We start from the raw sequence: 141,211 nt of genomic DNA, 5'->3' as shown, positions 1-141,211 counted from the left end.
CGCCATAGCACACACTACCTGCCACCAAACCTAAGGCACATAGGATTTCTTAGGATGGTGTCGAGATGGATGCCACTCCGACTACGATCATGTAGTATGAGTCGTCCATCTCTACCCCGAAATTTCTTTCTTCATGTCGAAAATACCCACCCTAGTCTGCAATCGCGCGACACAGGTCAGTTTTTTGACGAAGTCGGAGTCATGAGTAACACGACTTAGCCGCGATCTTGTTGGTTCGGTCCGGTGATCTTATGGCTCCATTTTGAGCCGTATAGAGTAGAAATTAAACCACATTCCATATGCATGTCTATGTAATTAAAAAAAAAAAAAACAGAGACAAAGGTCGGCACCCATTGTAAGTATCATTTTCCTTATTATTTGCTCATTTTGTATTGAATTTTCATCTTGAAATTCGCGAAATCAATCAAATGCCCTCAGGGTTGTAGGTCTATAATTGAAAAAAATTGGCAGTCACTCTTGATAAGTGAGCATTGAATGCAAGTTCTAAATACTTTAAATTGACACTGTTGAGAATATGATTTTGTTTAAATTTCTAGTTATGGGCTTAAAATCACATTAAAAAAAAAATACTTGCAAGTTGTGATTATATATTGGGGCACATAAGTTGAGATTGCATTTTTAATCAAATTCTTTCCTTCTCAAATTTTGGGACTGAAATGCAAATCACATTTTGTGTATAGATTTCTCAAAATAGAAGTCACTTCATTTTTTGCGAGAGTAAAATCATAAAATCAATCTCTTCAAAAAAAAAAAAAAAAAGTAAAATCAATGCCACTTTGCATATGAAACTTTTAGAATAAGAGTGGACGTTCAATTGATAGCCCTCAATCAATCTTTTAATGATGCCCCTTCTTTTATGATAAAATCTTGGTGAAATACTAAAACCCCGTAATAAGCATTGTGGGGCATGTACTGTCGCCTCGATTTTGCTGTAAGAAGCGACCTCATTGAGAGATCATTTTCTCTCATTCATGTATTGACATCGTTGTCGTTTTGCATGTTAGGCGTGATACTCCTGAAGATTCTTGTGTTTGACCACATGAAGAAATGAATTTTAGAGCTAGGACAAGAGTTGATTGTTACTCTCATTTATACAAGAGTTTCTTGTATTTTATCATTGTTTTTATCCTCATTAAGAATCATGTTTTCCGTATTGGGCCTTGATTGCGAACCCAATGGATACTTTTGTAAATCACGCGACTCACATTTTTTTAATGATGGAAATTCAATTTTGTGAAAATCATCCTTCTAAAAAAAAAAAAAAAAAAAAAGGACAAATTCAGAAGTGTGTCAAGCGAACCTTTACGTCTACCTTCCAGAATGATTTCGAGAAAACTTATGCCGCCCCTTCTCAAAGATAAAAGTGTAGGCTCATGGAACTTGAGGAGCAAGCATGCGTCGAGGCTTTGTCAGCGCCAATTTTCCATAGAGGCGGAACGAAGTTGAATTTTGTTCTAGGAAGTTTCATTATTCGCAAATGCCTTAGGTGCCAAAATAGCCCATCGATCTCGTTCACTTTGCATGATGAGACAAATGAAGAGAGTTGCCAAGTATCCAAAAGGGTGAATTTGCGAAGGGTAAATTGTGTCGATTCCAATTGCTCATTTTGATAGAGTCTTTGACATGATTCTTTCTTTCCTTTGATAGGAAGACATCATACACTTAAAAGCAAATACAAGTGAAAGGTAATGTCGAGTTAACAAATATCCACAAGGGTGAATCCAAGAAATGTTAGCACCCAAAGGATAAAAGAGATTGTAGGGTAATAATGTATCGTTTCCAATATTTCAATCCCTAAAGATATTTGCACTAATATATTCTTTCACATTCTTTACAGGGTTACCGAATCACCATGCCGTAGGTAAGTACCCTTCTTCTCAAATTATTAAAAAAAAAAACAGAGAATTTCCATTACAAAAAAGAATCTTTTGCGCTTTCCCAGAGACAAGCACAAAAATGAATAATTGAAAAAAAAACTTTCTACAAACTTTTTGAGCATCATTTTTATCAAAAAAAATTGTTTTCTCGTTTTGTGGGTTATTCATTTTGAATCAAATTTCCCTGTGGAGATTGATATACTTAGATGATCTCGGCAAAGTGAAATGGAGACGTTAACCATGCCAAACAAGAAGTGCTTAGGATGAAGAAAGGTAAGCCATTTCCAAACACGTCATTCAAACACTTTTGAGAGTTGAGTGAAAAATGACACTCTCTTAGGACGAATGATTCATTCACATTGAGCACAAAGATCGAAATGATAAAAGTGTTTCCTTCATCAATCCCAAGCATTGCACTAATCTCTTGCTAACCCTTTGGGCTGAAAAAAAAATGATCCTTCAAAGTACCTCTGTCGAGAACGACCCTACATTGGGGCATCATAGGAGGTTACGGTCGTGTTGTAAAATGAATGATTAAGAAAGATCCTATTACTTTCACTTGTATCAATCTTCTGGTGATAGCTTCAGATGTTAGAGCTTGACTCATCCCAAGGTGAAGAAGAGCATTTTCTTCTCTACCCAAACACTGATATTCATTGCTTTAACCAATTTGGGCCTGATTGTTTATTTCTAAATCCCAAGCGGTGATCATCTCCCTTCATTGGAGCAAGGCATAAGGAATTGACCTGACAGTTACGAGAAAACGTGAAAAGTATCTTGAAAGTCATAAGAGTTCAAAAGTTCAAAGAGCAAAAAAAAAGTTAAACAAAATTAGGGGCATGAAAAAGTATTGTGCTTGGTAAAAGCAAGGCCAATGTCCATCAAGAAAAAGAGCCAAAAGGCTGCATCTTATATGAAAAAGTTATCAAAGTCCAAGTGCTTGCGTAAAAAAATCATCGCAAGTGCAAAGGAAATTAGAAAAAGGAGCAAAGCTCCCATGTAGAAATGATTAGCCATGGGACTTTCAAGATGTGCTATGTTCACAAGCTGAATGGTTTCGAAAGATCGGGTGACCTAGTCACAATGATATGATGATCACCGACTCCTAAAAACCCTTTTCAAAATTTTAAGCCTTTCGAATCTCTCCCAAGCCAACATTACAACCCTTTTCCAAAGTCTCTTCTGATTGGAATGGTTTGAGTGAAAATGTGAATACCACTAAGAAGCTATTTCTTGAAGGAGTGAAAGTAATTCTATATTGTTTTATCTTCCAAGTTCTCGACTTGTAAACCCGATGAAGATAACGACAAATGTTCCTTTATTGGCCTAAAAGCAATAATCCTTTTGTGTAAGCCCTTGATGAAACCTATATTGCGGTCCTTTCAAAAGACCTTTTTGATCGATTAGATTGTGTTCATCGCGAATGTTTCTAAAAGCCTTTGACATGGGTTATGTGAGATACCCTCAACATTCAGTTACTTCTCACGCGAATTGATGGGATCAAACAACCATTTTATTGAGAGCGTGTGAGAAATCCTTTCTGACTAATAAGCTCTAGTTTGGCATGCTTAATGAGCTTTTTTCACGGGTCGTAGCCATTTTGATAAGAACTTGACTCCTAGAGAATTTGATGATTAATGATATATCCCCATGCAAGGTGACAATTTTGCGATACATGATGTTGATTGACATCAATTTTTTTTTAAACAGTCGAACTTAGCCTAATTAGCTTGTTCAATTAATGTTGTAATATTGCTAATATGTCCTTAATGACATTTGCTCAAGTTGAGTTCGACAGGATTCCTCAGTGAAACCATGTAGTTTCAAGGAGTTAGTGGGTGCTTCCCTAAAAACCAAAAGTTCATGGTTAGCCTTAAACCATGTCATCTCCAAAGGTTCATGGTCAGCCTTAAACTATGTCGTCTTCAAATATTCATGGTTAGCCTTAAACCATGTCGTCTCCAAAGGTTTATAGTCAGCCTTAAACCATGCCATCTCCAAAGGTTCATGGTCAACCTTAAACTATGTCATCTACAGAGGTTCATTGGTTTTCCTTAAATCATGTATTTCCAACCCGGTCGAAACCCGTCGTTACACGGTGAGACCTCATTTTTCCTTTTTCTTATGACACAGCATGCTTTTGTAGCATGAGGTCTTTTTCTTATGACACGGGGTGCTTCTATAACCCGGGGTCTTCTTCTTATAACACAGCATGCTTCTGTAGCCCGAGGTCTTTTTCTTATGACACTGGGTGCTTTTGTAACCCAGGGTCTTCTTCTTATAACACGGTATGCTTTTGTAGCCTGAGGTCTTTTCTTCTTCTTATGATACGATGTGCTTCTATAACCCGAACTCTTCTTCTTATGACACGGCGTGCTTCTGTAATTCAGAGTCTTTTTCTTATGACACAGCGTGCTTCTGTAGCTTAGGGTTTTCTTCTTATGACACGGCGTGCTTCTATAGCCTGAGGTCTCTTCTTCTTCTTATGACACGGCGTGCTTCTGTAACCCGAGGTCTTTTTCTTCTGACATGGCGTACTTCGTATGCCCGGGTTTTTTTCTTATGACACGGTGTGCTTTTGTAGCCCAGGGTCTTTTTCTTATGACACGACGTGCTTCTGTAGCTTGGGGTCTTTTTCTTATGATACAACGTGCTTCTATAGCTCAGGGTCTTTCCTTCTTCTTATGAAACGGCGTGCTTCTATAACCCGAGGTATTTTTCTTATGACACGGTGTGCTTTTGTAGCCCGGGGTCTTTTTCTTATGACACGACGTGCTTTTGTAGTCCAATGTCTTCTTTTTATGACACGGCATGTTTCTATAGCCCGGGGTCTTTCCTTCTTTTTATAACATGGCGTACTTCTGTAGCCCGGGATCTTTCATTTTTCTTATGACACGGCGTGTTTCTGTAGCTCGAGGTCTTTCCTTCTTCTTATGACACGGCGTGCTTTTGTAGTCTAGTGTCTTTTTCTTATGACACGACGTGCTTCTGTAGCCTAGAGTCTTCTTCTTATGACACAACGTGCTTCTGTAGCCTAGGGTCTCTTCTTCTTCTTATGACACGGAGTGCTTTTGTAGCCTTTGGGTCTTTTCTTTCTTCTTATGACACAGCGTGGTTCTTTAGCCCTGGGTCTTTCCTTCTTCTTATGACACATCGTGTTTCTATAACCAGGGTTTTTCCTTATTCTTATGACACAGCATGCTTCTGTAGCCCGGGTTCTCTTTTTCTTCCTATGACATGGTGTGCTTCTGTAGCTCGGAGTCTTTATTCTTCTTATTAACATAACACGCTTCCATAGCTCGACTTGGCGCGTGCTTATGCCCTAGGGTCTCTCTACCGCCGAAATAATTTAGATGTATTTTGTTTTTGAATAGAACCTCTTCGAGCTCCCATTCAAAGATAGGCAGTTGTTGACACCTAAATTTTGTCATTTTACTTAAGACTTAATAGTATTAAAAGTTAGGAATTAGTCACACAAAAAAATTAAAAAATTAAAATTAAAATTTAAAAAAATAAGAAAAAACTAAAACTTAGGGGTCGGGTTGGGCCGGATTTAGCCTTGGCCCAGCCCACCTTTTTCTTTCCTTCCTTGCCTGGCCCTTGCGGTACCATCACCGACATGCGCTGTTCGAGCACCCTTGGTCGCGACTAAGTATTCATGACCAAGGGTGCTAGGTGAGTGGGCCAGATCACAAATCTGGCCCACTCGGCTCTCATTTCCACTTGGGCTCGGCTCTCGAGCCCAAGTCGGGCTATGGAGGCTCGACTAGGAGTGGTCGAGCCCTAACCCAACCGGCTGGACCTCGGCGGGCTGGGCGACCCGCCACGACTAGGCCGAACTCAATCCCGGTTGAACCCGAGTTGGGTCGACCGAATCCGACCCCAAAAAAATAATAATAATAAATATATTTTATAATTATTAAAAAGAATTAATTTTAAAAATTCGAAAATCCAAAATTGTAAGGTTTGGTTAGGAATTGCTATGTATTGCCATTTTAGTGTAATTAGGCTTTTATGTTCTTGCATGTTGATTATATTGCATGTTTAATTTGTATATTTTGTTATATTTAATTGCATGTGTTTAATTTTATTGCAATTAGGATATTGATAGCTGTGATTATTATTGAATGATTGCACACTCGCATGATCACCTCACATGTTAGTGGATAAGTATAAAATCAATTCAAACTGCCTGGCAAAAATCATTTCTTTTTAAATGAACAAGATTAGGTACTAAAAGGGCACTAATTGGTTAATTAGTGTAATCAAGTCATTGACCCTAATTCTCTGGTTGTGTAGAAAGTGTGGTATACTCCCGTGCCTCACTTGGTTTTTAGCCGACCCCAATAAGCTAGTAGCAACTCCTTTTGTGCAAAATTCCTAAAAAATATCTTAATGTCACGCGGGATAGAGCTTGGGAGAGTCCGTGCCTAACATGGGCCTTAAGCCCATTCTTTAGGCAATACCCCTAAACCTGTTCCCTCCCCCGAGGGATAGGTCGCAACAATGGTCAATCTCTAATCTTCTAAAAGAAGGTTAAGTTTTGAATAACTAGCTGATATGAGCTTTTTAATGCATCATATATAGTGAATTCATAGCGGAATTGAATGTGATGAAGCAAGCAACACGACGTTTCGGAATTGATACCTCCGAATAACTATTCGAAGAAACAAATAGACTTATAGATGGGAACACACCTATTTGAGAAAACGACACTATGTTATTGATTGCTCACAATAACTATATAACAAATAAATAGACTTATAATGGGAGCACACCCCATTGTTTTATACTTTTTATTTCTTTCTTCTGTTTTCTTTTCGCCCCTAACTTTCTTATTACTATTCTCTATCTTGGCATACCTTAAACCTTAAATAATTACAATCTTCTTGCAAAAGAGAGCGTGGGATGTCCGAATCAACAGTCAATCTTTAATCATCTGATAAAATGTGGAGTTGACACTAGCTCTTTATTGCATTGGTTATAGTGAAGCCAGAGCGAGATTGTATGTAATGACGACATGACATGTCGGGATTGATCGCTCCAAATAACTATTCAAAGAAATAAATAGACTCATAGATGGGAACCTATTTGAGAAAACGACATAATGTTTCATAATTGATCTCTCACAATAAGTGTATGATAAATAAATAAGCCTATAAATGGGAATATACCCCATTTGTTTCATACTTTTTATTTCTTTCTTCTGTTCCCTTTGCACTATTAACTTTTTATTATTATTATTATTACTATTCATTATCTTGGTATGCCTTAAATCTCAAATTTTACAATCTTCCCATAAAAGGGCAAAACATCAAAAAAATCTTAAAGTTACCTAAAATTTTCAATTACGTCAATTTAGTTTTAAACCTTTTCACATATTGTCAATTGAGTCCATTCGGCTAAAATCAATTTTGGCTATAAATTGTTGATATGGACATCGGCCATCTTGACATAGACATTTTTATAATAGTTCAACAAATTTTTGAATTTTTATAAATTTTTTTGTTTATTTTATTTTATTTTTGTGTTTATCTTTTTTTTTTTTTTTTTTTTTGCCCTTTCATTTTGGTTGACAACCCATGGGCTAGCAAGCCCTTGTCACTTACTAGCAAGGCCTTTGTGCCATCGCCCATGGCTAGCTAGGTCGCAATGGCCTTGCCCAAGGTATCATAGCCTCATCGACGAGAGAGGATGTGAAGGCCTTCACGTAGGGCCTTTGCAACCCCATTGGCCACAAGCACCTAGGGCCACTGCCCTTATTAGCCCTTGCTGGCCAAAACAAAAGAAAAGAAAAAAAAGAAATCAATAAAAAAAAAAAATTCCAAATCCGATACATCCATTTAAAATTTATCCCAAATTAATTTTTCGCAAAAAACTCTAAACTAGTATATTTGTGATAAACGAAGGGCAAACCCTAAATTGGCATACTCATAAATTGCTATGTGTTATCAAATTCAGTAACTTAATAGTTAAATTTAACATAAACTACCATTGGGTAAATTTGTCACATGTGTACTAATTTAGGGCTTTAGTTTGAGGTAAATTTGTCAAATATGTACCAATTTGAAGTTTTTGATGGTAAAAAGATTAGTTTGAGGTAAATTTATCACAAATGCATCGGTGTTAAGTTTTTTGTGATATTAGCCTTACATTTTATAGTCAAATTATTGAGTTAGATAACATATGACAATTAACAAATATACTAATTTGGGGTTTTACTCTCTATTTGTCACAAGTATATCCAGTTTGTTGTTTTTCGTGAGAATTAGTATAATTTAACATAAGATAAATTTGTTATACATATACAAGTTTGTTTTTAGTAGTCAAAAAATAAGTTTTGAGATAAATTTTTCAAGTGTGTACCCATTTGAAGTTTTTGGAAGTCAAAATATTAGTTTGAAATAAATTCATTACAAATATATCAATTTGAGATTTTTCGTAACATTAACTCAAGTTAAAAAGGGTAAATGTCGTTCCTTTGCGGTTAGAGCTGATGTTGTCAAAAGCAACTTTCAATGTGGCATGGGCTTTCTTGCATGGCTTTCTAGCTTGAATTTCCTTGTCGATTCTTTTGGATCTGTCTAAGTATAATCTATAGTTCGGAGACGGGAAATTTGACCCACACACCTCTCTTATTAACTCCTCATTCGTCCCTATATAATAGGGCAAGCGAGTCGCATTAAATGACATGACAATAGAAGTAGCTACTTTCGGCTACAGGAGACAACAGTCCCTTAGAAAGTGTACTAGGACCAAACCCGAGGTCCGCTATGCGCATGGCATGCATTTCGTAAATGAATTTGAGTAGTTTTTCTTTTTCCATGCAGTAGGTAATTTACCCTTTTTTTATGGTGTTACAATTCCACCCTTTGAAAAAGCTTTTTAATTAGGAAATCAAATTTGACTGGAGAATTTAAATAAGATATTTTATTGATAACTGGATGAAGTTCTAATAACTTTCTTTGCATTTAAATATTTTGAGAAGAATTGTCTGCTTCATGTTGGTTTGCAAAGGCAGTCGGAAAATATTTTGTAAGATGTTCAGGAAACTTCTCGGATTAGGTGCTTTCTCTTTTCAGTTTTTTCTAGGCCGAATCAAAGGAGGGAAACTTCTCAGATTTTGGACTGAGGTATGAACGCCCCTAAAAGAGATAACACCAGTTGGGATGGAGAAGTGAAGACAGTATTGCATAAATACAAATGTTATTGATTTATGTACATAAAAATGTTACTTTTCGCATGGCGAATACTTGGTTAGACTCGAGGCCACGTGGATTGGCTGAGACCATGAATTTTGAAATTAGGTGGGTCTTGCAGACGACCGACCGACCGATCAAACCATTTGGATAAATTCATGCATAGAGGCCCTATTCACAACGGGACTTCGCCTTTTCTCAGATATCATTTCAGAGCGCTCCTAAATATCGCAGGCGTCGCATGTGGCAGGTCCCCCACTTGGCCCGCCTCATTTGCCCTGATCTGGGCTCACGCGGACCGGGCGCGCGAACGGAGTATAGCCGTCGTGGCCCTCATTTCAGCACGTGGGAGAAGCAGTATTGGTCCCCCGTCCGCCAAAATGATCTCTCCCTTAACATGGAAGAGAAAGAGATGGAAAGCGACAGAAAACTGGGCCTGGGGGTGGGGGAACTGCGAGGACTGACGGGGACGTTCGAGATTCAATTCGAGCTTCGGACCCTTTCAAAGGTCAAAACTGGGGACCAGCGCCAGATAGATCACAGCCAGGCTCCATCCCATCACTCTCAAAAGCCTTTCGGTCAGCGCTCGATGCGTGTGCTCTTCGTTTGCCTCTCCTTCCCATCACGCTCCCTTCCTTCCTCCTACCCCGCCCACGGCCACAGGAAAACGGTAATTCTTGTTTTTGTCCCATATTAAGCTATTTTATTTCCCAGACTAAAGGGTCTGCAATTTGCCCTCTTAATTATGCTTAAGAAGAAATCCATATAATCATTAGCTGTCAAAACTTTCCCTATTTAATTATGTTCAGATCAGTTTTCACTTATTGGATTAACCTCTAATCCAATCAAAACATATTCATGGCAAGATTGAAAGTCTTGTGAGAACTTACGTTTCATGACTCGACTATGAGAGTTATGTTGAACTAGAATCGAACTTAAGGATCTGTTTAATAACATTTCCGTTTCAAAAAATAATTTCTTTTCAAAAATAGTCTTTTCTATTTCTATTCCCTAACAATTTTCGAGTAAAAGAATGCGTTTGGTAACTATGCAAAATTCATATTCTCATAATAGAAAAAGAATAAAAATGTATTTGATACTACCCACAAAATTTTTGAAATATAGAATTTTTAAAATTTTTGTAATAATTTTATTAGATTTTTCTTTTTCCCTCTCTTCTTCTTCTTGCTCTTGCTCTAGCAAGCGTGGTGACAGCTAGCGGTTGATAGCGGTAGGGCGTCCGACAACCCGGCGACTAGTGGCGGCAACACCCAGTGATTGGCAATGGCGGCATTTGACGGTGGGCATTGGGCGGCGAGCGGCAGGTAGTAGCCAGCGACTGGCAGCGAGGGATGGTGAACAGTGGGCGGTGAGGAAGAAGAAGAAAAGAAAAAAAAAAGAGAGAAAATAACTTATTTCTAGAAATTATTCCTAGGAACAAAGATTTATTTCTACTTCTTGTTTCTTTTTCAAATATATTCCCATGTTTTTTTTATATTAGGGGAATAGAAAAATTAGTTAATGTTATCAAAATGAATTTATTCTTTTTTGTTTGGAGAATAAAATAATAGAAATTGAGAGAAATAAAAATGTTACCAAATAGAATATGAGTTGCTTTACCTTTTGAAGTGCTTTTTGAGGTGCAAAGTGTCGATGTTACCTTCCTATCTTTTTGAAGCTGACTAGAATCTTCGCCTACTGCTTCATGTATAAATAGGGTTGGCTTCTCTCATATTGTGCAGATTGAGCTTTAAGAGGGATGTGCATCTAATCTCTCTTCCTCTCTTCCTTAATCTCTCTCTCTCTCTCTCTCTCTAACTCATCATGTCCAACAAATTCTCTCTATGAAGTGCTCTCCCTGTAATACCTTTTCCAAGTTCAGACATAGAAGATAAATACTAGTATTTGCTTTTGTGGTACTTCTCACAGAAGCAGACAATCCTAGCTTGGCATATACCTACAAAAACCCGCTTCCCACCACCCAATCTCACCCTTCCATTTTCTTCTCTCTTCTCTCTCTCTCTCTCTCTCTCTCTCTGTGCATATCAACGAGGACGTACGGTCACTCTACAGTTTCGCTGCGTTTTTGATGAGAAAGGTATTATGTTTATGGTGGTCCAACAAAATCAGTGTCTCTTGATAATTTTGTCTCTTGATGTATTAACCGGGAATGGCAAAAAGATATTTCTCCACCGTTATGTCATGTATATTGCGCCCAGCATACTCTGAAACTATTAACTTGTAACTTCTTGTTGGGTGAATGTTAATCTATATAAGGTCCAACTTATGGTCTGTCTCTCATTCTTTTCAGCTTTTTAGGCATAACAGGAAAGTAGCTATGTCAGCTGTTTGCAAGCAAGTACAGCCATTGCTAAATTTTCCAGGCCCAATGGACATGGATCCGTTCTATCGCAGGAAAGATAAGGTTGTATTCGTGATGGGAGCCACTGGCACTGGCAAGTCTCGGCTAGCCATAGACCTAGCCACCCATTTTTCAGGTGAGGTCATAAATTCCGACAAAATGCAAGTCTATAAGGGCCTTAACAGTGTCACCAACAAGGTCACCAAAGAGGAGTGCAGAGGTATTCCTCACCATTTATTAGGATTTGTGGACCCTGATTCAGACTTCACGGCCACGGACTTCCGGGACCACACATCACTAGCCCTGCGATCCATCTCTAGGCGAGACAGGGTCCCAATAATCGCGGGCGGATCCAATTCCTTTATTGAAGCTCTTGTGGATGGTGATCCTGAATTTAGATCAAGGCACGACTGTTGCTTCCTCTGGGTCGATGTTTCTTTGTCTGTGCTATGCCCCTTCGAGTCGGAGCGGGTGGATCGAATGGTAGAAGCAGGAGTGGTGGACGAGGTTAGGAGTATGTACAATCCCAAAGCAGACAATACCAAAGGGATCAGAAGAGCAATTGGAGTTGGCGAAATGGATGATTACTTTAGAATCGAGGCAACCGATGCCGATGACAAAACTAAGTCGAGGTTTCTTGAGGCAAGCATTACCAAGATCAAGGACAACGCTTGTTTGTTGGCTCGTGACCAACGAAAGAAGATTTGCAGGCTCTACAAGATGTGGAGCTCGAACATGCATAGGATTGATGCCACAGAGGTTTTCGCGAGACGAGGGTCGAAAGAGGCCGCTGACGAAGCATGGGAGAGGTTAGTGCTGAGACCCAGTTCCATGATCGTGGACAGCTTCCTGGACGAGGCGCCTAGCACCGCCATCATATCACCGAATATGACAGCCACAACAGCCATCGCCCCCCCAGTCCCAATGGCAGCAGTTGCAGCTGCAACCCATTAGAGGTTCGGCGCACCCCAAGACCATATCGACAGAGACACTCGATTAGAAAGCATCGATTTGACGGCGCCACGCGGCAATGTTCGAGTCAGACAATTTATTTACTCTATATTTCCGTAACTTTCCTTGCTGTGTCAATTATGGGAGTTAAAAAAAAAAAAAACAGAGAAAGGAGGGAATAAATAACCTAACAAGTTGGAAACGTGAAACGGGCCGTCAAGTACTTTGATTTGGCGGCCCCACTGATTGGGGAGCATTTTTGTAATCCGTGCTGTATATTTTCTTTTTTTTCTTCGGACTTTTTCCTTACTTTCGTGTGCTCGAAGCTGCGTCAAGCCATGGTGCAGAGGCCTCTCTTTGGGGGTCCATGGAATAATGGACGGTCTCAGAATCGCCCTAGAACCCACCACGAGCTTTTTCCCTCAACTTTTCCTTTCATTTTGCCCCTTCTTGATGTGCTTGTGACGTCTCTTTTACATGAGCTGTAATAATTTTTGAAAGCACAATTTATCAAACGTCTTTTACATTTACCTAGAACTCTTTAAAGTAAACTGTTTTACATTTTTTTTATAGACTTTCAAAATGCTCAATTAAACGCACTTTATATGCATTGAAATGTTTGAATATAGTGATTAGCATTTAGAACAACAACGAGGTCACCAGTCATCAACTAATGACTCGGATTTCTCAGTGACTTTCACAAAAGCATCACAAATACAGTTCGGCCTTCAGTCTTACCAAAAAACAAGAAAACATGGAAGGTGGTGTTACCTTGCAGAAGAGATATTCTTGGCTACGATCATTAGTCTAGTTAGCGCTTAGAAAATTTGGGAAATGTCGCTTGTGGATGGTGAGCATGGGCTTCGGATTTGAAGATTTTATCATTTTAGAAATTCGATGTTTTCACCAAATTTTATGTATCCAAGTTAAGATTGGTGAGCAAAACATCGATTTGCTTTTTCGTTAAGATTAAATAGCAGTAGTCAAGTTTCATTGAATCGTGAAAAAAAAGTGATGTGAATTACATGTCAACATTTGAGCTTTGTGAAGATTTTATCATTTTCATATTTGAAAAGGCCAAGGTGAGTGAACAAGCAAAAACAAGTCTAGAACTCAACAGTGAACTCCTCCTCTCGTCATTATACTTGGAAACATTGAATGCTAATTTCTAGGATTGACACGACTAAGTAGGGTCTCTAGTAATCTCCAACTTGTAAATTGAAATACACTCATTCATTTTCCACCGACTATGTGCAAATCACTCCGCGTTAGAGCCATCTATGCACTGCAAAGTACAGGTGAATTGACTCGAGAACGAAACTTGATTGGATTGAATCGGTTGATTCTATGTGGTTCCCGGTTTTAAGTGCGGAGCCAAAACACTTGAACCGATACGTTTTATTTCCTTTCAAATTTCCTTTTCTTTTAAAGAGGAAAAGAAAATTACCAAAACCCTGAATGGAGCCAGGATTGACAGATCTAGCTGGTCCAGTTTCTGTTTCTAGGGGAATCAACCCAATCTAGGAACCCGCCAACCCTATGGCAAAGGTCCGGACTTAATTAGTTCATGAGGTCCACAGATTATTTACCGGGCCCGTGCACTTGTGCTCCTGAATTATAAAGCGCAAATGTTCAGTGCTTCCATCCATAAGCCAAAATCCATGAATAGCAAGAGGAAAACCTCAATCACAGAGTAAAAGCAGAGAGACGATATTATTCAGATAATTCTGATTCACCCGGGACAAGCCAAAAATGCTATTTTGAAGAGAGACAGGACCATGGAGACCAGGCCCAGAACGAAGGCCCATCAAGTGAGCTCAGGCCCAGATAACCAGGCCACGCTCTCGGCCCAGAATAAGAAACGCGGCTCAACCCCAATGATGCGCCCCGAGTTCGACACGAACGACACGTCGTATGATGATGCTTTACTTCCTGCGGCTTCCAAAGATCGTCTGGCTTCCAACATGTAAGAGCGAGGAGAAACAGAGACGTTTTACAGCAATCGCAGAGGAGTTGAGCCACGCAGAAGAAACGGAGAGTTGGGTTTTGATGGCGGACAGCTAGAGCTTTGCCCGAGCCGATAACGCGGGGCTCTTGCGCTTTTCTTGCGGGAGGGCAAAAGAAGGGCAATAGGGAAGGGAAGTAATAATGCACATGGCCGGTTTGGTTGGTCACTCGAGGCATAGACCCTTCTCCTTCAAGATGCAGTAGACCTGCTTTTCATACGCAAGCATTCATTTAAATCCTCAAACACAGAGAGAGAGAGAGAGAGTGGTTTGTGCAGGACCAATGTGTTATGTCCCAAGATTTCCTTTTACTTGCAATGGTGAGTTGATGAGCTGTTTTTGGTTTAGCTGATGACCCAACCTTGTCCCTTATTTTAATGCTTTACTTGAGGGATCTCTCTCTCTCTCTCTGTCTAACCCATAAGAATCATGCATTTCCTCTCCACTCTCTACCTGCTTCTCACACTTCACCTTCTCTCCTTTGAGCTACTACAATACCACCTCGATCATTGATTATTTATGAACTCTCCCTCCCTTTCTGTCTCTTTCTCTCTCTCTCTCCATATCTTGTTTCCCCACCAAATCTTTTATCAGATACCATCAATTTTCACATCACCCACCCGCAAAGCACAAGACTTTCCCTCACTTTCTTGCTCCTTGAACACTTTGAAAAACCCAGAAACCACAGAGGGAAAAAACGAGAACTTTTTCACCATTCCATCTGGGTTACAACAAGCTTTCTCTCACTAGAAGAAAAGCTTCAACATTTAATCAAATTCACAGACATCAAGCTAGCAAGAAGGCACACATAGAGAGAGAGCTAGAGAGAGAGAGAGAGAGAGAGAGAGAGAGAGAGAGAGAGAGAGAGAGAGAGAGAGAGAGAGAGAGAGAGTTGAGCTCTGCAACATGGATTCTCCCGAGGCTCATTATACATCCTCCTCCTCCTCCTCCTCCTCATCCTCTTCCTCCTCGTCTTCCTACGGCGCCAGCGTGGTTCCGGTCCCGTACTCTCCCGTCCAGACGGACCGGGATCACCGTGCCGATGATCACGACGGCGGAATCAACGGCGGCACGGCGGCGGCAACTAGCCTGGCCATCCAGCGGCTGAGGTTCCTGGACGCGAGCGCCAAGCACTGGAGGCAGGTGGAGGAGCGGTTCGACCGGATCGCCCGGGACCGCTACCGGAATGGCGTCGAGCCGGCGGCCAGGTGGTCGGATTTCGCCTTCTGCGTCGGTGAGTGCTCCGGAACATAGGCAAAACGATTAACGATTAACGGTTAACGATTAACGATTTCTTGGCGATTTAATTAGAAAAATTCAATCAAAATACATTTTTTATATTTCATTTTCGCATTTTTTGAGAGAAATTTGGATGCCATTGAGCGTTCAACATGCGAGGTTGTACGCGTCCATGCAAGGCGCGCTCTCGCTAACATGCGCTCCCGCCGCTACCCGGCACGTATATGGTGCTCAATGGCTGCCACGTAAGCAGGCGCACGTTAGCACGGAAAATGCTTTTTAGATTTCAGTTTTCATCAAAGGAAAAAAAAAATTAGGAAAAATAAAAGAAATAAATTTCAGTTTCGAACTATCGATACTTTTAATTTGAAGCTTCTAAAATCATTTCGACAATTTTTTCGTAACTTTTTCATATGTTTTTCTTTCCAAATTATGCACGTGATTCACATTTCTTTTTCTGTACATGATTGGTTTCAATAATAAATTGCAAATTATCCTAAAATTTCAAAAATATATGTATATATGAAATAATCTCATTTATGCAAAAATGGAGTCTTGAAGACATGTGATATGATGAAGCGCAAATAAAAATAACAAGTCATTTCGATAATTTTTTAAATAATTTTTATATGTATGTCTTTTCCAAATTATTGTGATGCTTTGGTATTTAGAATTGTTCGTCAAAAAAAATGTATGCAGGCGATTCACTTTTTGTTTTTTTTGTTCTGTACGTGATTCATTTCAATAACCATTACAGCTACTGAGTATGTAGATAATAAATTGTCCTAGTCTATGCAAAAATGGAGTCTTGAAAACAAGTGTGATGTGACGGCACATAAAGAAAGAATGTCAATTACGATATTTTTCAGAAAAAAAGAACCCTAGAAATGTAATAAAATTGTATTATATGCACGTATATTTTCTAATTCATATGTTGAGATTTTTTATTGAAGTGCATGGATGAGAAAAATGTGGAAAAACTTTTGGTTTGACGATCGATAGGAATTCAACGGTCAACGGAGTACGCCCAGGAGCTGCTGCGAGCGCTGCGAGGGAGAGACGGCCTCAAATCCGACATCACAAAGAGCGAACTCCACTACTTCTGGCGCCGCCTCACCGACCCGTGCCCCGACTCCAAAATCCAGATCTTCTTCGACTTGTAATCAATTCAAATTCATCGCCATTTCCATGAATTATTCTGTACATTTCGATCGCGGAAAATACCCGTTTCTTCATTTTTAATTATATCGCGCAGGTGCGACCGAAATATGGATGGGATAGTTAGCCGACGCGATGTGAAGCAGGTGCACTGCTGCGTTCGTTTCACGGAAAATAAAATGGGATTTTGAGGGCACTTTAGTTTAGTCTTTCTCAAGATTTCGAAACTTTGATTTGGGCAGGTGATCTTGATGAGTGCTGCCGCGAACAAGGTGAGCTTGACCGGCGAGGAGGTGGACGAGTACGCCGCCCTGATCATGGACGCCGTCGGCTCGGGAGATCGAGGTTACATAGAGGTGATGATGCCTTCAATGAGAGGAATGAAATGGTGGCAAAGCTCAACGTTGCCTGACTGATGTCATAACATGTTCACTGTGCAGATATCTCAAGTGGAGACGCTGCTGAAGCTCGGGTTGTCGAAGGACTCTTCCGCCACTGCCCCGTCGCCGAGGCTGTGCTACCGCGGGGGCTGGGACTCGGATGGGGTGGTCGGGCGGCCCATGTCGAGGCTGGAGGTCTTGTTCCGGAGCTACTGGCGACGGGCGTGGATCGTGGCCCTCTGGCTGGCGATTTGCGTCGCACTGTTCACGTGGAAGTTCATTCAGTATAGGCATAGGACGGCGTTCGAGGTCATGGGCTACTGCCTTTGCACCGCCAAAGGGGCTGCCGAGACCCTCAAGTTCAACATGGCCGTGATTCTCCTCCCCGTCTGCCGGAACACTGTCACGTGGCTCCGCGCCAGCCGCCGGGTCAGCTCGATCGTCCCCTTCAACGATAACATCAACTTTCACAAGGTAGAAGAGGAGTGCATAGTGATTCATGCAATATTCTCAACATTCTGGCATCATATACTAGCAGCATGACTGATTCCTATCAAATAAGAACCAAGTTTCGGCTCGAGATTTAGAAAACTGGTTGATTTCATAGTGTCAAGCAACGGTCATCTCCTGTCTGATGCAACTGTAAACACTCCGAATTCATTTCTCTATGACAGTTGATCGCAGCTGGGATCGTGATCGGGGTGATCCTCCATGGCGGCACCCACCTGGCGTGCGACTTCCCTCGGATCAGTAGCTCGATCACTCAATCTTCCGCCAGACGATTGCTGCAAGGTTCGGCTACCATCAGCCGTCGTATGTCCAGATCCTGGCCACAACGGAGGTGGCAACAGGGATCGCAATGGTGGTCCTTATGGCAATCGCGTTCTCCCTCGCGACAAGGTGGCCAAGGCGCCAGGCCCCGCCACTGCCCCGGTCAGTCCGGCAGGTCACGGGGTACAACACCTTCTGGTACTCACACCACCTCTTCGTCTTCGTGTACGCACTGTTGATCGTGCACTCCATGTTCCTCTTCCTGACCAGCAACCTAATAGAAAAGACGGTAGGTTGCTCGGACTTTTAGATTCGTACAGAATAGTGCTGATCCGATGTCATTGTCTCGACAAACGTATGGATTTTTCACAACTTCACTGGAATTCTTGCTTAGAAATTATAAGCAGTTCTCAGCATGCATCACAATTCCCACAAGAAATGCAAGAAATTTGGAGAGCTGCAATTTTCTACTAATATAATCTGCAATTCCGAGATTCGATTCAATGAGAATGTACACCTTTTCTAACGTCGTCACTGATTCATGCATAATGCTGCTCTGGTTGCACAGACATGGATGTATATCGCCTTTCCAGTGCTGCTGTACACGGGAGAGAGGATCTTCCGGGCTGTCAGATCGGCATTTTATGAGGTGGAGATACTGAAGGTATGTCAAGTCATTTACCATGCTGCGAAAATGGTTTACCAGACTTGTATAGATCATATGGAAATCATGTTCGGTCGGGTCTGGAATATCCTGTGGCCAGCCGACTCTCATGGAATATGTTTTCCCGTGAAACAAACGACCCTCATGTGGTATTGTTCTGATCATGTAAACAGATAACTGCTGTATTTTCTCATGTAGGCAAATGTGTATCCAGGAAAGGTTTTGTCCCTGACAATTAGCAAGCCTGAAGGCTTTGAGTACAGAAGTGGAATGTATATATACATTCAATGCTCTCGAATATCACCCTTCGAATGGTATTCTGCATGCCTTCTTTCTTTTCAAACCAGTCGTCGCCTTGTCCCTTCCAAACTGTGACAGCTATGAGATTATCGCGACGCTCTCCTTGTACTTTTGCCTGTTTAAAACGACCGTGCTTTCGGTTCTATGTTGATGTCCAGGCACCCGTTTTCATTGACTTCTGGACCAGATGAAGGTTATTTGAGTGTGCACATTAGGACACTTGGAGACTGGAGTTATCAATTATACAGTCTCTTCCAAGAGGTAAGGAACAAAAAGGACGCGAATCGATACTCAGAAACCGGGAATCCAAATCTCTGTTGTTTTCTATGCAGGCAACTGTGGCAAGAACAGCTAGCTATCCCAAAATGTACATCGATGGGCCTTATGGTGCAGCCTCTCAGGACTATGTCAAGTACGACGTCGTGGTTCTGGTTGGCCTCGGAATAGGAGCAACGCCATTTATCAGCATTCTTAAGGATGTCGTCGGTTGTGATCATGTAAGTTTCTAGGTTGCACATCCCTTGCATTGTTGAATAAGATATTCAATAGGCTTTATTTAACCCTCGTGCTGACACAAGGTAAATGCTCGATTTACCAGGTGGATGGCGGAGAAGTCAGCATTCCGAAGGGTCCAGCGAAAGCCTATCTGTACTGGGTTACGAGGGATCAGAGCTCCTTTGCCTGGTTCAGGGATTTCATCAAGCAGATATCGAAGACCAACCGGAAAGAGGTTACTGATTGATTCTTACGGCAGCAAGCAAAACCTGAAAATGTCTTCAAGAAAATGAAGTTGACATGAGTCTTTATAGGCACTGATTTGATATTTGCTTGTACTTAAAAACCAAATTAGTTGTTGTTCCTTTTCAGTCGATTATGGAGATGCACAACTTCCTGACCTCGATGTACAAGGAGGAGGATGCGCGGTCAGTGTTACTAAGCACCATTCAAGCTCTGTCTCATGCCAAGAGCGGCGTCGACTTCATCTCTCAGACCCCGGTTAGTCGTTCGATTATACTCCACATCTCCACGTCTGATTTCTGCGTGGCAACAGCTTCCAGCTTGTCCATAAAACTTTAAGATCTTGTTCTTGATTAAAAAGATGTGAAGTAGGGCAGTTAGAAGCCCGATCGATGATCATGGTCATGAACTTTTTAGCAATCTCACTTGGCGGTTCGTCTTTACTTGTCATCATGCTAAAACCATATGTCCTTTCCGGAGTTGTGTTTGCATGTCTTAAAAGTACAGTCTTCCCATTAACAATGCACTCGGCATGCAGTTATGACGTAAATCTTCTTGCCATCCCTGCAAATCGATTAGCACGAATGATTATGACGAAAGCATTCAAATTCAGTTCAACCACTCGTGAATTCATGAGAATACCTCTCGCTACAAGATCGGTTGATCTAACTTCTAATGTCATTTTCAGGTGCATACTCATTTTGCCAGACCAAATTGGTCCAGCATTTTCTCCAAGTTGTCCCGAAGGCACGGCGGTTCCCAGATTGGTGAGACTTCGGCAAACCCCGTGACAACAGTACATCTTTATCATTTGCTTTCGGCATGCTTCTGTGATTCCTCTATTAGAAGGCATTCTACGGCATACAATTCACGGGGTCCTGATCGAACTTTAGCGCCATTGGTTGACAAACCATTTGCAAATAATTCATGATGCGTCCGTGTTAAAATCAAATTAGCTAGTGATCTCAAAAGGCGCTTGTGGGACGGATTGCTTTTTTCTCCTCGATAGGGTTATATCTGAATCTCCGGCTTATGATTTGCAGGGGTGTTCTATTGTGGTCCTTCAGCATTAGCAAGAGAATTGGAGGAGATGTGCACCAAATTCTCCACCAAGACCATCACAAGATTTGTGTTCCATAAGGAGCATTATTGACCACGCTTCTCTCTCTTTCTTGGTTATTTGGTTGGGAATGTTGGGATTTGGTTATTCCTACCTCACAATGAGGAGGGGAATAGCTGAGAATAAGGTTTTTGTTTGTTGGCCAGAACTGAGAAGTAGGTTTACCTGTGCATTACAGGAGAGAAATTGCTGACAGTAGTACCCTATTGTTTTTAGCCTAAAAATAGTTCCATTGAGAAAGCATGTACAGAACTCCAACTTGAGTGGAAATACCTCTGTTTTATCTTCAGCCGGTGTACGTGCTCAAATTCAGTGCAGTGTCGATCCCGCCACGATTGAAACCATGTTTGCGAAGCTTTGCGCTAGGACATCACAAGCACGATAATTTCTTGGCTTGATGACCGTAATCACAAAAACCTTCGGTTAATGATCCAGTTCTTCACTTGCTAGGGCGTCCAGGTTAAAGCCCATCTATTCGCTAGGTGCTGGTTTTCCGCTCAGATCATTTGCATGAGAAATTAACGTATCAAGGAGCAATACGATTTAGTCAAGCACTCTCTGTTCAAGGGTCCGCAGTCTAAAGCAGAAATTCGGTAGACAATTTTTATTCAAAAGAACCACCCAATGGAGAAGCTCGCCTAAATCGAGCACGGGTCGATGCTAAATTAAGCACCATATACACTCCAACGAAGAACAAGCAATCGGTACCCAGAGGTTTCAGCTGCAACAGATCCATCATTAAATCAACAGCCAACGTCAACATCCAAACTAGAAATGAAGAAGAAATTCCAGAAGTAAGCAAAACCAGGGAAGAAAAATTGCTTTGTGCTCCGCAGAATTTAACTTCTTGCAATGGGAATTATTGCGGTCCTCCTCAGAAATCCTCAAAAGGGGAACAGTGACACATGTTTAAACAAAGCCCGCCTTAAATCTTTATTTCGTCGACGTCAAACAAGCTGGAAAATACTTTTTTCCGCAATTAGCCCTCCAGTGCCGATGCTCCAGATATAATCTCAGTCAACTCTGTGGTAATAGCAGCTTGACGGGTTCTGACAATCAAGGCAACATTACAAATGATCAGTCAACAGAACGAAATAGTTAAGGATTATTCAGTTTCACATCCTTCTTTTTCTATCTTCCTGTTTTGGATAGAAAATAGAGGATACGTAAGTTATTTTCTAAATATTTTACAAGTCTGCCCACCCACTAACTGCAATGACAACAGGAAGATAACAAAAGGTTCTAACACTAATGGTCCCCCCCATACGAGCATCAATGGAAGATTGCTTCTGATAAACGGCCTCATATCAACCATCATGTACACAGAGAGAGAGAGAGAGAGAGAGAGAGAGAGAGAGAGACCTGTTATAAGTGAGAGTGAGGCGGTCAAGCACTTCGCCAGCATTTCTGCTCGAGCTGTCCATGGCAGACATCCTAGCACCCATCTCACTGCAAGCGTTCTCCAATACAGCATTAAACATGACCTGCAAGAAGAGTGCATCTTGTTAATTACGGAAACGGAAGGGAAGAAACTTATAACGCATAACCCTAGAATATACCAGCAACAATCATCAGAACTCAAGTAGAAAATGTCAAAGGCAGGAATAGGTATAAGGCCTGTAGTCACTCCATCAACTCCCACATCCTGCTTAGCCACATAATTCTTAAAATAAACCTTGCCAATGATATATTTCCCTGTAGTTGTACTATTCGGCTCGTTGCTACTTTGATTCAAATGTTTTTCTTTCAGGAAACTTGGGAAACGAGAAATTTACTTCAGAAATTCCTTCTAAATACATAAAACTTATTACCAATCACAAATAACTCACAAGTAATATGTTAAATCTGTTTTTATAAACAGGTGAGAAAAGGTTACAAATAGTGCAAAGTGCAAACAAATAGAATCCACATAACTTCCTTTTTTTTTTTGGGGTCAGAAAATCCACATAACTTTAAAGGTTCATCTTTGCAATAACTACAATGACCATCCCCAAGTGGAGCAAAAAACAACCAGGTCTAGTTGCAAATATTAACTAATCTAAAATTGTGGTACTTACACAAGAAAACTGGAATTCTGCCAGATTCTGAAGTGTTTCTCCCCTCGTTGAACCACCTTCGATCTCATAGGAGTCCAGTTCTCCAAGCTTACCCGAACCAGATTCCACCTCCCTTTCAACAACCTATGCAACCACCCATCAAGTATGATATCTGGGAACAATAAAAGATAAAAACCAGACTTGAGCGAAGGTAAAGAATTCATGTCACCTCAGGTGATAGCACAGTCGACACTGTTGGTATAAATGAGACGACGGAGTGAAACTTGTTGAAGACAATTTTTAGAGCATCAAACTCAACATTCTTTATGATGTCATCAGCCAGCACAGAAACCTGACAGGAAAAACCAATGCGAAGCATGAGGAAGGCCAGAAGGGGTCTGATAAATGACTTTTGAACAGAAATTTACTCCTTGAGTAGACTGCAACAATAAAAAAACATAAAGAATCTACCATCTCATTTAATGGATCCTCTGATTGACCAGGAGGTTAGAATTTGCAAGACATATGAAAATTAGATGGACATGGAATTTTTTCCAATCAAAAGAGAGTATCCAGCAACTCAATGGTGCAACAAAAGAAAAGCACCATCCGATGCATGTGCTTTTGTTATACTTATTTCAGTGTCTTTTTTTTTTTTTTTTTTTTTTTTTGGGGGAGGGGGTTTGTGTATTTAAGTGAGAGAATGCCTGCATCACTAGACAATAAGCAGAGAGCAAGCAAAAGAACAGAAATACAAAAAAAAAAAAAAAAAAAAATTAAAAGCCTGGTGCCATGAATGCATTCAACTAAGCAAACTCAACTGGTACAAGCTATCTATAGAAATTCCAAACACAAAGTAACCCAACCTGGGTATAGTTCAGAGGAATTTTTGTTAACTCTGATATGGTCAAGTGTATGTGCTTTCGTGAGTCGCGGATCAATTGAACCTTTGCTTTTTCCCCCACAACTACATACTTTGGTTCTTTGTCAGGCCCTGCAGCATTTTAAATTTTTTAACTGGTCAAAAGCATTCTCGCTAATCTTTTCAACCCATATAAAAGATTACCATCTACTCCTTACACACAATACCTGAGTTCAACTTGTGTAAACCCTTGCTTAATCTTACAGAAGTGGAATTAATCCCACCGCACAGCCCTTTGTCCGAAGAAACAGTAACTATAACATTCTTCTTGACATCAATGCCTGTAATTCCACACCGCATAATTATTCATCAGACAGAGAGAGAGAGAGAGATAAATTATTAAAAATACTCCAGCTCTTCTTTTCAAGGTGATAGCCATGTCCTGTTATTTTAACTTCATGAAAACATAAAATCCTTTCGTTTCATCTCCAGCCCATTCCAAATGTCACTATCAATCTTTCCATGTGAATATTTTCTTTTCTTTTAAGCTCAAATGTCTCATTGCTTTCGTTTTTGACTTTTCTGTGTTTGCACAAGCTCTCTATATATCTTTTCGTTCTTGATTGGATTGCTTTAGGATTGTGATTATTAAATTTTAGGCATACAAACATAGTAGAACTCTCAGCTGCATCAAATAATTGCTTGTCCTGAAGAAAGATTGCCTTTACCAACAACTGACGCCAATGCAACAATTTATTACTCTACAATCACTTGTTTATGCAGCTTCCTAGTTCCACAGTCTTTAATATAACAGACAGGAAGAGGAAGTCAAAGCCAGAGGACACAGGCCAGCACAAAAAAATTACATAAATACTTTGGGTAACAAAAACTTTGAACTTTATACACCAGCATTCCTCTCTATTACTTTCATTGTGGCAAAAATCTTGGGCCAAAATAATCTCAATAACCTACGACTTTATCATGCACTTCAAGTACTTGCCACTCTCCTCTTTTACGTAGAGTTACATTGCTCAATGTCAATTTACAGAGATCCCTACCCGCAGTAATAATGTAAGCCAAGAGTCGACAACATCATAAAAAACTGATGCATCTACCTAGGCCAAAACAAAATTTACGAACTTTCCGATTTTCAATTAAAAAAGCTGTCTAACTTTGCATTTCTTGAGCCACTCATTCAGGTTAATGTCATTGATAAGCATCAAATTCAAACTATGCACCTCTAGCAGGGTATCACTTTAAGTGGCCACCCCAATATACTCGTACCAAAGGTAGATGTAAAGCAATAGCTTGTAAATGAACATACTGGGGGTGTCGCCAAGAAGAGCAATGAATGGCTGCCACAGGCCACGGGAATTTTCAGCTCTAATTTGAATTGCTCGTAGCTTTGAGGCTGCAACCATCTTCATAGCCTTAGTGATCTTCTGAATATTCTTCACACTCTTCATCCGGTTCCTTACTGCACAGAGAAAAAACACAGGATCAGGTATTTCAACATATACAACTGATCGATTCTCAGCACACTGGAAGGAAACTTGAATAAGAAAGCATCAAAAGATGAATTCGTGAGAAATTAAGATAACGTGACTCTTACCCACTTGAGTTGAAATAGAACGAGCCCCAAAAGGAACATCTTCCCTGCCAACCCAATACAGCTCAATAAGCTACACAACTTAAGAAAAAGCTCTATCTAATTATTGTCCACACAACAACTGTAATCAAGAGACCATTATACAGTCCTTCCTTTGCAAAGACAGGTGTGGGAAGAAACCAATGAAGTTTACTATCTCAGACACTACATAACCGAAGTTGGATAATGCAGTATGATCAAAGGCATTATTTTAGCCTGGCCAGCTAAAATGGGGACGATGTTCGATGAGCAGAGCGGAAGCATCAAGCAGTAAACGTGTTCTGAGAAAGAAAAAGAGCAGAAGAAACAAATGAGAAAACCGACTTCATTGGAATGTCAGTCAACACAGCAATGCACGTCACGATTGCTCGTTTACGAAAGTCCTACTTCAACCGAGAATCGAAAATTCGCTTGCTCGGTCACGACATTCTCCAGACAACAAACTACATTCGCACAATCTTTCTCGAAACGATAACAAAGCCGGAGATTTCGTATTTCACCAGAAAGAAACCGACCCGCAGCATACATACACCACAAAAAATGAGAATCGAAATTCCCCAAATCTCTCGGCACGCGATCTCCACACATACGGCAAAGCAGATCGATAGCAAGCACCGGGAGAGGAACCTCCGGAGCAAAAATCGCGAACCGAGAACGCGAGACGAAGGGACATTTCTCGCGCCGGTCGCGAGCCGGAATCGGGGATCGCCGGCAGCTACCCTGCCCTAAATCACCGCGAAACGCGACGCGGACCGAATCGCTCTCGAGCACCTACGAGCCCTGACCGAACCGGACAGAAAGCGAGTTCATTAGAGATGAGGAGGAGGAGGAGGAGGAGGAAGTGGTGTTTACTCGGGCGACAGGAAGGGAGGGGGAGGAGCGGGGGCGGCGGCGGCGATGGGGCGGGGGAGAGGAGGGGGCGAACCGCCTCCCTTCGCGGCGGAGAGCAGCCATCGCCATCGGCGGCGATCTTCGATTCGGCGGTGGGGCGGGTGGGGCGGAAACCCTAGAAGCTCGCTCTGCTCTGCGGAGAGATCCGAGTGAAGGAAGCTGAAATTTTTCTCCTTCTTTCGCTGCTTCTTCGTCTGTAGAAGAGATTCGGTTCGTGCCTATGTGTTCGGCTCGGCTCGGCTCGGCTGGGTCGAGAAGGAAATGCGACGCCGTTTCGGCTCCAGCGAGTTTGGGCGGATCGACGGCAGCTGGTTGAAGAAAACATGCATTAATTTATAAGCAATTATGATCTTAAGTGAAAAAATAAGCAATTATGATAGAATTAAAAAGTTGGTTTTTTTTTTTTTTGAATAGGAATTAAAAAGTTGGTTGAAGTTGATTGAAAATTGACAGCTGAATATTATTAATTTCTTTTAATAGGCTTTATTAATATATCTAGCAAGATTATAATTACCATAAATTATCTATATGTTGAAGAAATCAAATGCCTATTTGATAATTCAATTGAGTGCTCAAAATTTCCATGTTGATAAGACTGAGCTTGTTTGATAATATTAAATTCAAATACGATAACAAGGTATGGGTTATTTAGGTGCATATGATAACCATTCTATTTATCTACTTTTTTATTTTTTTATTTTCAAGAGTAATTTAAAATAGAAATTCGTTTGGTAACATAATTTCATTTTAGTCCGGAAATAAGTTTGGAACACAAATACAAAATAAAAATTTTATATTCTTCTATTTCTTAAACAAAAATGAGAAATAGAAGCTCTTCTCATTACTTACTCTTGTTATTAGCCAGCTACCTCCCATTGTTGCCTATCGATCATCTAGGAGAGAGAAATTTTTTGTTGTTACCCAACAAATTTTTTATTTGAGAGTAGAAATGTTATGTTGTTATTAAACGCGTATTTTTACTTAAAAACTTGCTCACTATTTCTCGCCAAAAATTGATTTATGAAATAAAATGATTATCATTGGCATCCTTTGTTTATTTAATAAAAGTATAATTTATGTAATTACAATCTTGCTAAATATATTGATAACTCCTAGCGATAATAGTCTTATTTTCCATGTTTTGAAAGTTATCAATAATAATCATTTATCAATTTTTATTACCTCGAATAACTTTTTGCTTTTGTATTCAGCACATAAGATTAGCAACACTTAAAATTCAATACTTAAATTTTTAGTACATAATTTTCTCTTTTCTTCCAAGTAGACCGAAGTAACCCCTCTCTTTGTTTGCCAAATTAAGTGGATATTGGACTTAAATTATTAACTTAAGTCGATTCTATTTAAAATCATCAAATAAGTACAATCTCATTGAGTGCAGAATTTTAGTTTTCAGCATTCAATTGGGATATCAAAAAGGCCTAAGTCATTTTAGATTGGTTTATGATTTGATTATAAATAGCGGATTATATTTGAACTGAGTCAACCCCTAATTCGATGCTTTGATCCCTTTCTAGATCTTCCAAAATTAGATGTACTTTTAGGGTTCATTTGTTTGTGAAAAAACTTAATGCTTGTATATTATTTTCTTATTTTATGGCATTTGGATCACTATCGAAAAAATATGCCGTCGATTTATTTATTTATTTATTGTGTTTTCATCGACATACCTCTAATTCTATCTTATTAAGATGGAGCCTTAGCAGTATGCTGTTGCGATCTCCAAATGTCAAAGAGACTTTTGCTGTGCAATCACCCAGATTGATTGATTTAATGTTACCAAAGTCACTCAAACTAGGTGTGACGCCAAAAAATTTCAATAGTAGTAGATTGAGCATATTAAAGATTTTATACATATACATATATATATATATATGTATAGGTATATATGTAAATAATAAATAGAATAGTAATAACCTAGAAAAATAAATCAAAAAAAAAAAAAAAAAAAAAACAGAAAAGAAAATTCGAAGCGCTTGTTTGCTCTACCCACGTAGCATCCAGGTGTGTTAAAGAAAAGAGGGGGGGAATTACACGCATCTTTTCTCTCTCTCTCAGCGAACAAACCCATCCGCGTCTTCTCTACCGAGACACCTTGCTTTCTTTTCCTCTCGCTTTTGTTCGTCTCCACCGAGCCCACCCATCTCGGCCCCTCACGACCTCGCCATCATCAAGTAGCAGATCGTTGCTGCTCGGTTCTCGATCAAGGATTCGACGCCGGCCGTGAAGCTTAGCGTCCGACGTCTCCTTTCCTTTCCCATCGACGAAGTATCCAGCAAGTGGGCTGTTTCGTGGTCTTCCGTCCCGATTTGGCTCGCTGGGTGTTGCATGGGGTTAGGGTTAGTTAGCTGCGATTGGGGGATGCAAGGGATGAATAGAAAAGCCATGTTCATGGTTGAGATTGGTGGATGGTGAAAACCGGTTGCGGTTTGATGGGTAAAACAGAGGAAATCATCTGCGCGCGCGCTCTCCATCCATGTTCGACACTGTTGCTGTCTTAGAAAATGTATTGATAGGCTGGGTGATTGATTTTGATGTTGAGTGATGGTTTATTGAGCAACTGAGATTGTTGTGAGGTTGAAGGATTGATGAAATGGTTGGATTTCTCAGGCATGTGTTTGATTTCTTTGAATTTTAACCAAAACAGATTTTGGCAACTAAGAAATCTTGGAGAATTCAGCCATTGTTTTGGATTTGGAAAGGAAAACCTCCTGACTTGTGTTCTGAAACTTTATTTACTATGGTACTAGCTTCAAGTGTCTTAAAAATTTCACGATGCTTTCAATATTTTCGAATTGTGTATCAAGCTGTCCAAACCAGGGAAGGTCGGGTTGATATCTCGGTTTACCACAGGAGTTTTTGAAATTGTTATTGTCTTTTGAACAAAATCTGACTATAAACTGATTTGGAAAAACCTCCCGAATTCCTTGCTGAAATTTTACTTACCGAGGCACCCTTATCAATGATTCAAAAAGGAAAAGAAAATACTTTTGGTACCTTCCAAAATTATAAATCTTTGCACAAACCAATCTTTGAAAATCTGGAAGTTGGGAGTGTAGCTTCAAAATTTCTCTTGAGCTGTATGTGGAGTCTTTGATATGTAGGAGGGTGTTAGATCAAGAAAATCTGGTTGTGGATAAGGTGCATGTGCTGGATTCCGAATTACATGAAGTGTGAGTGCTGGATTTTGAACTTGCAAGTAAAACCAAATGAATCTGAGATTCTGACCATGAGGAATCTTGGCGATAATCATGCTGTGGTAAGGTGTACCGTGTGTATGGACAGAGAGCATAATGATAGGAGGAGTTTTGTGAACTAATGACCTGTGTTTGTGAAAATCAGTGTGACCTCAGTAGACGTTTTAATTTTTCTGTAATTATCTGACCACAATTTGATTTCGAACCCTTGATGAAAGTTTTAGAGCACATCTTCATGAATAACATATTCAAAATTCAGAGAAAACGAACAAAGTATGACCTCGAAATAATTTTCCTACAAAAATGTGAAATCTGGAATTTTACAGAATGTTGGGTAGGAAGAAAATTGAAGTTTTACCCTCTGTGCCTATGGAATCTGACTTAGAGTTCTTCTTGAGATTTGTTCCTTTAGATCTTATCAATAACGTGTCAAAATTTCGTAATATTCTGATAAGGATTGATGTACTTTTATGTCTGCAAATAATACTGCTCCTTTTTGTTCATAGATTTCTTGATCCGAGTATATGTGTTAGTGGTTGTCTTTTGTATTGGATCCTTATTTGGCTGAGATTGTTGGTGCTGTAACAAGGGTGAACTATGAATGTATGATTGGCTATTGAGCTAATGTGAGACCCCGGGTGTCGGGATGCCCGGAGAGGGATGGAAAGAAGTAATGGTGTTCTCTCCAGAGGTCCGAGAAGAGTTGAACAGCTTCTCGGGGACCTCGTGATGCCAGTTGGGTGCGAGGGGGTTCGGGGTGGAGTGTCGTCTCCCCCTGGGTGATCTCAATGTGACAACCAGGATCTCATATACCTTGATTTCATTCAATAATTGTTTATACTTCATGAATTATATGAAATGAATAAATAGATTCTAATCAAGCGAGGACATAAGGAACTGAGCTACTCGGCTCTATTTGTTATAAACTCGGTTCCTTCATTTACAGGTGGGGAAGATGAGATTGAGAGTGGAATCTCTACAAAAAACACCATATACTACAAACACTAACTATTCCGCCTCTCATTTGTTATGTACATGTTGTTAAACAACTAAAACCAAAATCCTCCCACACGTTCGGCACCTCTCTACACCTCCTACTCGCAGACTACCACCCCGCCCGGCCCATCATCATACAGCTGCAAGGGTCCCACCAACCGTCCATCAACCCGAGCGAGCGTAAAGGGCCACGAAGACCATGTAAGCCGGTCCCGTAGGGCGCTCCCGTGTCTATTGTCAAACACGAGGTGTATTTGACAAACACAACTCCCGGGAAATGGTGGTCCTGGAAGTCCTCTTGCCGCCAAACAAAGTCGGGGGGGAGCCGTAGAGGATGGTCGTCATGGCAGCAGGCGGGGTAGGCGGTGCAATCGACATCTTCTACTCTGAAGAAACAACAAATTAACAAGTGTGAGTTTTTAAAATAAAAACTCAGCAAGTGAGCGGTTAGTCCTAACTTGGATTGGCAAAAAAAAAACGGTCCCTTAACCCACTTAACTAAGAAGAGTGTGAAATTTGAATGGAATGATAAGTGTGAACAAAATTTTCAGGAACTTAAAAGAAGATTGACTTCGGTCTCAATGTGACAACCAGGATCTCATATACCTTGATTTCATTCAATAATTATTTATACTTCATGAATTATATGAAATGAATAAATAGATTCCAATCAAGCGAGTACATAAGAACTGAGCTACTCGGCTCTATTTGTTATAAACTCGGTTCCTTCATTTACACGTGGGGAATATGAGATTGAGAGGGGAATCTCTACAAAAAACACCATATACTACAAACACTAACTATTCCGCCTCTCATTTGTTATGTACATGTTGTTAAACAACTAAAACAAAAAATCCTCCCACACGTTCGGCACCTCTCTACACCTCCTACTCGCAGGACTACCACCCCGCCCCCGGCCCATCATCATACAGCTGCAAGGGTCCCACCAACCGTCCATCAACCCGAGCGTAAAGGGCCACGAAGACCATGTAAGCCGGTCCCGTAGGCGCCCCTGTGTCTATTGTCAAACACGAGGTGTATTTGACAAACACAACTCCCGGGAAATGGTGGTCCTGGAAGTCCTCTTGCCGCCAAACAAAGTCGGCGGGGGAGCCGTAGAGGATTGGTCGTCATGGCAGCAGGCGGGGTAGGCGGTGCGTCGACATCTTCTACTCGAAGAAACAACAAATTAACAAGTGTGAGTTTTTAAAATAAAAACTCAGCAAGTGAGCGGTTAGTCCTAACTTGGATTGGCAAAAAAAAAACAGTCCCTTAACCCACTTAACTAAGAAGAGTGTGAAATTTGAATGGAATGATAAGTGTGAACAAAGTTTTCAGGAACTTAAAAGAAGATTGACTTCGGTCTCAATGTGACAACCAGGATCTCATATACCTTGATTTCATTCAATAATTATTTATACTTCATGAATTATATGAAATGAATAAATAGATTCCAATCAAGCGAGTACATAAGGAACTGAGCTACTCGGCTCTATTTGTTATAAACTCGGTTCCTTCATTTACACGTGGGGAATATGAGATTGAGAGGGGAATCTCTACAAAAAACACCATATACTACAAACACTAACTATTCCGCCTCTCATTTGTTATGTACATGTTGTTAAACAACTAAAACAAAAAAATCCTCCCACACGTTCGGCACCTCTCTACACCTCCTACTCGCAGACTACCACCCTCGCCCGGCCCATCATCATACAGCTGCAAGGGTCCCACCAACCGTCCATCAACCCGAGCGTAAAGGGCCACGAAGACCATGTAAGCCGGTCCCGTAGGCGCCCTGTGTCTATTGTCAAACACGAGGTGTATTTGACAAACACAACTCCCGGAAATGGTGGTCCTGGAAGTCCTCTTGCCGCCAAACAAAGTCGGGCGGGGAGCCGTAGAGGATTGGTCGTCATGGCAGCAGAGGCGGGGTAGGCGGTGCGATCGACATCTTCTACTCGAAGAAACAACAAATTAACAAGTGTGAGTTTTTAAAATAAAACTCAGCAAGTGAGCGGTTAGTCCTAACTTGGATTGGCAAAAAAAACAGTCCCTTAACCCACTTAACTAAGAAGAGTGTGAAATTTGAATGGAATGATAAGTGTGAACAAAGTTTTCAGGAACTTAAAAGAAGATTGACTTCGGTCTCAATGTGACAACCAGGATCTCATATACCTTGATTTCATTCAATAATTATTTATACTTCATGAATTATATGAAATGAATAAATAGATTCCAATCAAGCGAGTACATAAGGAACTGAGCTACTCGGCTCTATTTGTTATAAACTCGGTTCCTTCATTTACACGTGGGGAATATGAGATTGAGAGGGGAATCTCTACAAAAAACACCATATACTACAAACACTAACTATTCCGCCTCTCATTTGTTATGTACATGTTGTTAAACAACTAAAACAAAAATCCTCCCACACGTTCGGCACCTCTCTACACCTCCTACTCTGCAGACTACCACCCCGCCCGGCCCATCATCATACAGCTGCAAGGGTCCCACCAACCGTCCATCAACCCGAGCGTAAAGGGCCACGAAGACCATGTAAGCCGGTCCCGTAGGCGCCCTGTGTCTATTGTCAAACACGAGGTGTATTTGACAAACACAACTCCCGGGAAATTGTGGTCCCGGGAAGTCCTCTTGCCGCCAAACAAAGTCGGCGGGGAAGCCGTAGAGGATGGTCGTCATGGCAGCAGGCGGGGGCGGTGCGCCGACATCTTCTACTCGAAGAAACAACAAATTAACAAGTGTGAGTTTTTAAAATAAAACTCAGCAAGTGAGCGGTTAGTCCTAACTTGGATTGGCAAAAAAACAGTGCAAATAAGTAAACAAAACATCAAGTTATTGAATCCACAGAAACCCAGCTACAACCATCACCCAGGGGAGACGACACTCCACCCCGAACCCCTCGCACCCAACCTGGCATCACGAGGTCCCCCGAGAAGCTGTTCAACTCTTCTCGACCTCTGGAGAGAACACCATTACTTCTTTCCATCCCTCTCCAGGCATCCCGACACTGGGTCTCACATTAGCTCAATAGCCAATCATACATTCATAGTTCCCCTTGTTACAGCACCAACAATCTCAGCCAAATAAGGATCCAATACAAAAGACAACCACTAACACATATACTGGATCAAGAAATCTATGAACAAAAAGGAGCAGTATTATTTGCAGACATAAAAAGTACATCAATCCTTATCAGAATATTACGAAATTTTGACACGTTATTGATAAGATCTAAAGGAACAAATCTCAAGAAGAACTCTAAGTCAGATTCCATAGGCACAGAGGGTAAAACTTCAATTTTCTTCCTACCCAACATTCTGTAAAATTCCAGATTTCACATTTTTGTAGGAAAATTATTTCGAGGGTCATACTTTGTTCGTTTTCTCTGAATTTTGAATATGTTATTCATGAAGATGTGCTCTAAAACTTTCATCGAGGGTTCGAAATCAAATTGTGGTCAGATAATTACAGAAAAAATTAAAACGTCTACTGAGGTCACACTGATTTTCACAAACACAGGTCATTAGTTCACAAAACTCCTCCTATCATTATGCTCTCTGTCCATACACACGGTACACCTTACCACAGCATGATTATCGCCAAGATTCCTCATGGTCAGAATCTCAGATTCATTTGGTTTTACTTGCAAGTTCAAAAATCCAGCACTCACACTTCATGTAATTCGGAATCTAGCACATGCACCTTATCCACAACCAGATTTTCTTGATCTAACACCCTCCTACATATCAAAGACTCCACATACAGCTCAAGAGAAATTTTGAAGCTACACTCCCAACTTCCAGATTTTCAAAGACTGGTTTGTGCAAAGATTTATAATTTTGGAAGGTACCAAAAAGTATTTTCTTTTCCTTTTGAATCATTGATAAGGGTGCCTCGGTAAGTAAAATTTCAGCAAGGGTCGGGAGGTTTTTCCAAATCAGTTTATAGTCAGATTTTGTTCAAAAGACAATAACAATTTCAAAACTCCTGTGGTAAACCGAGATATCAACCCGACCTTCCCTGGTTTGGACAGCTTGATACACAATTCGAAAATATTGAAAGCATCGTGAAATTTTTAAGACACTTGAAGCTAGTACCATAGTAAATAAAGTTTCAGAACACAAGTCAGGAGGTTTTTCCTTTCCAAATCCAAAACAATGGCTGAATTCTCCAAGATTTCTTAGTTGCCAAAATCTGTTTTGGTTAAAATTCAAAGAAATCAAACACATGCCTGAGAAATCCAACCATTTCATCAATCCTTCAACCTCACAACAATCTCAGTTGCTCAATAAACCATCACTCAACATCAAAATCCAATCACCCAGCCTATCAATACATTTTCTAAGACAGCAACAAGACGTAACGTGGGATGGAGAGCGCGCGCGCAGATGATTTCCTCTGTTTTACCCATCAAACCGCAACCGGTTTTCACCATCCACCAATCTCAACCATGAACATGGCTTTTCTATTCATCCCTTGCATCCCCCAATCGCAGCTAACTAACCCTAACCCCACATGCAACACCCAACGAGCCAAATCAGGGACTAAGACCACAGAAACAGCCCACTTGCCTGGATACTTCGTCGATGGGAAAGGAAAGGAGACGTCGGACGCTAAGCTTCACAGCCGGCGTCGAATCCTTGATCAGAACCGAGCAGCAACGATCTGCTACTTGATGATGGCGCTGGTCGTGAGGGGCTGAGATGGGTGGGCTCGGTGGAGACGAACAAAAGCGAGAGGAAAAGAAAGCAAGGTGTCTCGGTAGAGAAGACGCGGATGGGTTTGTTCGCTGAGAGAGAAAGAGAAAAAGATGCGTGTAATTCCCCCCTCTTTTCTTTAACACACCTGGATGCTACGTGGGTAGAGCAAACAAGCGCTTCGAATTTTCTTTTCTGTTTTTTTTTTTTTGATTTATTTTTCTAGGTTATTACTATTCTATTTATTATTTACATATATACCTATACATATATATATATATATATATATATATATATATCTGTCAAGTAATTATCCCACCAACCTTTTAGCTGTCCAAGAAATCCGCTACTAAAAGATTAGCAACAAAGATGGTCGAAACATCTTGCTGTGTTTTGTAGGCATTAGCAAGCATCACCATGTTGTTAAGAATGTTCATAATATTGGTTTCTGCAACACCATCAATGTTCCATTCATAGATGGCGTCAGGAGAGTATAATCTCTTTTACCGATAAATTCCCTGATGAGATTAAAGACAAAACTCAATTACAAAGGTTTTTGGGTAGTCTCAATTATATTTTAGATTTCTTTCCCAATATAAATATCATTTGTAAACCTTTACACCAAAGGTTACGTAAGGATCCTCCACCCTGGACCTCTGTCCATACAGACATTGTCAAACAAATCAAAATGCATGTAAAAGATATACCATGCTTACACCTTGCTGACCCTTCCACTTTCAAAATAGTTGAAACAGATGCCTCAGAATTATGATATGGTGGTATCCTCAAACAAGTCAATAACAACAAAGAACAAGTATATATGTATATGTATAAAATCTTTAATATGCTCAATCTACTACTATTGAAATTTTTTAAGGCGTCACACTATGGGAAACAAAAATCACAATTTAATTCTATATGACTGCTTAAATGAAAGGGTCCTTACGGATAATGTAACAGACAAGAATAGTACTTTTATGTTGATTTCTTAATTAGTTGATACGCTTTAATTTACCTCTATTAATTACGTTATATTTTATTTCATTATCCAGATTCAAATCGCCTCTTACAATATTCACAAGGTTTATGAAGTAATTGCTAGTTCTCGAATCTATCTACCTAGGTCAAACCTCCATAGTTGAGATTATTTCGATTTAAAAATTGCATAAATTTATGTACATCATGTTGAAAACACAAATTAGCTGTTTGTATCACATCGAGTGCAATCGCCAACACAAATGCATAAATGACCCTTTTGGTTCACCTTAGGAAAATATGAGGCATTTGGCAAGCCTTTTTTTAGAATAGGCTAAAACTGGGTTGGCATTGGTATAATACCATTCTTTTGACCAAAGGTTCGTTTTGGCAAAATTGAAAGCCTTGCCTTGGATTTTAAGCATGTGTGGAAGGCTATTTCTAAGGGTTAAGTAGTTTTTTTTTTGTTCCAAAACTATCCTCACCATTATTTTTGTTTTTTGATTTCACCCTTATTATTAATTTTCATCTTCTTTGTATGAGAATAAGCAGCGAGGGGTCATGAGGGCAATCTAGCTACGAAGGATTGACGAGGTTAGGGTCGCACGACTCTAGACAACCATATCCTAACTAACGTTTGCCTGTGATTGTTGCAATTGAAGCTTGCCCAATCCTTATCTTCCCTGCCAATGCTCACCCATGTTTGCCCTCTGTTTTTCTTTTCTTTTTCTCATTTCAAATTTGCTTTATAAAATGAGTCATCCAAACACTATTGCTTTTACCAAACGCACCTTCATCCAAAGATATATGAAGAAATGGCTTAGCATTCCCCCAAAGTCGAACCAGACGGCCGAAACACCAGCAAATCTCACTAGGCTTGGCAATGGGCTTTCGAGAGAAGGCTTTAACCAAACCAAGTAGGAAGTTAAGAAAAGGGAAAAGAAAACAAGAAAAAGAAATACAATGAGTTGTATATGTTTACCATGTGAGTGTCATGTCAAGAATGTTTGCTTTCCATTGTTCATGTAGGTAGTGATGTTCGTTAATGGAATTTCAATGCAAAATAATTGTATCGCACAAGTTATAAATTTGAAGTGAATATGTCACATGTATATAAGTTTAGGGTTTGTGATGTCACCGATTTTTTTGATAAATGTGTCACATAAGTACAAATTTAGGGTTTACGACATCACCAAAAATGTAGGATAAATGTGTCGTAATAGGCATGATTTGAGGTCTTTTTTTGTTACTTCTTCCTAAATATGACCTCATTTAAAGTCATAGAAATAATTGTTTTCAATAGATTTTTTATAGCGATTTTAATTTAACTATAGACTTCTTGTACTTATATTGATCTAAATCTTATTCTTAATCTTTTAGACAAGTAAAATTTTCAAGTTTTTATATTTTGTGTTTTCTTAATTAAATGGGTTAATACCCTAAAAAATCCTAAATTGATACACATATGACAAATTTATCAAAAACTAATTTTTTGACTATGAAAAACCTCAAACTAGTATACTTGTGATAAATTTATCAAAAAATATTTTGTTTGACCCCTCAAAAATAAAAAAAAACTAGTACATTTGTGATAAATATACCCTCAGTTTAATTTGATTAATACTGCAAAAACCACAAAAAATGTATAATTGTGATAAACGAAGAATAAAACTTCAAACTAGTACACTAGTAAACTATCACGTATCATACAACTTAATAAATTGACAGTAAAATTTAACATAAATTAACATAAAGTAAAGACATTATAAGTGTACCGGTTTTGGATAAATTTGTCAATGATGTATCAGTTTGGGGTAAATTTATCAAATATGTAACAATTTAGGATAAATTTGTTAAATGTGTACCAGTTTGAAATTTTTGATAGTCAAAAAATTAGTTTGGAGTAAATTTGTTACATATGTATTAGTTTGGAGTTTTTCGGGGTATTAACCCTAATTAAATTTAGCTAGATTTTTAAATTAGGAAATTAAAATAGTAGGAATATCAAACTAAGATAACTCTAAATGGGGTTATATTTTTGCTAGTATGGATGTCATAGGCAAAAATATAATTAAATGGATCTATTGTAATAATTATAAAGACCAAAAAGATAGAAAAGCAATGAAAATATGGAGATATCTTGTTGGCTTATGAAATGGAATGAAATATAAGGATATAATAAAATTTGGGTAGTAGTATAATTGTGAAAACTTTTGACTTATTTATGGTAAGTGGAGGGATAAACAAATTGACGGTTTAAGGACTAGATTGAACATTTTGGAATATTTTAAGGATCATATTAAATGAATTAAAGTCTATCAATTGCAAATATTTATTTACATTGCGTCAAAGACGCAAATTGATTGCTACTATCTCATCGAGTTGCTCTTGTGGCGAGAGCAATTTGCTGCATGGTGGCTGGGGGATGGATTGGGAATGGCTCCTTTAGGAGCCTTCCTCCAGTGTCGAATAATCAACTTAGAATTAACACGGACAAAGGGAATCTAACTATTTATTTAGACAAAGCATTGTGATGGCCCTTATGAATGCTCACGCAATGTGATTTCTGCCGAGTGCTCTAGGCAAGGTTCCTTGGCCTCATTCGATGCACTCGGTCGCCACATGCCATTGGAGGAACAAGTCTCCTACTGTAGGTTGGCAATCGAGCGGCGAGTGCAACATTGCAAGACGCGAGAACATTGAGATCTTGTCTTGATCATGACTTGATAATGTGTGGCTCATTCATGCCCAAGGCGTCTCATCTTACAAAAGGAACTCATAGATTCATCAATTACCGATGAATTCCGTCTCCGATTCATCCTCCATGGCTGCCTGGATCAGCAAATCTCCTTGGGCTTAGCAATGGGCTTTGGAGAGCAGGCTTTAAGCAATGGCCATTGTCCAGCCATTCCAGCCCAGCCCACAACAGTCATCGTTTCCGATCCAAAAACGCAGAAAACAACATCGGGCGCCCTCGCGTTTTACCATTCCCGGGGTCTCGGGACTGCAACGACACGTCGTTTTCGCTGGAAACTGAACGACGGCCTCCGCTCAAACCGCAGCGTTAAAAGCTTAAACCCCCCCGGAGAAATGGCGGACGAAGCTTAAACCCTAAAAGATACAGAGAGCTGCTCCGGCGACTTCCATGGCGGATCGGAGCTCGAGCCCGAACGGAAATCAACGCGCGGCTCCGCGTCCGGCCGCTGCGGATCACCACCACTTCTTCGGTGAGCCATTTTTCCGATCGTCAATTCCCCGCGTGCGCTTGCTTTCCGGAGAAGAAAGAAAGATGATTGCCGCAAGACGTTTCGTACCTCCTAGTTCGGTCTAGATGAAGTAAGGCTTCGATTTCGTTGCCTCGTGCTCTGCCGGAAGGTGGCGTAACCGTCGGGAAGTTCTCGCGGTGGCGAGCGAGTCGATGGGGATGGCCTGTTTGGAGTCGTTGATCGGCACGAGCCGAAACACCGGTAGAGTGAGACGTGTTTAGGTTCAGTTACTTCTAAAGTAGCATATGAACTGGAACGGTTCTCTTCATGTCGGTTTCCTTCCCACTCTGTCGGTGTTTTCGTGATCGAGTTCATCCATGCGGATTGGAGTTTATCTTCAGAAGCATAGAAATCCGATTAGTTCATAGATGAATCAATTCAGCAGGCCGTGTATCTGGATATAGATCATCAATTTCCATGATCTCTATTGGGGAAAAGTTAATGAGGCCTCTATTATTTCTCTGCATGCTTCTTCTGTGAAATTAGGAATTTCTTGAAAATTGATTTTTATCTTTGGGCACAGTATGGAGGGAGTTCTTGTGGGGTGCTGTTGCTGGGGCTTTTGGTGAAGGAATGATGCACCCGGTTGATACGGTCAAGACACGGATTCAAAGTCAGGCGATTCTCAGCAGGAGTCAGGTACGAAGACGAACTATTGAGTCGCATCTGTAGCATGCATTAATTAATGCTGCAGTGGTGCCTAAAACCAGCGTGACATGGTCGAAAAAGAAGTGTCCCTGCGTTGTTCTTGAGTACTTGGCTCTCCCTGCTTTGCTTGCCAATCAATAATTTGATCTCCATGGATACATTTGGATGCAATTTTATCAGACTCAAAAGAGTGTACTCCAGATGGTCCGTACAGTGTGGTGTGCAGACGGATTAAGGGGTACAACTTTCTTGTCATGTCTTTTAGTACCTTTGATCATGTACTCTTGGTGCATTGCTAATGGTTGTTCTTTTTATTCATCTTGTTCTTTTTATTCATCGTAGGGTTTTATAGAGGTATAGCACCTGGAGTAACCGGATCTCTTGCAACTGGAGCAACGTATTTTGGTTTCATAGAATCCACCAAGAAGTGGATTGAAGAATCAAATCCTGAGCTTGGGGGGCACTGGTCTCATTTTTTAGCTGGAGCACTTGGTATGCTATGCTGGACTACTATAACATTTCTGCTTGACCAAGCAATGTGCATCTCTCATTCAATTTTTCCCCTTTGGATGTAAATGTCGTATGTGTGTGCAACCAATGCATCATGCATGAAAATTAGGTGAAACCCCTGGATTTCAATTGGTTGAATCAATGACTGTCATACCTCTGAGCACTAAAAACTCCAATTGAACTTGTTGCATTTCAGGAGATACCCTGGGTTCTTTTGTGTATGTTCCATGTGAAGTCATGAAGCAGCGTATGCAGGTCCAAGGCACCAAATCGTCATGGAGATCAGTGGTCCAGAAAGATAGGGTTACTTTGAAGTCTAATGCCTGTATGTATGGCTATTACAATGGAATGTTTCAGGCTGGCGTTTCAATATGGAAGGAGCAGGGATTGAGGGGACTTTATACAGGGTAACTGTTGCAGTCAAACTTCCTAGGTTCTTATGGATGGTACACGTTTATTAGATTTTGTCTGTAGAAACCATCAATATTATGCATAGAGTCAAATGCAGACATGCATGTGTGTAGAGAGAGAGAGAGAGAGAGAGAGAGCTCAACCCCTCTTCTTTTGGTAAAAACTTCCAATGCTGAGAATAGGTTATAAGTTAGATGTTCAAAATTATGAGGTCCTTTTCTGTACTTCCTTGTAATTTCTAGCTATTGCAATACCAAGAATCACCCCCATTTTGATGCTTTTGTAGATACTGGTCCACACTTGCTAGGGATGTTCCATTTGCTGGTCTTATGGTAAGTTAATAAAATAAATGATGTCCTTTTTCAATTGCCAAATCCACCTTTATTAATGCTATCTTCCTTCATATTTGCTTTCATGCTCCCACTACCACACTTGAAGATAATTAGGCACACTGAATTTTTTTTGGTGTGTCATCCAGTTACTAGTTTACATCTTTGCAGGTCATGTTTTATGAAGCACTTAAAGACATGACGGAGTACAGCAAGCGGATGTGGTTATCAGAATCAAATTTCCGTCTAAGTAGTTCAGTGGAAGGACTTATATTAGGTGGATTAGCTGGTGGTATGTCTGTGCTCATGCATTATAGCATTTTATTAGATTTTGATTATTACCGTAATCTTTTTGCACCATAAGATCAATTTAAGGCTCTTTATTTTATTCAGGTTTTAGTGCTTATCTTACTACTCCTTTGGATGTCATCAAGACGAGGTTGCAAGTGCAAGGATCAGCGACAAGGTAACTTGTTGCTATTATGTTTAGAGACGCATGGCTTTTGTATTGATGCAAAGACCATATTGTCGATATTTCGTCACTCTCTCAAAGCTTTCAAGACTCTGCCTCTGCCTCGTCCTGTCTGTTCTGTCTTGCTTACACACCGGCTAGCACTATTATTGGGGCTTCTCGATTAGTTTGCTTGAGTGCACAATCATCCGTTCTACTAGTCTTCTGATCTGTTGTACATAGCTAGTTGTGTTAAATATTTGGGGTATCCATTACGTGACTTCTGTCGATCTCCATAGTCCAAAGTGTTATTCAATGGCGTTACTAGTTAATATGAGTTGGTCGGGATTGCCATCTGGTTATAAGAGGGGTGGCAATTTCATGCAATGTATTAGGAAGTACGAATGAGGCATATTGCCAAAAATAGATTTTGCAAATGTTTAGCTGTGACAAAAAGGGCCGATCCAGTAATTCCATTGCATAGTTAAGAGCTTCATCTTCATCATCCTCTATGCTAGGTCATACATATGTTCTGGAGGGATATATCATCCTCTATGCTAGGTCATACATATGTTATGGAGGGATAAATCATCCTCCATGGTTTTCCTTAAATCAAGTGAACTGAGAAACATGAAGAGAAGTTCTAATGGCTTGTTGTCTCAGGTACAACGGTTGGTTCGATGCAATTCGTAGCATATGGCGAGTAGAAGGTGCGAAGGGACTCTTCCGAGGTAGCGTGCCAAGGATTACATGGTACATTCCAGCCTCCGCACTCACATTTATGGCTGTTGAATTTCTGAGAGACCATTTTAATGAAGAACGGGACAACAGTAACACGCAAGAAGTTTCCACTCTGTCGATAGACAAAACTGGGTCTTTAACAGAAGTGGCTCGGTGACCATGAAGTTTCAATCTTCCATACCGATTTTATGGTGGAGATGGGGCATTGTATTTTACCATATTCTACCATTTTTCAAGATCCGTGAAGTCGAACCGTATCATGGAATTAGATCTTTTGTGGAAGATCGAGCTTTGATTGTCACGCTAGACCTCGAAGAGGCAAAGAACAATAAGGGGGGAATTTTTTTGGACTGATGGGGTTGCCCAAGCCAAATACTCTCTCATAGGGATGTCATGAAACCAGTAGAATCTCTTAACTGAAAGATTCATTTGTAAAAGTTTCATCTTTATAGAAAGATTATCAGAGTTGATGAGCAGATTGGACTTGTATACTTGAACAAGTTGGATGTACAGAGGTTCGAGTTCCATTGTGGATGGCTTGCTTTGGACCGGAACTACTTTACTTTTGCAAAGGAAAACGAAATGGATGGAACATCCCCTTTTAGACAAAAACTCGCTACATCTTGCAATAGTTGTTGTATGTTGAAATCCTCAAAGCTTCTCCTTTTACTTCTGAATGAAGAGGATTTGGGAGAAAATTATGTGACTAAGAAAAGCAAATGACGTCTTGGTGGGCGGTGCATGATTTCTTTTTCAATGAGAAGAAGCAAAGGAGAAGCAAGAAAAGAAGCACCAAGTCATGCATGGTTAGTCACGGGCTGCACGACTGCGTGGTTGGCTGAAGCGATGGAATGAATCCTGTAATTGGGGAAATGACACTAATAGTTTCTATACTTTGTCTCAATATGAAATGGTAGAACTTTTATGAAATGGTATAACTTTTAATTAAATTAGTCCTTGAACTATTCTTAAATGTTTAAAATGTGACCATTAAATTTCAATTTGTTTAATATAGTCCCTCAACTTACTAACATTTCACCTTTTTGGTTGTATTACATAGTTTTATTTAAGTATATATCAGTTTATAATCTCCATAATAGTAAAAATCAGTTTATAATCTCCATAATAGTAAAAGTAGAGAGTTGCCTCGCATTGATATTTTTGTTATTTTATGTCTAAATGCTTTCATAAGCATATTTAGGGATAATATTAATTTATCTGCGCATATTTATATTAATCTATACCTTGTTAGTTATCATTTGTAAAACATGACACGCAAAAGATTGAAAATTTCATCAATCTAAAAAGCTAGATTCGAGACAGATTATCGAAAATTTTATCTGCCTAAAAGATAAGAAATAATATTTAGATTAAGATAAATATGAGGACATGATGATAAATGAATATCAATTCTGGATACACTTATAAAAGTTATAGACTAAAAATAGCAGAACCATCAACATAATACAAATCTAAATGAGTTTCTATTATATCATCACACTAATCACAAATGACTCTATTGCATTAGGATGGGATAATTTTTTTTTATTGATTTAGTAAAATGATCGAAATGAAAAATTATATTGCAAAATTCATAAAAACTCGCGAATATTACAGAGGACTAGTTTGACCTTGTCATAACCAAATGGGGGGATAAATCGAATAAATCGAAAGTGAGGGACCATATTGGGAATTCAAGAACCACAAATAAAATGTGAATTTTCCTCCTCCAATTTGAAGCTTCTTCTTCCTGTGGGGGCAAGCGATTCCCGTTGAATATTTCTGCAGAGCTTCGCTGAATCTCTCCGCATAAACCCTAGCCGGAAGCAATCGACCGGATCGTCGAGCCGATTCCTCCCACAATCATCCGTTTCCTCCGGCCGAAGTACCGTCCCCGGAGAGTTCCCGACGAGCGGCGGCGGCGGCGGCGGCGGAGTCGGGGATGGCGGCGGAGAAGCGGTGCCACTACGAGGTGCTCGGCCTGTCGCGCGACTGCACCGCCGAGGAAATCCGCTCCGCCTACAGGAAGCTCGCCCTCCAGCGCCACCCAGACAAGCTCGTCCAGTCCGGCCTGTCCCCGGAGGACGCCACCGCCCAGTTCCAGGAGCTCGCCCACGCCTACGAGGTCCTCTCCGACCCCAAGGAGCGCGCCTGGTACGATTCCCACCGCTCCCAGATCCTGTTCTCCGATCGCAGCAGCGGCGCGGCGGCGAACTCGCCGGTCCCGAATCTGTTCTCCTATTTCTCGAACACCGTGTTTTCTGGATTCTCCGATTCGGGGAAGGGGTTTTACAAGGTGTATGCGGAGGTGTTTGATAAGATTTACGCGAACGAGATCAGTTTCGCGAGCAAGATGGGGCTGGGGCTCGATTCGGTGAGGGAGGCGCCGCTCATGGGCAATCTGGAGAGCCCGTACGCGCAGGTGACGGCGTTTTATAATTACTGGCTAGGTTTCTGCACGGTGATGGATTTCATGTGGGTGGACATGTACGATGCCGCGGCGGGCGTGAACAGGAAGTCGAGGAGGGTGATGGAGGAGGAGAACAAGAAGCTCAGGAAGAAGGCGAGGAGGGAGTTTAACGAGACGGTGAGGGGGCTGGCGGAGTTCGTGAAGAAGAGGGATAAGAGAGTGGTGGATATGATGGTGAAGAGGAATATGGAGAATGAGAAGAGGAGGGAGGAGGAGAGGGAGAGGAAGAAGCAGTTGGAGAGGGAGAGGATGGAGAGGGCGAAGGCCTACGAGGAGCCAGAGTGGGCGAGGGTCGAGGAGGAAGAAGGCGAAGAAGGAGGGTCTTCAGGGGAAGAGGAAGATGGAGAGAGGAAGGAGGAGAAAGAGCTTTATTGTGTCGCGTGTGGGAAGAAGTTTAAGAGCGAGAAACAGTGGGAGAATCACGAGAAGTCGAAAAAGCATAAGGAGAAGGTGGCTGCATTGAAGGAGTCATTTGTTGAGGAGGATGAGGAGGAGGAGGAGGAGGAGGAGAACGAGGATGCTGAGGTGACAGGAGTTGAGGAAGATGGGGCGGAGGAGATAGGAGAGAGGATGAGGGATGATTTGGAAATTAAGGGGGAAGAGAAGGAACAGATTGAGGACGGGGGTGAGATGAGTGATGGAGAGAGGTTCTTCGATGTTGATGAAAGCAACAAGGAAGAAGGGACTAAGGAGATGGAAGGACCTTCTCACAAGGACGATGACGATGACGATGACAAACTCGATGAAATGAGTGTTCTTGAGGCAATGTTGTCCGGGCGCAAGAACAGAAGGAAAATGGCGGCAATGCAGGAGCTTAGAGCGTTTCCAAAGTTGATACGCAAAATGGTGAAGAAGAATTCATGGAGTATGATAACAGGAAAAGCACCAGAAGGAATCGTGGGGCTAAGAGGGAGAGGTTCAGAAAGAATAACGGAGAAGATGCAGATACCGGTAATAGCAAAGATAATGATCAGAGTGATAGAACAAACGGAGATGATGGTATGGCCGCGGATGGCTCTGCTAGCGACTTTCTTCGGAAAGATGATAGCGAAGCTATAGGAGGCAATGAAGTGGCAAAAGATAAAACTCTAAACCAGTCTTCTGACAGAAAGAGGACGGGAAAGAAAGATCCGATCACTAAATCAAATAATGCTCCTAAAGGGAGGAAAGCCAAGGTAAGCAAACATGTTTTCATTTTGCTCGATACTCTTTCATTGAAGTTGCGCATCATTTCTTATCAACATATCTTTTCCTGTGCCATGGGTTTTGAATGTTACCATAATTCATTGCTGTCAAGGTTACTCACTTTTAAAGAATCATCAATATTTACTTTAGCTCTTTCCTATGTAAAAGACTATCTGTTCCAAATTTTATTGGTCCAGCAGCGGTAGGAATTTTTGGGAGTTATAGACCGATGGTGTTCTGGCGCCTTGACCCCAGTCTTGCCTTTCCTGTCTCTATATTCTTGCATTACTCCAGGAGTTAGTTGTCCATAATCTTGTCTTAGAGCTTGCTCTGATTTTGCCTGATTTTGGATCTGCATGTTGATGCAGGCATCAGCGAAGAATGCTGACAATTCTTGTGAGACCTGTGGACAGGAATTTGAGTCCAGGTACTAAAATTATTTGGTCATTTGATCTGCACGGTTCCTAATCCTTGCTGTTCTTCCTTGTATTGATTTTCTCGTTATGTTATGATAACCAGGACCAAGTTGTTTAAGCATTTGGGAGAGACGGGCCACGCCTCTTTGAAATACCGAAGATGAAATACCCAATTCAGTTTTGCTTCATCAAACCATTTGTAAGTTAGGGACAATGTTTTTACAGGCCCTGCATTTTTGTTGCCCATTCTTTTGTTCTTTACATAGTCATAATTGAAGAGGGCAGAAAGCATTTGAAGACATGAGAACCTCTTTTTATGCTGATTCAAGGGTTTACATCATCTCATATGCATGCGGGACTTGCTAATTGAAAAGTCCACGTCTTAAATTATCAAACGTTCCAAAGGAGCAAATGTATTTCATCTTGTGGGTGTCTGAAAATTTATTTGGTCAGTGTCTTAGCCTTTTTTACTGTAACTGTTGACAATTCTTATGATCCTTTCTGTATGGTTGAAGGAGAGCTATATACATTGCGTTTACGGTTGACACCAATCTAACTTTCTCATAAATATAGTTGCCGCATCGGTGTTATGTTCTCACCACCTCCATGAGGTGGAATGCATTCAATCCGGGGCAGCAGATGCCAAGGCCCTGTTTGTTTGTGTTCTTTTCTTTTGGTCATGAACACAATTTCTGTTTTTTTTGTTCCGGAAAAAAAAAAAGAACATAAATGTATTCATTTGTGTTTTTGTTGTAAATTAATTTTTTTGTTCCCGAGAACAAATTTGGAACAAGGTTTCTTGTTCCTAGAACATTTTCAAAAAATAATTTCTCTCCTATTTTTTTCTTCTCTTTATTTTCTTCTTCTTTTCTTTTTCTTTTTCCTTTGGTCGGTCGCCGGCCTCGGCCATGGCCAACGATCGGCCGTCCAGGGCTAGCGACCTCGCCAGAGTGTCGTCGGCCACCGCCTTGTGTCGGCGTTGCTGGGTGGCCGGGGCAAGCTCGCCGTGGTTGGGCGAGTTTGTCAACCCTCGTTGGCCGCGCGACCATGACCAAGGCCGGTGACCGGCCAAAAGGAAGAAAAAAGAAAAAAAGGAAAAATAAAATAAAAATATTATAAAATTAAAAGAAACAAAAAAATTATACAAGTTTACCAAACGTGTTTCTGTTTTTTATTTTATTTCAGGAATAAATTTACCAAACACTTTTTTCTATTAAAAATTGTTTCATGGACTGAACAATTTTTTGAACAAAAACCTTATCAAACGCATCCTTGTGTCTAAACTGGAAGATTGATGATAGCAACTATGTAAGTCAATCGCCGACAAGGCATGGGATTACAGCCCATGAACAACGGAGAATTGGTTTTGGACCACAATTTATAAGCCTCCACTGAATGAGGTGATGATCAGTATCTTTACAAATGGTAATAATTTCTTAGCATCTGAAACCAGCTAGACAATACCTAGAGTTATACAACAGCTGAGAGATTTACGCGAATTTCCAAAGCCTACAGAAGCCAGGGAGGTGTTAATTGATACCCTTCTTTTGCGCTCTTCGACTGAAGCGACCCATGGCCAAACAATCAACTCGGCGGGGAGATCCCATTGTCCTGGTTCCTCAAACTATGAGCTAATTAACTTCTGAACGGTTTTCCAAGCGGCGACGGTGTTCTTTTCTCAGCTAAAGCGACTCACAGTGCAACGTAACATGAGGTCCCTGCAACCTCCGAGGGGATGGATCCTAGAATTAGAACGTTTTTTTTTTTCTTGTTAAAATATATTGTTTCCCTTTCTTTTCTATTAGATTCCTTCCAGTGCATCCTAATTCTTTCCCTAACCCAATTTATAACTAACCATAACTTGAGTTCCCACAACTCATTCACTGAAAAGTGCACCTGCTGATTAGACTAGTTGCAGATAGATAACCATATTACCCTCCAACTTTCTAAATTCTTGGCACTCTTGATGTCATAACTATGTTTTCATGTAAGATGGTGATTTGATCATATCAGCTGATCACATGACAAAACCTCAACAGTCCTCTTTCATCGGTGATGCAGGTGATTAGAAATATAGAATCTATCATAATAAATATAAATATATTAAACAGCCTCCAAGAAAAAAAAGGAAAAAAAGAAAAGTATGTAGAAATATGGCTGAAACTTTCAATTAGATTTGAAGGGTCCATGACAGTGACATTAAGCGTGACCAAAGCAGTATGCACAGTTGGCCTGGTACAGAGAAAACTATCCACAAACTAATCACTGCAGGTCATGAGAAGCATCTAAACGACGAGTAGAATTCTGAGTTTAGTTATTGAAACCTCTCTATGTCATCTTCCAGCTAAATCTGTAAAGACTCCAGAGAATTCCAATAATCTATTGGCCATGTGGGTGAAAAAATTAGCAAATTCCAAGAACAGAGACTAATTAATCATTGTCAGCTACCTGTCTTTAATGATATCGCAGGTGTAATGTCTTCAGTTTCCATTTGAAGTGTCAATTCTTTAAGAACACCATAAACATCCTCCATACCCAACTGCAAGGCCCTCCCCGACGAAAACATATAGAACTTATTACTCAACTCAATCCAACTCTGGCCTGGGACTTTCTTCAAACCCTTCTCCTGGGCAGAAATCCGCAGTCTTGCAGAATCATCCCACCGGCCATTTGCAGCATAAATGTTAGAGAGAAGCATATAGCTTCCAGTAGTGTCCAAATTCTGACTGAAAACGTGTGAGGCTGTTGCCTCCGCAAAATCTGTGTCTCTATACATCCTACAAGCATTAAGAAGAGCTCCCCAAACATGAACATTTGGTGTCAATGGCATGGCTTTTACTATCTCTGTAGCTTCCTGCAAGGAACCAGATCGGCTCAACATATCAACTAGACATGCATAATGTTCCATCTGTGGCTCAATTCCAAACTCTTTAGTCATTCGATCATAAAGCTTACGACCCTCAACAACAAGCCCTGCATGACTACAAGCAGAAAGAACAGCAATAAAAGTGACCTCATCTGGCTCAATTCCAGTTTCGATCATTCCATCAAAATATCTCACTGCATCTTTTCCTAAACCGTGCATTCCACACCCTGCAATCATTGAGTTCCAGGAGATTAAGTCCTTCACAACAAGTTTCTTGAACACCAGGCTCCCCTCATTAAGGCATCCACATCTCATGTACATTGTGATCAAGCTGTTTGCCACCAGGAGGTTATCACTCATCAAAGCCCGAATTACATGGCCGTGGACTTCCCGACCATGGTTGAGTGCTGACAACTCTGCACAAACTGATAAGACACTAGCGACTGTTATGGCATTGCCAGCAATTTTGGCAAGCTGCATTTGTCTATAGAGTTCCAAAGATTCTCTCCCTCTCCCTGCAGAAGCAAATGCATCGATGATGGCACTCCAACTTATTACATTGGGCCTTGCCAATGAACAACCATCGGATTTTTGGAGCTGGGAGAATATTTCAAAGGCCTCGTCGCATAATCCAGACTCTGCATACGATGTAATTAGTGCATTCCAACTGACTATGTTCTTGGATTCCATTTCAAAGAACAATTGACTAGCATCTTTTAATTGTCTTTGCTTCCCATATGCACGTACTAATGAATTCTCCACAATCAAATAAGCTTCAAAACCATCCTTTATAACAAGTCCATGAATTGCTTTAACCATATGGAGTGCGACCATATTAGAACAAACAGACAAAACCACAGCTAGTACTTCAGCACTGGGACCAATTCCTCTCATTCTCATCGAACCAAATAACTCCACAGTTTCGACATGGCGGCCGCTTCTGGCATGACTTGACAATAACGATGTCCACGTGACCACATTTGGCTCCACCCCATCAGACTCCATGCGCCGAAACATCTCAAGAGCCCCATCACAGTCACATTTCGATGCAAAGCCCGAGATCATCGTGTTCCACGAAATACAGCTCCTAGTACCCATTCTATCAAACAGCTGGAGCACGATGCCCATTTGACCAAGCTTCGCGTACATACCCATCAACCCATTCACCACATGCAAATTACGGTGCAACCCCATTTGCAAAGCGTGGCAATGAACATTCCTGCACAAGATCGAGCTCCCCGCTTCGGCACAACCTCTCGTCACCAAAGGGAAAGTGAACCCGTCACCCAAAACTCCGAGCTTTCTCATCTCAACATACAGCTCCAGAGCTTCTCCATAACACCCGTTAGACGTATAACCTCTCAAGATCGAGTTCCACAAGAGCAAATTCGACTTACACTCCGGGGGCGTTCCGTCGAACACCTTGCGGGCATCGCCGAGAAGCCCGAACCGGGCGTAGACCGACACCAGCCGAGCCGCCAAGAACGCGGAGCCAGAGGCCCCGGCGACGACGACGCGCGCGTGGACGCGGTCCGGGTGCTCGGCCGAGCGGCACCGTCGGAGGAGGTGATCGAAGAGATCGAGGAGTTCATCGTGGGCGGCGGCAGGGGAGGAGGGGCGGGAAGGGAGTGAAAGGAAAAGGCGGCGGTTGGCGAAGTTGGATTCGAGCGGGAGACGGGCTCGGGAGATGAGTTTGGTGCAGGGAGAGTGGAGCATGAAGCACGTTTGATGGCGCTTGCTTGGCTTCACGTACGAGCCTGATCCAATCGACTCATCGAATTCAATGCCGAAAGGGCGCGGAGGTCAGGCTAACTTTCTAAAGAACCGCTAAACTTAGTGCCTGTTTGGTAACTATCGCCCAACAGCGCCTGATTTTGATTCTTTTATTTCTTGGAGCAGTTTAGGAACAGAATCACGTTTGGTAAAACTTTTATTTTCGATAACAAATTTCTATTTTTTTATTTTCACAATTAGATTTGGAACATAATCAAGAATAAAAAAAAAAAATGATTATTGTTCTAGGAACAAGTCTAACAATCAAAACCAACTCTTTTTCTTTTTCATCGACCATTATCTTGCTGTTGCTGTCTGCCGCCGCCCAATGGCAACCAATCCGGCGAGCTTGTTGGTGGTTAGGCAGGCCTCACCAGGGCTGGGCAAGCCTCGCGACGCCCAACCTTGCCGATGGCCAGGCGACCCTCATCCAACCTCGACGAGGCTTGCTTGGCCACCGATGAGCCTTGATGAGCCTTGCTGGTGGCTAGGCGAGCCTCGCCCAGCCCCGCCGAGGCTCGCCCAGCCCTACCAGTGGCCAAGTAGACCTCGCCCGGCCCTTCGCGAGGTTGGCCGGACACCAAGCAAGGCTTGGCCAACGAGGGCCTCGGCGAGGGCCTAAGAATAGGAAGAAAAATGAAAAAAAAAAAAAGGAGGAAAAATTATTTAAAATTAAAAGAAATTGATTTGAAACATAATCAATGAACACGGTACCAAACGCAATTCTATTCCGAATCGAAATTTTGGATAGTTACTAAACGGCTTAAAATACTTAGAAATCTATTTCCGGAAACAAAATCGTTACAAAACGCGCCTTTAAGGTCCGGTTTCAATTCTATTTGAAAAAGAACTCCTATACTTTAGCTTAAGTCCTAAATCTACCTCAAACTTTCCTCGTCTAAAAAAATCCCCAAACTATAGGTCCAATTTCAAGTTTACCTTGATTTTTTTTTTTAGTTGAAAAGATAATCATCAATTTTTACTCTAGTCTTAAATTTATGCTGATTAGCCCTCCGTACAAGAGTTGCGGTTAGTCATTTCTAATTTTTTTTTAATCCTATAACGGTTTTATTTTGAAGTAATTTACCTTGTCACGTACAAGAGTTGCGGTTAGTCATTTCTAATTTTTTTTTAATCCTATAACGGTTTTATTTTGAAGTAATTTACCTTGTCACGTTTTCAATGTGTATCCATTATCGATGTGAAAATGGCACGCTAAGTTAGACTGGATCACACATTATATTTGAAAATGGATTAAAATTTGGCATTTTTTTAGAGAATAAAATTTGAAGTAGATTTGGGACTGCATTAAAATTTATGGTTTTTCCCAAAACAAAAGAGAAATTCGAGGTAGATTTTGGACTAGACTTAAAATTTGAGGTTTTTCGTGAAAACAAAAATAGTTTAGAGTAAATTTGAGACTAAATTTAAAGTTGGAGGGTTTTTAGGAAATTGGCCCGCAGAGGTTGAAGTCAACATTCGCATTTCACTTTCATCTTTACATGTCGCCTCGAACTGAGCGTGACCGCGAATAGATATATGACGTTTCTGCAGAGGTACGAGGTCAACGTTAACAACTGACATCAGTCCCTACAGCACATTGCATTTGCAGCAGCCCATGAACGATGCGGAATTTGTTTTGGACAACAATGTCATAGTTGTCACTTCCAAGCCTCCACTAAAGCAGGTGATGATCGGTATATTTACAAATGGTAATTTCCTAGCACCTGAAATCAGCTGTACGATACCTAGAGCTATACAAAAAACCAAGAGACGTTTGAGAATTACCTAGTCCTTGAGAAGTCAGGGAGGTGTTGGTTAGTAGTTTCTTTTTGTGCTTCTCGACCGGAGCAACCCGGGGCCAAACGATCAACTTGGCGGGGAGATCCCGTTGTCCTGGTTCTTCAAAATATGAGCTAATTCCTGAGGGGGCTCGTCTAATTCAGTGAGCCCCATAGGATAAAGTTGTGAATGGTCTGCCAACCATGCGGCAGCAGCATTCTTTTCTCGGCTTATGTGACTCACGTTGCATTCCCAATTGCGTAAGATAAGTTCTCGGCAACATTGGATAAGATCTTTGTTAGGATCGCTTGCCTGAGGAGCTGTCTTCAAAGAGTTTAATGCCGGGTAAGAGTCCGACAGCACCAGAACCTTCCTGTAGTTTCTGTCCCAAACCAAATTCAAACCTTGAAAGATAGCCCACAAGTCTGCTGCCAAACTACTCCACTTACCCAGCTGAAAGCTATAACCCAACACCCATTTCCCAGATGAGGTGTGCACTGTTCCACCAACTCCAGCAGAACCTGTGCTTCCTCTGGTGATTCCACTGGTGTTCAGCTTGACCCAATTCCTAAATGAACAGCTTTGTTCCGGCAAACCAACCTTTTCATTGGGTTTCTCTATCTTAGGCAGTAGTTTTGGACTCCTTTCGACGACGTCATGCTTATTTGATGTGATCTCTTGGACTTCAACTTTCACTTGCTGATCTGATTGTTTTGGGGCTTCCACTCCACCGGCTCCAGAAGAACCTGTGCTTCCTCCGGTGATTCCACTGGTGTTCAGCTTGACCCAATTCCTAAATGAGCAGCCTTGTTTTGGCAAACCAACCTTTTTATCTGGTTTCTCTATCTTAGACAGTAGTTTTGAACTCCTTTTGACGATGTCATGCTTATCTGATGTGATCTCTTGGACTTCAAAATTCACTTGCTGATTTGATTGTTTTGGGGTTTCCACTCCACCGGATGAACCAACCAATTCAGAACATGTATCTTCTATTTTGACGTTCAATGCGGTTTCAATGAGTGACGAACAGGTATAGTTAGCTGCCGCTGGATCCATGACCACATCTTGGGCATGTTCCTACCAGAAGATTATCCCATGCAGTTAAGAATTATGATTCTGAGAGCAATCACTAAATGAAGTTGGTTTCAGCAGAGTACTTTTACCTGAAAGCTTTCCACAAAGTCTGTCCTAGGCAAAGCAATCTCATCTATAGTTCCTTCTTCATGGCTTATACTGCCCCCGTTGGAAGCATTTCTTGAGAGTTCATCAATACCAGTAATACTGTCAATTGTGCTGCTCTTGTCGCTAATGGGATGACCATTATTTGAGTGGTCCACAACAGAAAGAGGTGGATGGACATTGAGCTCCTCATGCAGACTTTTACAAGCAAGAGTACTCTTAGCACTGTGGAAGATTCCCCACAGGAAGTATTCACTTTGCAATCCCGCAATAAATACTACAAAAGCATAAAACATGAAGTCACATCAGAGAAAATTCAAAGCATCACATACTGTAGTCAACCGCATCCAATTCTATCAAGACAAAGGATGATCTATGACAAAGAACACGAGGTTGCCACTGTGCAGGGTCTGTGTGGGAGCAAGCACACATGTGGTGGAATCCACTACGATAGCACCATGAATGGCTACATGAGAATGGAAGAGGTCTACTGCATACTATATCAACAGCACCATTCATTCTGACAAATTATTCCTCACATTTAAGACACGTGCATCTGGCCAACTCTTGGAATTATACATAGGATCAATCAGCATGAAGCATTGGGTAAATGTTCTCTCTCTCCCCATTATTTGAGTGGTCCACAACAGAAAGAGGTGGATGGACATCGAGCTCCTCATGCAGACTTTTACAAGCAAGAGTACTCTTAGCACTGTGGAAGATTCCCCACAGGAAGTATTCACTTTGCAATCCCGCAATAAATACTACAAAAGCATAAAACATGAAATCACATCAGAGAAAATTCAAAGCATCACATACTGTAATCAACCGCATCCAATTCTATCAAGACGAAGGATGATCTATGACAAAGAACACGAGGTTGCCACTGTGCAGGGTCTGTGTGGGAGCAAGCACACATGTGGTGGAATCCACTACGATAGCACCATGAATGGCTACAGCAGAATGGAAGAGGTCTACTGCATACTATATCAACAGCACCATTCATTCTGACAAATTATTCCTCACATTTAAGACACGTGCATCTGGCCAATTCTTGAAATTATACATAGGATCAATCAGCACGAAGCATCGGGTAAATGTTCTCTCTCTCCCCATTCCTATGTGCTAGAATGCTGCAGCAGACACACGTAAGAGTTTTTCTTTCTTTGTATGGATGGGGCAGGAAAAAGTAAAACCACACTAGGCGAAACATGTGCAATAAAAAATCACAGCGAAGAGCTGCCATAACCTACAATTACCTACGACTTAACTAGAGTAGCTTCATGATCTCAGAGCCCTGTAAAGATTATTGAGGTGAAGTACAGGTGAGCTGCCTGTACCTTCTAACAGATAGGTATATATCCTCTGAACTCCAACTTCACACTAATCTAGTTGGAAGTCTCAGGAACTAAAGCACGTGCATAAACCTTCCATCAATGTTAAGCATTGATTTTCCAGAACTGCAGCATCATACGAAAGGTTTGTCTAGAAACTATTCATTCTCATGTATGCCAAAGTAAAACTCTTCTTGCATTACGCCCAAGAAGAAAAAATAGAGGAAAACCCCAATTAAAATATCATGCAGCATATTTGCAGAAGGATCTAAAATGAAGGAAAGGAAACTGGAACTCACAGTGTGAATCTGCGTGTAATTCTTTTGAGGTAAATATCAGCAACTCAGCGCCATTGACAAGGCCTCTCATTGCATACTCCTGGCTAACCATAAGTCGAACAAGGGCAGAATATTTCGCAATGTGCCTATAAGTTATGATAAATATTTACAGCATGAACTGCTGATCACGTCCCAAAAAAAAAAAAAAAAAAAAAAATACCAAGCACTAATCCATTAAGTGGTTTGTTTAATAAACAAAGTGGTTGAACTAACCTATTAACAGTATCAGCTGGATAAAAGTACAATCCAATGTCACCGATATCAGGACCTTCCTTTTGAAATATATCTGTCAAAATTTGGGTCAGAGGGATCGGCTCCAAACGAATCTCCGTAGGCATTTGCAGTGAAAGTTCATATGCTTTCCTATGAACACTACACGGAGGATGCGCATGGAATGAATAGCTGCTATCATCGTGGATAGCATCACCAGGAAATTTCAAGCTTCCGCTGGAGAAGAACAGAGAACATCCAAGTTAAATTATCTGAGATAATTCAAATTTTAAAAGTGCTCAATGTTAGGTTTCACCTAATTCAATACGTAATCCAAGAAAAAATTCACTTGCTTTCATCTAGGATCCAAGACTATAAATTCACTAGCAACATTCAGCCAAGAAATTCTCTATCTATCCACAGGATGATCTTCACTAAGCTCAAAGAATAAGTTTCAAGCGCATCCTGAAATATTTCCTTGGACCTATATGAGTATTCATGTGACATTGTAAGCAGGGGTAGACTAGTAGCAGTAGATAATATATCTATAAGGCACAAAAAGTTTTCATGGAAAAAGCGAATCAGAAAAGCTACGATGTGTAGAAAACAAGTGCAAACTGAGTTTGCCATGTTGGTGAAGGACTATGAGCACCACTGCTCAGAGCCCCCCAAGTTGCTTGCCATAGTGGTGAAAGAGTACAAGAGGTAGAAATCCTATTTTGTTATTCAAAGATAATAGCAAAGAAATGTCAACACTTAAAAATTGAGTGATGCAACCATCCATTCCATAAACTTGAGCTATTGTTTCATATCCACTTGAGTTCGGCACATTTTCTCATACTGCTTTCTACTGAGAATTACATGTATGATCCTTATAAACCTTACAAACCCCTCTCTTCAAAAGGCTCGACTCTTCTATCCTAATTGTCCAAATTTGAGGTTGTAACAAGTCTCATAAACATGCCTTTCTCTATACAACAATTAAAGTCCTAGGATCAAATTCATCAACAACAGTTACTCCAAATCGTATGTATCAAACTTAAAACAGATTACAGACAAATCGTGTAAAATTGATTTCTCACCTCCATGTTGCACATAGGGCAGGAAGATAAGGCCAATATACTCCAAGTTTAGGTAGAATATGGTGTAAGAATCTAATCTCCTCAAAAGAATAACCATATTCTGCAGCAGCATCATTGTCATCTCCTATACAACACAAATCGAAGGTTGGCATAGATGGTCTGAGAAAATTCTAATGCATGGACATTGGAGAGAAGAAAATATCCACAAAACACATTACTAGGCATTGCCCAGTTAAAAGAGCAAGATTACGATAATTAGAAAAGCATTTGCATGATGATGAATGAAAACCCCAACTGGACACCTACTAACTGTCAATCTATAGAGAGAAGATAAATCCTCCAAAATTTAAAAGAGAAAAGCAATGTCTTGCTGGATGGTAACAAGTAATCACACATGAGATAAATCAAAGACACGGCAATTACTAATCATGTCTGGAGAGAAACAATCATCACACCAAAAAAGGAGAAAAAAACGACGAATTCCTGTCTAAGGAGAAATGAAAAACAAATCTAGAACATAAACTTGATCGAGTATGTAAAAGATGAAGAGCAAAACAAGTCATCCCTCTACTTCATATGAAAAGTGCTTATTGAATCATATGTCCAGTACCATCAAAGATCAAATTTATGCTTTGAATCTACCACGAATGTCATAGTCATAACCACAAAACAAAAGAATAAAGGACAAGAAACACCAGAAACTTTCGATTTTATTATAAAAAGGCATGGGAACAAACAAACTTAATTGTCCTCTTACAACATTCCTACCATTAGCATATAGGTTATGACCACCTTGACATCTCAAGAAAGCATATCCTTAAAGTTTTCATCCCTGTTATATCATGAATCCAGTTGCAACAGAAAAAATTGTCTAAACCAGACATAGTTACCTCTGTATAAAAGAAAGGAGATAAGCCAACAGAGTACAACAGTTCATTATAAGAAATGTGTAGTAAATAATGAAAAAAAAAAAAAAGACATGAGAAGTATTTAGATCTTTTCTGGCAAGGTAAATATCTTAAACATACGCCTTGAAAGTATGCTACATCTTTAAAGCATCCAATAAATTCTATACATCCATGTCACGAAGAGAGTAACTTTCACTTAAGAGTGTGTTTGAAATTTTCTTCAACTTTGTCAAATATTTCATCATCAAGAAACGACACCAATCTTTCAATCTCATCCATGACTCTCTCCAATATGATGGCAAACTCTATAAACGTAAATTAGAGATATCATTTTCAAACTTGATTTAGAGATACCAAATCTATAGTAGTAATTAGCAGCATTTCCAGTGTCCATGAGGCAAAGTTAGAGGAAGTCTCATCTTCCCTAAAGTTTTCACATAGAAATATCCTTCCAAGCATTTCAGGATACAACCAAAAAAAAGCAGATAAGTCCTTTTCTGTCACAAAATCCCACTTCTTCATCAATAGTTAGGAGAAAAGGCAGAGAAGGTTGCTTCAGATAGATTCCTGTTGCTTCCTTGCCTGATTTATTAAAGGGTTGAGAGCATCTGGATGGTGAAATGGGTGACACAAGCTTCATAGATTCTTCCTTTGCTTCCCTTTCTAATAAAAATTCATCAATATCCATCGACTGCTCCTCATCGACATGCTTCTCTGGCCGCGGAACAAGGTCCTTCTTGCCTGAAATAGAGTTCATCCCATCTATCAAGTGCAAAAGTAGATTTTCAGATGAGAGACAAAGGTGCCAAAGAAACATCTGAGGGTTGAGAACATAAAAGTATCCTTCCAAGCATTTCAGGATACAACCATAACAAAGCAGATAAGTCCCTTTCTATCACAAAATCCCACTTCTTCATTGATAGTTAAAAGAAAATGCAGAGAAGGTTGCTTCGAATTGAAACAAAAAAAGAAAAAGAAAAAAAAGATTCCTATGGCTTCCTTGCCTGATTTATCAAAGCGTTGAGAACATCTGGATGGTGAAATGGGTGACACAAGTTTCATAGATTCTTCCTTTGCTTCCATTTTAAACATCAACTGATCCTCATCAACATGCTTCTTTGGCCGCGGAACAAGATCCTTCTTGCCTGAAATAAAGTTCATCCCATCTATCAAGTGCAAAAGTAGTTTTTCAGACAAGAGACGAAGGTGCCAGAGAAACATCTGAACTCACCAGTAACAAAAGAAAATGTTGATTCAGCCTGCTTTATTATCATGAATTATGGAACTTTGGCATCTATGATTTATTTTACTATCCAAAACCAGATCTGTCTAATATCTGCACGACTGTCTTGATGTTATGCATGTAAATCAAACAATATGCAAGACGACAAACACCAACTGGATATTGATAATGCATTTGATGGCAATATTACCTATAAATGGAAATGTTAAGTAACAATATATAACCTGTACCTTCTCTAATAACGCAAGCTTTTAAGAAAAAAGACTGCATCTGACTTTGCATCAATCTGCTACAGTCTTGAGGTTCGGTTGAAGTATTACACAACAATATTTTTAAAATTGTCATCATAAAAGCACAAGTGCACTTACAAAACTATTACAGATTGCAGTTACTTTTTCAGTGAAAGCCAAGCACAACTTAAGATGCCTCACTCTCCTTTCAGACTGCTCCCTAAGTATTTAAGCTAACAAACTGGGAATATTCTAACCACCATTGAATTTGATGAATGCGTTATTATATATTATTGGCATAGTAATTTGAAAATAAGGCCGTCACCTTTCAGTTCTTTTGCTGCTGAGATTTGACGCAGCTGATTAATTGACGAAACTATATTCAAGCTTCGACTTTTTAATGGATGTTGGCAACCTGAAGACACTAAATGATGATTGCCTTTTTCCATCACAAGGGACTTTGAAGCAAAGACCTTGGACTTCAATGGATTTTGCCGGGCACTAGATGCCGCATTAGGTTTCAGGCACATATGGCTCACAGAAGGTCTCTCCCTCTCCCCCAATGATAACTTGATGACTTCTTCAGGACTAAGAAACTTCACTTTGGATTTTCTTTGACTTTTTGGACCTTCTCTACTGGTCAGTGATGGGACCATTGCAATGGATTCTTCTTCCAAATGAAACATTGACCTATTCGCTTCGTCCGGAAATTGGCATTCTTCACAATGCCATTCTTCAGGGACTTCATGCATAACTTGTGCTGCACAGTAACTGGACTCGAGAAATATGAGAACAAACAGAATGAACACCATAACATTTTTCATTGGTAGGAATGTTCGAGCTAGATGTGATTAGGAGAATGCGTGGAAAAGAAGAAGCAAATCAATTTGATAAGAGTAGGTTATCAACAATTATGTGCCTCTAAGAAAGAAAATGGGATAACATTAGAACAAGTAACAAGAGGACAAAAAACCGGTCTAGGTTGTGGTGGTTCAATTCAGACGAAGACCACTGCTGCCCATAATGAGTGCTGCTTAAGTCTTTATATAACAAAATGTCTGAATCAGGTTCTCCTGACTCAACTGAAAATAAAGAATCTATCTTCACTAGTAAGTTCATATGGTCGAGTCATATCAGCAGCTGGATTTCCAGTTCTTATATATTTTCAGAAATGTCTCTTGACAATAAACCAGGTCATCAGGCAAAATGCATACGTTGGAGTCGTGACAGATGGAATTAGGGAGAGAGATCATACATATGTTGCCGAGCAGGACAAGTTGAGCAGGTTGCCATCAACTCAGCAAAACCAAAGTCACCACATGTATCACAAGGATCCTCCTGCGTTAGAAGAGATTCAATCAGAAGGGAAAAAAGGAAAATCGCGGAAACATGAAATTCTCAAAGACAACAGCGCAATCAACAAATCACAGAACATATTGCCCAGCCATTCACATGTAGACTTGCATGTAGGATACCAATTAAAAAACAACCTTGCTTCGGGGACACGAGGGTCCATCGAATCATACCGCAAGAGCAGACAAATACTATAAAACATGAGTATCCAAGTACAACTGGAAAATGCAAACCAGTCAAAGGATGCACTCAGCTTGCGCGATGGAATTTTTACACTGCTGTGGTTCAGAGCACTGCTCGAACAAGCATACGTCAAACCCACCATGAAAACAAGAAAAGGAAAACACGACGAAAAAACGAAGACGAAAAGACACCCGAAGCCGAAAACGGGAATCGGCGAGAACTCGAGCGAAATGCAAATGCGAGATCGACCCATCATCATTCAATCCATGCTCACGACGATGTCGCTAGTCAGCTACCGTGTCCCGAAAGAAAAGGGCAAAAAAAAAGACGGCGCAGGTGAGGTCAGAGAATAGTCACTGTTCGATCGCCTTCGTCTCCGCTCGACTAAACAACAAAACAAACGCGCACAGCCCCACCGCTGAAATCACCGGAACAGAAACGACGCGTCTCCCACGTCACGGCGCGGGAAGGAGGCGCACCGACGATCTCGCCTCGGAAGGACCGGGCGGACGGCGATCGCGACCAGACACGAGCAGTGGACACGACACGACACGACACGTCGGACGGTCGGACGGGCGGACGGACGCCGGCGAGAGACCCCGCCCCCCCGCCGGCGCCGGCGCCGCGGATCGGAACCCTCGGAGAAGAGACAAAGGAACGTGGCTTGCTTGTTCCGGAAGGCAAGAGACTGTCCGAAAATAGCAACAAAGCGGGGGCCACGAGAAATGGAAAGAGAGCGAGACGTGGCCGCGGGAAAAGCTAGGGTTTTGAGAAGAGGGTTTTTACCAGGGACTCCATCTCCGCCGTCCTCCGCGCTTTCCTCGGCGCGCTGGGACTTCGCAGACGGCGAGAAGCTAGAGAGAGAAGCTAGAGAGAGAGAGAGAGAGGGAAGAGAGAGAAGACTGGTGCATGAGCTGTGCTTTTTTCTGAGGAAGAAGGACGGGGGAAGACGATATACGCCGCGGGGAATTACCGCCTGCGGCCGCGCCCACGGCTGGGGCGTCACCGGGGGGGATCGGGTCAGCGGGCGATGGCCCGACGCGATCGCGCCGCGTGGGAGCGCGACCTCCGATCGACGGCTCGATCCCCCGGGGTCTCATTCCGGTTGCACTGGGCGCGGGGCAGGGGATTAGCCGGGGCCCATACCCGTCATTTTACTCTTCCATGCAGAGGGTTTAAATGCGCCCGTCAACACCATCATGCAACAACGCTGAGGAGATGCACACCAAAAAGAAGAAACCTAATGTCACTTTATGACGTATTTAGGCACCGTACGGTAACCATTTAAGCAGTGGCCGATTTTAAATTTTTTGTTTTCGAGATTAGTTTAGGAATAGAATTGCATTTGGTAAAAATTTTATTCTAAACAACAAATTTTTATTTATTTATTTTCGGAAGTAGATTTGGAACAAAATTAAGAATTAAAAAAAAGATTGATCCTCTTCTCGTTTCGAGAAGAAACTAAAAAAAAAGAATTAAAAAAATGTCGATTCTTCTTCCTCCAAAACCTTTTTTTTCCTCCATTTTCTCTTCTTCTTCTCTTTTCTTCTTCTTCATGGACCGCTATCTCGCGGTTGCCATTCATTGCCGTTTGCCACCGCCCGTCACCGTACACTGCCCATCATCACCATCCATCGCCGTCATCGTTGACCGCCAGCAATCGGTCCAACGAGCTCGCCGGAGGGCTGGGCGAGGCCCACTTGGCCCTAGTGAGGCTCGCCCAGCCCCGGCGAGGCCAAGCCTCCTTTATCCAACCTCGAGGCCCGAGTATCGCCGAGGCCGTGCAAGCGCGACTAGCGAGGCCCACCTAACTACCGGTGAAGTCGAGCCTCACAATAATATTCCAAAATCAGAAATTTTGGATAGTTACCAAATGGTTTAAAATATTTAGAAATTATTCCCGGGAACAAAATTGTTACCAAATGCGCTCTTACTCTAATTTCTTCACACACATACATATATATATATAAACTTACAAATTTGCAATCATGCGGCACGTATCTAATGATTAAAATGTTAGAAATTTACATAAATGGACGGCAGGAGGCAAATAATGTTGGCATGATGCTCATACAACTAGAATAAAAAAAAACTTATTTTGGTTGAAAAATAATGATGGAAGGTGAATGTTAAAAATTTGAGATTTTTTACGTCATAATAAACAGTTTAGGATAAATGCATTACGATGAATATAGTTTGAGATTTTTGATATTATAAAGAAAAAGTTAATGTAACTCGAGTGAGAAAAAAAAATGACTTCTTTTGACTAAAAATCATCTACAATGACCTCGATGGTGGGGTAAATGTTATAGATTTTGGTTTTTTTACGTCGCAATAATGCGCCATGGGTAGAGTTTGAGATTTAATGTGCCGCACAATGTATAATTTGAGGTTTTTTTGTGGTGATTTTTTTTTCATTTAATAAACAAAGAACTATACATTATTTTAGGATACTGATAAAAATGACATGCAAATAATAATAATAATAATAATAATAATAATAATAATAATAATAATAATAATAATAATAATAATAATAATAAAAATAAATAAATAAATAAATAAATAAATAAATAAATAAATAAATAAAGTGAGTCGGGCTGCTCGCGAGTTACTCAAACTCATCCCCTTTTTCCTTTCTAGTGCGAGTTTGAAAGCTTAATAGAAAAAAAGATTGAGCTTTTATGTATATTCCTTGAATTTCAAATTTGAGTTAATGTCTGAAATTTTGAATTCGAGCTTGAGTTGGGATCGAGCTTAGCTAGACCTTATACTCAAACTCATCGATTAATCAAGTTGATCTTAGTCGAGCTCGAACTAGTTAAGAACTTATTCGAGACAAGCCTCCGTACAAAACTTATTAACAATGTTTCGAAATACTAAATTTAATTTTCCATGCTTGCATTGCTTTTATTTTTAGGCCGAAAATATTCTTTGGATAGGAATGCATAACCCCAGGTGAACGATTCAATTTTCTTTAACTCTCGTAGATACATTGTTTTATCTTTAATTAAACCGAATCGACCTTTCGAACGATGCTTAATCGAGTCTACCTTGAAAGGAGGCCCTGCGAAATCCCGAAATCTCCCGAGAATGTTGTTAGAAATGTTATCACTCTCAAAATTTATGTTAAGGCTCTTATCAATAGTTGGTAATCTCGAATATGATTGGCATGTGATTCGTTTCATAATGAGATAATGACATAAATACTCCTTGAACTTTAACCCGGTATTCAATGTAGTCTTTGTACTTTTTATTTATTCAATATGATCCCTAAATTTTAATTAAGTATATAATATAATTCTTGAATTTTTAATTTATTCAATATGGTTCTCAAACTTTTAATACGTGTTCAAATTAATCCCTAAACTACATGGAAATATTCAATAGAAGAATGGCATTAAATAATTGGTAATGTTGAATGTGATTGGCATGTCATTCATTTCATAATAGAATAATAATATAAATAATCCTTAAACTTTAGCTCAATATTCAATATAGTCCTTGAACTTTTAACTTATTTAATGCAATTCCCAAATTTTAGCCTTGCATGCAATATCGTTCATAAATTTTTAATATATTTGATGTGCTTCCTAATCTTTTAGTGCATGTTCAAATTGATTCCTACAGTATATGAAAATGTTTGATGGAAGGACAGCAACAAACATTTTTGTATAATCTAGATACTAATCCGAACACGTACCGAAAATTTAGAGGCTACACTTAATAAATTAGAAGTTCATGAACGATATTATGTATTGAGTTAAAGTTCATGAATCATACTACAAATTGGGCCAAAGTTAAGAAATTATTTGTGCCATTTTTCCTTTCATACTCACCGAAGTGTTCGACTAATCTCAGTGGCCCGTTAAAAATTGACCCAAATGCAAAGGTGCCGGGGAACGTTCTTCAGCACACAGCCCACGTGACCATCCATTTTCTCTAATATTTTAATAATTCATCTAATTCCTTTCTCTGATTAAATTATAGCACGCAATAGAAAATTATTTCTATTCCCTGCAATTCAAAATAGACCGGAACATTCTCTTAACGCTATTTTATAGTTGGTGGATCTCAAGTTCACGTTGGCCATGAAGTAATTTTTTATGCGAAAATTAAAAAATAAAAAGATTTTAATTTTCTTGATTTATTGACAATAAGAAGGATACAAACATACCTCTATTTATAACAATAACATAAAAATGATTGAAGAAGAAACAAAATAAATACAAAAAATATCTGATTTCTTTTCATTAGATGGACGATTTTGGGTACGATTTTGGGTAGAGATGACCGGACTATATTTATATAAATTATCAATCAGCGTCATAAAAACCGTTACTTACGATAAGAATTGCAAATTTTCATAAGAACTTGCATTTCTTCACAGGAATTGAAACTTCTCAAAAAATTTGCACTGTTTCATTTTCATAAGAATTGAAACTTTTAGTATCATTTAGCATTTAAGTAGTTAATAAACCTTTAGTTAATGATATCACGTGAGTCACAATTATACTTACCATTCATATTTAGCATACATAAGATACTTCATCATAAACCAACAAATGCATTCAAGTCAAGCTCCCTTTAATACTTTTACAAATCTTAACCATGTTATTCCAGAACTTCAACCAATTGAAATCGGCAAGAACTAATCCACAACACAAACTGGGTTTAACCAGTCATTGATCATGTGGCGCTCACGGGAACAATGCCTGCGATCCCGCTCGGTCGGGCAAGCATTACCCCAAGAGGTGAATGGAAGGATTGTGAAAATGGTCATCCAGAAACAACAGGACAATAAGCTGATACAGATAGTATGCTGCTGCAGTCTCACTTATAATAATAGCTTAGGAACAGGGAGGACTGTCAAATCCTCCTAACCTAGAATTCTAAACTGACACAGTAACCATATGAAGCACGAGCCCACCACTTTCCAGGAGGAATCCAAGGCCCTTCCCTTCTTTGTTTTTTCCACCTTTTTCACCATGTAAGAGAGAAAAGGAAGGACAAGAGACCCCAAAGAAAGAAGACAAGTCTGGCAAATTTTTAGTACTTAAAGAGATAGTATCCTACAAAAAACCACAGTAGAGTCACATGCACTGCATAGTCATACCCACGTATGCACAAACTATGTGCAGTCTCACTCTATCTTCTGACCCAAATCCCCACCACTTCACAAGCTCCACAGTTTCAACACTCTTTTAACCCTTCCAATTCAGTTCCACAGTGGCATGAGCCAGGAAGAGGCCAGAAGGGCAGTGAAAAAGCAGAGCCAGCAGCCGCTGGAGAGACTCCTGAGGCCCGCATCGCTGACGTCGGTGTTGATCCCCGTCGGGCTCATGCCCGTGCCGACTCCTCCCATAACTCCCGTCGGGGTCCCTGTGAAGGGAGTGGCCGTGGTGGTCGGGGTTCCGGTGGTTGTTGTGGGAGTGGCGGTGGATGGTGTGGCAGTGGACGGTGTGGCGGTGGATGGTGTTGCTGTGGACGGTGTGGTGGTGGACGGAGGGGTCGTGGACGGAGTGGTTGTGACTGGGGTCGTGGATGTGCTGCCCGAGCTGAACCATCGATAAACCAGGCGTGAGTTAACAAATGTTCTCAAACCAAGTGTCCAAGAAGAGGAGACAGTAAATGACCACATGCTTATCTCCAGAGAACAAGCAATAAAAGCTTCCCCAAAGATGAGGCCCATTTAGTATGATCAAACCTCTACCGACAAAGATTCACATGACGAACGGATCAGTGTCGTAAGTTGTCGCGTCGAAAGAACACACGTCCACGACAAATTTACACTACCAGTTCTCTAGTCATAATATTAAATCGCTACGATTTCAGATAAAGAAAAGATGCAGTATGGCACTTCATTCCCTGATGTAATAACCAAGAATCAAAATGTTACTTTATAGGGCACTGGTCCTGTGAAGAGACTAGGAAATCATCTAGAGCCTTGCTCATAAAATCCGCGGACAGAGGAGAAAAAGTTAAGGGGATAAAAGAAAAAGCTGGCTCGAGCAACGTAGAAAGAACTTTTTTTCTTTGGGCGAGTGCACAGCTTTCGAGAGACCTCACCCTAGCAAGTCAAAAAGTTGGTTCGAATCTCGAAACAATGGTGTCCAAAATGACTGAGCGCGATGGATCGAGGCTCCCACAATCAGAGGGTCACAGCCATCAATACAATGGCCCTACCACAACAGATCAAAGTAGCATTTAAAATTTACCCCCGGCTGCTTCTGCAGTTTCCATATGACAGAAAAGCCTTGTTACCCTGTATTTTGGACTATCTGGTAAATGGGCATTTGCTCCTTCTCTTTGTTTTTGAATTAAAGGAATATCCATCACCGTGTAGTTTTTCAGGTGTATTCAAATGGGTTAAAGACCGTCAAGCCCAATAATTGGGGTGCCTTTATCAAAAGTTGGGAATAGTGTCCCACCTCCACCTCTCAAAGAGTTGATGGATCCGTAGAAAGAGAGGAAAAGGACACTAAATGAATAGCCGGACGAGTCAAGAAACATAATCATGCATCAAATGACAAAAAGAGGACGGTTCGGATTGGATCGATAAAAAGATGAAAAAGCAAAGCCACGCAAAGCATCTGACAGAGCATTCCTCTGTATTCAAACTTTAAGAATCATCCCCGTGATCGAAGGCATTATGAAAGAAAAAGAATGTCATCAGCTGATGGTGAAAATTCTTTAAAATAAGCTGGCAACATTTTTATAAGAGAAAACCAAGTACCCTTTCCACTTTGAGAGGAGAATGATCGGGTAAAAAGAAGGGCTGTTCACACGAAACCAGACAAAAATTTTGCAGCTCAATGACAGATCATAGCGGCTGGTTGGAACTTATTATTGGCAATGGAATCTAACCTAGGTTCTCCTGATCTACTTTACAAAGTCCGATATTTAATTAAGTAAATGGTGCGTCTTTCTTGAATGGGAACCCATATTGACGAGCCAGCTGATAATAAAGAAAAGAGACGATTTGAATCTAGCCTCAAGCATGATGGAATAGCTAACCACCAGTGAATGTCTCATTCCAGTTCAAAACTGGTTTATACTTCCCCATCTAGATCAAATTGAAACAATAAGGTATGTTTAAGTTCTAGTCGCTAAGAGAAAAAACCATCAGGAAAAGATCTGCCAAAATTCTTTTAGGGAAGGATAGTTTGTTGGAAAGATGAAAGCTGCCAATGTGGCTTCTCACTAGAAAAATATTAAGAAAATGTTAACACTAACGTTTTATAATCACCCCATAATTTTTCACTTTTCCGAAATCAAAAGATCATCTTTTGCAGATGGAACTCATAAAGATGACGTCGACGACCTTCCAACCACACGCATTTCTTTTTCAATCTGTACAAGCAGTGGTCCTGTGCGTGTAAACTGCATAATGCAAGTTCCCTTGTTCTTTGTGGTGAAGACGGTACAGACGATAAAAGATGTCAGAGCTGACAGCCCTCTAGATGCTCGACAAGCAAGGGTGGAAATCTACCATAAAGATCCGCAGTTTGCTAACACCCACAAATTAAGACCAAAAGGAAGAATTAACATGGCAACGCAAGTAAAGAGACGACATACCTGGCACTAGAAGGGAACACACAACCACTAACACCTGCCCAAAACAAAGGTACGTTGAAGTGAATATAGCTCGCGAGTGGCAGTGAAGTTGGGGTGATTATAAGCGAATGTGAGCGCTTGGCTTACTGGGGTCCGTGGTGGATACGGCGGCGGTGCCGGCGAAGTCGCAGGTGCCCTGACCCTGGCCCTTCTTCTGGAAGAAGCTGTTGACGGCGTAGGAGCAGTGAGACCGCACCGTGTTGGGCGAGTAGCACGACCCGGTCTGCTTTATGGGCGAGCAATCCGCCCCGGCTCCGCAGGCGTAGTCCAGCGTCTTCTGCAGCACCGCGTCGCCCAGCCCGTCCTTGCACACGCACCAAGTCGCACCTAAATACGCAGACACAGGGAACAAACACAGAACCAGACATTAGAAAACCACCCATATCATCAAGAACAATGGGGATCTTTTCCTTTCTTCTGGGTCCTTCTTGGTTCTGCTTTATCTTGTGCTGAAGACACGAAAAAGGGGTGGCAGGAGAGGGAGGTTCAAGAACGAGAGCGAGAATATCCAAGAACCGGACATTGCTACACAGGACCAACCTCCGGGTCTTTCTTGGTTGTGCTCTATTTTGTGCTGAAGACACGAAAATGGGGTGGCGAGAGAGGGATGTTCAAGAACGAGAATATCCAAGAACTGGACATTGCTACACAAGACCAACTTCCCACAGGACCAACTTCCGGGTCCTTTTTGGTCTGCTTTATCTTGAGCTGAAGACACGAAACTGGGGTGGCAAGAGAGGGATGTTCAAGAACGAGAGCGAGAACATCCCAGAACCGGACATTGCCACACAGGACCAACTTCCGGGTCCTTCTTTTTCTGCTTTGTTCTTGCGCTGAAGACACGAAATTTGGGTAGCAAGAGAGGGATGTTCAAGAACGAGAGCGAGAACATCCAAGAACCGGACATTGCCACACAGGATCAACTTCCGGGTCCTTCTTGGTTCTGCTTTACTTTTGTGCTGAAGACACGAAATTTGGGTGGCAAGAGAGGGAGGTTCAAGAACGAGAGCGAGAACATCCAAGAACTGGACATTGCTACACAGGACCAACTTCCGGGTCTCGTTGGTACAGACAGAGCTTCAGGAGCAAGAACGAGGGGAGGTTCGGAAAGGAGAAACGGGAGAGGAGAAAATGCACGAGAAGCCAAGAAGAAAAACGTTGGTGGTGGTGCAAGATAAAGAAAGTTCAGATCTTCGAAAGCGAGGGAAGCTTTCTCTTCCGGGTGCGGAGAACAAGAAGGAAACAGAGAAGACAGCAGAGGAAGAGAAGAGGGTGCTTACTGGAGTGGCCGGTGACGGCGAGCAGGAGGACCGCGAACAGGAGGAGCGCCATGTCAGCCGCCGGCAGCTTCGAGAGAATGCAGAGACGGGCGTCGGAAGTTCCGCTCTTTCGCAGCTTCAAGCTTGAGAGAGAGAGAGAGAGAGAGAGAGATGGTGGAGGAGAAGGGAGGAGGAGGAGGAGGGCGGTGGTGGAGGGGGATGGGAGCGGTGGAGTACTGCTCTTCTTTTTGTCTTGTACTCTCTGTTTTCTGCTTTTTTGTTTTCTTTTTTTTTACCGTTTTCCCTTTCGTTTTTTTAAAAATCCAAATTCGAATTTTGAGCACTTTCTTTTTATTTTTTATTTTATTTTTTTTTCGATTTTGAGCACTTTATCAAGGGAGGAAAATCTTGGCTTCATCGGGAGTTGCGACTGTCGGGGTGAGCTGGCGGGAGCTTTTTGGCCGCTCTCCTCCCAAAAGAGGAGGAACGGAAAAGAGCTTCCCTAGAAAAGCGGGCTTCACTCGGGCCGAGGGAAACGGGCCTTGTATGGTGGGAGCCCAGAGATCTCGTTCGATGGGCCTTGTATGGTGGGAGCCCAGAGATCTCGTTCGATGGGCCTTGTGTGGTGAGGGCCCAAATATCTCGTTCGATGGGCCTTGTGTTAGTGAGGGCCCAAAGATCTCGTTAGATGGCCTAGCCCAAAGATCTTGTTCAATGGGCCTAGTGTTGGTTAGGGCCCAAATATCTAGTTCCATGGGCCTCGTGTTGGTTAGGGCCCAAAGCTCTTGTTCAGTGGGCCTTGTTCATGTCTTGTTCGATCGGTCATTTGGTTTTTTTAAGCCCATCACGGTCTCTGGTATTGAAAAGGAAGATGACACGAGTGATTCTCGGACTTTGACTCCAATGTGTAATATTGTTCCTAAAATTTTGATTGTTTGAACTTTAACCCAATGCATAGTATGATGTTCTTGCATTTTTTATTTGTTCAATATGATTCTCAAACTTTTTGTACATATTTAATTTAATCTATGGGATACAAAAAAATATATATCTAATGTTAATATTGTGATTTTTGAACTTTTAATTCGTTTAAAGTAATATATGAATTTTTGTTAAATGCTCAAAAGTTCATAGGCTACATTAAATAAATTAAAAATTTGGAGATGACACTGCAAATTAGGATGAAGTTTATAGGTCATTTGTGTAATCATCCATAGCAAAGATGATAATATCTTTGTCCATCCTCGATCGGAGATTTGTCCAGCTTCCTCCTTTCTTTTCTCTCTCCATTAGTTCCACGATGGCTATCAAATTGCCGCTAAGCTCTGACTGTCCATAGCCTCCTTGGCATCTATGCCACGGGGCTAGTCCAAAGCTCTATGTGAACAAAATCCTCAACATCCCTAATCAGACCATGTGGTTTTGGAATTGGATCGGATCCTTGCCCTCCTGAAAGTCCCAATGTGCACTTTGTCATGGCTACCTCTTCCACTCCATTTATATAAACAAAAACCTCTATAAAATCCTTCATTCTTCTTGGTTAAGTTCAAAAGAGTGAAGGCCATGGGTTCAAAGTGGGCTTCTTAATAACCCATTCAGATTCATATTTAGCTTTCACTTGACCCATTTGTAACCCATATTTAATTTTCACTCAACTTATATATGACCCATTTTTAGTTAAAATGGGTCATAATATGGGTTTATGACCTATTTTGCCAACTCTACCATTGAGTGACAAAAGCATAATCTCAAGTTGATTATGATCGTCAATACAAACAAAATTTTAGTTTTCATAAGTAGAGCTTATTCATTTAGAAAGTTAATGTTTTCAAGATCTAATTGTCAATTAATTAAATTGAGTCAATTAAATCTATCTTGATGTAGAATCAAAATCAGATCACTAGTCGTTATATGTTTGGGGCTAGCGTTAAGTTCTATCAAATTGTCTCATTTTGAACATGTGTCTTGTTTTGGACCTTATCACATTTTAGACTCGTATCGTTCTGTATGTAAAGTCTGAGTGTGTTCTGTCGGAAGTAAAGTCTGAGTGTGTTCTGTCAAAAGTAAAGTCTGAGTGTCTTCCGTCTGAAGTAGAGTCCGAGTGTCTTCCGTCTGAAATAAAGTCTGAGTATCTTCCGTCTAAAATAGACTTTACAATCTGGACGTAAGTTTAAACACATTATGCTTCTGAGCATACTTAGCCTTGAGGTCTGGATACAGTCTGAATAAGCTCAGCTTCAATATAGAGTTTATTGAGGTCTAGATACAGTCTGAATAAGCTTAGCTTCAATGTAGAGTCTATCTTATGGTTTTTTCAAGTATAGACTTCGACAATATATTTTACATGTTTTATCATCTGCATAATCTATTACTCAATCATTAAACACGTTAGTAGCCTTTGATTTATTTTATCATCTTCAAAATATTATAAATGATTTCCCTAACATTTACTAGGTGCTTCAAAAGCATACTATGAACTAAATGCATGATAACAGCAAAGGTTTGACATGCATGCACCATTTTGATAGTTAGAAATTTCCAACCCTAACCCGATGTCTATGTCAGGATTAGAAGACTGATCAACCAGCCACACTACATTTTTTTAAAGAGTAAAAACTTAGTCCCAATGAAATCACTAAAAATTACTTTGGCCGACAAGATCCCTTAAGCTTTTTTTTTTTTTTCGCAATACTTGTCATACCAGACATTAAAATTCACAAAAAATTATTACTGAGAACTATAGTTCAAAATTTCAATATACAAATATTGATTCCAACAAGGCATTGCCTAAATCCAATAGTTTACATGAGTAAAGATCCTCACACATGGGAAGGTGATCCTCAAGATTGCGTTGCCTTTCGGGACTCAGACGCAACTCCATTTGCTTCGAGGCGACTTCTTCTCAAACACTAAAACCCGCCTCAAGAGTAGGGCGACAGATGCCCCCCACCCCAGCGGCACCGGTGAGCCCCGCGTCGCCACCTGCGGCGAAGTCTCTTCGGCCGCCACCGGTTCCGTTTCTAATCGCCGTCGCCATCGCCGTGTTCGATCGCGCTCTCAAGGTGTTGTCCCAGGCACGTGGGTTCTCTTTGCGGGCGACCGAGCTTCTGTTCTCGTGACTTCTTCCTCGTTTGATTTCAGGCGTTCAAACCGGTAGTTGAGGCTGCCATTTGGTAGCGAGAGGCACCTTGGACCCCTCTTCAAACCCTCCGAAGCTTTTCCCTGGTACGTTTCCTTTTCAGACCGGCTATGGAGGAGATCGGTTAGGGTTTTTTTCCCGATTCTGTTGCTGTTCGTCTGTTCTGTTGCTGCGATGACCTCGGCTCTGGCTAAGGCCCATGGTTTAGATGAAGGCCCAAGTGCTTCTACTCCAAGTCCCCAATATCAGGGCCGTTCTTCGGTTGATGGGTTTCTTTTAAACGATAAGGGGCGCACGCCCCCGAACACAAGCTCCTCAACTGCAACTGACAGGTTGTGTTCTACTCTTCGTCCTGTTGGGTTGCGAACAAGAAGTGACAATTACTCTCTGTCAAATGCTATTGTGAATGAGAACATTGGTGGTGAAAACCAAGCCCCCTGTTTTGCTGGAGGAACCTATTGTTTGTGCTCGTTCTTTCTGCTTTGATGGACGTAGAGGTAGGAGCAGAGGAAGATCATCCTCCAAATAGCCCCAGCGAGCCTTCTCAAGGAGCTCGAATCTTCGCTCTTGGGCGAATGTGGTTGTAGCTAAAGTAGCCTCAAAGGGATACGACCTTAATTACTTTCTTTTAACCCGCATCAGTAACCGACCGGTTGTTGGAATGACAGAGGACGACATCCGAGCTGTAGATCCAAAACTGCAGGAGTGTCTAGTGAGATACTACATAGGTAGGAGGATATCGTTTGTAGTTACTTAAGCAGCTTTTAAAAAGGCTTGGGGTATCAACTTGGTGAGAGTCATGGTTAATGGAAATGGCTTGTTTTTCTTTCATATCCTAGACAGGGAATTTCGAATGAAGGTGCTGGAAAGAGGGCCTATTACCGTCTCCAATATTCCCTTAGTTCTTCAACAATGGAGACCGGTCTTGGAATTGAGGAAAGATGCTCACCTCACTGTACTTGTATGGGTTAGACTCATAAATCTCCCTACTGCATTCTGGTTTGCACAATCAATAAGCAAAGTTGCTAGTGGTGTCGGGAAACCATTATATGTCGACTCAAGAACAGAACATATGCACATGCTTACCTATACTAGAGTATGTGTAGAGATCACAGCCAACCAACCTCATTATGAGTGTGTTGAGTTGGTTTATGAAGGCCAATCTTGTATGGTTGATGTGGAATATAAATGGAAACCAATGGTGTGTGTAGGGTGTGGAATATTTGGTCATAAATGCAATATAGCTACGGTTAGACCTGTTGCTGTTGATACCTCTCAAACTGCTGAAGCAACTACTGGTGTTCAGAATGTGTTTGATCCTACTACTTCTCGGCCTCAGGGCCAATCGAGCTCCCAACACATGAACTTTTGAACTATAGAGACGCATATCAATCATCTGGTTACTACAAGGCCTGTTCCTAGAAGCCCTTAGGGAGGGGGGAACTCGGACGAAATACAGAAGACTATAGAAACAAATGCAGTTAATCCTCTGTTCACAGACAAGCCTACTGTAGGCGCTGCTGATGAAGAAAAACTGGTTTTGAGGAGGACGGACGATCCATCTAGCATCCCACCCTCGGGTGATTCTGAGTGGAAGCAAGTAAAAAAGAAGAAAATGCATTTCACAAAAAAGGCTGCCTCCACTAGTTCAGCTCCACCTGGTGAAGGAGGCCAATCACTGAAGCTGAAAGAATTTATTTTAAGGAGAGTGAGAGTTGCACTAGTATCTCATAAGTCTGCTGGTGCGGGTGCAGCACCCTCTAAAGCTGGTCAGGGCCCCTCTATATCAGTTAAAGGGAAAACAACTGCTCCTCAATCGTCAGTGTTTGATTATTCAGCTGAAATTGTTAATCCCAGCTTTCAGGAAGAGACATATGATGAGGACCTGCTTTCAGTAGACTCCTTCCCACCGAAAGGCCCTCAATCTACTACCCCAGCTGTGACATTGCAGGATAAGCTGCTGCTGCTATGCTCGGACCCTCCTCTTACTGCGGATCCTCCTCCAACGGTGGGTAGGAATAAGGGTTCCAGAAAGAGGTAACCCTCTTCCCCTTCTTCTGTAAATATGTATATAGCCGCCTGGAATGTTAGAGGCCTTATGAATTCCGTTACACGGGCTGAAGTGCGGAAGCTTGTCACTTCTCATAATCTGTGCTTAATTGGGCTCATTGAGACCAAAGTCCCTGAGGATACTTTTGATTCCCTATCCTCCTTTTTGCTGAATGGCTGGAAATGGATTGCGAATTATGAACACTCCCATCGTGGAAGAATATGGGTTGGTTGGTACTCGGATTATATAAATTATGAACCCATTTTGGTTAGTGCTCAAGCTATGCATGGCCGTGTGAGGATTATATCGTCTACAAAGATGTGCTTTGTTTCTATTGTATATGGTGAACACTCATTTATTCGCCATCGCCCTCTCTAGGAATATCTTATTTGGATAAATGCTCTCATGCAAGACACGGCATGGTTGGTTGCAGGAGATTTTAACGCTATCAAGAATCCATTTGACCGTTTTGGTAGTTCTGACACTTGGATTCCATATTTTGATGAGTTTGCGAACTACTTAGCTCAAACTGAGTTGGAGGACCTCAGGTACATTGGCCTTAGGTTTACCTGGTCCACCTCTATGGGTGCAAGTAGGAAAATGAGGAAAATAGATCGTGTTTTGGTTAATACCACTTGGAATATGGAATTCTCTTTCTCCGAGGCCTCATTCCTAAACTTGGGCATTTCCGACCACTCCCCAATGGTAGTAAGAATCATTGACCCGATTCGCAGGAGGAGGTTTTTCAAGTATTTTGATTTCTCGGCTCAACACCTTGACTTTCTCCTCATTGTGTAGCAGGTATGGAATATTCCGGTTCAAGGCTTTGCTATGTTCAGGCTTGTTTCTAAACTCAAAACTCTGAAGAGCTGGCTTAAACTCTTAAATAGAGATACATATTCAAACATTTTAGTAAGAACAAAGAAAGCCAGGGAAGCTCTTCGCTCTGCTTAGCTTGATCTACATCTCAACCCTAATGATTCTGACCTTGCAAATACAGAGAAGAATTGCTGCAAGCTCTTTGTTAACTTGCATAGAGATGAAGAATCCTTTTATAGGCACTTACCAAAAAAAGAAAAAAAGAATCATTTTATAGGCAAAAATCAAGAATTCGTTGGCTCAAGGAAGGGGATCAAAATACAAAGTTTTTTCATCATTCTGTCAAGAGGAGACAACTTACAAACAGTATCCTTACGGTGAAGGATTCCTCAGGCGCTTTTATTGATGACCCTAAGGCAGTTCCCCAAGTCTTTATTATGTTTTTTGCTGATATGCTTTCTCCTCACTTTGGATTGTCCAAGCCTTCATTGTAGGAGTTAAGAAAGTTCATTTGCAATCCCCTGTCGGTGGACCAGGCCGGTGACCTGACCTGACCAGACCAGTGCTAGTCCCTAAAATTCGATAAACAGTCTTCTCCCTAGCGAAGGGGAAAGCGCCGGGTCCTGATGGATTCACTGTTGAATTCTTCAAGAGATGTTGGGATATTGTTGGCCCACTCGTAATAAAGGCAGTGCAGGAATTCTTCACATTAGGTTGTCTGCTCAAAGAGATGCTCGTAATAGAGGCAATGCAGGAATTCTTCACATCAGGCTGTCTGCTCAGAGAGGTGAATAATACCATCCCTGCCTTAGTTCCAAATTGCATGTTGCAACACCATTTATAAAATTATTACAAAGATCTTAGCCAATCGTCTAGCTGTTGTCCTCGGGAACTTAGTTGACTACTCTCAAAATGCCTTTGTCAAATGGAGGAGGATTAGAGATAACATTCTTATGGCTCAATAATTATTTGCTGGGTTTCATTTGGAACCTCAACTCCCCAAATGTGCGATAAAAGTGGATTTCCAAAAGGCCTATGATACTATTGACTGGGATTTTCTTCAATTAACACTCACGGCATTTGGCTTCCCTGATGTTTTTGTTCGGTTGATTATGGCTTGTGTTCGGACTCTCAAATACTCCATTTCAATCAATGGAGAGCTTCATGGTTTCTTTGTCGGAGGGAGAGGACTATGATAAGGAGATCCTATGTCCCCTTATCTATTCATGCTTGTGATGGAGGTATTCTCTGGAATTCTAATCTCCCAAACTTCTCTTAATGAATTCAATCCTTATTGGAGGTGCAAGGCAACTCGGTTGACTCACCTTTTTTTTTTCGCGGATGACGTTTTCCTTTATTGCGGGGTTGATTGGGCGTTTATCACCTTAATGAAAAATGGCCTTGATATATTCTCTTCATGGAGTGGATTAATCCCGAATAGAAACAAGAGCGAAATTTTTATGTCGGGAGGATCTCTTTCTCTTCGCAATTATATTCAAATGGCCTTTGAATTCTAAGAAGGTACCTTGCTTGTGCAATACCTCGGGGTTCCCATCATCTCTTCTAGACTTCGTAAAGTTCACTGTATTGCTCTAATTGATCGGATCACTACTAGGGCTCGATTTTGGACTCAAAGATTTCTATCATTTGCTGGAAGACTACAGCTCATTAGGTTAGTCCTCTATTCCATACAATCATATTGGTCGAGTGTGTTTACCTTACCAGCGTCAGTTCTAATTAGTATTGAAACAATCTTGAGACAATTCTTATGGAAATGATCCGCACTTGGTAAAGGTGGGGCTAAGATTGCATGGGATGACATATGCCTCCCAAAAAATGAAGGTGGGCTCGGTATAAGGAATTTAAAAGACTGCAATAGAGCGACCATGCTTAAGTACATATGGATTCTTTTCACTAACAAAGAATCGTTGTGGTGTCGATGGATCCATTATAATTTCTTAAAAAAGGACAATTTCTGGATCTCCTCGACACCTTCTACATATTCTTGGGGCTGGAAAAAAATATTGTAATTAAGAACAGAGTTTAGGTCTTGCTTCACTTGGAAGATTGGTAATGTATTTTTGGTTTCTTTATGGCATGATCAATGGCTCATTGATGACCCCCTCGATCTTTTATTTTCGAGATCCATCATTGAATTGTCGGGTCTCCCTAAGCATGCTGTTGTTGCAGATTTATTCTCCCCCCTCGGTCATTCATTTAAGAGTTCACTTGAGAGCTGTGGCTTCTCTATCCCGGATCAGACTGATGCACCGGATTGTTTCACCTGGAATCATCACCCATCCGGATCCTTTTCTGTTGCCTCTGCATGGGATTTCATTAGAACAAAGAAGGAAAGAGTTTCTTGGGACTTCTTTGGAACTCTAATATTGTCCCTAGAAATCAATTTAATTTGTGGTTGATTACCAAGAATAGATTACCCACCTAGGAAGTCCGAATCCATTTTGGCAGAATCGTCTCGGGTACTTGCGCATACTGTAATGTTATTCCGGACTCTATCGATCACTTGTTCTTCAACTGTCGTATCTCGGCCACGTTTGTTTATTTTTGGGCGACAAGATGGAATTTGCCTTGGAAATCGAGGCCATGGATGGACAACCTTGCTTGGGCGATCAAGTTGCTCTCCGGTAAGGATTTCTACCATCGGATTGCACTGTTCTCTTTCGGTGCCCTTTGTTATTTGATTTGGAAGAAAATGAATGATATTATTTTTTGAGGGGAAGCACTGTTTGTCCCTGCTTTGAAGAACCACCTTATGAAAATAGTCAAAGATAAAGCGACTACGTTCACAAGTGTTCCAGACACTCCGAGAAATAGGCGTCTCCAAAGAAGCTGGGATCTTGATCCCTCCATCTTTACGGATCGTCTCAGGCTTTAGTCTCCCCGCTTCTTCTCTCTCTGCTACAAGCGTCATCATCTCTCCGTTTCTTCGTTTTTCGAATGTTTGGCGGAGGTCTGGTGGTTGTAGTTGTTTTTGTATTGTAACTGTGGTTCTTCTCCTTTTGGTTTGCTTGCCTTTGGCTTTTGTCATGGCTCCCTTCCACTCTTCGGTGTTCCTTAAAGTGTAAGCCTTTGGCGCCGTCTTTTGTAATTTTGTCCAAAGCTATATTATTCTTTACCTTTACAAAAAAAAGAAGAAGATCCTCACACACAGATATAAGATAAGAGCTCAAGCTCCATGACACAACCATCCATATTATAGGTTCATCTTCGATTGGAATTCTCACACCTAAGCAAATGTATTATTAATGTAATGAGATTTTGATCTTGTCAATTTTATATAATTTATAATCTATTATTCTAATCTCTTCCTTTTTCTAATTTTTTATTTTTTAAAGAAATTAAAATTTGGAAAAGAAATTTTCAAGCTCGTACCAAATACATTTTTGTTATTTTTCTATTCCAGTAATAGAAATCTTGTATAGTTATTCAATGAGTTTTTTGTTCAGAAATTATTTAAGAGGATATAAATGAAAAAGAATTATTTTTAAAAAAATTAATTTCCCAAAACAGAAATGTTGCCATGTGCGTGTAAAAGAAAAGAAAAATTAATTCTCTATTTCTAAAACATAAATAAGAAATAAAAACTTTTCTTACTATTTGTCCTCGCTACTAGTCGGTGGCCCATTTGCTTCGATGTCGACAGCCGCTATCTGTCGTCTACTTAGTTTGTCAATTGTAGCTCATTGCCGCCGCTGACCATTCTTGTAGGTTACGGTCCTCGCATTGTCGCTCGTTGTTTATCGCTGCCCACCGCTTGCTGTCCTCCTCGCTGCTAATCACTGTCCATTGTTTGTCCACCATCGTTGATTGTCTTTGCCGTTGTTGGTCGCCGTTTGCCGTCCATTGCTGGTTGTCGTCCATTGTTGGTCGCATCTGTCAGTCGCCATCTACCGCCATTAGTTGCTAGTCGCCAATCGCCTCCATTTGAGAGGAAGAAATTTAGTGTCTTTTATTTTGGGAGTAGAAATTTTGTATTATTATCAAATGCTAGGAATTCATCCAGAAGTAAAAAAAAGAAAATTCTATTTTTCTTTTAAAAATTAATTTATGACTAAAGTGGCTTGATAGAACCTAACCAAACTCTTGAGACAATTTCTTTTTTTCTTTTCTTTTATAGCGATTTGTCTTCTTTCTTATTACTTGTTCCTCAAGATCAGCCTCCTCAACAGTGAAACAGCCTCATTCACTGCTGCGTCCAAAGCTATATATAAACCAGACCGCTCTCGTTCCCTGTCCGTTTCGTTTCCTCTCTCGCTCGCTCGCTCGTCATCGTTGAAGTGGAAGAAGAAGGAGGAGGAAGACGACGATGCTGCTTCAGCTCCCTCGCCTCACCAGCTCCCTCCGGCAGCCCTTCGACGCCGACGAGGCCTTCCTCCGCCGCCGGGCCGCCCTCCGGAGCCGCCGCAAGCCTCGCAAGTAAAGCCGCCAAAAAATAAAAAATAAAAATTGAATTGCACTTCCCTTTCTCCGTTGCTTTGCTTTCGCTCCGGCGATCGCCTTCTCAGCGATCGGAATCCTGTTTCCCTCGCAGCGCCGCGGATTCGGTGGAGGAGTCGGAGCTCGCTCGGAGGATCGTCCATCGCTGGGATGAAGGTGCGCGACCCGGACACGGACCCGACCCGGCCCGGACGGGGATCGGGACGTAGCGCGTGCTGTTGTTTTCGGATTTTCTGTCCTTTCTTGTTTTGCGTTTCGTTTGATCTGTCGTGTTCTTCTTGTGCCGTTTTGCGCTGCAGCTTCTGCGGAAGTGAGGCAAGCGTACAAGCAGTTCATCGCCGCCGTGGTGGAGGCGGTGGATGGGGAGGTGACCTCGGAGGAGTTCCGCGAGGTGGCTCTGGGAGTGTACGGCCTTTTCGGAGGGCAGTCGGTCGGCGAGTCTGTCGAGGATGAGGAGGCGGCGAAGCGGAGAATTGCGGAGAAGAAGTAATCTTGTTCTTTAGCCTCCTCTTTTTTTTTTGCCTTACCTGCATTTCCGCATTCCGTGGTAATTTCGAGAAATGCCGCGAGGGTTGTTAGCAATGCCGATGCTGTAGCTATAGCACATTTTTGTTTTTTGGGCATGCTGAGATGGTGTAAGTTGAGAGTTCTTTATGTGGGGTACTATAGAAGATGAATACGAAGTGGAGTTCATATCATAATCTTCATTCACTTGGAAAGGAGCTTGACACTGATTGGATTTTTGATCCTGTTTTGAGGGGAAGATCTAAGTAAGTGTGATTTTACTATAAAATTTTGGATTTTTTCTACAGGGGAGAACTGCAGAAACTTGTTGGCCGGGTGGTTTCAGAGACGTGCCTGCAGAAAGTTGCTTCTCAGGCTCAGAGGCTCTCGGGCTTACAGCCGAGAGACCATAGGGCTGTGGCAGAAGAAACAAATGGAGATATGGATGATGTCGAATTTGGTGCCGACCTTGCATTTCATGCTCCATCGCGATTTCTTGTTGACATTTCTGTGGAAAATGGTGAATTACTTGATGAGGAGACCTCTACATCTGTCTCATCTGTTCATGATATATGGCAAGATGCGGGAGGCTACAAATATAGTCAGACAGCCAGTAGTGGCAGAAACTACGATTTAAGTTGGTTGAGAGATGCATGTGATAATATAGTGAAGGGCAATAGTTCATCACTTTCTCGGGATGAACTTGCCATGGCTATTTGTCGTGTGCTTGAGTCAGATAAACCTGGTGAGGAGGTAAGAGTTTTAGTCAGTTTTCTGTCACGTTTAAGTTAATGTAAATTTGGAGTCGGTAGGCCCGTAGTCGACAAAATAAATGGAATATCTGAATCTTTTCTTTTTTCCCTTTCTTTTGGGTTGGTGAAGATTGCAGGTGATTTATTGGATCTTGTTGGGGATGCTGCATTTGAAACTGTTCAAGATGTCATAATGGTCAGACGTCTACTCTTTGTTTGCTTTCTTTTCTTTGTTTCTGTTCTAATAACAATGTAATTAATCTAGTCTCTTACCATCCTTTTGCAATGTCATGCAGAGTAGCTAATAAGTCTCCTCTGCTTTTCATGTCTTGAAACTAATTTGTTTAGAGTGTGAACTTGTGTACTAGTGCTCTGTATGGGTTGTTGATTCTTGGTAAATTTAGATCATGATTTTTTGAATGCCTTATCCTATATGTATCCGAAGATGCATTACTGGCTTAATGCATTCTAAACTATATCCTCTGATGTTACTTTTGTGGCATGAATCATGAATGATGAGTTTCTTGAGTATGTTCTGTCTTGAAAACATGAATTTCGATGCTGTTGAGGCCATCGATACTATGGCATATTCACAGGTCCGATCTTTTAAACAAGTTTGCTGTAGAATATTAACTTACGAATCATTACAATATGGTGTTCAAAGGCATCCGCTGAGGTTACTGCAGAAAGATTCTTTTGCATGGGGTGAGCTAATTTGTTTCACTGTTCTGTGAACTAAAAAACCTTTATTAGTCACTGTAATAAAATAGTTTCAACATTAGGTCTTCAAGAGATTGATGGTTGTGTGATGAGGCATTTAGGTTTATGATAATAATTATTAAATTTGTCCACTCTAGCCTAAACTAGGATCCTCTGCAATCAGGAGGAGAAGAAAAAACAGAGGGAGAACAGTTGCCAGCAAATTGTTTGCAAGTAGTTCTGCAATGCGTATTATAGCCTGGTAAACATAAAATAAATAAAGTCATATGTGGCTTATTCTGAGTAGAACTGTGGGATGCAATCATTTCTTTGTATACTTTTATATTGAAAACCCGGTGCATTGTAGAACTTATCTTCCAAGTCAGGTCATGATTGAGTTGAATAAAATAGCCAAGTGATTGTTATATACCACCATCTGGAGCTGTTGATATATTTTACGGAGTCACTTCCCTAAGTTACTTTTATGCAACAAAAATGGTGATTAGATTCCTTTCATCTCATAAGTGGATTCTTTAGGGATAATCATCATTGGGACTGATCTTCTTCATTCTGGCAGCAACACCTAAGTCAGTTATCTTCATTATTTTCTTGATTTATGATATTCTGATTTACTCTTTTAATTTTGCATTGAACCTTTTTCTTTGGAGAAATGAAATTTTATGCTCAACTGTTTATTTCTTTTTCTTTCTCTTGGAGTATAACCACTAACAGTCTTTAATCCTTTCAGCATCGAGAGGAACTTGTTGATGCTATACGTCATGGCTTGTTGGCTTTGAAGTCTGATAAAACAGCTTCAAATGCACAAGCACGCATGCCAACTTATGGTACTCAGGTACTCCCCAGTGCCTACTGGTTTGACAGTATTATACTAATTGGATAATTGGCTACAAGCTTCATCACATGTTTGTCTCTTTGTTTCCCCTTTCTCTAAGGTGACAGTGCAAATGGAATCCGAACGGCAAATTGACAAACTTCGGCGCAAAGAGGAAAAGCGACATAAGCGCGGACCTGACTATGTGGCTGACACTGGCTTATCTTCTGCAAGTTTTTCCTCTTTACTCCAAGCTAGTGAGAAGAAAAGTCCTTTTAACGATCTTGTCGGAACTGGCGAACACTTGCTGCCTGTTCGTGAACTTCCTCAGGGAACTATAAGGAAACATCATAAGGGATACGAAGAAGTCATTATTCCACCGACACCCACAGCAGAAATGAAATTGGGTGAAAAGCTGGTATCTCCTTCACTGCCAAATTACTGCCTTATCACATAGGTTAACTGTTAATATTAAAAAATAATTTTTAGCTTCTTGGCATCACTGGAACAGTCAACATGTCTGGAAATATTTCCATAATGTAGATCAAGCATATTTCTTACACTTCCTCTTGCACGTAAGCTGGATCTAACATGTGAAACATAGGATCTAAATGCAACTGTATTAGACAACAACAGGAGGACGAATGTGAATAACATGCATAATGTCCACAGGAGAGAGTGCCAAGATTCCAGACCATCTTGGTCACTGTTCTTGACAGCTTAAGCTTTCGTGAGAAACAATGTTCCAACAAAACCAATGAAGAAAGAGAGAAAAAAATGTCTTTTTCTTATGAATACATATCTTTCCTCCGGTGAAATGCTGAGCTATTGCGAATGTGCTTTGTGCATGGTACTCATTGGGAAGTGGGGTTGTGTTCTTTGCTTAATATGTTTTCTGTTTGTTTATTTATTATCTTACTGCACCTTTTCATTCTTATTCTCCATCAGATTGAAATAAAGGAACTAGATGACTTGGCCCAAGCCGCTTTTCATGGCTATAAGAGCCTCAATCGTATTCAGAGCCGGATATTTCAGACTGTTTATCATACAAATGAAAACATATTGGTGAGATTTTTCTTTTTTATTTAGTGGATCTTGGACAATTGAATTGTATGTCGAAAGCCATTCAACAAGTGTCCTCTGATTTTAATTTCTTATACTTGCAGGTTTGTGCTCCGACTGGGGCTGGTAAAACAAACATAGCTATGATTGCTATTTTACATGAGGTATGCATCTATGATACCCTAAACTTTGGAGTGGCAGCAAAGTTGTTGATCGTATCATTATAGTCCCAAATCATTGCTTATGGCCTTAAATCAAATTTTCTTCACCAGTTATATTGAAAAGATCACCTGGTTGTCATATCATTATATAGCACTTGAAGCCAGATCCACTGGTGACCAATCATGACCTTATTATGAGTTTATTATGGCATGTGCATGCCTTGGTTTTATCTTGTCCTTTTCTGTTTGTTTTTTCTTTTGATTCTTAGAGGAAACACTTGATTGGATTTGTTTACTGGCCAGCGTAGATCTTATGCAGGACAAAAGTCTACTCTGAGATATGCAATTGGAAATGGACCTTAGTTTCTTGATCATCTTTGGCAGGTTGGCCAGCACTTCAGGGATGGTTACTTGCATAAGGACGAGTTCAAGATTGTTTATGTTGCTCCAATGAAGGTAAGAGCTGCCTTTGCTCCATTGCTTTTTCACATGCATTCCCTCTGAGACTCTTACAGTTGCAATGACTTCTGCTGCTTAGCCACAAAAAATTTCAGTTGCAATGACTTCTGCTGCTTAGCCACAAAAATTTTCTCTTTTCAGTAATGAGTTGCCCTTGGTTGACCTTGGCTCTCTAGCTGATGTTTTCTGCTCCCCTGTTAGGCATTGGCTGCTGAGGTCACATCAACATTTAGTCATCGGTTGGCTCCACTTAATGTTACTGTGAGGGAACTTACTGGGGACATGCAACTTTCCAAATATGAACTTGATGCAACTCAGGTTATGGGTTCTCCCTTGTGCGTATCTCTTTCGTAACATGTCTATGAACAGTGGCTTGACCGTTATGCTTATCATCAGATGATAGTAACTACACCAGAGAAATGGGATGTTATTACACGCAAGAGCAGTGACATGTCACTTTCTATGCTGGTGAAGCTCTTGATTATTGACGAAGTGCATCTGTTGAATGATGATAGAGGCCCTGTAATAGAAGCACTGGTTGCTAGGACTCTTCGCCAGGTACATACCTAAAGCGTTATCAATACTTTTTGGGTGACAATAGGAACCAAATTGGCAAGATAGAATGTAGAATGAAGTTTTACTTTGTGTGGTGGAAAAATTCAGTATTAGAACAAAGTGCAATGACTCTAAGGTGATTGAATTGGAGGAATATGTAGAATAAGAAAGCAGACATATCTCTTTTATTACAGTTCTGTTTTCCTTTGTATGTTACCTTTTATGAGGATATGTAAATTATTCTGACTTGATTATCGTTTTATTTGTATGAAATGCATATGTATTTTTCACTTTGTTGGAACATAATCATTAATAGTGTCACAGTGCAGAGTTTAGGTTCAAGAACTTAAAACTGTATCTTTTCGTTGTGCCTGTCCTCTGAGTAAATATGTGCTGACCCTTTTTGGTCGCAAAGGAGTTTTTGGGCATTGTACATCGCCATACATCAGGCACTTTTTGGTTTGCTCTGTTGGATGGATTTTTAATTTACTCAGTTTGCTTTATCCAAATATGTAGCTGGATATGATTGAATCTGATTATGGTGGCAGGTGGAATCAACACAGTCAATGATTCGCATTGTAGGCCTTTCAGCTACCCTACCTAATTATCTGGAGGTGTCGTCTATGAATAAATTTGTTAGACTTTGCTTGTTGAGTTCTCTATCTCTGAGGCTTCTTAGCAGATATTGTATCTTTCTTCACTGTCCAGGTTGCTGAATTTCTGAAGGTGAATGCACAGAAGGGATTGTTCTTCTTCGATTCTAGCTACCGTCCTGTGCCTCTTGCTCAACAGTACATTGGTATTAGTGAGCACAACTACTTTGCTCGCACTGAGTTGTTGAACGAGATATGCTACAAGAAGGTATGCTCTATTTACCCATTTAGATAATATATTTTTCTTATTAAATACTTATGCTCCCAAAATATGTGATTTAGGAGAGATACTTGAATGATATTTTAGGTGGTTTCGGTTCAGTTGATGCTTTTACTTTCAGGTTGTTGATTCACTAAAGCAAGGTCATCAGGCAATGGTATTTGTGCATTCGCGGAAGGACACTGCAAAAACAGCAGAGAAGTTGGTAAGGCTATTTTAAGAATGAGATTTGTCCATTTCATCATCTGAGTATAAATGGATTTGTTCTGGTAAATACTACTTTTGGCTTATGTGTAAACGTTTGCTTCAACTGAAAATTTGATAAACCACTGAGAGTCAAGTTTGACTTAGAATTTTGACACCAATATATATGACTTAGATATTCTGCCTTTAGGGCATAGCCATGTTCCAATCTCTGGAAGGGAAAATGGATTTTCTGCTGTTGTCTCTCATTTAATCCCCAGTTTTGCAGCAATTTGAACATGTAGCTTGTGCGTTAATCTAATTGCTGCATTTGACCCCCCCCCAAAAAAAAAATCCTAATTGCTGCAATAACATCTTTATTTGCTTAGTCATCTTATGCATTTTCCAATGTTGAGTAGGTTGAACTTGCACGAAAGAATGACGAGCTGGATCTCTTTAGTAATGATGATCATCCTCAATTTTCATTAGTTAAGGTAAGGTGTAAATTATCTTAATTGATTGGTACTTTAAGGTATTAGTCACGTTTGTGGCGCAAATGACATTCTAGTACTTTATCCTTTTTAGAGGGAAGTCCACAAGTCCAGAAACAAAGATCTTGTTCAACTTTTTGAAGCTGGTGTTGGTGTCCATCATGCTGGAATGCTACGTGCTGACAGGGGGCTGACTGAACGCCTCTTCTCTGATGGATTATTGAAGGTTTGAGTATCCAACTGGTAGCGTGATATTCTTGAGTTGCACAATTATTGTAACTGTCTTCTGAGATTCTGCATTTGCTGTTTTAGGTGCTTGTTTGCACTGCCACTTTGGCGTGGGGAGTAAATCTTCCAGCCCATACAGTTGTCATAAAGGTTGACTTCCATTTCTTTAGTTCCTATTGTTGTAATCCTAAAATTTTGTTAGCTGTTTATATGACGATATCATTTCATGTGGAGCAAATAATAATTTATGCAACTCAAGCGCTTTGGTTTTCAATGTTCTGAGCAGTATGGGTCACAGAATAACTTTCTTCATTTTTTGCTATCTGAAGCAGTGCCCACTGACTGAAATGTTTACAAAGTCTTTCTAGCTTCGTTACTATGCAGAAGCACTTCTTAGGCCAAAGATGATAGGTTTTCTTTCCTTGGGTTCACTGCTGGTGCAAACATTCAAAGTCCATGTTCAAAGATCATCATACCAGTGTGTAGATCCTGTGTGCTTTGCATCAAGATGGAAATGAAAGAGATATCCGTCTATTTTGTATAACGAAACAGAGGATGCTTCTTCAGTAATACATGTTAGAGCTTTTAATATAAAACCATGCTTTCTTAAGCACTTTTAACTTTTAGTAAGTCAGCAGTGGCATAACAATTCCAGATTATATTGGAGCTGGATGTCTGGAGTTTGATTTCTCATACTTCCCATGGGTTTCTCTCTTTTCTCCACATAAATTTTCACACACACCTTAATCCACTTGTATCAACTTTGATGCTTCAAGCTTTGGTCGTGCTATCATCATTTGTGAGGGAGTGTTAGGTGCGTTTGCGCATGCACATGTGCACACATTAACATTTTAAGCTTTTGAGACATAGGGTCTCGGTTTCACACTCAACTTTAGAATGGTAAAAATGCTGGAAATCCTGTATTGGAATCTATCCAATTTCCTGCTTTGCCTAATTTATAGTAAGTTTACATACTTCAGCCTTAGGCAAAACTACTAGCTTATGTGTGAAGAGTGTTAGAGCATTTTTTATAGTAAACCCCCTTTCATCTAATAGCTTCAAATTTTTTCATAAGATGGCAAATGGCTCACAATTCTACCACATGTCATTAATCTTTCTGAAAGTTGCTAATCACTTTAGAATTGGCCTCGAGGTTCATATTGAAATTTTCTTTCATGGTTGGTAGTTTCAAATGTCTGTTTTTAGTTCTTTAAATGTAACTCTTTTTACTTCTTTTTCCCTCCATGTGATGCCTTAAGAAAAGTTATTTCTACTAATTAGTAAAACATAAAAATGGCTGCACGCCATCGTAATGATTGTTGGATGTATAACTGTTTTCACATTATTTTGTTCATGCCTGTCACCTAGTTTTGCACTTGTATTACAGCTCCTCTTTTCAGGTCAAAAATTTCGTATGACATTATTTTACATTGTTTGAGCTGACATTTGGTGTTTATCCCAGGGAACCCAATTATATGACCCAAAAGCTGGTGGATGGAAAGACTTGGGCATGCTTGATGTGATGCAAGTAAGATCCAAATTGCCACATGTTAAGTATGGAATATGCCTGATTCTAAAATTTAACTTTGCTCTCTGAAATTATTACTTCAGATCTTTGGACGTGCTGGGAGGCCTCAGTTTGATAAAAGCGGCGAGGGAATAATAATTACGTCTCATGACAAATTGTCATACTATCTGCGGCTGCTGACAAGTCAGCTTCCCATAGAAAGTCAGGTACAGTGTACTAATATTTGACTTGGCTTCAACAATTTATAGTTTTGTCCTTGTCAAGGTTGTCATCGTTTAGTTTCTACTTACTGGACGCTGTCAATTAAACTGCCGTCCTTGCTATTTATCTCTATCTCTATCTCCCTTTGTAGAGATGGGGTGGGGTGATACCATGTAATAAACCAGACGGAAAAGAATGGAAAAAGAACAATTGTTAAAGCCTCCAATGCTAAATGAAGACAGGATTTTTGTTGAGTTTATGGTCATATCTAAGCATGCAAAGTTTAGGTAGCTTACTTCTAGTTGAGTTAGTTACTAAGTTACATCATGTTTTGTGCTTGACGAGCAAACACTTCAATTCAAACTTGAGAGAAGCAAGATCATGTCAAGTGCCTGGGTTACACTTTGAAGTTTTTTCTTAAATATTTGGATTTAATGCAGTTCATCTGACTGGTAAAGGCTATTGTTGTATTGAGATAATGGTGCTTTGAACTGTTTATGATGTATTATTCTGCACAACCAACTGGTAGGTAAAACACCAAAGGGGCTTTATTGTTTGCACAGCTTTTGAAATAGAAATCATCATCTCCATGGCCTATTTGACAAGACTGATTGATAGAACTATGAGACACTGCAAGTTTAGGAATACGCAACCAAACAATGTTACGAGATAGATTTTCCTGCAATTATTTCAAAATGCTCCACATGAATACATCTTGAAGAAAAAAACTATGCCAACATAGATGGCTTGATTTCTTCTCATTGTAAGCAATTTTTTGTGCATTGCTATCTATACCTGACTTTGTTGCCTTATAACGATATTAGTTAGATTATGTCTTGTCTTGCTCCTTTCCTTTTGGGCCTGAATTCTTGTTTGCATTGGAAGGCTCCTAAAATGAATTTCCAGATCTGCAACCGCCCTAGAGAGTTTGGAATGGATTATCAGACTTTTGTCTGATTGGATTAGATGATTCTCCTTCCTCTTCCTTTCATATATTGTTGAAATTGCTCCCTTGAGTTTGTCTTATTCTTTGTCATGGCTTTTTTCATAATTTGTGTTGGACCCCAGTGATTGTTTATGCTACAGTTTATATTAATTGCTGCGGACTGAGGACTTTAGAGGCGCAAGAGAAGAATTTTTTTTTTTTTTTTTTGGAGAGGGGGGGAGTAGAGTTACAAAGTTTTGCTAATTTCATGAATGTTGTCAGCCACCACTTGCTTTTCGCATTGGTTGATATGCCTTCTTTACTGATGCTTATGTCTTTTTTTGCAGTTTATTAGCTCTCTGAAGGATAACCTGAATGCAGAGGTGGCTCTTGGTACTGTGACTAATGTTAAGGAAGCATGTGCATGGCTTCGATATACCTATCTTGCAGTGAGAATGAGGTTGAACCCTCTAGCTTATGGGATTGGATGGGATGAGGTATTTTTTAAGATTATAGGAAATCTATTTGAATATTTCAGGCTCCTAAAGAAAGTTCTGTGGTACTTTGTTTTTCCTTTTAAAGAGAGTGAGCTTTGTGATAAGAACTGTGGATGAGGTATTTTGCCTTTCAGTTGAGGATAACATTTGCTTCACCTACTACATAGTGGAGACATATCCAAAATTCTACTTCTTCCACTCACTTCTTTAGAAAAATAAGGATCATGTTAGCATGCTGATTGGTTTGCTTAAAAAGTTGAGAAATTAGTTGAACCTTTTAAGTTGGAAAAATTATGATACACGCAGGACTATATTATATCTGCAATCATATTTCTCAGCAATATAGTAAAAGAAAATAGTGTAAGAGTTAGTAGTAGTAACATCAAAAAGGTTTTTCAGATGAATTGGATTATTAGAAATATGCTGTTTTCCACCAGGTTGTTGCAGATCCTTCTCTCATGTCAAAGCAAAGGGCTCTTGTGACAGATGCTGCTCGTGCACTTGACAAAGCAAAAATGATGCGGTTTGATGAGAAAAGTGGCAATTTTTACTGTACTGAGCTTGGCCGTATTGCAAGCCATTTTTACATCCAATATTCTAGTGTTGAAACGTACAATGAAATGATGCGACGCCATATGAATGAGAGTGAGGTCAGTGATGATGAATTATTACTTTGGTTGATGTACTTTAAGATTTGCACAAAGAGATAGGGAGCTATCATGACCTTGCAATGGGAGTTCAAATGACTACTTGTCTGAAATGACTGGCAATCTGCTTATCTAGCTTGAGCTTTCATCTGATGTTGTACTTATAGTGTTTGTCATCTTTTTAGTTTCTAACTGGTCATAGGTTGTAAGTCTCTCATGGTGGGGCTGCCTTTTTATTGGCTTTGCAGGTCATTAACATGGTTGCCCATTCTTCTGAATTTGAGAACATTGTTGTACGAGAGGAAGAGCAGAATGAACTTGAAACGATGGCACGCACATCGTGCCCACTTGAAGTGAAAGGAGGTCCTTCAAACAAACATGGGAAGATATCCATCCTTATTCAGGTTCTCCCTTTTTGTCTATTCGGGCTCTTACTTTATTATAACCTTGATGACCCATTTTGATGACTAATTTTTGGATTGTGGAATTTGCAGTTATACATATCTCGTGGCTGGATTGATACATTTTCATTAGTTTCTGATGCTGCATATATAAGTGCAAGTCTGGCCCGTATCATGCGAGCTTTGTTTGAGATTTGTTTACGCAGAGGCTGGAGTGAGATGTCTCTTTTCATGTTGGAATATTGCAAGGCTGTGGATCGCAAAGTTTGGCCCCATCAACATCCACTCAGACAATTTGACAAAGATCTTTCTCCAGAGGTCTGTACAAAGTGACAAGACTATCCACTGTAGTGGTTCTCCACACAGTCTGATAAATATTCATTTTTGGTAGGTCCTGCGGAAGCTTGAGGAACGGGGTGCTGACTTAGATCACCTGCTGGAGATGGATGAAAAGGATATTGGAGCCCTGATTCGCTATGGGCCTGGAGGGAGGGTATGACTCTTGTGGATATAGTATTTGTTAAAGATTGTTAATCCTCAATGCGTCAAACATTCTTAGGTCCTCATTGATGACTCAATTAAATACTGAAACTAAAAACATCGATACATAATAAGATTGAGCATGTTTAATAACACTAACTAGTTTGGACTCAGTAGATAAATAAGTTAAGATGCCCTTAATGTGTCAATTAAGGAATGGGTTGCTTAATTGATTTAATGGAAAAAGAATTCATGGAAATATAATTTCACCAATTATTTGTTGAAAACTACTGACGATGCTCAATGTTTGGTAAGAAACTAGTAAATATTCAGTGTCTATTTTCGACTATCATCAAACAATAGTTTGCTTCCATTTTCAGCACTTAATGTTGCTGACCCTTAAAATTTAGAGCTCAAACCTTTCAGTACTTATCTTTGGGTTTTATCATGCAAGCGTTCAATGCAACCTCTTCTCTTTCAATTGTGTTTTGGACAGTTAATCAAGCAGTATTTGGGTTACTTTCCATCGATACAATTGTCGGCAACTGTTAGTCCAATAACCAGAACCGTTTTGAAGGTATTGCAGGACACCATTTGTGCATCATTTGATGGTTTTGGGAAAGCAATGCTGACCTAGTTGCATTTTACTACTCAGGTGGATTTGCGTATTACACCAGACTTCACATGGAAAGAACGTTTTCATGGTCAAGCAGAACGTTGGTGGATCCTTGTTGAGGTTCTGACTTAAAAAAGCATGCTATTTCTTTTACTATATGTTTGATAACATTGTTTTGGGATTGTCCCTATCAGTGTTTCATCGGTGAAGTTCGGTTTGAGCAGTTGTTTTTGTGAAGTTCACCACTGAAATTTCTTTTTTAGTAGTACACTTTTTTGGTTGGTTTTGTGCGAAACGAAAGTACATCATTCTGTTGTTAGTGAATATATAAATTATGCAAAACCGGCTTGTAAAAATACATCCTGTCCCAATTGTCAAAAGGATATTGTTTATCCTTTTGTTGTGAAAATGCTATTATTTGTTGAGTATGGTACAATCTGTAGGAAATGCATCTGTATTGGATATACTTTTGTAGGTTTGATCTGTTTTTCAGGTAAAAGAATGATTCACCTCTTTTTTTGTGTTAGTTATAGGCATAAGCACATGTTGTTCAACTCCTTTTGGGAGGAAATGAAAGAAAATAACTTTTTTTGCGGTACTTTTAAACTTTTGCTATGGTTTCGTATTATATTAGAGAAACAAAGAAGAGCAATCTATGTAATGTGTACAGTTAGTTTGGTTTGGGCCACACCGGGTAAGAATGCAGTGAACTCGAGATTTGACGCCTCAATTGATGTTCTTTAGCAAATAGGCTGAAAAAATGAGGACAATGAAAGAACTTTTGGCTTCAAATTTCCTTTGGCTAAGCCCTTATCCGATGATAGTTTCAAGTATAATATTCCAGTTCACGTGTTCTTTTTTTCAATATGTCATAGCTATTGACCCAACATGTATGATATTATTCAGTTGGTTATCACTCTCACTTGGAGCTTGGTGAATTTATTGTCTACAGGATTCTGAGAATGATCACATTTATCATTCAGAGCTGTTCACTCTAACAAAGCGGATGCCTAGAGGTGAACCACAGAAGCTTTCATTTACTGTTCCAATCTTTGAACCTCACCCTCCGCAGTACTACATCCGTGCTGTTTCGGATTCATGGTTGCATGCTGAGGCTTTCTACACCATAACGTTCCACAATCTGCTGCTGCCTGAGGTGTTTGATTTTGTGCTTATCTTTCTCTGTGGATAAAAAGTTAATATAATCTTGCTTTTTATCTTCCTTATGGAGTGTAATGCCTTTTTTATTAAGACTATTATTGTTGAGTTTATATTGAAAGCTACTGATTTTTCCAGGCACGTACTACACATACTGAACTTTTAGATCTAAAGCCTCTACCAGTTACTTCACTTGGAAACCCTATCTATGAAGCCTTGTATAAATTTTCGCATTTCAATCCCATTCAAACGCAGGTTTGAGTCATTTTTTATCTGCATTTAACTTGGTTTCTGTAAATCACTTTCTTATCATCATCTTTATAAAGTTAACTTTCTTCTTGAAAAACTGTCAGACCTTTCATATTCTCTATCATACGGACAACAATGTTCTCTTGGGAGCTCCAACTGGAAGTGGCAAAACGATATCAGCTGAGCTTGCTATGCTTCACCTCTTCAATACTCAGCCAGATATGAAGGTGCATGTCTAGACTAACTTATTGTGTATTGGCAATGGAGGATGTAAAGAAAGAGCATGTTTGGCTCTCAAGGAATATAAACCAATGGGTCTGTTCTAGTTATTCCATATGAGCGTTGCTCATTTGATGTTGTGAAAATGAAAAGGATTGATTGTTAAGAGGAGAAAGCAAAATCTGTAAAACCTATCTTACCTAGAATACCGGGTGCTATGCTGAACTGTTATTGCAAGTTGAGTACCATATATCCCAGTTGACGACTTTTTAACCTGTTGTACAAGATAGTTAACTTGACTAGAATGGTAAGTAGTATATACGTAAAAGCAAAGTCATTGGTTTTTTACTTGTGGGAGTTCAGCTGTTTTTTGATTTGTTTCTCGAGTTGATGACCTACTTTCTGAGCGCTGTGTAGCTTCTTTTAATGCAAATCGATGACTTATACTGAAATATGAAAGGTGTTATGGGTGGAAAGAAATGTGAAGCCCAGGCTGGTCTCAGATCTCATCAGGATTTGTAGCTTCACATCCCATGTTGGTCTCAAAATAAATAATCAGAGTTAAAAAGAAACTAAAAAAATGACACAGCTGTTATTGGTGCTATGGTGTGCTCAAACATAATCACATGGACCTTACTATTTGTCAAGTGTTCTCACTTCGCTAGCCCTTAGCAGTGTTCTATGGGCAAAAATGAATCTGATGCAAAGATACTGGACTTAGGAATTAGTTTGATTTTTGGCCCAAAGAAAAGACGTTTTTTGATTGCCACCAGTTATTGTTTTCAATCATCTAATTTCCTTTTCATGGCCTATATGAAGCTTCATCATGGTCTAATGTGTTTTTTGATCTCCAGGTTATTTACATAGCACCTTTGAAGGCTATTGTTCGAGAGAGAATGAATGATTGGAAAAAGCGTCTGGTCTCTCAGCTTGGGAAACAGATGGTGCTTATATGGTTATTGATTATAATGTTATATGTTGAGCATGACTGTTTTTTAGGTGTTGACAATCTTTTTAATTAGGTGGAAATGACAGGAGATTATACTCCAGATCTTTTGGCCCTATTGTCTGCAGACATTATTATATCTACTCCTGAGAAGTGGGATGGTATTAGCCGTAATTGGCAGAGTAGAGGCTATGTTACTAAGGTAAATTTTGTTTTGTTGGTTAATTATATATTCTTTTTACGTTCAACACATAATTTGTGTAATTAATAGGTTGGACTTATTATTTTGGATGAGATACACTTACTAGGAGCTGATCGAGGCCCAATTCTTGAGGTATGTGTTTTTATCATGTCTTCTCTCAAGTACATACCTCCACCTGATCAAGCTTCTGGAACTCACGACTCTGGTGAATTTTTATTATTTATTTTTAAAATGGCACGAAAGAAGTGCTGGTAATGTTAGGATGAAAAGTGCTTGCGCTATTAGGAAGTCATTTCATCCAAACAATTGATGAGTGTGACATTGCCAGCAAGTATTGCTTCATTTGGTGCATTATACAGTTTTGAAGTTATTGACCATGGCATTGCCGGCAAAAAAATCTTAGATTTACCTATTTTATATGAAACAAAGTGGACTCAAAGTGAGGCGCTGCTTTTTAGTACTAATCTAAAACTGTTAAAGTCTTTAAGAATTCATGTCTTAAAAATGAAGCAAAGCCCTTAGTTTGTAAATCAGGAATTGATGCCTATCTCTGATCAGTCTTGTGGTGCAGCTCTTTCAATAGTATCTTTCTGCTGATTTTGGATCTTTTTTGTGTATCTAGCTTTGAATACATACCTTGTGCTCTTTAGCTATCTATCTTTATTTCTTCCTGTTAGAAAGTCCAACTGAAAGTTTAAGCTGATAGGTGGAGCAAAACTACATGAATATAAAGAGCATTTAGGACCTATTATCAAGCGATGTGGGATAATTCTTTAACACTCCCTGTCACGTGCAAGCCGGATTATGAGTGGCACATGGAATTTTGACTGTACATATTTGCGTGGATTCACACACATTCATGAAAGGGATTGCACTAGCTCTGATAGAATTTTAGAAAGTTCAAACCAAAAGCTTAAGTTGATTGGTGGAGGGAGACCACATGAATATAATGAGCATTTATGACTTGTTGTCAAGTGATGTGGGATAATTCTTCAACACTTCCTGAATGGAAAAAGAAGAAGCTCAAATCATCAGGTGGAGAGATCAAAGTGAATTAGGACCCGCTAAATGCAATCCTTATCAAAGCATTCCTAACAAAAAAGCTTAAGATTGTGGTTGAGACGCGTAGTTCATGAACCGATATCTATGTAGTATAGATCTATTTTCAGCTTGTGGAAGTGTATATAGTATTATAGAGATTAGTTGGCAGATAGATATTTAATGAGGTAGTTAGGTTTCTTGTGATAGTCTCCATGCTTTAAATAGAGAGCTCTATTTAATTTTCTATAAAGCCATTTGAGTAACAATGTAAGCCATTTGAGAAACGCATAGTCCTTTGGATGTTTTACTCCCCCTTTCTCTTGCAATTCTAAATCTTCACAAGGCTGGCTATGAGCCTAGAAGTGTACTGTGAATATGTCCTGTTGGCTTATGATGTGATTAAGGACCTTCTTAGACAAGGAGAATTGTCTTAGCGTTTATGTTAATCCTAGGCCTACGACTGTGTCTGGAGATCCTATGAAGATTGTACAAGTGTGCGGTTGAACTTGAGAGTCATGGGTGGCATCTTCCAACAAAGGTGTAAATAGGTCTGTTAACTAGTGCCAGTAAGGACACCTGCTAGGAGAACCCTTTCTGGAATAGTTCTGATTTAAATACAGATGGCTAGTTCATTATTGTCTTATTTAAGGAAAAAAAATTAATTAAGGATGATTTGACTCTGAATAATTGAGTATCCGATGGTAATTTTTGACTCCAGGTAATTGTTTCAAGAATGAGATATATCTCATCTCAGACAGATCGAGCCGTGCGGTTTGTTGGCCTTTCCACTGCTCTAGCCAATGCAGGGTATGTGTAGCTCTTGAAAATCTCTAGTTTTGTTTGATCTAACATGTAGTTGTTTCTTTCTCTGATAGCTCTTTGATGAGGCTTATTTAAACAATTTGGAGTCTATACTGGATTTTTGGAATGTGGCTTTTCTTTATAATATATTTTAGATTGCTGGGTAGAGTATACCTGCATTCTATTATTTATTCTATCCAGACAGATAAGTCGTGTATGACATTATTCACTTTGCTTGGGAATCTGGAAAGATTAATAGCAACAAATGTATCTATCGGCCCCGATATAGAGGTTCAAAATGTTATTTATGTTGATGAACTTGTGCAATAAAGCTGCTTCTTGCCACTGGTTTGATAAGGAGAGGCGAGGAGTTTTCAATTCACTTCAATAACTGTTATATGATAATGTGATGGATAAGTGGAATGATATACATTATCAATGAAGTTGAATTAAAGTATGTGTTGTTTGTGCAGGGTTAGTGTGTATATAGACCCGCTTTTGTCCAATTAATTTTTGTGTTCAGACAAATTTTAACCTTTTGTCCTTTTACTTGGGCAGACATGTAATTATAACCCATTTAAATATACTTCAGCTGTAAGTGATTTAATTAGATCAAAATTTGCTCATTTATGGAGAAAGGCTTTGACAATGGTTGTTGTTGCTACATCAGTCATAATTTTGTTGGTTTTCAAATATATATCGTTTACTGTGTGCTAATTTAAACTTTATTCTTGTGTTTTTTCTGCTAAAATTTGCATTTCTTACCAGTGCAACCTTTGAACAGATAATATCACTTGTTTACTGAGTTTGCCTTTTTACTTTAAATTTCAAATATTATCCGTAGCTTTATACTCCTCAATGTTTCAACATTTTATGACGTGGTTAAGTTGCCTAGTATTAAGCCTGACATTTTCATTCATGGAGATAAGATTGTGTGAGATACGAAATTCTTTGTTTCTTGATTTGAGATGATTGCTTCTAGTAAAAAGATTGGTGAATACAACTGGGAAGTATTCTCTGATCTTTGTAATGATTTTCTTGCCATAATTAGTGATTTGGCTGACTGGCTGGGGGTTGGGGACACTGGACTCTTCAATTTCAAGCCTAGCGTGAGGCCTGTACCTCTTGAAGTTCATATTCAGGCAAGTAGAAGCCATGTTTTGAACCTCTTTCCTTTTATTCTTTTTTCTTTTTTTTAATCTGTCATAATCTCTCAGTACTTGCATACACATTAAATTCTCTGTTGCTGTTATATTGTTCTGTCCTATTTCTTTTAAATTTCAAGTAGTGAGAGTAAATAGTCTCCCCATATAGGTGACAGTTCCTTCAAAAGCAATTGAAGGGGGTGATAATTTCTTCGGTTCATACCAACAGTTATGCTCTGATAAGGAACCATTTTCTCTTGTAAATTATTATGCCAACAGTTATGCTCTGATAAATCTTACTTCCACTCTCTTCCTGAATCACATATTTGTGAAACATAAATTATCAGACCACCTGAGCAAATCATAACTGTAAAAATTAAAATCCAATACATACTTGTTTGATTGTGACGGGATTGCGATGCTTATTTTTGCTCCTGCTAGATTATCTTGAAATTATGTGTACCCCTATCAAGGTTGCAACAGGACATTGGTTTGAGCACTTTTACTTTGTTGAGCAGGGGTATCCAGGAAAATTTTACTGCCCCCGGATGAATAGCATGAATAAACCATCATATGCTGCAATCTGTACTCATTCACCAACAAAGCCAGTTCTCATCTTCGTCTCATCACGGCGACAGACGCGGCTGACCGCGTTGGACCTTATTCAGGTAATAGCTGAGATTAGTGGAGACATTACATTTCTGCGATACTTTGCTTACTCAGTTTTCACATGACCAGTTTGCAGCTTCAGATGAACATCCTAGGCAATTTCTTAACCTGCCTGAAGAAGAGCTGCAGATGGTTCTCTCCCAAATTACTGATCAAAACCTGAGGCACACCTTGCAGTTTGGCATTGGGCTACATCATGCTGGACTCAATGACAGGGATAGATCCTTGGTTGAGGAACTTTTTGCTAACAACAAGATCCAGGCAACTTTCATAAGCCTAGATGAATTCACCTCTCACTCTCTCTCTCTCTCTCTCTATATATACACACACACACACACACACACACACACACACACATAGATATACATGTTGGCTTATCAGACTTACAAGGTTCCTTTCATTCATGAATAGGTATTGATATGCACCAGCACCTTGGCATGGGGTGTGAATCTTCCAGCTCATCTTGTAATAATCAAGGTATGCAGAAATATCGGGAGTCCCATGATGTATTTGATCTTAACAAATATGATTAGACGTGGCAATTTCAATATGAATAGTTACTTAAAAAGGATTTTTGTCTAGGAAGATATTATCTAGAGCAGCATCTGGCTTACTTCGTACATCTCATGGAATAAGTTAATACAACTTTCCTATTTTCAACTTCAAGCTGTTTATAGGCATGAAAGATTTTCCTACCAGTTTGGTATCTGCTGGAAAGGTCATCTGCATTTAATTAAAGGGTAGAAGGAAGAGAGGGGGAGTTAACTTTGTGAAGATAATGAGTTATCGTTGCTTTAAAATTTCAAATTAACTAAGAAAGCTTATAAGAAAAGGCTAAGTGGATTATAAATTATACTCATCTCCATTCAATCAACGAAGCCCCCATGATTATTCACATGGGGATCTCTTTGTGGGTTTAGTCATGAAAATGTGAAAGGAGAAAATAAATAAAAGGGAAACTATATACTCTTGGATGGCCTTTCTGATGATTCATTGCTTCCTTTACCCAGTATGGGAGTCCTCATGTTTTCTCTTGCCTCTGAAACAAGATGCGTTAGATTCAACTGTATCAGCTAGAAGAGTACTGAAGATTATTCATTAAGGCATAACAATCTACAGAGAGCTGCTTTGTTCCTTGTTCTGGAAATTTCAAAGTTGGTACTGTGATTGCTGATACTAAACCTTGCGCTAAACTTATCACTTTTCTGGTAATTGTTTAAAGAAGCAATAGGCAGAAGGGCTATAGTAGATTTTCAACCTTCAATGCTTCATGATTATTCTTACTCATGCACCCATACTTATGGACTTAGCAACAAAAAAACTTTCTACTCTGCAATTTTGTTTCTCCTTCTTAGAAGTTTAGAAATTGCTTCGGTAGTTTTTTTATTCAGAATTAAGGTTGCTGGTACATCGCTCACTTTACCTTCACATCTCATATCATGTGCAGTACTCTAGGTTGGCTAGGTAATGATTTCTTAGCTTCATTTGCAGGGAACAGAGTATTATGATGGAAAATCTAAGAGGTATGTTGATTTTCCAATCACCGATATTTTGCAAATGATGGGTCGTGCCGGGCGTCCACAATATGATCAACATGGAAAAGCAGTTATCCTTGTCCATGAGCCCAAGAAAAGCTTCTACAAAAAGGTGAAAGGAGCTGATTTGTTATTTGCTTGTCTGTTCTTTTCAGAGCTGAAATACCCTACCATGCTTATCCTTTGCAGTTTTTGTATGAGCCCTTCCCGGTTGAAAGCAGTCTACGAGAGCAATTGCATGAACATATCAATGCAGAGATTGTTTCCCGCACAATCTGCCATAAGGAGGATGCGGTTCATTACCTTACTTGGACTTACTTGTTCCGAAGACTGGTAAATCCTTAGCCATCTCTAGAAGCTTGATTTATAGACTTTTGGGTCTCAATGGCTGAGTGACTTTCTGGTAGTGGATATTTTCTTACATAAAGTAATGAATTTTGACATATGAGCAACTTCACATAGAAATTGTTGGAAAAAGGGAATCTGAAAAGTTCTCATATCCTGCATTTTAATGCTTTGACATCTGGAGTTCTCTAAAAATATGAGAGTTGTTTATATTTCTTTAAATGCAGAACTAAGATTCTTCTATTATGCTTGTATTGATTTTGCTCATTGAATAAGACTGCAAGTGTACATATTTGCAATGAGATACCATGGAATAATCGTCTAAATTGATCAAAGAAATAGGTATTCTTTCTTTTTATCTTGGTTGTCGCTTGCGCAGAACTTCTTTTTGGCATCGATTGCATCATATAGATCCTTTGCCTTTTTGTTGGTTACAGCAATGAAACAGGGTATCATAAGCTTTTTCCTGGGCTAGTGATGGTATTATAACCTTATTTTTTCCTCGTGATGGTAAAACCCTAATATGCTTATGTACTGGAAAATGGGGCTTTTGCTTTTTTATAGCTTTAAGAAATTGACTGTTCATTTTTTTTCAATCAAGCCTTTTGGTGGGCACTGCTGCTTAAAAAGTAGTTTCTATGGTGGTTTGATTCACCCGACCTCTGTATAGTCACAAGGTCACAAGTTAATACTCTCAAATCATGTAATTGAAATTATGAACGATCTTCCACCGATCAAGTTAAGGTACTCTAAATGTTGTAAAATGGCTTTTCCTTTTCTACCCTGATTATTAAATTTTTATCACGCATTATTTTGATAATTTGTAGATTTAGGGATGGTTATTTCTTTCTTCCTATGCCTTATGGGGTTGAGTCTTGAATTTATCTCAGTAGCACATCCAAATGGCATAATCTCTTTCCTGTTTCTCTTTCTGTTCACTTGCAAGTTCTGGAAACTAAGGTACCTCCTGATTTGCTCTAGTTCTAATGAGGTCATCTTTCTCTCAGACAGTTAATCCTGCTTACTATGGGCTAGATGAGACAGATCCCGAAACTCTCAGTTCTTACTTGTCCAGGTAATCTTGGGATTGTGGAGTTCATTTAATATCCTGACACATTTAAGCCTCTTTCTCTAGTAAATTACTGTTAGCAATCCTTTTACAAAGTTAGCTGGTGGTTGTTGTCTTCTAGGTTAGTACAAAATACTTTTGAAGATCTTGAGGATAGTGGATGCATCAAGATGAATGAAGAGAGTGTTGAACCAATGATGCTGGGATCAATTGCATCTCAATATTATCTCAGCTACTTGACTGTATCAATGTTTGGATCCAATATAGGACCGGATACATCTCTTGAAGTGAGGAGTTAATTCCAATAGCATAGACCATGAGGTCTTAATTAATTAACTTTTGTAGCCACTTACACTGTTGCTCATTGCAGGTGTTTTTGCACATATTATCAGGTGCTTCAGAATATAATGAACTTCCTGTTCGGCATAATGAGGTATTGCAAACATAGACTATTTGATGTCACCTGTGACAATTCAACACTCCCATGAGCTGTATTTCTGAGCCATGTTTTAGTTCTCCGCTTGTTACTTATTCCAATGATTTCAGTAACAACTAAGATCTGCATATTTGGAAATACCTCTTTGATTCCTTGGGACTTAGTCACCCCCAGAATGTCACAGTAATAAATTCCTATTCAGATTGTGACCTTTGTACACTTTAGCTATCTAGATGTTTATCAGAATCTTAACACGAATCTCACAAAAATAATCTTTAAGTGATACTGAATCTCCTATACAATGTCTGATCTATTAAGCATAGTATACATTACTCTGGCATAAGCCCGCTGCTATGTTTTATGCTTTTCTCAAGAACTCGATAGTTGTGATTTGCTTCTGTTTTCTGTCACTAAATCCAAGATGTGTTTAGAGTCAGACAGCTATCACTGAATTGTGATAGCTTCCCACAGTTTCTATTAAAAACCAAATTGACAAGCATATGCTGGGAGTTCAGGCGTTTGCAGCTTTATAAGATATAGAGTAGTCATGTATTAAACATAGCTAGGCAATGACATTATTTTATTTGTTGATAGGAGGGATTCCAACTTTCTTTTCTTAGCTTTCCTGCTTTTTTATTTCATAGATATTCTCGACCACTCGCAGGATGTTTTCTTCTAGGTTACTCATGGTATAATTTGCATGTCAGTTAGCATTGCAATTTGTTGAAATATTATCCCATGTCAATTGACAACAGGTCCTTAATACTTCTTTATATTCATGTGATCTCCTTCACCTATTAGCTTAAGTTTTTGGATTGGACTTTCTAAAATGGTATCGGAGCCAGTTATTCCTTACGCGAAGGTGCGTGGTAAAAAATTCCATGTAAAAGTGCATAGTAAAAAATTCCATGTGCAGCTCATAAGCCGACTTGCATGTGAGAGAGGGTGTTGAAATATTATCCCACATTGGTTGACAATAGGTCCTTAATTCTCCTTATATTCATGTGGTCTTCTTCCACCTATTAGCTTTAAGCTTTTGGGTTGGACTTTCCAACACTATCGAATAAGCCTCTTTAAAGGGAACATCCCTTCTTGTTGAATTCATGCTTTTCCTGTGTTTACATTTAAGGGGAGAGAACTTTGAAGATATAATTCACAATTAAGGGAATGACAGGGTCTAATGATACCGAATTTATGGTTCATGAAGACAATAGTGCACTTTGATTCATTCTGCACTGAAATTCATAAAGAGGTCTACCTCATGGTATCACCACTTGTCGCCTCTTTCCTTTTGCAGAGTAACATGTCATCATTTTTGCTTTGTCACTGCGGAGTGGTGAATGATTTATCCATCCTTTTGAAACGAAAAACTTTTACAAGCTTTTATTCTATTTCAAATTCTAATGACTTATTAAACCACTTGAAACTTGTAAATGCTAGTGTGTTCCTAATACGTGCTGTTTGTTGCAAAGGCTTTGCATTGCATTTACTCCCTTAAATTGTTATATTTAGATTATTTTTGGAGCTTGTCAGCCTTATATTGTTTTCTCCTTTTCTTCCAGGAGCTTCACAATGCTCAATTGTCTGAGAAAGTCAGGTACAAGGTTGATAAGAATCGCCTAGATGATCCCCATGTTAAAGCCAATTTGCTATTCCAGGTTCTTTCGTGTTGCTTTTTCGGGCTTGACCAATTCTTTTCTGTTGTTGTTTGTTCCACTATTTATATAGCATAAACTTCTTGGGATTCAGGCACATTTTTCACAGTTAGAGTTACCAGTTAGTGACTATGTGACCGACTTGAAGTCAGTGCTGGATCAGAGTATTCGGATCATCCAGGCAATGATAGATATATGTGCAAACAGTGGTTGGCTGTCAAGCTCAATTTCTTGCATGCATCTTCTGCAAATGGTTATGCAGGTATGGATTTTTGCTCGTAGATCAAATTCAACCTTACATGAGACAATGATCTCTCTATGCAGTTGATTTATTATTGGAGCAACTACCTTTGTCCCTTCATCTCTCTCACTAAAATTCTTATATTCATTTAGGGCTTGTGGTTTGATCAAGACTCTTCTTTAAGGATGTTGCCCAGTATGAATGATAATCTCGAGGATACCCTTAGAAGAAGAGAAATTGCAACTCTTCAGCAACTACTGGATATTCCAAAGTCATCCCTGCGGAGTATAATTGGAGATTCTTGCTCTCTAAAATTGTTGCAGGTATAGAATACTCTGAACATTGTTTGCATGGTTGAATGCATTTCTTGTGTGAACTTTCGAGTTTGCATATTCTTCTGGCACCACTTCTTAGGGCAATTAATGGTTTAATTATCGTTTTGCTGATTTGAATATTATGGAGTTTGCCATATTAGCATTTTTAAACACAGTAAGATCTATGCTTCTGCTAGAAGAGACCCACATTAATTAACTTTTTTGCCCGACATGTTAACAGTTTAATTAACTCAGCCTTCACCTTTAAGCTGTTCAGACATATAACCATATCTTAAGTGGCTGTGGTAGGTTTATGTAGAAGATTTGACAATCTGGCAAACTGTAATTCCAATACGGATTGCAAAACATGAGGTCCATCATGTAAACAATCTGAATTTAAAAAGAGGGTTATTATTTATCTAGTGCTTATACCCCTAATCTTAATTAATGAGGCGATATAAAGAGACTGATTCATTTCAGTTCCTTTGTTTTAAGATTGGACTATACATAAATTTACTCCCTCAATTTCCTTTTCTAATATGTGTGTTCAGGAACTGGAGTATTTTCCACAAGTCAGGATGAAATTGAGAATTCAGAGGAAGGGCAGCACTGGAGAAAATTCTCCAACTCTGGATATTAGATTAGAGAAGACCAATCGGAGGAGAAGCACATCAAGAGCTTTTGCCCCTCGATTTCCCAAGGTATTGAACACCCAATTCTCTACTTAAAACTTTAGGCGAACAATCTAATTTAGTTTCTTATGTGATGCTTTTGACAGGTGAAAGATGAAGCATGGTGGTTGGTACTTGGGAATACCTCCACTTCTGAGTTATATGCATTGAAGAGAGTTTCTTTCACAGATCACTTAGTCACCCACATGAAGTTGCCCTCAGCACTGACTGATATGCAGGTTCAAATGAACATCCTCCCATCCTTAGCCAAACAATTTGTTTCTCTTTCTTATGCTGAAAAATTTCTTTCTTTCCAAGTTGATGTTCTGCAATGTCAATAGTCTTTATACATGGTCCTAAAAATATAGTATTTTGATCAGATGAAAGGATTACCTGAATAGTTGGAAGATAGTATTGTGTGAGATTGGGAATGAGAGCGTATTTTGGAGGATTAATTGTGTTACAATGGTGATATATTCTTATCTGAAACTTTGGATATTATGCAATAAAGTCATTTAGTTGTTAGGTAGACATATGAGTCAACTTTGATGTGTTGATAATTGCCATCGGCCTTTCTTTTTGTCACGATTAGCATTGTGAATTCACCTCGAGTATGTTCTGAAGCTTTTGCTTATTATTTTTCCTAGTAGGATAAATGGGTACATCCTATGCTGTGAGGACCTAGGAGAGAGTTTGCTCTGTTATTGAATGACCCGCTTTTTTTATACAAAGCTGTCTTTTTATTTATCCCTTATTATCATGGGCAAGCAACAATATTCCTCTTCTCATCTTTGGTTACACTGAAGAGTTTATGTTGCATATGCTGCAAATCTGTTGACTTACAAATGTCATTATTCTTCTGACAGGGTGTCAAATTGATACTCATTTCGGACTGTTATCTTGGGTTTGAACAAGAGTACCTCATTGAAGATCTTCCTTTCAGCACGTAAAAATGGACAATGGCTAGACTTGGCATGCTAAGCATCCACACGTGCATGTAGATTTTCAGTTGGAAGACAGCATTACTTCTCCAAGAACACAGCTAAAGATGGAAAGAGGTGAGTATTGGGTGCACTTGCTGATTAAACGTCTTTCTTTCCATCGCGAGTCGTTTATAATGCATAGCTTGGTATGATTCACACGACGAGATTGGTTATGCGAGGGAAACGGTGCTATCAAATGACTTCTGCTTCAAATTATGTGGACTTATTAATATGCAGAAAGGAATCATTTTCAGTCATTTTCTGCCTCCTCTGCTGTGAACCTGGATATAGTTCCCTTGGAAAGAGAGACGTTATGCTCCTTTTCTGAAAATGAATTACTATTCTGGAGGGAGATGAAGGTGAATTTTTGCCATTATGTATTGTCCTCTGAAGCTCTCAAAGTACATAGTTCTGCTCCGTGCTTTCGTTGGAGAAGACCGAGGCCTAAGCTTGTTGGTGTGAGATAACCAGGCCCACGCCGTGCTTTTATTCTGTGTATACAACCAGCAATTCATTGTATGGAAAACTTAACGTGAAATGCTCTAGAGGATGAATTTTGATCCGCTTAAAATCAAAGCTTAAAACGCTTTGCCCTTTGTAGATGACAATCGATGAGGTCTGAAATTTGGTGGAATCCGATTAATTTCACAAAGTCGCGTCGCCGAATAAATCGAATGAAGCATTCTTTCTGCATTTCAGACTTGTTATAAGAGATTGGTTGCGGTGTGCGAGTCTATGACCGAAGACCTAGCTTTAAATTTTTTGCGGTTTGGTGCTTTCTTGAAGGTATTTCTGCGTAAAAGGCGAATAACGGCTGCTTAAGACAGGTGCGGTTGCGGCCTTGCTCGTCAAAATTGAAATTATACCTCGTCTCTGCCATGTCTGTTTTAGAGATCTAATGCATGAATTTGGCATACCAATGCAACTTAGGAAGTATTGACATTCTTCAGAAGTTTTTATGTCATGTTGGGCACTCAACATGTGTTGGAAAATCCGACATCTAGTTAATTTTTTCGGCATGCGAGTTTTCGACACATGATTCCGACACGAGAGGTTAATTTTAAGAATTTTCAATAAATAATGGGTCAAAATATATATATTTTAAAAATAAAAATAATAAATAATGAATAATAAATAAAAAAAAGAAGAAAAATTTAGTCTTCTCTTTTCTTTTGATTCTCACTTTTCATGACATGTTTGACATGTGAGTTCATAATGTGAATTACTTTTTTTTTTCCTCTATGTTTTAAGGATTATTATAATAGAGTTGAACTTAACAATAAATGATATTAATAAATGATAAATTAATACTTTTAATGTAAATTCATTTTAAGCTTTTATTATTTATTTATTTATGAATTTGAATGAAATATATATAAAAATATATACATTTAATATATAACGTATCCTAATATGTCGGAATTTTATCTTTTTAAAAAACGACATGTTGACATGTCGCATTTCATCGCGTATTGCGTATTGATATCGGTCTTAGTTAGTAGGGGTGTGCAAAATACTCGGGAACCGCCCGGATTGTCCAGAACCAGATTGGAACGGCCCGGAACCGGCTTGGAACCGGCGGTTCTTGAGGGAACCGGTCTGGTTTCCGATTTCAATTTATGGGAACCTGGTGGGTACCGGCCGATTCTCGATTCCATGGGTGGATCCGCTCGCTCGCCCACTCGGATCGGAGCGGAACCTTTTTAATATTAAAAAAAAAATTACTAAAAGAAACCTAGATCTCATCTCACTCCTTTCGTCTTCGGTTTTCTCTCTCTTTGTCTCTTCCTCGGTTCCTCTTAATCCTATCGCCATTTCGATTCCTCCCCGAGCATCGACGACGCCGCCGCCGCCGCTGTCCGCCCCCTCGCGCCGACCACCACTCGCCACAGCCGCTGCTCCTCCACCTCTGCTGTCCGCCCCCTCGCTTCGGGCCCCCCTTTGTCAGCAATCCGATGCCGTTGTAGCCCCTATAGCAGCGACGACTAATGCCAACAGATTCCGAACCGGTTGCTGCGCCTCCATCGCTGCCTACGACCACTTTCTCACCGTCGGTGCCTATGACTACTTCCTGTACTCTCTCTCTCTCTCTCTCTTTTCTCTCTCTCTCTCGCGTGCGCGCGCGGAGCCTAATTTCCTTGGTTCTATCTTACGTCTTGGATCGAATTCTCAAGTGGGCCTTTTTTTTTTTTTTTTTTGGGTGAAGGAGGTGTGTTGGGGTGTTGTTTGGAGTGAGAGTAGAGGCACGAATGTGATTCTAGAGGTAGAGCGGTTCTGCTGCGATCGCCCCAACCCTATTTTGTAGGTTCTCGCTCGCTGTGAAAGTTCTTTCTTTTCTGCCCACCCATGATGTGCAATTCTTGATTCTTGTTGGAATCGTAGGCGGGGAACTGCTTATTTCCGAAATGCTTGATTTTGGAGCTTCTATCGCCTGTGGTCATGCGTGTCTTTGAATTTGGAAGTGGGAAATGGAATGTTTGGTGGTTGGTCTCTAGCTACTGAGAGATGTTAGTGGTGCTTTTAGGCCAGTTGTGCTAACAGCACTAGTAGGCGTTAGGTTTGTAGTACTCGCAGGTGAGATGAAAGCAGTTCACCGGCAGGTGAGATGAAAGCAGTTCACCGTCATGGATGCTTCTTCGTCTTTTCTCTCCTTTTTAGCTGAAGACCTAGAAGGATGTCTATCTGGAAACCGAGTCTATTGCGGTAGCTCCAGCTGTTCGAAACCTCGACCTGCTTCGGTCCACTCCATTCCAGGTCTATTCCGTAAAGGAATGACAGCTCGAGGACTGCTCTGAGTCAACTCCCAAGCAGTAATCTTCATCTGCGTTAAGTCTATAATTTCAAGAAGATACATGTAGTTATCACTTGGCACAGCGCTCTGCATGTGCAGATCATATTTGCGCTTTGCATGTGCAGATCGTATTTGTAAATTCGCTGCGTTTACTTCTCTCGCCATCCGCATCTCCACGTATTTAAATTTGGTTTTTCTTTCTTTGGTTTGCTTTGATGTCACATAGTCGTTCTATGTTGAAAACCAAAATTGTTTCGCGTCAAGATCGGTTCCATGAATCCACCCGGCAGTCCGGTTCCCGGGTGGATCCCGGTTTCAATTTTTCGAAACTGGTCATTAGCGGTGGTTCCCAATTCTAGGTCAGGAACCGCCCGCCCGGATCATGCACACCCCTACTAGTTAGAGTGCAGCTTTAAGTTTGGATAATGCATAATTAAATGATCAGAAAATATTTTCATTGTCCACGAGAATGTGTAGATATAAATTGTCATCGATAATGAGAACATTTTTCATCGACTAATTATCTGAAGTGATATTTCAAGTGATACATGTAATTATTCTCAGGGAAATTATTTCTAAATGTTTCGTTGTCTGCGAAACAGTCGGAGCTTGTGTCCTTGCATGTTCTCTGGACCATCTTTGCCAATAATACTCTGTACCATCATCTCACAGGACCACTAGCATAGAGATACAACTTGCGACTGAGATGCAAATCGCGTATGAAGAATGCAACCAGAACTGCTTTCAAGCAAACGGACCTCTCTGTTCATCAAACCAAACGTGTGAAACAAGAACGCAACCTGAACTGCTTTCCAAGCAAATGGACCTCTCTGTTCATCAAACCAAACGTGCGAAACCGCCGGACCGACGTTCGCTAACGCTTCAACTCAAGGCCTTGTAGGCATGCGCAGGCGAGCCTCGGTTTCGGGTGGACCGACAGCGGCTCAGCTCGCTGTAAGGTGAGACCATAAGCTTCATCCATGTTCAGCTTCTCCGGCAAGGCTCCGTTGGCCAACTCCCAGTCGAAAGCGTGGGCCAACGTCGCCGTCATGAATTGGACCATCCTCAAGCCCAGGCTCACTCCGGCGCATATCCTGCGCCCGGCCCCGAACGGAATGACCTCGAAATCGTTGCCCTTGACGTCGACATTGGGCTTCTCGCCGCCGGGCAGGAACCTCTCCGGCCGGAACGCCAACGGCTCGGCCCAAGTGTCGGGGTTGCGAGCTATCGCCCACACGTTGACCAGCAGCGTGGCGCCTTTGGGGATGTGGTAGCCGTTGATCTCACAGCTCTCGGCCGCGACCCGCGGGAGGGACAGAGGGGTGGACGGGTGGAGCCGGAAGGTCTCCTTGATCACCGCCTGGAGGTACGGTAGGCGGGGCAGATCGAGCTCGGTCACGAGGCGGTCTCGTCCGACCACCGAGTCGATCTCTTCTTGGACTCGGGCCAGGATGTCGGGGTGCCGGATGAGCTCGGCGATGGCCCATTCCGTGGTGCTAGAGGAAGTGTCCGTGCCCGCCGTGAACATGTTCTGGAACGCAATAAATGACTAGATAAGTTACAAATGTCAAATGCAATGCACCTAATCTAACGATCTAGATATGTTATGTACTATTTTATAGAGAGAGAGAGAGAGAGATTTGTACTAGCAGCAATGCTTTGATTTCGGTGTCAGTGAGCTTCCCTCCTTCCTCATCGGCAACATCCTGCAAAGAGATCAATGTACTCAACAGGTCATTGTGCTTGCTCCCGCCACGGCCCATGCTGGCCTTGTGCTCCTCCACGATGGCCCCCAGGAAGGCGTCAAAGCGCTTGTGCAGCCTCTTCATCTTGGCCGCCACCCCCTGGAGGTCGAGCCACTCGAGGGCCGGCACGAAGTCGCCGATGTTGAACACCCCCGCCAGCACCATCACCTCCACCACCATCGACTTGAACTCGTCCGCCTTCGCGTCGCCCCCGCCGCTCCCGTCCCCGAACATCCGCCTCCCCAGCATCACCCGCCCCAGGGCGTTCACCGTGCACACGTTGAGCAGCTGGGCCAGGTTCGCCGGGGCCGAACCCGCACGTGCCAGGGCGCTCGTGAGGATGGCGACCTCTTCCTGTTACAATTTGACCAACAAAGTACATTAATTGCCGACACTCGCTACGTGACACAAACAACAGAGTAGTGATAGAGACGTAAATGTTGACAGCAGAAACTTCTCCCCCATTTATTGCTTGAATATGATCCATTCAATGAACAAACACTCAGATTTACTAATTTTATTTTTTGGCCAAAATACAAAATAAAATACCCCGCCTTTTAATCTTATATAAAAAAAAAAAATCAGACCTTTCAATTCTGTTTCAAATCAATTTTCTCGGAGCGTATAATCCGTTAGATTCCTTGCAAATTCCGGTTTTTCCCCGACTTATTAATCTTTTTAATTGGACAATGTGTCAACGGTTTTATGTCAGCAACTTTTATGTAGTAATATACGTTCGACTTTTTATGTAAATAAAAAAAATAAACTACATACAGAATGTGTCAACCGTTTTATGTCAGCAACTTTTATGTAGTAAAATACTTGACTTTTTATGTAAATAAAAAAAAAAAACTATATATAGGATTTTTTTAGAGAAAATACGACCATAACGGGAATCTTCTACATACATTATGCCAGAAGGGCAAAAGGATAGTTATAGTCTTTGGAGGGAATCTAATCTTTGGATAGACTCGATACGAGTTCACAAGTTGAGGATAAAAGTGAGAAAATGGACAAAAGCTGAGGACCTCTATTGCAATTTGCCCTTTTTTAACAATCAACTTCTTTCCGTATGATTTTTATCCTTGGCTCCCTCGAACAAGATTGGGGCACTACTAAAAGTCATTGTCCCACGGGGAAGGACTATTCTTAGTCAAGGCCACCGCCAGAAAAAAAAAATTGTTTTTATTACAATATTAGGATCGCATTAAAATAATATCCCAAAAAAAAAAAAAAAGTTGTTGTTCACTAGAGCATGAAATGACCAGGTCTTCACGTCTACAATTAGGAATACATACGGCACGTTTGACCGGAGTTCATCGAGCTGCTCACCTGGCGAACGTGTCTGTAATCCTCAAGAGCCTTGCCGGAGAAGAGGTGGACGGAGCTTATCTTCCTCAGCATCCGCCACCGCGGGCCGTAGGGCGCGAACACCAGGTCCTGGTAGTTGTACGCGATGTGCTTCGCCCCGGAGTTGGGCGGCCGGCTCGAGAAGTTGGCGTCGTGGGTCTTCAGGAACTCGGCGGCCACGGAGGCCGACGCGGCCACCACCACGTCGACGAACCGAGCCGCAGATGCATGAGCGGCCCGTAGGTCCGGGCCAGGGCCGCGATGGAGTGGTGGGGGACGGGGCCGAGGTGGGGCAGGTTCCCGACGAGGGGCCACGGCCTGGGGCCGGGGGGGAGCGGCCGGGCGGGCCGGGAGAGATAGCCGAGGAGGGAGTAGAGGAAGGCCGAGATGGCTACGGTGGCCAGGATTAGGGAGAGGAGCGCCATGGCCCTAGAGAGAGAGAGTTTGTAATGATTTAGGATGTTGATGTCGAGCAAACGTTGGAGATTTATAATGGGGTGTGTGTGTTTATTTGTTCATAGGTTTGCAATAGAAAAATGGGTTAGGTGAAGCGTGTGGCGATGGGGTGAGTGCACGCGTGGCCCGGTAGATTGCCGGGAAATTGGCGTTGGAATGTTAAGGGAGCACATGCCCTTGAATGGTCGTTGAATCTCAGGAATTTGGGGTTTCGGGACTCGATTAATCCTACTTGACCATGACCCGTGATGATCCCCCGGAGGAAAGATTAGATTTGATCAGACTACGGATTGGATTACATTAAGAAAAAGACAAAAACTAATCTTCACCTGGGGAAGAGATCGTTCAACAACTTGGAATTTCTAATGCCACGTCGCGTGTGTGGTGAGAGGCCATCTTACGTTGCAGATGCAGGAAGAGGGAGGAAAGTGGGGTTGGTTTGTAAATAGAAATGGCTAGGCAACGGTCTTTAATTTATTACGAGAATAACATTCTGTTCCATGACACAAAATATCAAATAATAAATAATTTTAAATTATTGTGAGGTCTATTTGTTTAAAGAATTTGTGATTTATAATGAGTTATTGTTCTCATAGTACTCCAAAAATCGTTATATTAACAAAACTCTTTTAATCATGACCTATGATCCTTAAGTGAGAAACTAGATTAGATTATATTATTTCAAACTTTGCAAATGCAGGAAGAGGGAGGAAAGGGGGGTTGGTTTGTAAATAGAAATGGCTAGGCAACGGTCTTTAATTTATTACGAGAATAACATTCTGTTCCATGACACAAAATATCAAATAATAAATAATTTTCAATTATTGCGAGGTCTATTTGTTCGAACAATTTGTGATTTGTAACGAGTTATTATTCTCACGGTACTCCAAAAATTGTTATATTAACAAAACTCTTTTAATCATGACCCATGATCCTTAAGTGAGAAACTGTATTAGATTATATTATTTCAAACTTTGCCCATTTGTGACACATTTATTTCAAATTTTTTACGATACAAAAAAATCCCAAATCCGACACATTTATCCCAAACTTTTTTTGATGACATAAAAAAATCCCTAAATTTTATCTGGGTGACATATTTACCTGAAAAAATTATGTCGCGAAAAAGTTGTAAAAAAAAGGTTTAGGATAAATGTGTAATATATTTAAAAGTTTAAGGTTTTTGGTGTCACGGGAAAATATTTATATAGATGTGTTATAATAAGTAAAATTCGAGATTTTTGATATCACAAAAATAATTTAGAATAAATACGTCACTTTGGATAAAATTTGAGGATATTTCGTGGTTTTTTCCTTGGCAAAACAAAAAGATGGGTTCACGACCTCGTATTTTTGGTGGTATCAATGTAGTAGGAGGAAAGGAGGGGAGGGGACAAAACGATGCGTGTTGTCCAACCCACTTCCCACCTAATCTTCCCCGAAGTCACACAATTGACATTTCGTAACCCCTTTCCAGGGTTTTTCTCATGTCTTAGGTTGACAAGCGGAGTAGCTTAAATAACAATTCGACTGCACAAAATATTTAAGTACAAATTTGGAAGTAGTGCTATTTTGGGTACATCATTTCCGTCTGGTTCTCTCAATCGAGAGGGTCTCGACCCCGTGAGGGAGGAGGATGTGTGGTTGGACTTGGGCGACTAGAGCAGTCTACCATTGTACAAAAAAAATTATTCTCTCTAAAGACGTACCATCTGCGCATGAAAATAAAGGTACAAGGAATTAAGAAGTTAAGCAAATTCAGACACATTACTTGCCCATGCTCACGTCCTCTACATTCTTACTTTTTGTAGCTTTAAGCATGAAAAATCAAGCTTTTCTTTTTCACCAAAAGAAAAAAAAAATACATATATATATATATATATACACCTTTGCAGGTGAAATTCGATATAACATTATCTATGAAAATAGGGTAAGTTTCCGAATTAAGTAAAAGTGCGGGACCACCGCTTGTGGTGGCCGGTTGGATAAGTGCTTCTATGATTTTTTGCGAGAGGAGAGAAGTTCGAATCCCACTGACTGCAGGGAATCTAAGTGTGACGTCGGGCTCAGGATTTATCCCTGTTATCCCCATAAAAAAAAAAAAAAAAATCTAGAAATTTATTAGTCGGCAGTTGAGGACGCTACTTTGATATTTCGAACCAGTACGGTGGGGCCGTGACATCAACTTTTCGGACAGAACCCTCTAATGTAGCGACCATTCAATTTATGTCCCCCACTCAATTGCAATAATGCCCTTTTTGTATGTTCACTTTTTATTTTTATTTTTTTAAAATTATTTTGGGTGTTAACAGGATCGAAATAGTCATGATTGCACTCATCACCTTGTCATAAATGTGAAATTACTAGCAAATATAAAGAATGAATATAACAACTCCGCTCTCTTTATTTAGTGAAAGATAAATAATTTAATAATTTTTTTAAATAATCACTTAAATTACTTAAAATTTTTAATTAATAATTTTTTATTATCTACAATAATTATATTTAAATATTCTTATGAATGTTAGAAATATTTTTCTTTTAATTATTTTTATAAATGACATATACTTGAATAAGTTTAAGGTGATGAGTTCAAAACTCTCAAAATCATTAAATAACAATTCAGCTACACTAAATATTTCAATACGAATTTGGAAGTAGTACTATTTGGGTACATCATTTCCATTTGGTTTTCTCTATCGAGAGGGTCTCGACCCCGTGAGGGAGGACAATGGGTGGTTGGACCTTCACGGGATGTAATGGCAGAGAGATTTCATGAGACAGGATTAAAAAAATCCTGATCGAGCAATGCCACTTGAAGATAGAAGGGCTCATAAGTTGTGGACCTCTTTATTAATTAAGGTGACTAGAGCGGTCTACCATTGGACAAAAGATCTTTTCTTTAAAGACGTATGATCTACGTATGAAAATAAAAGCGCAAGGAATTAAGAAGTTCAAACAAAAAATTGAACTTCTCATGCCAGTGGATAACACACACTTGCTAATATGTAGTGTGCACATATCGAAAATAAATAAATAAATATAAATATATATATAAATACACCTTTTGCAGGTGAAATTCGATAGAACATTATCTATGGAAAATTGATAATGTTATATACAAAAAATTGAACTTCTCGTGCATTCGCCTATGGGTTGATTCTCCCGACCCGTGTAAGCAAATTCAGAAACATTACTTGCGCATGCTCACGTCCTCTATATTCTTACTTTTTGTAGCTTTAAGCATGAAAAATCAAGCTTTTCTTTTTCGCCAAAAAAAAAAAAAAAAAATACGTGCATATATATAGATATACCTTTGCAGGTGAAACTCGATATAACATTATCTGTGAAAATAGGGTAGGTTTCCGAATTAACTAAAAGTGCGATGACCAAAATCTAAAAATTTCTTTCTCGGCAGCACGTTGAGGACGCCACTTTGATACTTCGAACCAGTACGGTGGGGCCGTGACAGGATCCCTCTAATGTAGCGGCCATTCAATTTATGTCCCCCACTCAATTGCAAAAATGCCCTTTTTGTACGTTCACTTTTTATTTTTTTTATTTTTTTTTTTTGGGTGTTAACAGGATCGAAATAGTGATGATTGCACTCATCACTTTGTCATAAATGTGAAATTACTATAAAAAATAAAAAATGAATATAACAACTATATTTATTTATTTCGCGAAAAATAAATAATTTAATTAATATATTTAAAAAAAATAATCATTTATAGTATTTAAAATATTTAATTAATGATTTTTTATTATCTAAAATAATTATATTTAAATATTCTTATGAATGATACAAATATTTTTCTTTCAATTATTTCTATAAACGACATATGAGATCTTTTAAAAGAAAATATATATTCATTGTTAGCAAATAAACGAAACCTAAAAGAAAAAGGATGACGAGCCTATTTAGAAGCCCAGAAGTACCAAAAAGCATAGCTGATCTTGACAACGTCAAAAGGATATAAAGATTTGGCAATACTTTTTGATGATTCTTCACTCACGGATTCAGGTCATCCATTTCTTCGTCGTCGTCGATCTCCACGATCTTGATTAAGCTTACCGGCCGGCGAGCCGTGTCATTTCTAGGCCCGTTCGGTACCTGAATGAGTATACCCGACTTCTACCCGGTTTCCGGATCGATTAGTCCTCCATTCTTCTCCACTCGGTACACCAAGCCGTCGCCAAGCGGCACGGCGTCTATGTAAACAGTCGAGTTCTCGTCGAGCTCCTCCCTTATGAGCATCCTCGACAGCTCGGTCACGACTGTCTTCTCGAGCCACCTCCTGATGGGTCTAGCACCATAAACCTGAAAAAAAGACCAGAAATTTGCACACAATTAGCATTTCAAATTGAGCACTTGATCGCAACAAGAAACGAACATGTCCAAGATTAAGTGTCCTGATTATGTACTAACTGGATCGTAGCTTTTGGCTAAGACGTAGTCCAAAGCCGCGTCGGTCACTTCCGCGGCGATGCCTCTCTCGGCAAGCTGAGTGGCCACTTCTTTCATCTGCAACCTGGCAACTTTCCTCAGTTGATCGTGTGATAGAGGATCGAACACAACGATCTCATCAAGCCGGTTAACCAACTCTGGCCTGAAATGCTTCCTCACCTGCCAAAGCACAACACAGCATGATTGCTACTATCTGATCCTGAGCCCGAGTAGTCGAACTGCATATTGTTGCCGAGAGAGAGTCACGTCACTCACCTCTTGCATGACTCGATCGCGAGCGACTTCGATTGAGCACTTGCCTGTAAGTGCCAACAGGAGGTGCTCTGCCCCGAGGTTCGAGGTCATGATGATTATGGTATTCCGAAAGTCGACCGTGCGGCCCTGGCCATCAGTAAGTCTTCCATCATCCAAAACTTGGAGTAGGGTGTTGTAGACAGATACATGCGCTTTCTCGACCTCGTCGAATAGCACAATGCTGTAAGGTCTCCGCCTCACGGCCTCAGTGAGTTGCCCCCCCTCCTCATGCCCAACATATCTGCAATCGCGTTATACCATGTTTTAGTAATGCCATCTAGTCATCTGAAGATTAATTGCATAGATGGAGGTATGGCATTTGAAGCTTAGTAACGTGCTTACCCGGGAGGTGCGCCAATCAGACGAGCGACCGAATGTTGTTCCAAGTACTCGGACATGTCGATTCTTACAATTCGGTTTTCATCATCAAAGAGCTGCTCAGCAAGAGCCTTTGCGAGTTCTGTCTTGCCGACTCCAGATGGACCCAGGAGTAGGAATGATCCAGTTGGTTGCAGTGGTCTTCCTAACCTGGCTCTCGACCTCAACACAGCATCAGCAACAGCATCGACCACTTGATTTTGTCCGACAACTCTCTGATGCAATCTTTCTGCGAGCCCAACCAACCTCTCTTTCTCATTCTGGCTGAGCCTCGTAACAGGTATGCCGGTCCAGCGAGTCACTACCTCTGCTATATGCTCTGGCCCAACGGTCTCCGTCAAAATCAGGCTCTCTTCAACGTTTCCTTCAAGCTCTGCAATAGCGTGTTCCACTTCCGGGATCGCCCCATACCGCAAATCAGCAGCTCTAGCTAAGTCATATCTTCTTTTGGGCTCTTGTGCAGCAAAGAGAAGCTCTTCTCCCTTTCGCTTGAGCCGCCGGATCTCGTTGATTATTTGTTTTTCCTTTTTATACTTCATGATCAGAGGCTGTGACTTGTCTCTCAAGTTATCAAGCTCCATACGGACCTAGCATCAAATTAATGCCAGGTATAACGTATTCTTGAGACAAATTTTAGCCAGGCATTTGCACACATCATATCATATTACTTACCTCCACTAATCGAGCTTTGCTCGCCTTATCCTTTTCTTTCTCAAGAGCATGGAGCTCAATTTCCAATTGCACTCTCTTCCTTTCAAGGTTTTCGATTTCTTCCGGCTGGCTATCCAGCTGGACTCGCACATTTGCACAGGCCTCATCGACCAGATCTATGGCCTTATCAGGCAGATGACGACCTGACACGAACAAGAGAGTAAAAGTCGCAGCCACATTATCACTTTGGATTAAGCAACAAGAACACGAGAATTCTGTCACGCTGCAGAAAAAGTGGGAAAACAGTCATATTGCCACCATACCAGTTATGTATCTGCTCGACAATTGTGCAGCGACCACCAGTGCTCGGTCTTGAATCCGAACACCATGATGCCCTTCATACTTCTCTTTCAGCCCCCGCAGAATGCTAATTGTGTCAGCAACGCTTGGCTCTGCCACATAAACCTGTTGGAACCTCCTCTCAAAGGCCGCGTCTTTCTCGACGTACTTCCTGTACTCTTTGAGGGTCGTGGCGCCAATGCACCTGAGCTGACCCCTAGCAAGCATGGGCTTAAACAGATTTGCGGCATCCATGGACCCCTGGGTTCGTCCTGCACCGAGAACAAGGTGAATTTCATCAATGAACAAAATCACTTTCCCTTGGTTCTCTTCCACTTCCTTCAAAACTGCCTTGACACGCTCCTCGAATTGGCCTCTATACATCGTGCCTGCGACCAGAGCGCCCATGTCCAACGCCACGACTCTCACGTCAGCTAAGTTGCTTGGCACGTCGCCTTTCACTATCCTCTGAGCCAAGCCTTCTACCACAGCAGTTTTACCCACCCCGGGTTCTCCAATAAGAACCGGGTTGTTTTTAGTCCTCCTTGAGAGGATTCTCACAACCCTCCTAATCTCCTCATCGCGACCAATGACAGGGTCCAATTTACCAGCCTCATCGACCAGGTCTCTTCCGTAAGTCTTCAATGCCTGGAAAGCGGTGTCCCCCAAGGCACTTTCCACTCTCCTTCCTTCTTTGCCGCACAGCTTCTCGACCTCAGACTTCACTCTTGCCGGATCAACCCCCGCTTCTTTAAGCAGGTCCCTGATATGGGAGTCCTCGAGGAGGCTTAAGATCAGCTGATCAATGGCCATGTGAGAGTCCCCCCGCGCCTTCTGAGTGGCCTCAGCCTGCCATATCACCTTAATCATAAAAGGACTCGCAAAGACTTTGTCCGGCGGTGGGCTCTGCGACGGAAGTTTCCTCAAGGCTTGGTTCAGTACCCTCTCCACCGCTTTCGAGGCGCTCTCCCCACCGACGCTGGTGATCGCCTGATTGAAGATCCCGGTCGGGTCTGAGACCAACCCTGCCGCAAGATGGAGAGGAGCGAACTGCGCACAGCCAGCCATCACCGCCAGCAAGCGAGCCCTGGCCAGCGCCTCGTTCGTCTTGAGGGTGATCTTCCCAGGATTCATCCTGCGCCTCCAGAGGCTAAAGACACAATGCCAATGTCAGAATCATCCCGCTGATCGACTGAAATATCAACGACCAGCGAATCAAGAATCCCCTCCCCACCGAACGAATAACATCAGCAGACAACAAGCGACAACCCAATACTACTCTAACCCTCAAACTACTAGATTTGGAACGAAACTGAACCAGAATTCTCGCAGCACAAGATGACAACATTATTCCTCGTAAACGTCGACAAGCACAATCACCCACAAGCACACACAGAAACACGCACGTGGGCATAACCAACGAAGCAAAACAGAGGCAGACATGAGCACGAGCTTGATCAGCTCCATGCAGCAGTACCTGCGAAATCCGCGGCGAGAAGGCTAGAATTCGATCAGGGTTTCGTCTGGTTTTCCCGCTGCTTGACGCTTGGCCTCCTCCAGCGTTCTACTCCGGAAGGAGTGCGTGAGGAAGCGCGAAAAGGTGGCGGTGCTTCGGTGCGGGAAAGAGCGAGAGGAAGACGACAAAGCGTTGAAACTTTTGGAAGCTTGTTGCCCTTCCCACGTAGACTGTCCGATCGAATGGGCCCGCTCTTCTAGGTGGGCCTGGACACGCTGAGCTGGCAGTCGGGCCCGACCCGTTTAGAAGAACTTTGTTTTCGAAATATATCTCGAATTTCTATTTATGGGATGATAAAGTATGCCAAAAATCTATACCAAAACCTAGTTCATGCAGGAATGCCCATACAAGAAGATTTCCGTTGTATGGATGCTCCATATATGCATACTTTAGCTCGGATGAATGTTCTGAAAAAAAAAAAATCTATTAAGCTATGCTATGCTAAAGAAAGAATAGAGAATTCTTGAATTTTTTCCTTACGTTAGGAAATAAATTCTTCTTTAGTTCAAGTTCATTTCAAAATACTACAATTGGTACGTGCAAGACAACCAATTCAACGGCTTTTTTACTCCGAACTAGAATTTCCAATCCTGACATAACCAAAGAATACAAAAGGGAAAATAGAAGGCGAGATTATTCCACATAGACAAGAAAAAGCATAGCCTACCTTGTTAAGGTCTTGGGCTAGATAGAATTGACCAGATCGTGTTAAGCTCCTCTTAGAGATAATTTGGATAATTTTTAGAATTTTTTTATATATTATATATAATTAAAATATTTCGGTTGATTTTCTATATGTTTCAAGATTTTGTAATATCTCTTTTGATTATACATATTTTGATTGATATATTTTATCTTTGATATTTTTTATAGGCTTATAAATAGGCCGATATACTTTTCATTATAATATATTAAAATAATTTGAAAATTTCCTATTTTCGCTCACATTTTGACATTTAATTGCTCCTATACTATCACATCAAAACCGTTAACTTCCCGGACTGAGACATGCATCGACGGTACGGGCCCGTGAAGAAAGCCGCCTTAAGCATTGTCATTTATGTCTGGTCGCTCGGGTCGCGGCTGGGTGTATCTTGACCAAAGAATTTTTTTTTTTTTTTTTTTTAGGTCTGATAAAGATTTGGACCCACTTTAGTGATTCTTCGCTGAGATGAATCATATTACTTAATTTGACATCGACACATTTCCAACATTAAATAGTATGCGCTACGAGATTGATGAGACATGATGTGGGTATATTACGAAAAATCACAAACGAGCATACGTTGGCCATTTTTGCTCTTTAAGGTGCAACGAGCCTTTAAATTGTGCTGGCCCTTTGTTGGTCAGTTAAGACTGTGCAATGTTACATACAAGATCAAGAGACATCGTAGTTAATGAACAGATCAAAGTACCATAAAAAATACGATGACATTAATTTCAGTATATCCAACGGAAATAAAGTAACGACTAGTCTTGCTAAATTGACTGGTTGTAGACAATTCTAAAGGCTAACGACTAGTCTTACCTAATTGGTAGGTTGCATATAACTGTCTTAACTATGTGGGCTTATATGATAAATTATTCTCTTTGATCATAAACTGTAAAAGATGCCCACAGAGATGGCCAAGACGTTGATGCCAACCATCCATGAAAGTTCGTTCTGCAATATTGGCAGTACCTTGTGATATGGTCCCACCACTCGAGTCAAAAAGAAGAATCACCTTAATCATTAGATCCTTAACAAGAAAGTAGGTATAATAGAATTCAGAGAAAACTTTATTATTAGTCACCAATTTTTGAACTGAAAGTAAATGAGATTGGTTCAAAACTACCAAACAATGTAGGAACAATGTCCTGGAGATCACATATGGAAGATGTGGACATTGAAATCCTCCAATTCAAGAGGCTTGCTTATTGTACGCATCTCATCTGCAATGGATTTAGCATGTTGGAGGAAATGAATAACTGATTCATTCTATTCCTGTTGCAGACATTGAAGACTGAGATAAAGAAAGAGCGTTCAAGTAGCGGAAGCTAAGCCAAAAGAGGTATTGAGAGCATCTTGGTTGGTTTTGCTATTTGGTTGATCAAAAATGAGAATTAAAATCAATTCTAAGAGGGACACAATTAGAAGACTCATGATAAAAGCTTCATGTTGTTGCTAGAGAGTTGTAAATTGGATACTATGACATGTAGAGAAAGGAAGCAGTGAATAGGTCCGAGTGGACAATGTGTAGAAGAAGGGTTTATAATAGTAGTTATGGTGGTGGCGGCGGCAGTGGCAGGATTCTCTCGGGGCCATGCCGACTACCCTAGTAGAAAAGAAAAATTAAAGGAAAAAGAAAGCTATGGTTGAAAGGGGCATGAGCCCTAGATGGCCTTTGATACCATGTTCATATAGAAATTGTTGTATATTTTCATTAAGCTTAGGTGAATATTTATATATCCAAAAGTACATTATGAAAGATTTACTTGTAACAAAAGAAATACATAAGATGGAAAACTTTCCAACTTCCAAAAATAGGGTTCCAAAATCGATAGCCCTATATTTGGTCTATACATGTTGACCTCGTTATCTATCACTTCTACTCTTTTAATCGTCAAACCGCAAGTAGATATAATTAATGTTCGAGCAAATTGCCCTCATTATTCGTAAATCAAATGCGAAAAAAAAACTATTGAAATGATATTCACTAGCTCTTCAACTTGATGCCTTGTAGACATGTGAGGCAAGCCTCGGTTTCGGGTGGACCAACAAAGGCTCGGCTCGCTGTAAGGTGAGCCCGAAAGCTTCATCCATGTTAAGCTTCTCCGGCGAAACGCCGTCAGCCACCTCCCAGTCGAAAGCATGGGCCAACGTCGCGGTCATGAATTGGACCATCCTCAAGCCCAGGCTCATTCCGACGCATATCCTGCGCCCGGCCCCGAACGGAATGAGCTCAAAATCATTACCCTTGACATCGACATTGGCCTTCTCGCCGCCCGGCAGGAACCTCTCCGGCCGGAACGCCAAGGGCTCGGCCCAAGCTTCGGGGTCACGGGCTATGGCCCACACGTTGACCAGTAGCGTGGCGCCTTTGGGGATGCGGTAGCCATTGATCTCGCAGCTCTCGGCCGCGATTCGTGGGAGGGATAGAGGGGTGGGCGGGTGGAGCCGGAAGGTTTCCTTGACCACGGCTTGGAGGTACGTCAGGCGAGGCAGGTCAAGCTCGGTCACGAGGCGGTCTCGTCCCACCACGGAGTCGATCTCTTCCTGGACTCGGGCCAGGATTCCGGGTTGCCGGATGAGCTCGGCGATGGCCCATTCCGTAGTGCTAGAGGAAGTGTCGGTGCCCGCCGCGAACATGGTCTGCAAAAGCGACACATGATGAAACGAGTTCACTACCCGGAGTTCGTCAAGTCATCATAAAACATGAGGTTGACATAATAAATTGTAATCAAAGGATAAAAAGAGCTGTGGAATCTTGATGCATTCTCCACCATCTATGGAGGAGACTAGACGATTCCTGAGGATATAAGAAGCATCAGGCCACCCCCACGGGATATCATCATTCTCCCACTCTTGTTAATGCAATCTACCATGTTAAAAGAAAGCTAAATTCAATTTAAGTGCCCTTAGGTTTTCATGCCACATTTGCCAACGTCCATACTTGTGAATGAGCAAAACCTATCGAATCCGATTTATATAAAGCCCCACACACATGTAAATCTCGTTCAAACCGATATGCATTAAGTGGGGTACACATAATCTAATGATCTAGTATAACACAAGTCAAGGGTGATTGGTTCCCCAGGCAGATTCCTGCCTAGAATCGGGAATTGTATTGAAGTAACAAATCAATAGGAAAAAAATCAGAATATTTGCAGTGCAAAATATTTTACAAATCAGTATGAAGATAATAAATCAAACAGAGTATCAACTAGTTGATCATTTGGAGATCTTTTTTTATTAATCTTTTATTGAATTTCCTTGTTGATAAAATTGTTATATTTCCTTGTTGATATATATATATATATATATATATATATATATATATATATATCAACTCAAATTTTGAGTTTCTTGACTGGTCTAGTTCAGTTTCTGGGCGGTTCAATGGAACCGACAAAGCACTTCAGGCATTCTCGGCCAAAAAAACAGAGCAAAACGAGGGTGGCTGTGTTGGTGGTGGCCGTGAGTGGGTTAGCGAAGGCTGTGCGATGGGTTGTCTGTCTGTCCTTGCTCTCGGTTCTGTCTTCCCAATGAACGTGGGTGAGGGGAACGTGTGTACACGTGGGTGATTGTGCTGTTCTTTAAGAATTTAAAAAAACAAAAATTAAAACTGATTCGATCTAGTTCAGGCACTCTAGTTCTCACTTGGAACCATAATTGGACCAAAAATCACTAATTTTAATTTTATGAAATAGGAACCGGATCCAATTGACCAATTTGATCTGGTCCTGTTCTTGGCAATTTTCGATTGGGGTGTTTTTATATTTTCACCTCTGCAAGTACTGTTTTAGAGGGAGGGAGGGAGGGAGGGAGGGATTTTACTTGAACCGATGCTTTGATTTCGGTATCCATGAGGTTCCCTCCTTCCTCATCAGCAACATCCTGCAAAGAGATCAGAGTACTCAACAAGTCATTGTGCTTATTCCCACTATTGCTCATGTTGGCCCTGTGCTCCTCCAAAATGGCCGTCCAGAAGGCGTCGAAGCGCTTGTGTAGCCTCTTCATCTTGGCCGCGACCCCTTGGAGGTCGAGCCACTCGAGGGCCGGCACGTAGTCGCTAATGTTGAACACGCCGCCCAGCACCATCATCTCCACCACCATCGACTTGAACTCGTCCGCCTTCAGGTTGCCCCGCCCCTTTCCGTCCCCCAACACCCTCTTCCCCAGCATCACCCGCCCCAGCGCGTTCGCCGTGCACACATTGAGCAATCGGGCTAGGTTTGCCGAGGCCGAGCCCACATGTGCTAGGGCACGCGTGAGTATCGCAACCTCTTCCTGTTATATTGAAATAGATAAGGAGATAAACCGTAAGTCCTTCCATCATGTAAAGAGGACCTCATATATTATAGAAGCATGGATAAAATTTGTGTCAAGGACAACTTGACAAGGTCTAATATGAAAGTGATGTCCTGCACGATATAAAATTGCAACGCAGAAGTTGTGTAACGCCTATGGAATTCTTCCCACTAAATTGACCCAACGTGAGATGGAAAGAACAATGATGGAGATGTTGAGGTTGATAACAAAATTGGTTTATAGCGATTTTTGCTAATTGCTTCATAAAATTTCATTTATTGAACAACCACATGGAGTTATTCATTTTATTTTTGGCCAAATCACAAAATGAATCCCAACCTTTTTAGCAGTTTTTAATTTTGTCCCGACCTTCTAATCCTATTAAAAAAAAAAAAATCCAACCTTCGGATCTATTTTAAATCTATCCCAACCCCTTTAGCATATATTTCTGAGAGAGAATAATCCATTAGACTACTTTCCAAATTCCAATTTTGCCCTAACTTTTATTTATTTATAGTAATAAGTGCACCGGAAATCTTAGAACTTATCACAAAAGTGCAATTGAGTTCTAAAACTTTTAAAAAATGCAATTGAGTTCTAAAAATTTCAAAAGCGTAATCAAGTTCTAAAACTTATCACAAAAGTGCAATTGAGTCCTATAACTTTCAAAGAGTATTATCAATATAATGACTTGATTTTACTAATTTGATAAATTTTAGGATTTGATTGCACATTTTGAAAGTTTTAGGACTTCATTACATTTTTATAACAAGTTTTAATATTTAATTATATTTTAAAATTTAGAACTAAATTACACTTTCTTGAGACTTTCAATGCACTTGTCCCTTCCATATATTTCATGCAATTTTTCCCATGCCACCCCTTTTCTTTGGTTTTTATCTTTTACATTGAGATTTATGCCTATGGGAATATTGTCAATCCACTGTGAAATAACAACCTATTTTGGGCAAAAAAAAAAATTAAAAATTATTGTAGAGTTTACTTTCTCAAAAGTTTGTGGCTCATAACATGTTGTTCTCATAATAGTCCAAAAACTATTATGATACCCATTTTTTATTTAGTATAATATTCTTGAATTATGTTTGTAATAAAAATTAGAAAGAGGTTCTTTTTAAGAAAGTATGACCTTAATGGGAATATTGTGGATAAAATTATGCAGAAAAAGGGCAAAATGGTTAAAATATAGTTTTTTTTTTTTGGGGGCGCCGGGGGGGGGGGGACTGACCTTGGGATGTATTTGATATAAGTTCAAAAGGTGGGGATTTATTTTGACAACCTAAAAAGTTGTGTATAAAATTTAAAATTGTAGAAAAGCTGAGGATTTTTGTTGCGACTTGGCCTTTAAATATCAAGTTACTTCTGTATGATTGTATCCTAGCTTTTTAAAATGAGAGCGGAATTTACGTAAGTTTTTGAGTGAGTCATAAACACAGCAACCTCGCAAAAAAAGTTAAGTAGAGGATGAAATTCTCTATGATATTAAATATAAAACTTATGTGTATAACTTATGTGTATAGGAAGTTCTAAAACTAGTCATCAAAGTGTAATTGAGTCCTAAAATTTTTAAAAAATACAATCAAATTTTAAAAATTATCAAGTCTTTCTATTAACTTCGTCCAGCTAGATTAACTAAAAGTGCTAATGTATCTTATTTTATTACTTTGTTAAGACACGTGACAATGACATGGCACTTACTAAATATCATGTTAGAAATATATTCAAAAATTGAAAAATATAAACTAAATTAGATAAATAAAAAATAAAATAAAAAAGCCATAAAAAAGATCCAAACTCACCCCAATAGCTATGGCCAAGCGTTTGCCACCACCACGACCATCAGGGAGGGCTTGGCCACTTGGAACGAGGTTGTGTATTTTTATTTTTTTTACCTTTACTTTTTAATATAATTTAGTTTGAATTTTCTTTGACATGGCACTTAAGTGGGCACCACACCATGCTAATGTTTTAAGAAAGTAATAACATAAAACACGTTAACTTTTTCTGTTAGCCTAGTTGGGCAAAGTTAATAAAATAATGTAATTACATCAAGTTGACAAGTTTTAGAATGTGATTACATTTTTTTGAAAGTTTTAAAACTTAATTATACTTTCATGACAAGTTTTAGGTTTTTAGTATACATATCGCTAAAATAAACAACATTTTATATTTTTCGATACATTAGTACGCCATATATGCACTTTTAAAAAAAAAAGTTCCTCAACAAACACCCTATACATATATGTACACCATCTATGCAATTTTTACTTTATTTTTCTGCTAATATTCACTCTTTACATGTGAGCGCATGGTGGAGCTGGGATATATATATAGCAACATCAAACCATTTTTCATATAAGCAGGTGATCCTTGAAGATCTAATACCTTTTCATCTTCCAAGAAAGGGTTTTATCTCTCCCTAGTTTACAGCTTTCTTTTAAGCAAACTAATCGAGCATCTTTTTTTTCCCTAGTCATTTTAATTTGTACATCATCAAATTAGTTAACACATTTATACAAGTGTTTCCATTTATCTTAGATATAAGAAATAGAATACCATTTATAGTAAATTCTCTATGCATACATTCATATAAATTTGATTCATACCGGATTTCAAGCACAATCGCCCGTGTCTGTATATATATTTCCACGTTCATTTACGTAGTCACGTCCATATATATGCATATATAGAGATGAACTGGAGCTCACTGAACGGCTCACCTGGCGTACATGCCTAAAATCGTCGAGAGCCTTGCTGGAGAAGAGGTGGACGGTGCTTATCTTCCTCAGCATCCGCCACCTTGAGCCGTATGGTACGGCCACTATGCTCTGATGGTTGTACCCAAGGTGCTTCCCTGCAGAGCAGGGTGGCCGGCTCAAGAAGTTGGCGTCATGGGTCTTCAGGAACTGGGTTGCCACGGAGCCCGACGCGGCCACTACCACATCAACAAGCCCGAGTCGCAGGTGCAGGAGCGGCCCGTAGGACCGAGCTAGGGCCGCCATGGAGCGGTGGGGCATGGGGCCGAGATGGGGTAGGTTCCCGATGAGGGGCCATGGCTTTGGGCCCGGCGGGAGTGCACGGGTAGGCCGAGTGAGGTAGCCGAGGAGGGAGCGTAGGAAGATGGATATTGCTATTGCGGCTAGAATAAAAGAGAGAGGCATCATAGCCTTAGAAGAGAGAGTGTTCTTATTTGGATTAGTGTTAGCATATAGATGTATGTTAAAAGGATTAGAGACTTATGTTGGGTGGGTTAGTGACAAGGTTAGAGGCTATTGTGTATGTGCGTTACGGGTGGTTGTGTGTACGCGTTAATAAGTGTTAGGTAATGTTGCTGTTGGATAGAGAGCATGCGCTTTGAATAGCTGTTGCATCTCTCTCGCTCTACGCATCACCATTTGACAGGCTCCACAACTTGCCTTTAAGCCATATTTGCCTTTGTTGTTTTCTATTACAGACTAAGGTCCTTGACGATTCAAGAAAGCCACCACTATCTCCAAAGATTCAAAAAGGCGTTAGGTTGCACGTCACGAAAAATCTGCTCTAATCCAGGGAAAATCGTAGTCGTTGTGTAGTTCTTGTGAGCCAACCCAAAAATTTAAATCGGTAGAGCCAGACCATGTGCACTAGGTTGTACATGACAAAATAAATCAAGACAAAACCTAACTCTAACACCATATTAGAATATCTAATCCAAAAACTTGAATTAATTGATGGAGAGAGATCATACATATATTAAAACATATAAATCTTGTAAATAAGCAATTTGAGATTTTTTAATCGTCCTAACGCTCCTCATGGATTTGCAAAATTGCTTTATCAACTTCTTGCATGTGAAACGGGCTCCCTCAAGAAGTCACCCACGTTGAATTGGAGTGGCAGATGCAAGATCCTTCCTTTCGACTAAATTTAGGTAAATTTTTTATTTGATTTCATTGTTGACGCATCCTTATTGTATAACGTGAAATTGATGTCACGCTTTCAAGGGATCCCAATCCTTTTCTCTTTCTTCTAATCCAAGAGATCTGTCATGAATATGAGTAGATCCTTAAAAGACTCAAGGGAGAAGAAGCAGGTGGTAGATCCATCCTGGGGTGGAAGACCCCGCAATATCACCTTCCATATTCTCACTTATTCGGAAAGAAAAGCTTAGGTGAGAATTGATGAGGCAATGACAGTAATGAAGGGAGAAGAAGTAGGTGGTAGATCCATCTTGGGGTGGAAGACCCCGCAATATCACCTTCCATATTCTCACTTATTTAGAAAGAAAAGCTTGGGTGAGAATTGATGGGGCATGTTAGTAATGAAGGGAGAAGAAGCAGGTGGTAGATCCATCATAGGGTGGAAGACCACGTATTATCACCTTCCATATTCTCACTTATTCGGAAAGAAATGCTTGGGTGAGATTTGATGGGGCATGTCAGTAATGAAGGTAGATACTACGTCAATGTTTTGGTACTAATTAGCTCTTTGCACCTAAGGTGAGGTTAGGGGGTAGATCCCTAAACTCTATGCAAGCCTATCAATGGTTGCTTATCTTGTACCCTTGGTTAATAGGCTTGAGCCATAAAAAATAAAAATAAAAAACCTAAATTTAGTCAAAAGGAAGGATTTTGCATCTACCAGTCCAAACTTCTGTCAGCCACTTTCCTTATTGTATAATGTGAAGATGACCTCCTCTTTTAAGGGATTGCATTTCTTTTTTACTTTCTTTCTTCTCTGGGATACTGTCTATTAAGTATTTTATAAATAATTTATGGTGGACAAACTCGTAAATTTATAATTTTATTTTCTCTATCGTGGATTTTAATTTTCTAATAGTGGGGACACTTTTTTGATTTTAACTCTACAAAAAAGTTCAAGTTTTGGAATATTTTTATCTTTTCATATGTGTGTAAAATTTCTTCATATTTCATCAAAAAAAAAAAATTTGAGGAGAATATTTTCACATCCTTTTTAGTGAACTGGCAAGAATCTCTTCTAAAAAAATTTACAAGAATTTCATATCATTTCTCTTTCTATCGTCTCTTCAGTTTTCACCTCCATTTCAAAGAATCTACACCCAAGAATTCTGTATATTCTCCATTATTTCCTTACTATTCTATCTTTCAGTTTTCACTGAGGCCTGGCGCCTTTGGGGATGTGTTAGACGTTGATACCGCGGCTCCCGGCCGTGATTCGCAGGGATAGAGGGGTGGCCGGTGGGAGCCACAGCTTGGGGTACGTCGGACTGGGGCAGGTCGAGCTCGGTCATGAGGTGGCCTCATCCCGCAACGAAGTCGATCTCTTCTTGGACTCAGGCTAGGATCCTGGCTTGCCGGACGAGCTCGGCAATGGCCTATTTTGTAGTGTTAGAGGAAATGTCGGTGCCCGCCGAGAACATGTTCTGGTAAACAACACCAGCACCGTCAAAACTCATCCGCCTTCCGGTCGTCCCTCCCGCTCCCGTCTCCGAACGCCCTCTTCCCCATCATCACCCCCCCCGGCGGGTTCACCATGCATACATTGAGCAGTTGGCCCAGGATTAGGGCGGCCGAGCCCGCACGTGCCGGTGCACGTGTGAGTATTACAGGCTCTTCCTGTTACATTAGAATAAATAAGTAAATAGATAGCATCACATAAGAGAATCAACTAAAATATAGAAGCGTGCTTAAGATTTGTGCCAAGGAGAACTTGAAATTACGTAATGTCCACCGAATTCTTTTCTATTACAAGACCCAACGTGATGTGAAAGACTAATGAGAGAGATGTACAGGTCAGTGCCGAAATTGGTTTATTAGATCCCATTAAATTGATTGAAAATGATCCATTGAACAATGAATAGGAGTTACTTATTTTATTTATGGTCAAATCACAAGGTAAACCAATTTTGGCCAAAATTGAAATTACGTGATGTGAAAGACTAACGAGACCAAGGAGAACTTGAAATTACGTAATGTTGACTGAATTCTTTTCTATTACAAGACCCTACGTGATGTGAAAGACTAACGAGAGAGATGTATAGGTCGGTGCCAAAATTGGTTTATTAGATACCATTAAATTGATTGAAAATGATACATTCATTGAACAATGAATAGGAGTTACTTATTTTATTTATGGTCAAATCACAAAGTAAACCAATTTTGGCCAAAATTGAAACTACGTGTTGTGAAAGACTAATGAGACCAAGGAGAACTTGAAATTACGTAATGTTCACCGAATCCTTTTCTATTACAAGACCCAACGTGATGTGAAAGACTAACGAGAGAGATGTACAGGTTGGTGCCAAAATTGGTTTATTAGATCCCATTAAATTGATTGAAAATGATCCATTCATTGAACAATGAATAGGAGTTACTTATTTTATTTATGGCCAAATCACAAAGTAAACCCCAACTTCTTGGTAATTTTCCACTTTATACCAACCTTTTAATCCTATTGAAAGGTGTCCAATCTTTCAAACCTATTTCAAATCTATGCTGACCCTTTAGCATCTATTTCTGAGAGGGAGTAATCTGTTGCCGCCTGTGGTTGGGTCCATTGAGGCTGAGCTCATGTCCATTGATGCCAAGCCTAGGACTTTGGTACCCATGACCGGGTCCTTGGCGCTCGGGCTAGAATCCATTGAGGTCGAGTTCAAGACCTGGGTACTCATGCTTGGGTCTATCTAGGCTAGGCTCGGGCCTATGCCCCTGTTCATTGAGGCCAGGCTCGAGTCCATCGAGGTTGGCCCAATGCCCATGCCCAAGACCTTAGAGTCCATAGCTCGATCTCAATGCCTAGGTCCAGAGCTCAAACTCGAGATCAAGCCCGTGCTTTGGTTGGGGTCCATTAGGGTCAAACCCGAGGTCCTAGTGCCTATGCTTAATTTCCAGACTGCTCAAGTGCAACTCATTAGTGCTTGAATAAAGTATGTTAATTTAGGAAAATCAAATCAGACTTTCCTAACTAAATGACTAGAATTATTTTCTAGTTCCTTTTCAGGTTTTAGATAAATTCTGGAAAGTGTTGTCATTTTCATTAAAAATGGCTTCCTGAAAAACATTTTTCAGAGATGTCGCATTTTTCGCAAAACAAATGAAATCTATATTAACTTGATTCTAATTAGATGGCAATTTGCGCATGGTGCGGGATAGCCATAAGAACTATAAAATTGTAATAATATTCGAGGGTATTATAGTATATGAAAAAAAAAATCTATCAATCACAATAGGATGCTTTAGATGAATTTACACATAATTGTGAAATAAAGTCGGTGTCTGTGACACAGGGGATGGCATAGCCTAGTGTCACAGGCCGATCGATTGGGATCGTGACCGCGTGGCGACTCGGGCAACTTTGGATCACCCAAGCCAAGCCTTGCTTGATCGAACGCCTACCCGCTCGCTTACCCGGATTGTTGAGAGAGAAAGTTAGAGAGAGGAGCTCTGAAAGGAAAGGAAAGCTTTGATATTTCTGAAATAGATTGGATGATTACAAACGAGGGAGGACATCCCTTTTTTATAGTTGAGGGCCTCGGATTACATCCGTTGATCTACTTTTCATCCGACGGGCGAGATCGCACCACCTCAACTATCGACATAATGTCAACTACCGTTTACCGACATAAATAACGAAACAAAAATCTAGAATATGACTCAATGACAGTTTCGCCCGTCCTTGGAAGATTCGGGGAGAGGGCTCGGTGGGAATTCGAGTGAGAGCAGGAGGTCCACGGGTGAGTCGCGATTGCCCCTTGGGAACCTCTCGGGTCGACTCTCTTTAGGCCTGTGACATTCTCCCCCACTCAATCGAGCGACGTCATTGTTGCTCTCAGCTTGACGGGCAGCCTTATGGGCTTTGGCACGAGCTTTCGTGTTCTTGTTTCGCTTTGCTTGGACGCTCATGAACGAAGGGCTGCAACCTTCTATGATGAAGTCGGACTTGACACGCGCAGCTCGGTCTTCGGCTTGGACGGAGCACGCGGCGCACACTCAACCTTGGGGAAGAGCGCTTGGATGGGCATGGCGTGTGTTGGGGTAGGATCCAACTTGACATTTGGCTTCACCTTGGACAGCTTGAAGCGCATCACTACCTTCAAGCTCTTGTCGAGGCGTCGGATCGACGCGATGGTCTTGGTGTCGACCACTCCCTTGATCATGGGGATCATCGATGGACACTTTTGGTCGAGGATCATCATACACTTGGTCCTCATGTCGATCATGGCTCCCACACTTTCAAAGAATTGCATGCTAAGAATGAGATCATAATCGTCAAGAGGGATTACCTCGAACGCCATCTTGCCTTTCCATCCGCCAATCTTGACGTCCACGTCGGGAGTTGCTCCTACGCCATGGAACTTGCCCGAATTGATGGGCTTGTACGACTTCCCGAATGGTTCCACATGAAGTCCCAAGGCTTTGGCTACCTCGGTCGACATGAACATGTTGGATGTGCCAGTGTCGACCAAAGTATAAAGCGTTCGGCCACACACTTCAACCTCCACAAAGAACATGTCTGTGTTCGGTATGATTCCTTCTTCTTTGGTTGGCGATCGGGCTTGGACCGAGTTGATCATCCTCACAGCTCCAATCCGAATCTGCCGCTTATCTTCTTTGGGCTCCTCCTTTTCTTCCTCGATGGCAAGGAGGGCGTTGATTCGACCCTTCTTCGGGCATTTTTGGGTCCAGTGTGGACCTTGGCAAATGAAGTAAGGAGAAGGTGGGGGTTGATCGAACCTACTCGCATAGTCCGTCGATGGTCGACCCCTTTGGAAGGATGGCTTGGAAGTTCATTCTCCCCATGTTTTGGCTTGGCCGCCTTGATCATGCGCGCCCCGGGGAGTGCTTCGTGCTTCATCCTCGCAAGGTCGATCCGACCTCCAATCCCTTGGTCGACTCCTTGGTTCGGTCTTGGTGAGGTCGACGAGCGACTCGGCCACGCTTAGCGCTCGCGCAAGACTACTCACATCTCGTCTCTTGAGCTTGAGAAGTGCTCATGGCTTCAACCCATCCATGAACGCTCCGAGAGCCTCCTCTTCGCTTAGGTTGCGAATTTGGAGTTTGAGCTCCGTGAACTCCTTCACGTACTCTCGGATCGCATCTCTTTGCTCGAGGCGATGGAGCTTGCTACGGGCTTCTTGCTGAGCGAACTCAGGGAAAAAGTAGTCCTGGAACTCTCTCACGAAGTCGTCCCATGTGCACACGGGATCGGCGCCGCGTCTAACCTCATCACACCTATTGCACCACCAAAGCATTGCCGTATCAGACAGGAACACGGAAGCAGTTCGTACCTTGGTCGACTTGTCGTGTATGTTGACGACGCTGAAGTATTGCTCCATGCTCCAGACGAAGTTGTCTACCTCCTTGGCGGATCGTTCGCCTTTGAACTCCTTTGGCTTTGGCACCTCAATTTTGGGCACCGCTTGGGTAGGCACATCACCGTTGATGATGTTCAGCTTGCACAGGGCGAGCTCGGTCTTGAGCTCTTGGATCTCGGCCTTTATGGCTTCGACCTTGTCCCTACGTGGAGCTTCTTCCTCGATCACTTGGACGCGCTCCTTCAACACATCGATCGATGCTTCAAGGGCTTCATCCTTGTCGTGCAATGGTGCGGTAGCTTCGTTGAGGCCAGTCATGAAGTCTTCACGGAGCAAACTCTCAACCTCCATGATCCGGTCTCGCACATCGTCAAGACCTTCCATGAGTTCGAGCATAGCGCTCCGGACCTTCCCAATCTTCTCATCGAATGCAGCTACGACGTCCATTGATGCGTCTCTTTTCTTTGCTTGGCCACGGGTCTCCTTGACTTGCGCAGCCTCTCCATCCATGATAGCTTCTTGGCTCGACATTTCTTCGAATAGTTGGCACTCCTTGGTCCCTCGAATGGATCTCTCTTTTGCTCTGATACCACTTGTCACGGGCCGATCGATTGGGATTGTGACCGCGCGGCGACTCGGGCAACTTTGGATCACCCAAGCCAAGCCTTACTCGATCGAACGCCTACCCGCTCGCTTACTCGGATCGTTGAGAGAAAAAGTTAGAGAGAGGAGCTCTGAAAGAAAAGGAAAGCTTTGATATTTTTAAAATGAATTGGATGATTACAAATGAGGGAGGACACCACTTTTTATAGTTGAGGCCCTCGAATTACATCCGTTGATCTACTTTTCATCCGACAGGCGAGATCGCACCGCCTCAACTACCGACATAATGTCAACTACCGTCTACTGACATAAATAACGGAACATAAATCTAGAATTTGACTCAATGACGGTTTTGCCCACCCTTGGAAGATTTGGGGAGAAGGCTCGGTGGGAATCCAAGTGAGAGCAGGAGGTCTACGGGTGAGTCGCAATTGCCCCTTGGGAACCACTCGGGTCGACTCTCTTTAGGCCCGTGACACTAGCATATGGACTACATTTATTTTCCCATAACCATACACACTGAATAGCAATTGCATGAAAGGTTATATCACCTCCTACTTTGTAGCTAGCTACTACTCTTTAACCTGTTAAGCCACATGTAGATAGGGCCAATGTCCAGCTCTTCAATTCAAGGCCTTCTAGAAATGGGAGGCGAGTCTCGGTTTCATGTGGACCGACAAAGGCTCGGCCCATTGTGAGGTGAGCCCGAAAGCTTTTTCCATGTTGAGCTTCTTCGGTGAGACCCCGTCGGTCAGCTCCCAGTCGAAAGCGTGGGCCAACATCATGGTCACGAGTTGGACCCTCCTCAAGCCCATGCTCATTCCAATGCACATCCTCCGCCCAGCTCCAAATGGGATGATCTCAAATCGTCACCCTTCAAATCGACATTGGGCTCTTTGCCGCCCGGCAAGAACCTCTCCGGCTAGAACACCAAGGGCTTGGCCCAAGCGTCAGGATCACGGGCTACGGCCCACACGTTGACCAGCAGCTTGGCGCCTTTGGGAATGTGGTAGCCATTGATCTCGCAGGTCTTGGCTGCGACCACGAGGTGGATAGAGGCGTGGGCGGGTGGAGCCGGCAGGTTTTCTTGACCATGGCTTGAGGTACGTCGGGCGGCGCAGTCGAGCTCGGTCACGGGCGGCCTCGTCCCACCACGGAGTCAATTTCTTCTGGACTCGGCCAGGGATTCTGGGTTGCCGGATGGGCTCGGCGATGGGCCATTCTGTAGGGCTAGAGGAACTGGCATCGGTGCCCGCCACGAACTTGTTACCGCAAAACAACACATGATGAAACAAGTAATTTCCCGCGAAGAGATCAGAAATTGATAATTAATAATTTTTTTATCTACAGTAATTATAGTTAAATATTCTTATGAAGGACAAATATAGTTTTCTTTCAATTATTTCTATAAACGACATATGAGATCGTCTAAAAGAAAATATATATTCATCGTTAGCAAGTAACCGAGAACTAAAAGGAAAAAAAAAAGGATGACGAGCCTATTTAGAAGCCCAACAGTACCAAAAGTAAAGCTGATCTTGACAACTTTAAAATGATATAAAGATTTGGCAATATTTTTCGATGATTCTTCACTCACGGATTCAGGTCATCCATTTCTTCGTCGTCTTTCATCTCCACGATCTTGATTTTGCTTACCGGCCCTCAAGCCGTGTCGTTTTTAGGCCCATTCGGTACTTGAATGAGTATATCTGACGTCTGCCCAGTTTCTGGATCAATTAGTCCTCCATTCTTCTCCACTCGATACACCAAGCCGTCGCCACGTGATGCGGCGTCTATGTAAATAGTTGAGTTCTCGTCGAGCTCCTCCCTTATGAGCATCCTCGACAGCTCGGTCACAATTCTCTCCTCGAGCCACCTCCTGATGGGTCTAGCACCATAAACCTGAAAAAAAGACCAAAAATGTGCACACATTAGCATTTCAAATTGAGCACTTGATCGCAACAAGAAACGAACATGTCCAAGATCAAGTGTCTTCATTATGTACTAACTGGATCGTAGCTTTCGGCTAACATGTAGTCCAAAGCCGCGTCGGTCACTGCCACGGCGATGCCTCTCTCGGCAAGCCGAGTGGCCACTTCTTTCATCTGCAACCTGGCAACTTTCCTCAGTTGATCGTGTGATAGAGGATCGAACACAACAATCTCATCAAGCCGGTTAACCAACTCTGGCCTGAAATGCTTCCTCACCTACCAAAGCACAACACATCATGATTGCTACTAATCGAGCTTTGCTCGCCTTATCCTTTTCTTTCTCAAGAGCATGGAGCTCGATTTCCAATTGCACTCTCTTCCTTTCAAGGTTTTCGATTTCTTCTGGCTGGCTATCCAGTTGGACTCGCATGTTCGCATAGGCCTCATCAACCAAATCTATGGTCTTATCAAGCAGATGACGACCTTGTTAAAATATGTCCTGAGTTTAAGCCCAAAACGAAAAGTTAAATTTTGAAATAATTAAAAAAAAAAAAAGGCTACGAAGGAAGCAGCATCCAACTCTGCCGCTTGGAACCAAAAAGGAAGGTCAATTTTTTATTTTTTGTTGACCGAATCTTGAATTATTCGGTTTCTTCATGCACGCAATTCTCTAGCGGTGGAATATAATATTCCTCTCAAGGTTTGCTCGTGGGACTCTCTTTACCGAAGGAAGCCACACGTTAAAGCACCGTTTTACTCTGAGTGCCGTGGGTGTTTTGTTTGTGAGAGACACTCATAGGTGCTGGGTGCTTGCTTTGGGTCTTCGTGTTTCTCGTGCGGTAAAGCTTATTCGTGATTTACATCCAAGAAAGATTGGTGTATTGGGTGTAATTGGGGCTTGGAAACACCGAGAGAGTATTTGAGTGACTCGAGTGTGTAATCTCCTTGTATCGCTTGATCTATAGTAAAATTTGTTACTGCTCTCCCCGTGAACGTAGATCTTTACGACTGAACCATGTAAATCTAGTGTTCGATTTATTTTCTTTTTCTGTCTATATTATTGTTCGATCGCTCGCTCTTTTCGCAACAAGTGATATCAAAGCCAGGCTTGGATAAGTTGAAGCGAATCGATGGTGACAGAAGAAGTAAAAGTGAGAATTAACAGATTTGATAGGAAGGATTTTAGTTTCTGGAAGATGCAGATTGAAGATTATATTTACTAGATGAATCTGTACTTGCCTTTATCTGGGGAGAAACCAAAGACGATGAAGCAAGCTGTTTGAGATTTGCTGGATAGACAAGCTATGGGTGTTATTCGACTAACGTTGGCTCGTAACATCGCATTTAACATCTTGAAGGAGAAGACCACTGCTGATTTGATGCAAGCCTTGTCGAATATGTATGAGAAGCCCTCTACGATCAACAAAGTCTATTTGATGCGATGCCTGTTTAATTTGAAAATGAGCGAATGTGCGTCAGTTGTAGATCATATCAATGAATTCAATGTGATTGTTAGTCAATTGAGTTCAGTTGAGATTGATTTTGAAGATGAGGTACGTGCTTTGATTCTGCTATCCTCATTGCCTAATAGTTGGAATACTATTGTTAGAAATTCCTCTGGGTCAACAAGTTTGACGTTTGATGGGGTTCAAGATTTAATTCTGAGCGAGGATATTCGTAGAAGAGAATCTGGCGAATCTGTATTAACTACTCTAGTAGGTGAAAATAGAGGAAGATTTGTAACATGTGTGGGTAATGGTAGTACTAATATGAACAGACGTAATCAGTCTAGGACTGGTAATGTTGTCTGTTGAAGCTGTGGCAAGAGGGGGCATCTTAGAAGGGATTGCCTTAAGCTGAAGAATGAAAAGGGTAAGGGACTTATAGTTGATTCTGCAGATAATGTTGCAATTGTAGTAGATAATGTTGATTTTGTCTTGTTTGTCACTAATGATTCATCGTTTGATGGATGGATTATGGATTCTGGTTGTTCTTTTCATGTCACACCAAATAGAAACTAGTTTATCACTTATCAATGCACTGGTAGTGGCAAAGTCCGGTTAGGGAACGACGCTAAGTGCGATATTGTAGGTGTTGTCAATGTTAAAATTAGAATGCATGATAGTATTGTGAGAACATTGACTGGAATGAGGCATGTTCCAAAGTTGAAGAAGAACTTAATTTCCTTGGGTACCCTAGATTTAGTTGGTTGCAGTTATTCTTCAAAAGGTGGAGTTCTGAAGGTTGTCCGAGGTGCCCTGGTGATAATGAAAGGAATTAAGCACGAAGGTCTGTATAAACTTCAAGATGAGACAATGACAAGTTTCGCCTTGAAGACGTTGGATGCATCTATTTGAGAGTCTATTAATTGCTCAAAGAAGACCTGGGTGTTTGTGCCAATGCACAAGTTTGATGCTGGTGTTAAGATCACGCGGTTGAGAGCTTTGATCGAGACGGAGACTAGTAAGTCGATCAAGCATGTGCGGATTGACAATAGCATGGAGTTCTGCTTGAAGCTAACAAATAAATTCTGCATGAAAGAAGGCATAGTGAAATATCGCACTAGTACTAGTAAATCACAACAATTTGCAGAATTGATGAGCAAAATATTACTAGAGATGACCCAAAGAATTATCTCTAGTGCTGGTATTGCTAGGAGAATCCTAGCTGATGTGCTTAGTACAATAAGCTGCCTGGTGAATAGATCCCTATCAACTGCTATTGAATTGCGGACTCCTGAAGAGGTGTGGTCAGGTAACGTTGCTGATTATTCTATAATTAGAATGTTCGGTTATCTGTGTTATTTTCGAATGAGTAATGGTAAGCTCGATTGGAGGACAAGGTGCATATTCCATGGCTATGCACAAGGTGAACGGGGCGATCGGTTGTGGTGCCCAGATATAAATTCACCTGTTAACGGCAGAGAAGTTACCCTTGATGAGTCTCCGGTACTTCTGGCTATGAGTGTTTGTGATAGTGTTAATATGGATCTGGATGGTGTTCAGCTTGAGATTGAGTTGCGACCAGAAACTCTTGAGGTAGCAAGCACGAGTACTAGCAAAGTAATCGACACAGATGGTACTTATAACGAGGTGGAGCCGATAAAACCAACGGTTGCTGTAACTGCTGAAATTAACAAGGTACGTATTCGATCTCCTGATGATATGGATGCAACAATGGTTTTGCTTTATTTGCGGTTAAGGAATTTGCGTTGGAAAATCCTTGCGGAGCAGTTAAAGGTGCATGTGGAGTTGATATTCAGATGAGGTTCTCGGTTATAGTGAAGTTCAAGCGAGGCTTGAAGTTAGATAATATCTGTGGCGGTTGAGCCCATCAAGAGCTATGGGAAAGTAGCGGTAGAATTTGAATTTTTATGAAGCGATTGTAACTTGGCTCAAACGTCGAGTCAATGTGGAGATTGTTAAAATATGTCTCGAGTTTAAGCCCGAAGCGAAAAGTTGAATTTTTGAATTAATTAAAAAATAAAAAAAAAAAAAGCTACGAAGGAAGCAGCATCCAACTCTGCCGCTTGGAACCAAAGAGGAAAGTCAATCTTTCTTCTTTGTTGACCGAATCTTGGATTATTCGGTTTTCTTCCATGCATGCAATTCTCTGGCAGTGGAATATAATATTCCTCTCAAGGTTTGCTCGTGGGACTCTCTTTACCGAAGGACCACACGTTGAAGCGCCGTTTTACTCTGAGTGCCGTGGGTGTTTTATTTGTGAGAGACACTCATAGGTGCTAGGTGCTTGGCTTTGGGTCTTCGTGTTTCTCGTGTGGCAAAGCTTATTCGTGATTTACATCCAAGAAAGATTGGTGTATTGAGTGTAATTGGGACTTGGGAAACACCGAGAAAGTGTTTGAGTGACTCGAGTGTGTAATCTTCTTGTATCGCTTGATCTATAGTGAAATTCGTTGTAGGTCTTTACGACTGAACTACGTAAATCTGGTGTTTGATTTATTTTCTTTTTTTGTTTATATTATTGTTCGATCGCTCGCCCTTTTTGCAACAAGATACAAACAAGAGAGTAAAATTCGTGGCCACATGATCACTTTGGATTAAGCAACAAGCACACGAGAATTCTATCACGCCGTAGAAAAAGAGGGAAAACGGTCATATTGCCACCATACTAGATATGTATCTGCTCGACAATAGTGCAGCGACCACCAGTGCTCGCTCTTGAATCCGAACACCATGATGCCCTTCATACTTCTCTTTCAGCCCCCGCAGA

General features: G+C 40.7%; 13 protein-coding genes and 1 pseudogene across 15 annotated transcripts; 5 read left to right on the top strand and 9 right to left on the bottom strand.

Moving 5' to 3' along the window:
- The first annotated feature begins 10,904 nt into the window (after positions 1–10,904).
- Positions 10,905–12,856, top strand: LOC120289449 (adenylate isopentenyltransferase 5, chloroplastic-like). The gene is made up of 2 exons (XM_039304355.1): positions 10,905–11,195; positions 11,409–12,856. The coding sequence occupies exons 1-2, from the start codon at positions 11,187–11,189 to the stop codon at positions 12,411–12,413; spliced, it is 1,014 nt and encodes a 337-aa protein (XP_039160289.1). The 5' UTR covers positions 10,905–11,186; the 3' UTR covers positions 12,414–12,856.
- Positions 12,857–14,833: 1,977 nt separating this feature from the next.
- LOC104420535 (respiratory burst oxidase homolog protein A-like) lies at positions 14,834–21,075 on the top strand. The gene is given in 15 exon segments (XM_010032363.3): positions 14,834–15,650; positions 16,658–16,814; positions 16,911–16,959; positions 17,056–17,169; positions 17,254–17,667; positions 17,868–17,946; positions 17,949–18,253; positions 18,533–18,628; positions 18,827–18,942; positions 19,087–19,189; positions 19,261–19,425; positions 19,527–19,658; positions 19,796–19,924; positions 20,355–20,433; positions 20,710–21,075. Coding segments are annotated over 15 exon segments (2,376 nt in total). The 5' UTR covers positions 14,834–15,322; the 3' UTR covers positions 20,820–21,075.
- Positions 21,076–21,364: 289 nt separating this feature from the next.
- LOC104420525 (ATP synthase subunit gamma, mitochondrial) lies at positions 21,365–26,391 on the bottom strand. The gene is made up of 10 exons (XM_039307389.1): positions 26,232–26,391; positions 25,570–25,602; positions 25,297–25,335; positions 25,009–25,161; positions 23,912–24,025; positions 23,689–23,816; positions 23,052–23,174; positions 22,844–22,966; positions 22,149–22,270; positions 21,365–21,835 (listed from the first exon to the last, which is right to left on the bottom strand). Exons 1-10 carry the CDS (start codon positions 26,290–26,292, stop codon positions 21,766–21,768), a joined length of 966 nt encoding a protein of 321 aa, XP_039163323.1. The 5' UTR covers positions 26,293–26,391; the 3' UTR covers positions 21,365–21,765.
- Positions 26,392–39,194: 12,803 nt separating this feature from the next.
- Positions 39,195–43,020, top strand: LOC104420516 (mitochondrial substrate carrier family protein E). The gene is made up of 9 exons (XM_010032346.3): positions 39,195–39,357; positions 39,920–40,035; positions 40,225–40,282; positions 40,387–40,536; positions 40,751–40,961; positions 41,252–41,297; positions 41,466–41,586; positions 41,688–41,760; positions 42,409–43,020. Exons 1-9 carry the CDS (start codon positions 39,276–39,278, stop codon positions 42,641–42,643), a joined length of 1,092 nt encoding a protein of 363 aa, XP_010030648.2. The 5' UTR covers positions 39,195–39,275; the 3' UTR covers positions 42,644–43,020.
- Positions 43,021–44,218: 1,198 nt separating this feature from the next.
- Positions 44,219–47,105, top strand: LOC104420505 (DNAJ protein JJJ1 homolog). The gene is given in 4 exon segments (XM_010032338.3): positions 44,219–45,811; positions 45,814–46,131; positions 46,510–46,568; positions 46,661–47,105. Coding segments are annotated over 4 exon segments (1,821 nt in total). The 5' UTR covers positions 44,219–44,428; the 3' UTR covers positions 46,722–47,105.
- A 1,598-nt stretch (positions 47,106–48,703) lies between these two features.
- LOC104420494 (putative pentatricopeptide repeat-containing protein At1g17630) lies at positions 48,704–51,282 on the bottom strand. The gene has a single exon (XM_010032332.3). The coding sequence runs from the start codon at positions 51,137–51,139 to the stop codon at positions 48,998–49,000; it is 2,142 nt and encodes a 713-aa protein (XP_010030634.2). The 5' UTR covers positions 51,140–51,282; the 3' UTR covers positions 48,704–48,997.
- A 1,533-nt stretch (positions 51,283–52,815) lies between these two features.
- Positions 52,816–54,676, bottom strand: LOC120290452. The gene is made up of 3 exons (XM_039306724.1): positions 54,490–54,676; positions 54,142–54,434; positions 52,816–54,055 (listed from the first exon to the last, which is right to left on the bottom strand). The coding sequence occupies exons 1-3, from the start codon at positions 54,674–54,676 to the stop codon at positions 53,066–53,068; spliced, it is 1,470 nt and encodes a 489-aa protein (XP_039162658.1). The 3' UTR covers positions 52,816–53,065.
- Positions 54,677–54,702: 26 nt separating this feature from the next.
- On the bottom strand, positions 54,703–61,944 carry LOC104434358. 2 transcript variants are annotated; one of them, XM_039307835.1, is made up of 9 exons: positions 61,825–61,944; positions 60,758–60,840; positions 59,828–60,273; positions 59,034–59,195; positions 58,612–58,791; positions 57,122–57,245; positions 56,043–56,276; positions 55,791–55,915; positions 54,703–54,921 (listed from the first exon to the last, which is right to left on the bottom strand). In XM_039307835.1, exons 1-9 carry the CDS (start codon positions 61,834–61,836, stop codon positions 54,743–54,745), a joined length of 1,545 nt encoding a protein of 514 aa, XP_039163769.1. In that variant the 5' UTR covers positions 61,837–61,944; the 3' UTR covers positions 54,703–54,742. The 2 variants fall into 2 exon arrangements, with proteins under 2 accessions (XP_039163769.1, XP_039163770.1); XM_039307836.1 differs by having other exon boundaries at positions 59,034–59,174.
- Positions 61,945–65,805: 3,861 nt separating this feature from the next.
- On the bottom strand, positions 65,806–70,149 carry LOC104420482 (PLASMODESMATA CALLOSE-BINDING PROTEIN 3). The gene is made up of 4 exons (XM_010032325.3): positions 69,936–70,149; positions 68,743–68,982; positions 68,617–68,650; positions 65,806–66,596 (listed from the first exon to the last, which is right to left on the bottom strand). The coding sequence occupies exons 1-4, from the start codon at positions 69,985–69,987 to the stop codon at positions 66,257–66,259; spliced, it is 666 nt and encodes a 221-aa protein (XP_010030627.1). The 5' UTR covers positions 69,988–70,149; the 3' UTR covers positions 65,806–66,256.
- Positions 70,150–80,184: 10,035 nt separating this feature from the next.
- On the top strand, positions 80,185–106,851 carry LOC104420461 (DExH-box ATP-dependent RNA helicase DExH14). Of its 2 annotated transcripts, XR_720893.3 has the most exons (50): positions 80,185–80,359; positions 80,475–80,536; positions 80,680–80,866; positions 81,193–81,637; positions 81,767–81,832; positions 83,084–83,188; positions 83,289–83,585; positions 84,116–84,232; positions 84,334–84,393; positions 84,775–84,846; positions 85,051–85,167; positions 85,246–85,407; positions 85,953–86,018; positions 86,113–86,265; positions 86,399–86,482; positions 86,880–86,954; positions 87,046–87,177; positions 87,264–87,329; positions 88,642–88,707; positions 88,791–88,913; positions 90,181–90,330; positions 90,768–90,980; positions 91,226–91,381; positions 91,472–91,696; positions 91,770–91,871; positions 92,355–92,435; positions 92,514–92,594; positions 93,427–93,630; positions 93,771–93,887; positions 93,986–94,108; positions 94,955–95,044; positions 95,123–95,248; positions 95,318–95,380; positions 97,008–97,096; positions 98,142–98,232; positions 98,754–98,903; positions 98,974–99,165; positions 99,316–99,381; positions 100,396–100,551; positions 100,629–100,772; positions 101,792–101,859; positions 101,975–102,140; positions 102,224–102,286; positions 103,852–103,947; positions 104,039–104,206; positions 104,338–104,508; positions 105,051–105,200; positions 105,278–105,409; positions 106,037–106,228; positions 106,391–106,851. XR_720893.3 is itself a non-coding variant. In XM_010032304.3 (49 exons), the coding sequence occupies exons 1-49, from the start codon at positions 80,250–80,252 to the stop codon at positions 106,118–106,120; spliced, it is 6,282 nt and encodes a 2,093-aa protein (XP_010030606.2). In that variant the 5' UTR covers positions 80,185–80,249; the 3' UTR covers positions 106,121–106,846. The 2 variants fall into 2 exon arrangements, 1 of the variants encoding a protein (XP_010030606.2); XM_010032304.3 differs by having other exon boundaries at positions 106,037–106,846.
- A 2,553-nt stretch (positions 106,852–109,404) lies between these two features.
- LOC104420450 (flavonoid 3'-monooxygenase) lies at positions 109,405–112,514 on the bottom strand. The gene is given in 5 exon segments (XM_010032294.3): positions 109,405–109,853; positions 109,855–110,475; positions 110,591–111,043; positions 112,022–112,254; positions 112,257–112,514. Coding segments are annotated over 5 exon segments (1,542 nt in total). The 5' UTR covers positions 112,465–112,514; the 3' UTR covers positions 109,405–109,826.
- A 3,870-nt stretch (positions 112,515–116,384) lies between these two features.
- LOC104420441 (chaperone protein ClpB1) lies at positions 116,385–119,759 on the bottom strand. The gene is made up of 6 exons (XM_010032285.3): positions 118,610–119,759; positions 118,308–118,489; positions 117,600–118,222; positions 117,219–117,498; positions 116,925–117,122; positions 116,385–116,816 (listed from the first exon to the last, which is right to left on the bottom strand). The coding sequence occupies exons 1-6, from the start codon at positions 119,757–119,759 to the stop codon at positions 116,631–116,633; spliced, it is 2,619 nt and encodes an 872-aa protein (XP_010030587.3). The 3' UTR covers positions 116,385–116,630.
- A 2,828-nt stretch (positions 119,760–122,587) lies between these two features.
- On the bottom strand, positions 122,588–128,462 carry LOC120290178 (flavonoid 3'-monooxygenase-like). The gene is made up of 3 exons (XM_039305913.1): positions 127,891–128,462; positions 124,679–125,131; positions 122,588–123,493 (listed from the first exon to the last, which is right to left on the bottom strand). Exons 1-3 carry the CDS (start codon positions 128,332–128,334, stop codon positions 122,846–122,848), a joined length of 1,545 nt encoding a protein of 514 aa, XP_039161847.1. The 5' UTR covers positions 128,335–128,462; the 3' UTR covers positions 122,588–122,845.
- Positions 128,463–135,685: 7,223 nt separating this feature from the next.
- On the bottom strand, positions 135,686–137,408 carry LOC120290451 (annotated as a pseudogene).
- Between the last annotated feature and the right edge of the window lie 3,803 nt (positions 137,409–141,211).

Source organism: Eucalyptus grandis, chromosome 2 (genome assembly GCF_016545825.1).
Source record: "Eucalyptus grandis isolate ANBG69807.140 chromosome 2, ASM1654582v1, whole genome shotgun sequence".
In the NCBI taxonomy this organism is placed as follows: Eukaryota; Viridiplantae; Streptophyta; class Magnoliopsida; order Myrtales; family Myrtaceae; genus Eucalyptus; species Eucalyptus grandis.
This window is presented reverse-complemented; position numbering and strand designations above follow the sequence as displayed.

Bases quoted from the DNA above. Each gene is read 5' to 3' on its own strand.
- LOC104420441 (XM_010032285.3), bottom strand. From the start codon at position 119,759: ATGAATCCTGGGAAGATCACCCTCAAGACGAACGAGGCGCTGGCCAGG. The intron at 117,499-117,599 runs GTAAGCACGTTA...ACGCGATTGCAG, and splicing joins CTGATTGGCGCACCTCCCGG to ATATGTTGGGCATGAGGAGG. The intron at 117,123-117,218 runs GTGAGTGACGTG...GTGCTTTGGCAG, and splicing joins GCGATCGAGTCATGCAAGAG to GTGAGGAAGCATTTCAGGCC.
- LOC104420494 (XM_010032332.3), bottom strand. From the start codon at position 51,139: ATGCTCCACTCTCCCTGCACCAAACTCATCTCCCGAGCCCGTCTCCCG.
- LOC120290178 (XM_039305913.1), bottom strand. From the start codon at position 128,334: ATGATGCCTCTCTCTTTTATTCTAGCCGCAATAGCAATATCCATCTTC. The intron at 125,132-127,890 runs GTGAGCCGTTCA...TCAATATAACAG, and splicing joins ATTTTAGGCATGTACGCCAG to GAAGAGGTTGCGATACTCAC. The intron at 123,494-124,678 runs GTAAAATCCCTC...TCGCTTTTGCAG, and splicing joins AAATCAAAGCATCGGTTCAA to ACCATGTTCGCGGCGGGCAC.
- LOC104434358 (XM_039307835.1), bottom strand. The intron at 56,277-57,121 runs GTGAGAAATCAA...GTTCTTCTCCAG, and splicing joins GCCCTATGTGCAACATGGAG to CGGAAGCTTGAAATTTCCTG. The intron at 54,922-55,790 runs GTGAGTTCCAGT...ATGCTTTTGTAG, and splicing joins ATTACACGCAGATTCACACT to TATTTATTGCGGGATTGCAA.
- LOC120290452 (XM_039306724.1), bottom strand. From the start codon at position 54,676: ATGAATGGTGCTGTTGATATAGTATGCAGTAGACCTCTTCCATTCTCA. The intron at 54,435-54,489 runs GTATGTGATGCT...ATGCTTTTGTAG, and splicing joins ATTGGATGCGGTTGACTACA to TATTTATTGCGGGATTGCAA. The intron at 54,056-54,141 runs GTAAAAGTACTC...ATCTTCTGGTAG, and splicing joins ACTTTGTGGAAAGCTTTCAG to GAACATGCCCAAGATGTGGT.
- LOC104420482 (XM_010032325.3), bottom strand. From the start codon at position 69,987: ATGGCGCTCCTCCTGTTCGCGGTCCTCCTGCTCGCCGTCACCGGCCAC. The intron at 68,651-68,742 runs GTAAGCCAAGCG...TGTTTTGGGCAG, and splicing joins CGTATCCACCACGGACCCCA to GTGTTAGTGGTTGTGTGTTC. The intron at 66,597-68,616 runs GTATGTCGTCTC...TCGATGGTTCAG, and splicing joins GTGTTCCCTTCTAGTGCCAG to CTCGGGCAGCACATCCACGA.
- LOC104420525 (XM_039307389.1), bottom strand. From the start codon at position 26,292: ATGGCGATGGCTGCTCTCCGCCGCGAAGGGAGGCGGTTCGCCCCCTCC. The intron at 24,026-25,008 runs GTATGTTCATTT...GTGGAATTACAG, and splicing joins TCTTCTTGGCGACACCCCCA to GCATTGATGTCAAGAAGAAT. The intron at 23,817-23,911 runs GTATTGTGTGTA...AAAATGCTGCAG, and splicing joins TTTACACAAGTTGAACTCAG to GGCCTGACAAAGAACCAAAG.
- LOC104420516 (XM_010032346.3), top strand. From the start codon at position 39,276: ATGGCGGATCGGAGCTCGAGCCCGAACGGAAATCAACGCGCGGCTCCG. The intron at 40,036-40,224 runs GTACGAAGACGA...CAATTTTATCAG, and splicing joins CGATTCTCAGCAGGAGTCAG to ACTCAAAAGAGTGTACTCCA. The intron at 41,298-41,465 runs GTAAGTTAATAA...ACATCTTTGCAG, and splicing joins TTCCATTTGCTGGTCTTATG to GTCATGTTTTATGAAGCACT.
- LOC104420461 (XM_010032304.3), top strand. From the start codon at position 80,250: ATGCTGCTTCAGCTCCCTCGCCTCACCAGCTCCCTCCGGCAGCCCTTC. The intron at 88,708-88,790 runs GTAAGATCCAAA...TTATTACTTCAG, and splicing joins GCATGCTTGATGTGATGCAA to ATCTTTGGACGTGCTGGGAG. The intron at 95,381-97,007 runs GTATGTGTTTTT...TTTTGACTCCAG, and splicing joins ATCGAGGCCCAATTCTTGAG to GTAATTGTTTCAAGAATGAG.